We start from the raw sequence: 144179 nt of genomic DNA, 5'->3' as shown, positions 1-144179 counted from the left end.
CGTCGATATTTAGACGAGGTTCATTTCTACTCACGAGTGCTCAGCACTCAATCTTCCGAAGTTGCTTTAACACCGCATTAGTCTCGTTTTATCCGAGAGACACACGGTGGTGATTATTTACTTTAACTTGAGCTTGCTTGAGGCTAGAAGCCCATCCACCGTCCTAGCTCCCCGTCTCTGAAATGGTGACATCTAGTAGTGTTGTGACCTTCATGCAATACAAATGTCACGAGCTGTTGCCAGCTTTATCTCACAGATACGATGCGTGTAAATTTGTAAATTATTCATTTTTACCTCGAATCCATTTCATTTGCTGTGAATTAGCTCATTATTGTTTGTGCTAATGTTTGCTGCCCCAGATCTTTTGAAATTGAAAATGAAGATGATTTGTAAAACTGTATTTTGTTCAGTGAGTTCAGGACCCTGAAGACTCTGAAAAGAGCAATAAGACAATTAGTGTAATTGTTTCAAATACGCCGTGGCCTTTCTCCATACTTCAATGGATATGTTGTGAAAAAACCTTAAATTGCATTTTACGTTTGTTTTTGTCTTCCATAATTTATATAGGGGTTGTGTAGATTGTTTGAATTTGTCTATCTAACAGATATAACGCGAGCGCTGATACTACCTTTAGGACGCGTCTAATGCAGTGTTCAATAACGTTGTGCATTGGAAATTGGAAATATATCATGTAAACTGATAATTCAATCACTTATTCCATTAATTGTTTTTACATTCCTTTTTACATTTAGTTGATGATCCTAACTAAACTATCTCTAAGGACGATTCCTGCCCTCTAGGCCCTACCTATTTCTCCTTCCGTTTTTTGTATTCCTTTTCCTTTGAACTCTGCGAGATGTGGTCATCAATGAATGTTTTAAATACATGCATGGCCTGTTAATACATTAAGAGGTTTGAAGAATTACCTTTGTAAGTTATTTGTATTTGTTATTTGTTCTTCTTGTCTAGGAACATAGTTAATAGTTGATATTTGGATTGTGTTGACTCACTTAAAATTTTGGGGATCATTAACGGTATTTAGTTTTATAAGTAAACATATTCTACTTGGCCGTAAATGGTCTTCTTATCCCAGTACCTAAAAGTTGTTTTGTAATGTTATGAGGCATGTTGTACTTTGTTCGTCTTTCTACTTTAAGTCAGAATAAGATACTTTCTTATGAACTTGTTCTTCTTGTCTTTAATGAAAAATGTACCTGTATGCTACTATAATCATGTACCCTTCACGGAGTTCTCTAATAAGCCCAGCATGTTCCACCATTAAGTGATGATTGCGCACTCTGAATTTGTTTGCAATGCTGGCACTTCTATTACGTAACTCTGAAGGTTACTACGGTTCGGAATCAGTATAGATGAGGTGTTCTCTGGCTCTTTCTCATTCAAGCTTAACAGCATTACTAGAACATCTTGGCCTATATAGGTTAAATATACTTCTAACTGAATAAATATTTCAAAATTCGTTAAGACACGTCAGTGGGCAATTGTTCGCATTAGTGAGAAGTTGGTGGTTCTGTTGAACGCTGCTGAATAGCAGTTATCCCGCTATTTGTGTTCTGTTCAATGCCAAACGTTGATGATGCAAACCAAGCTGCTCACTGCTATTTTTAACCCTAAGATAATAACGAGTTGAGCGTACATATTTCAACTATTTACACTTAATATCACATTACAGTATATAGTGTGTGTCTGTAACTTGCAACAGAACTTGCAGAACTTGCCAACATAGGATAAGAATTTTAGCCACTAGAAAGAAAGAAAAAAGTTTTAAAACAGAACATGCTAATGACGCGTGTTCTCAACACACTACCCTATCTAAATTTGAACGGATATTAATTCAACCTATCTATGTTCCCAGATGCCACGTAATTGCCAAAGAAAAATGGACATAAATTCCTACTTTGCCGAAACTGTAAATAATGTTCTAGGGGTTAGCAGGGAAGAGGGCCGAAGATACAAAGAGAGGTAAGGCAATGAGATTCCTTATTATGTTAAGCAATCAACTGAAGTTAACTCATACTAAGCAACTTCATTTAGGTCGAAAATATTTGTTTCAAACTCTCCGATTGAAAGAGAATTGAAGAATTATATTCTTATGCTAGCCAGTCCCTTTCCTGGTCTACAAGTAATACTATTGAAAACTATAATCCACTGGAGCAGTAAAACTTGCTTCTAGTAACACCTGCACTGTCGATTAGAATGTTAAGTCGGTTCATCTCGTTCACACCTAATTGATAACATCAATTGTTTGCGTCAGGCTAGTAGTCTCATCATAAAGTAGTTAACAGGGAAGAGCCACAGTCATTTTATATTACAGCCCTATCTCAACTCGGATACAATGATTTGATACGAATCTCATAAAGTACATGTCTTCTATGGTAATTGAACTAATAATTTATAACAGTAATCTAATATCTACACACTTTCAACAAAATGCAAACGAAGCTGTTCTCGAGCCACGGACACACTTCTTTTAGGCTTCATGTCCGGTTCTAGTGAGCCAACGGTTATTATCTCACCGTCTTCCCAGAATACATTAACAAAAGCGTAATTCTAATGTTATTGGTTCTACTTCCCACTTTTACGGTCATCTGAGACCGTTTTAACACACAAGAGTTCTCTTACGTGCCTTAGAACCGGGCGTAGAGGCGTGCGGCTGTGAGCTTGCATCCGGGAGATAGTAGGTTCGAATCCCACTATCGGCAGCCCTGAAAATGGTTTTCCGTGGTTTCCCATTTTCACACCAGGCAAATGCTGGGGTTGTACCTTAATTAAGGCCACGGCCGCTTCCTTCCAACTCCTAGGCCTTTCCTATCCCATCGTACTTGAGCACCTTCAAGTACAACTGGACGGACCGACGGTTGAGTTTACATACTAAAATCAACATTTTGTGTTGATACTCCGGTGAAGGCTTTGTGCTCAAATTTACGATCCCCTAATTGTTGGCTCCTTACCAACGGCTATGTATCGTTAGTGGAAGGATCTCTTTTCTAAACAGCAAGTACGCCCGCTGTTAGGCACGTTCGCTTGTTTGTCGCTCCGGTCTGGCAGAGACCATCAATCTCTGTCTTTATCCAGTATCGCCGGAGCAATGTCTGGAAACCCTGTGCACGCTCCGTGTCCAGACCGCTCACCGCAAGGGCTGCTCTAAGCTCTGTGTTAATTTAACTGAGCTGTTTCAAGGGTAGGGGGATTGAATAGAGAAGACATCTGTTTAACTCTCCGCAAAGTTGATGTCACTACTCTCTGTCGACGAAAAAAGTAATTTCTTCAGCTTATCCCATTGGGATTGGGGATGAGATGGAATGAAATCATATGGAGCTAATGAAGGAGGAATGAATGATGATGAATGATATATAAAACATAAATATGATTATAAATAAAGGGTACAGATCTCTGCACATGGTTATGTGGGTATTTAGGGGTTGTAGTAAGGATGTAAAGGTGAGAGCATATTTTTTCTCTGGTGAGACCCCAACTAGAGTATGGTTCCAATTTATGGGTACCTCACCAGGATTACTTGATTCAGGAACTGGAAAAATCTAAAGAAAATCAGTTCGATTTGTTCTGGGCGATTTCCGACAAAAGAGTAGCATTACAAAAATGTTGCGAAGTTTGGGCTGGGAAGACTTGGGAGGAAAGAGACGAGCTGCTCGAGTAGGTGGTATGTTCGGAGCTGCCAGACGAGAGAAGGCGTGGGAGGACATCAGTAGACGAATTTGAGTGGTGTCTTTAAAAGTAGGAAAGATCACAATATGAAGATAAAGTTGGAATTCAAGAGGACAATCTGGGGCAAATATTCGTTTATAGGAAGGGGAGATGTTCGATAAATGTCCAAGTGTTTTGCAGTTATTTAAGAAAAGTTTAGGTAAAAAAACAGACAGGGAATCTGCCAGCTGAGTGACTGCCCTAAGTGCAGGTCAGTGGTGATTGATTGATTGATTGATTGATTGATTGATTGATTGATTGATTGATTGATTGATTGATTGATTGATTGATTGATTGATTGATTGATTGATTGATTGATTGATTGATTGATTGATTGATTGATTGATTGATTGATTGATTGATTGATTGATTGATTGATTGATTGATTGATTGATTGATTGATTGATTGATTGATTGAAATTGGTAAGATGGTGGAAGGAATCGGCTTTGGCGTCTGAATATGAACTGTCTCAACATTTTTATGATAGTAAAAATGGAAATCCACAACGGAAACATCTTCAAGAGAGCCGACGGTGGGGTTTGAACTCACCTTCGGAATGAAGAACTTGGCTTCATAGCCGTAGCGCGTGGCCATTCCAGCTTATTTAGTGAATTATGTTTAATGGGTTGACTTCACTGGCACAGTCGGTTTGACGTAACACTCCTGCTTCCAAAACAGAGTGTTTGGTGCAGGTTACGTCCAGTAGTACTGTATTTGAAGGCGCTTGGATACGTCAGCCACGTGTCGATAGATTTAACGGTACGGAAAATAACTTCTCCGGTAGAAAATTTCTGGCACCTCGACATCTTCCTAAACCATAAAAGGAAGATTGTGGGGCACCCTAAACCCTTCATTGCTGTAATACTTCTTTATTGTTGGTTGATGATTGTTACTTTTTTCCTCGGATCTCTCCTGACCGAGCTCGATAGCTGCAGTCGCTTAAGTGCGGCCAGTATCCAGTAATCGGGAGATAGTGGGTTCGGGCCCCACTGTCGGCAGCCCTGAAGTTAGTTTTCCGTGGTTTCCCATTTTCACACCAGACAAATGCTGGGGCTGTTCCTTAATTAAGGCCACGGCCGCTTCCTTTGTATTCCAAAACCTTTCCTATCCCATTGTCGCCATGAGACATAGCTGTGTCGTTGCTATGTAAAGCAAATAGCAAAAAAGGATCTCTTCTGGGCAAGTTTCATTTGATTCGAAATGCTGGCTGGCCCTTCCTTCACGCGTACTTGCGCTACTGCACCCTAATCTAGGCCTTCGTTAGACTCTTCTACTAGTGTGGTAACAAGTGACCTGCGATTTGTGTAGATACTACACTACCGCACAATCACTTTGAGTAGAATTGTACCCTTCTACCAGATCTAAATTATGCTTGACTAAGCCCTTTTTGCATCAAGGTCGTGGACCGTCCGAATGACCCTCTGAATCTAACTAAAACATTATGAAAGGACAGGGATCAGAGCACATAAAACTATATAGATGTATGGGATAAAATCCCATTTATTAATCTAAAACAAGGAAATCAAATAAATAAATCGTGTTGAAGTTGCATGGAGTCACGCATCCCTCTGTCATTAAGACTTTAACTTTTGACTCCAGGAAACTGGGAAGCGTTATAGCACGGACGTTGATAACAGAACAACTTTGCTCATTTTATACTTGCTAAAATATAAATTCGTGTCCTCGCCTTGAAGCGGTGCACCTTATTTCAGGCACACCCCAAATGGAGGTGAGATGAATGTACCATTTTAACCACGTACCAGCCCCGTTACGTTCTTAAATCTCTGATTGTAGCGGTAATCGAAACCGGACCTCCGAGGGCGGAAGCTAATCGATAGTGCTACTCGTTAAGCTGCGAAGACGGACCTATACTTGTTGATAACCACGGATTTTGTGGATTTTAAGGCCAGACTCCTTGCCTAATTCATTGATCGAGTTTACTGGGACCTGAATGTCTTCTAAATTGTTAGCTAGTACAGTGGCTGCGCGGTATGGCTTAAGAAGCTTTGAGCTTGCATTCTGGAGATAGTCGGTTCGAATCCCACAGTCGGCAATCCTAGGCAAATGCTGACGCTCTACATTAGGCGACGGTCGAGTCTTTACACTCCTAGCCCTTTCCTGTCCCATCGTCGCCATAAGGCCTGTCTGTGTCGGTGCGACGTAAAACAAATAGTAAAACTGATAGAATTTATTTGAATTATCGTGATACATTATCATTATTGTCTCGTGCATAATATAAGCTCTCTATCATTGTGTTTCACATGTCGAAGCTCCGTGTTCGGAGTTGTCCATCGTACTCCATTTCACTTTCGTTTCGACTTTCATGGAAGCTTAAGCACGAGCAATTGAACTGAATGGAGTAATTTGGTCGTATTCGTTGTAGGCTACATACTTCAGTGAGTCTCTCGTCAGGACGGACAGTGTAAAAGGCAATTAAGAAGCATTACTTCATTGAGCAAAGTAAATGACAGAATACCCGTTTCAACAGTAACTATTCAAGTTCACGGTCTTACGGAATTTCAAGAGGGAAAAGCTTTCACATTAATTGAAGCTTGACATAAATGGCGAATTCCCTTTAAGGGACCATTAGATGTGTGTTAAGATGTAATTCATCTAAGAATGCGTCACTATATTTATGAAAACGACGGTAAAATATAGAAATGCCGTAGGTATTTGCAGAATCGCTACGTATTTTCAGATAAACTTCTTTGTAAGATCGGTATACCAGGCATTGAATTGATGATTTTATTTGAAGTTTTAATGAGACTAGCAATTCAGTTACTTATCGGGCACACGCTATTTCAGTATCACACGACTGATATAACTTATAACAATCTGAAGATGTAATTATGTCATAAATACATAGCAGTGGATTTAGTGAGAATAGGAATTACATGTTAACCTGTATTATCGTCTGGTTTGTAATAATACGATATTCGGCATGCGGTATGTTCGAATTCCACTGTCCTATTCCTTTCTCATCCTTGTGCCGTCAAATTTTTCTATGCATAAGTGCCTCGTAACTCGTTTCACCAGGAAGGGCGTGGGTTCGATTCCCCGTCAGGAAGTCAAAAAATTTAAGAAACGAGATTTCCACTTCCGTAGGTGCACACGGCCCCAAGGTTCACTCAGCCTACACGAAAAATGCGTACCAGGTTAATTCGTGAGAGCAAAGGCAGCGGGCGTAGAGATAACCACCCTACCCCGCCAAGTGCCGAAGTTACGGATAGTGGAAGCCTTTACCTTCCACCCCTCCAAAGGCCTTCATGGCCTGTAAGGAGATGACTTTGCCTTTTTTTAGTGCCACGCTAATCGACTAGAAGAAATAAAAAGACAAGAAAATAATCTGACATTAGGGTAATAATTCAGCGAGTGCAATTTGGGAATAACAATATTTATTTATTTATTTATTTATTTATTTATTTATTTATTTATTTATTTATTTATTTATTTATATAAAATACATTTACAAATGTGTAGTAGGACATTATACATCATCTTTGAAATTATTATTTACGCCTGAAAAGCCCTTAATGTGCTTATTTGCCGGTGAAGTTGTTTCCTAATTTTTACACTATTTCAATCCTTGCTGTTTACAACATTAAAATAAGGTTTGTACTGCCCGGCTCCATGAATAAATGGTTAGTGTGCTGGCCTTTGGTCAGAGGGGTCCCGCATTCAATTCCCGACAGGGTCGGGAATTTTAACCATTATTGGTTAATTTCGCTGGCACGGGGACTGGGCGTATGTGTCGTCTTCTCTATCATTTCATCCTCATGACGACGCACAAGTCACCTACGAACGTCAAATTAAAAGACCTGCACCTGGTGAGCCGAACATGTCCTCGGACACTCCAGGCACTAAAAGCCATACAACATTTCATTTCATTTCATTTCATGGTTTGTACCTTTACATTAGCATAATTAGCGTGGTCATTTGTCCTGTGGTTTGGGTTTTTATCAACCCCTGAAAGTATCATTCAAAATAGATAAATCTGTTGTACATTTTTCATTCATGAACAAATATTTAAACTGTAATGTTATTTTTCATAATACATAGTTTCACACGTTTTTTAATTTGTTGTTCTCAAGTGTGTCAACGCTGAGGGCAATTTGTTCAAAAGTTTAGAGACTACAACATGTAGTGTTCCGGATCCATTTTTGTTGTAGAACCTGATGATCCGAAAATAATTAATTAAAAGATATTATTATTAATAATAATAATAATAATAATAATAATAATAATAATAATAATAATAATAATAATAAAAGCCTATAATTATACATATCAACTGATATGGGGATCGTTGCTAGACTGTGAATTTTGCGTAGAACCTGAATCGCGGGGACATAACTGAGTTGATTGTATGATTTTCTTCCTTTTCTGCTTGTAGCTCCATGGCGCACTAACAGGTGGGAGGATTTTCAGCAACCCAAGGATGGGAAACGAGTAAGATTTGGTAGGTATTCCGTGACATTCATCAAGGAAAGCACGACAAACAATCTTCAGGTCTGCGATAAAGGAAATCGAATACACCACCTCCCGAATGCAAGCTCAAAATTGCGTGACCAGAATGTCGTAGCCAAATCGCTTGGAACTTTCAGAGTCATTACAATACACTGCTAAATAAGCCTGGTCATATTACTATTATCTTTTAATATAACTTCGTGTAACCCCTTAGTACACTATAATATTCCTGTAAAAAAACCGATCAAGTTATATTAGTTAAATCAACACTGAAAAAGAATGGCTTTCTTCTTGAGAAAATAACATACCCGGGAGATAGTGGGTTTTAACCCCACTGTCGTTAGCCCTGAAGATGGTTTTCCGTCGTTTCCCATTTTTACACCAGGCAAATGCTGGGGCTGTACCTTAATTAAGGCTACGGCCGCTTCCTTCCCATTCCTAGGCCTTACCTGTCCCATCGTCGCCATAAGACCTATCTGTGTTGGTGCGACGTAAAGCAACTAGCAAAAACAAAATAGCATATTTTCTTTTAGGCCTGAAATTGGGTAAGGTTATCCTGAAAATTAAACTACAATAGCGTCAACAACTTTAGTGGTATTTTGCTACAGACCATGGCCATGTTTGATGGTGTCAGAACCGTGATTCAAGCCTGAAATTTTTTATCGATGCAGCTCTTCGTGGTAATTACTTACAGTTCGTCGTGGGAGGCGACATGTATGAGAATGTGCACACAAGGGGGAGCCGTGTGCTTAATTATGAATATGAGTGCTGTTAATGGATGTGTTTTATGGACAGTTTACTTACTGTTTATTGTAGAAAAGCGAGGCCACCGTAAACACACATACTTGTTGTTCAGCAACATTGTAGTATGTGTACTTAAGTCTCGTTTACTTGGCTACGATGGTCGCACTTAATGAACAGAGATTGTTACTAGTTCACTATCTTTAATAAGATTGATGTTCATCGTCTTTTTAATTATTTTATAACGGGCTGGTATGTTAATTATTTACTTTTTCATGAAGCGAATTTTATATTTACATACAATGAGAGGGTTCGGACAGTTACACTGCAGTTTAATTTTATTTTGGCAGTAATGCAGACAATTGCATCATTTGCTTAACACTTCTCAATTCATACGTATTTTTTCTTCAGACCACTTGCGTCATATAATTTATTAGATGATGGCTTTTTGTGCTTACGATTGGAAGTTCAGTCCGCCTCTGTTGTGTAGTGGTTAGTGTGACTAACTGCCAACCTCGGAGGGCCGGGTTCGATTCCCGGCTCTGCCACGAAATTTTAAAAGTGGTACGAGGGCTGGAACGGGGTTCACTCGGCCTCGGGAGGTCAACTGAGTAGAGGTGGGTTCGATTCCCACCTCAGCCATCCTGGAAGTGGTTTTCCGTGGTTTCCCACTTCTCCTCCAGGCAAATGCCGGGATGGTACCTAACTTAAGCCCACGGCGCTTCCTTCCCTCTTCCTTGTCTATCCCTTCCAATCTTCCCATCCTCCATCAAGGCCCCTGTTCAGCATAGCAGGTGAGGCCGCCTGCGCGAGGCACTGATCATCCTCCCCAGTTGTATCCCCCGACTCAGAGTCTGAAGCTCCACGACACTGCCCTAGAGGCGGTAGAGGTGGGATCCCTCGCTGAGTCCGAGGGAAAAACGAACCCTGGAGGGTAAGCAGGTTAAGAAAGGAAGAAAGAAAGAATGAATGAAAGAAAGAAAGAAAGCCTGCAAGTTCAAATCCTGGTGCTGTAGGTTGCTATATAAGAGTTCTTAAATGTGAGAGAATTGTCCCTGCGTCTTGACATCTCTCAAAATTATAACAACTGAATGAATAGTCAACATTATTATTATTATTATTATTATTATTATTATTATTATTATTATTATTATTATTATTATTATTATTATTATTATTGTTATGCGGTTTGAGAAAAAACAAAAAGAAAACCAATATAAGGACCTGCACAAGGGATAATGTCCGAATTGCCTATGTGTTGGTGGGTGGAGAGGAACTAGATGAAGTAAAGAAATTCAGATATCTAGGAAGTTTGATCGGATCTGACGGAAAATGTAGGAGAGAAGTAAGTGCCCGGATTGCACGGGGGAAGAAAGCTTTATAAGAAAAAAAAGAGTATCTACTAACATCTAAGACCACCGGCACGGAGGTACGAAAGTACTTCGAGAAATGTTAAGAATGGAGTGCTGTGAGCCATGTGTCAGAAACATGGTTCCTCCGAAAAGCGGAAGTGCTGAAACTCAAGGTCTTTGAGATGTGGTACTGGCGTCGAGTCTTAAGATTTCCCTGGACTGATAGTTACCTAGATATGAATGTCAACGTGTACGCATGCTTCGCCGACTACCGAGAAGTTTTCGATTGCGTATCTTATGCAACACTTGCTGAGGATTTAAAAACTACTGGCATTGATGCTGGTGATATACGTATCATCACTCAGCTCTACTGGAACCAAGGAGCGGAGGTCAAGATAGAGGGAGACACGACTGAGGACATAGCTATACGTAGAGGCGTGTCCTGTCCCCTCTCCGTTTTAATATCTCCTCGGAGGCTGTGTTCAGAGAAGCTGTTGAGGATGTTAACCCATGGATTAGGATAAATGGCAATGCCATCAATAACATCCCCTTTGCTGATGATACAGTTGTGTTAGCCAGTAACCTTGATGATCTTCAAATTATGATTAATAATATTTTAGGGACAAGTGCAGCATTTAGCCTGTTCATTAATATTGGCAAGACCAAACTAACTGCATTTTGAAAACATCTAAGCTGGCCTCCTTGCCCATTAACAACACAATTGTTCAAGAAATTCCATCCTTCAAATATCATGGGTCGAAGTGACTGAGCACTGACATCCCAAGAATAAAATCCAGGACTGGGCAAGCAAAATATTTGTTCAACAGTATGGGGGCTCTGTTAAGCTCCGAGTTCGACTGTGTGCCCTTCTGTACAGTTTTGAAGGCTGGACGCTCAGTCTTTGATGGTGAGATGGATTGAAGCTTTCGAAATGTACAGAAAATTGCTTCAAATATCCTGGGTAGAAGGAAGACCAATGAGGAAGTCCTAAACTTGTTAAATAACAGGAAAGAGCTTCTAATATTCATGAAGAAACGAAAGCACAGGTACATCGGGCACATCATGAGAGGCGAAAGCTTTGAACTTCAGAAAACAATATTTGGGGAGACGGAGATATTCATGGCTTCGACGTGCGCTGTTGGTATGGACGAACTCTCATCAAAATCTTTCGAACCGCTATTTCGAGAGTAATTGTAATCGATTGGATCGCCAACCTTCGCAGTGAGACGGCATCCTAAGAAGACGATGGAGTTACAAACGAAAATGTTCTGAGAGCAAATGAGACATGCACCTTGGTTGAAATCTTAAACAGAAGAAGAAAGCACTTAGTTTGCCACTTGCTTCCTCATCCTGGCTGGTGTACCACCCTGTTTGAAGGAAAACTGGAAGGTAGAAGGAACAAGGGAAGACCTACAGTGCCATTTATAGACAGCATTAAAGGCAAGCAAACCTATTGCTACTTGAAGCTGTTGACCAAAGAAAGGAACCGTATGGAAGACATACAGTGCACGTGTTTTTTTTTGCTTTACGACACACCGAAACAGATAGGTCTTACGGCGAAGATGGTATAGGGAAGGCCAAGGAATGGGGAGGAAGCGGCCACGGCCTTAATTAAGGCACAGCCCAGTATTTGCCTGGTGTGAAACCACGGAAAACCATCTTCAGGGCTGCCGATAGTGGGATTCTAACCCATTATCTCCTGGTTGCAAGCTCACAACTGCAGCCAACTCGCCCGGTAAGTACATGTTACACACCAACCTTAGGTAGGGGAGATGACGTTTATTATTTTTGTTATTATTATTACTATTAGAGTAGTGCTAGATCAAGTTAGTGAGAAAGGACAGCTGGTCAGCCGGATCCAGGGGAGGAGGTCGTAGATGTCGGGAACTTACTGTAGCATGGTAGACTGATAGTCACTGTTCTAGAGCTATGGTGCTCAACTTAATTTTGCGGACAAGCCGAGTGACAGATTTCTTAACGAACGGCGGGCAGCATTATTTTTGCTTTGATTCCCCCGTCCCTTCCTCCATTAACTCACACGTGGCTCTCCCAGAGGTTCATGACTTTTTAGGCTAGGAGTACGTCCTCGAGCCAGTGCTTGCCATTCTTCCCCTGTCTTTGGGTATATCCCCTACCAACACCTCCCCTCCATCGCCCTAACCTTAACGCGTTTATTCTCCACCTTTCTTGACACTTCCATTCTTCCTAATCGAAAACCTTGGCTTTCTATACGTGGAAGTATTGCTATTTCTTTCAGTCAGGTAACATAGACCATTTTCCCCTCCAACCAACCAACCAACCAACCAACCAACCAACCAACCAACCAACCAACCAACCAACCAACCAACCAACCAACCAACCAACCAACCAACCAACCAACCAACCAACCAACCAACCAACCAACCAACCAACCAACCAACCAACCAACCAACCAACCAACCAACCAACCAACCAACCAACCAACCAACCAACCAACCAACCAACCAACCAACCAACCAACCAACCAACCAACCAACCAACCAACCAACCAACCAACCAACCAACCAACCAACCAACCAACCAACCAACCAACCAACCAACCAACCAACCAACCAACCAACCAACCAACCAACCAACCAACCAACCAACCAACCAACCAACCAACCAACCAACCAACCAACCAACCAACCAACCAACCAACCAACCAACCAACCAACCAACCAACCAACCAACCAACCAACCAACCAACCAACCAACCAACCAACCAACCAACCAACCAACCAACCAACCAACCAACCAACCAACCAACCAACCAACCAACCAACCAACCAACCAACCAACCAACCAACCAACCAACCAACCAACCAACCAACCAACCAACCAACCAACCAACCAACCAACCAACCAACCAACCAACCAACCAACCAACCAACCAACCAACCAACCAACCAACCAACCAACCAACCAACCAACCAACCAACCAACCAACCAACCAACCAACCAACCAACCAACCAACCAACCAACCAACCAACCAACCAACCAACCAACCAACCAACCAACCAACCAACCAACCAACCAACCAACCAACCAACCAACCAACCAACCAACCAACCAACCAACCAACCAACCAACCAACCAACCAACCAACCAACCAACCAACCAACCAACCAACCAACCAACCAACCAACCAACCAACCAACCAACCAACCAACCAACCAACCAACCAACCAACCAACCAACCAACCAACCAACCAACCAACCAACCAACCAACCAACCAACCAACCAACCGTTATCAATACTCTGTAACTTTTTATAAATTTACCAATTAGTAAGGGCTAGGAGTGAGAAGGAAGCGGCCGTGGCTTTAATGAAGGTACAGCCCTAGCATTTGTCTTGTGTAAAATGGGAAACTACGGAAAACCTTCTTCAGGATGCCAACAGTGGGGTTCGAACCCACTATCACCCGGATGCAAGCTCACAGCTGGGCGCGCCTAACGGCAGAACCAACTCGCCCGGTTACAATTTATTGAACACTATACACTCCATATCGATGTAAAAAAAAACGTAAGTGGCTTTCGGAATCATCAATGTATGTATTAAAATTATTTAAAGAACGTAACATTCATATAATTGTGTCGTCAAAACATATAAAATTTATGACGTCACTTATAAGTCGGGACTGACTGAGCACTGCCTCAACAGTACTGTTACCTGCTTACACACCTCGTTTCCCAAATCCGGTTATTGTTTATGTTCTCCATAAAATGTGCTGATATAGACTGTAAACCCTCAGCACTGTGAAAAATGACTTCTATCTATTACGACAATTTTATCTCTTATGTGACAGTGTCGGTGTCTGAATATGCACTTGACACAGCTCGCCTCAGAATGGAGTGCAGGTGTTCATTAGTGATGTGGAAACGTAATTTTGATTGGCTCGTCTTCATTCATGAAAATGTTCGTTCACAAATTTAGGTACTCAAAAACGCCCAGAAGTATTTTTTCGCAAGAAAGCCAGGAAATTTTCATTAAAAAGCTGTTAAACTTAATGAGATTTCCTTGCATGAACTTGTCCTTTAATTGGGATCTACGATTCTTGGCAACTGAGTAGCACAGGTATATTACTGATGTCGACTGCAACTTCTATTACACTTATATTACGCAAGACAATATAGCTGTAACATCAACAATATATCCGAAGATTAATCGAAGATAAACAATACGCATCCTAGTCGATATTCAGACTGGTAAAAACTTACTACAAGTAGACACGAAAGAAATGAGGCCTAGGAGAGAGGGTCACCCAATCTACTTTTAAATCTGAGGGAAGAGTCTTCTAAGGGAATAATTAGTTTTTGTAGCGATACATCTTTACATCTTAAAAATATAACAGAAATAATTTATACTGATTATATCAATGAAACATTTCTGAAATTAAAAGAACTTCAAAAGTAATGTTGAGATTGTCTGACACGATGTCATTCGTACGCATTACCTTTTAATATATGTGTACTGAATAAAGTATGTTTTTCTAGTGCACCCGCAGTATAATGATAATTGAGTGGATCCCTTCAACAACAACAGCATAAGTAATAAAGAGTGAGAGTCAAGAAGATATTAATTAAACTGAGACTAAGATTCTTGTCAGGAGCACTGCTCTGTTCCTGATAAGAATCGTGGTAACGAAGATTAGAGGCCAGTAAGTTGTAACGGAGGTAATACCTGACCAGCCACTATCAGCTCGCGCGGTTTACGTCAGCCCCGGGCTGTAGCCTACACATTTTAGCATCCCACGTCGCTATATGTTTTCCGGTCTGAAAATAACCATTTTTAGAGAGTTGGAATACGTGCGGATAAAATGTAGTTTTTGATGGAAATAACATTAGTTTATACTGCCATCAATCCACTGCTGCACAAGGAATAGAACTTGTAGAGAATTGGTCTGTTCTGTGATTATTAAAAATGTTGATTCGTTTGGTTGGAGGTAGTCTTTTAAATTTGTATAGAATTTTGCATTGTCTGGAGGTGGATAACGATGGTGACAGTGAGTACTTTCCGGATTTTGACACTTTGAAAAGTATATATAACGACAGTTAGCCGACGTAGACGCGAAGTTAAGAAATTACAAGCTAGAATCCAGAACTTAATTATACCGAGACTAACATTTTTATCAGCAGTGTGCTGGTTCACTTCCTGATAATGGCGATTATGAGTAGAGGCCTTCTCCCTTTGTGGATCAGTAGTAGAGTGTCGGTCTTTGGATTCAAGGATCGCGAGTTCAAACCCGGCAGATATAGTCGAATGTTTGAAGGGCTGGAAATGTTCTCTCGATATCCATGTCGTGGCATTTTGGCATGCAAACGATCTCTGGTATATTATTTGGTATTATCTGGTAAAATAGATTAAAAAGATCAGCCTTAAATCTACCTATATAGTTCCCGTTTACTCTGCTATGCGGCAATGCGAGCAAAAAAATCGAAATTGACGCGCCAGCCGCCTAGATAGCATCAGATCAAAATTGCTCCACACGGTAGCTGATGTCATACCATTATTTTTATTATTTAAGAAATATGGATGTATTAATTTAATATTTTGTATATAGTTATATCAGCTGGCTTTCAGAATAATGGAATGGGAGGGAGGGAAAAATGTTGACGAAGAGAAAAATCCAAACACACGTAAAAGAGCTGCTAAAATATTCTTATATCCATAAAAGGCGAGAAAAACATTGTAACTGGTAGTGTGCAAGAGGTATACTTCAGTACAAACTACAGACGTTAATGTTAAACACAAGGTTTAAAATGTGATCTGCCATGTATGATCTATTCTAGGAGCACAAAGGTAGGTAGAGTCGAAATAAAATACGGAAGTATAATACTCCATTTCACATCATCTGCAAATGTTCACAAACAAGGTGAATCCGAACTCCACCGACAAACTCTCGAAGGTTCTGAGTATATTGCTCCAAGGGGCCCGCGGTCTCCAGTGGCTCCTTACAGATTCATAATAATAATAATAATAATCATAATAATAATAATAATAATAACGTAATTACGATTTATTCGGTTTGTTAACCTAATCATCCTTGTTTCTGAGAAAATATCGTCATGCCTGTAATATACAATAATCAAAACGTACACCACAAAACAAAATGCAAAAACCCTCAGACGAAGCAAGTAGGTCTACCGATCAAGTTGGCCGTGCGATTACCGGCGCGCAGCTGTGAGCTTGCATCCGGGAGATAGTGAGTTCTTACCCCATTGTCGACAGCCCTGAAGATGGTTTCGTGTGGTTTTCGATTTTCACACCAGGAAAATGCTGAGGCTGTACCTTAATTAATTAAGGCCATGACCGCTACCTTCCCACTCCTAAGCCTTTCCTATTCCATCGTCGCCGTAAGACCTACCTGTGTCGGTGCGAAATAAAGGAAATTCTGAAAATAAAAATCAAATAAAAATATGTACACTTTCATCAAAGAGCGTTCAATCTGTTCTGTCAGTGTACAGTACAGTACGTAACAAATGCAGAAATGTTCCCTTGTACGCATTTTTCAAAATTTTGACCACCATGATCACGGTTTCGTTGGCTTTAGGCGCGGTAAAGAACACCTGCGGGACTGTATTTCGACACTCCGGAGTTTGTCAGGAACTAGCATTTCTTATTTTCAGCGCAATAAAGGTACAAAGCTAATGAGGGCAACGCGTCCGGTGGCCCCGTGTTCGATTCCCGGCTGGGTCAGGGGTTTTTAATTGTAAATTATTAATATCCCTGATCTGGGGACTGAGTGTTTGTATCGTCCTTAACGTTCCTTTCCTCATATTCAACACTCTACACTTCCTCCATTTCAATTACACGCAGGTTCATATCACATGTTGCAAGTAGGGGCAAAAGATCTCTATAGGTCGACGCCCTGAAAAAATAGCATTTAAAAAATACTTAGAAGGTATTCCTGAACAACTTCCGAAAGTATTCCGGTAACGTTCGGCTTCACCCTGTATGTCATTGATGCCTTACCTGACAGAGCTCAAGCTCTAGCCATACTTTTTGGATTTTTGACAGGTCAACTGACCTCGCAGGCCAAACTTCTGTAGAGATTTTACTATCATGCTATATGAATTATTTTGACGTCATATCTGAGTACCATTCCACACAGAAATACTAGAACATGGAATTATAGAACCCTTGTACCACATAGTTAGAACTATCATTGTGTTTCTGTCATTGAGAATATGTACAGATCATTCACTCTGATCCCTACAGAGTTAAATGCTAATACTGTCATCGCCAATACCCATTGGTGAAATGGTAGAATTATCATTTTAATAGAGGCCGACACCCTTACGAATATATAAATTAATTACATCTATTAGTTATTTAAATTCATTTAATCTTCGGTAGTCATGCGTAATCGCTGCCTCTATCATCGCCATCTGAACACGGTTTTCCTATAGTAAATCTTCTACGTTTTCGTCTAACGCTCCAGTTATTCGAGTTTTTTTAAAGTGCCCCTGACGACATGAGCTGTCAAGCCAATCTCTGTACTAACACATGGTATCAATGGACACTTCGTTTAACTTCTCCGCCTCTCATCAGACTAGGTTTTCCATTTTCCACTATGTCTACATGAAGTACCTCATGTTCGAAAGCCTTGCTCACGGAGATATGAACGAATGGGCGGCCTGACCTTAATCGTACAACCGTAACAATCTGGTTACTAAAATTTATTAACTTTTTTACTAGCCATGTTACCGAATGGCGGATTCACTTGGTGCCTAATCAGTCTATGATCCGCCATCATTTACCCTTTACCTTGAAAGCAGACGAGTATAAATATTTGCCCTTGGACATGCTTTTCCTCTTAGATAATACAACAACAACATTTTCTTTCATTGATGGATTATAGTATCAACATAAACGGTTGTAGGCCTATGCTGTGAGTTCCTAATTTTCATAATAAGAAACTATTGTTCTTGAAGCAGTTCTTACATGAACCTATGTAATACTATAAATTTATCTGGGTATTTTTAATCAGTCGATATCACAATGAAGGCCTAGGCCTACACAAATGTTTCTTTTTTTCACATTAAAGCATACCTCTGCCTTTGCTTGCTGAAAATTTGGTTCTAATATTTCCCTCATTCTTATTGATTTCAAGCACGTTCAGTTGCAGCATTTCGTGTGACACGGTACCATAACTGTCACCGGCTTCCCGTATCTTCATGAACACGTTCGCATCAACTCTTGAACTTGGTCGTTTTTGAAGTTGTTCTGCGTAGTACTATTTAATGCATATTTCCGGTCAGTGATAACTCTTTCTCATTCCACAAGTATCTATTCATACCTCAATTTAACAGTAAATGAACAAACAACCTCTGTCGATGATTTTAAAAAAACACATCGAAACAAATCTCACTGTAAAGCGTGTAAGTCTATCTACAATGGATTCTATCACAGTTACTATTCAAATACTAAAAGCAGAACTACGAAACCGTAACTACTTCGAAGTGACAAAGACTATAATGAAGGAAAAGGGTGAGTCAGTGACTTGGGATACGGTTTATGGCAACTGAAAAAATCACTGCTACATTTTAGTATTGGCTTTCACCAGGTATGTGGGATAAAGTAGGTTAAAACGGTTATTTATAACATATTAAACCTTTAAACGATGATAAAGGACAACGAAAGTATCTCCAATTGCAGATTACGTATTATTTGTTGTAAAACTGACATGCGTGACCAAAATGTATCATTTCATTATTATGAATATGTGAAGTAAGGCAAAATATCAGTGGGTAGCGATGCAAATTTATTAGCTTCCTTTAACCACTCTGATTTTTCAATGAGGTTCAAATAAGAATAAGGCATTCATTAATACAGAAAAACTGCATATTTTGTAGGGGAGTCCAGTCTACACTGCACGCTTACTTCTTCAATAGCTTTTCCCATTGTTGTTATGAGTAAACAGACATTGCATATGTATATAACATGACACATAATATACTTAGCGTTTAGTACGTGAAGACAGTACGGATGGGAACAGCTCCAATTAAAGTGAAAGTACGTTTGTCTGCCGGCAAAGGTATCATGATGTCATTTAGGATACTAAAGATGTTGTGCAGTTCGATTTTCTACTCAGACGTAAAGCTGTCAGTAATTCTTACTACTTTGAACTTAACATGGGCATTGTGATCTGCAGCGTAACGCTTCTTCAAGAAAAGCTAGGCCCCCACACTGCCGATGCTACGAAAGAAAACGAAATTCGAAGAAATGCACTGGAATGCCACTTACTGGAAGCAGTTAGGATTTGATATTTGCACGGTCTCTTCAATGGTCTTGTGTATCTAAACAGGCATAAAACTTTTTTCTACATAGCCTCCACTAATATATACACATTTTACCCTCCGCACAGCTTGTTTCTTGATTTCTTCCTCAAAAATAAATTTCATCATTAGGAAATGTCTTTCGACTTCTCTCAGGCGTCTAAATAAATTATAATCACATGGTGCAAATCTGGACTATAGTAGATGTATCCAGAGCAGTCCAGTGAATTTCTTTGAGTTTTGATTTCTTTCATAGAATCAAGTGTGATTGTGATGTTCATAGTGATATTTACATGAATGGCGTTAAGCACCGTGATTTCCTACCTGAAGATCAAACGGAGAATCATTGGTATTTGCCTGAAATCTCTGAAATCTTCAGATATTTGAAATAAAATGTCAGAATTCAAGCCTGTTAAGAAACAACTCCTATTCTCCACCATGATGAAGCGCCAGCTCTTCCTTCACTCTGGATGTTTTCTATTCCCCAAAACTGAAATTTAACCCGAAAAAACGACGATTTAAGCTAGTTGAAGAGATGAAACAAAAATCGCAGACGGAACAGCACTCAATCCCACCGGTTACGACAGATTTTATAACCCTTTCCTACCAAAAATAATGTCCATCTCCGCAGCGTAACGGTTGGCACGACTAGCTGTCGTCCTACGAGGACCGGGTTCGATTCCCAGTACTGACAGAGATTTAAAAATGTGTATCAGGGCGACTATTATGTACTTAAAATGGTACATGTAGTTCCCCGCCATTGCGGGTGTGGCTGGTACTTACCGGTACCAGAAAACAATTGGTTCTTTTGGTAATTTCTTTAAAGATACGTCTTTGAGATGGATGCAAGGTCTCTAAAAGAGAATAAAATTTTAAACATTTCTACCTACGTGTTGAAGAGGTGACAACGCAATCTACTGGTTAGCTGTTTATTGATCAAGTTTCTCCGCCGTTTCACATTAAAGAATGACAAAAGCAAAATAATTTGAAAGACTTGTAACAATTCCAGAAGGAAATACGAAATAATGGCGACAATTTATAGGGTATGGAGACAATTTTAATATAAATAGGGACATGTATTTTAAAATGACATTAAATACCATTATCAACCTTAATAAGTTAGCAACTAAAATTCCCTAGCCTCAGCTCTGTCTTCTTATTTAGCAATGCTGCCGGATGGTTGCTCCACATGGTGCCATATCAATCTACGATCTAGTATCATTCACTCTTTTTTCCCGAAAATAAATATTTGCTTTCGGACATGATTTTGTTCGTATACAATGCATTTTAATTCATCGACAGCATGACAGTATAACTTAATTCTTCAGCCTCAGTCGCCCATTCCGTGGTTGAAGTTTGCGACATTTAATTCTATCTTAGCATGGACAAATTCTAGTCTTGGAACTTACTGGACAACCATAGCCGTAGAAACACACACTGAGGTACAGGAAAAATCATTGCAACCCAGACTGACGTGGCAAAAGTGAGTCGTTAGTGCGCTACTTTTGAACAGATCTCTACCGAGCTCGATAGCTGCAGTCGCTTAAGTGCGGCCAGTATCCAGTATTCGGGAGATAGTAGGTTCGAACCCCACTGTCGGCAGCCCTGAAAAAGGTTTTCCGTGGTTTCCCATTTTCACATCAGGCAAATGCTGGGGCTGTACCTTAATTAAGGCCCCGGCCGCTTGCTTCCCACTCCTAGCCCTTTCCTGTCCCATCGTCGCCATAAGACCTATCTGTGTCGGTGCGACGTAAAGCAACTAGCAACAAAAAAAATTCGGATCTCGTACGTTAATCTAAGAGTTTCTTAAAAATTCATATTCATATTTGGTCGACGTATGTAGTAAAATAAAGAACGAGACTGTTCTACTGAAAATTTTTTGGTGAGCTCAGATGGTTTCATGACACGGCGATGAGGACACAGAAATGAAAATTTTAACACAATTCTTTAATCTAAACAATGCAGTAAGGACCGAGCTGAGAGAAACTCTGACGAAACCGTAGCCAGGTCGACTGAAATACGACTGGCTCTGCACAGTAAATTCCATGTGGATTTTTTCAGCTTCCTTGTAGAGCCCAACTCTAATGTAATTTACGCAGATCTGAGAACCAAATTTATTTCCTACTGATTTCTAAAAATATCTGAATGCCTTCGTGGAATTTATTGTGTTTACAAATCACCAAGGAAAGTTAGAAATATCAGGCTGTTTGTGAGCGCCATTATTGAAACATGTTCTTGTGACTACAACGAGAAAACGACATAAATATTTGTGTTGAAATAGTTTAACAATAATAATCATTGGCATTATTCCCATCCATCTTTACTAGTTTTGGTTTGATACCCGTGGCTGTAATCACGATGTCAACAGTCATGTAAAACCACGAGCTTGTTTGTTTGCTCTGTTCCGATACTGTGATAATGATGATGATAATAATAATAATAATAATAATAATAATAATAATAATAATAATAATAATAATAATAATAAAGATTTGGGGCTCACCGTGTATGTATATCCCCTCGCAGCCGATTGTCATTTAATAGTGCTTGACCGGGCGAGTTGGCCGTGCGGTTAGGAGCGTGCAGCGGTGAGCTCGCATCCGGGAGATAGTGGGTTCGAACCCCACTGTCGGCAGCCCTGAAGGAGGCTTTCCGTGGTTTCCTATTTTTACACCAGACAAATGCTGGGGCTTTACCTTAATTAAGGCCACAGCCGCTTCCTTTCCATCCCTAGGCCTTTCCTGTCCCATCGTCGCCATAGGACCTGTCTGTGTCGGTGTGACTTAAAACAAATAGCAAAATAACAGTGCCTGTTTTCGAGACACTAGTATCATTAGACATCCTCTCACTTTAAGGGACCGTTTCCCAGGACAAAATTCCAATATTCTTACGGCTGATGCCTCTAGAGCGAGTTATAATATTGATGGTATTATTATTATTAGTATTATTATTCACATCACAAGCTTAAACCATAGTTCAATTGTTTCCCTTCTCACTATTGCTGCAGTTTTGGGAATCATCCCTCGTGGTCATATGTGTGCAATATCCTTTCTGAATTTTAAATCAGGTCAGAGTGCCTGCATTTTGGACTAAACAAGGTACTTTAAATATCAGCCCTTTAGGCCAATACCACGCGGAGGGTAAGAGGTCAGTTTCTCAACAATGTATAGAATACAGCTGGACATGCTGAACCTCTCTAGGAAGCTGGGCTGTTTAATTCATGTAGTAGTAGGAGCAATTACGTGGATGTAAGGTTATTACGTACGATTTTTGACTTTAAATCAAATAATACCCCATCCTGTAAATGTTTAGTGTTGCATTTACACTGCTATGCTTCAAGTAAGTCATTGTACGTTCAGTCTACTGTGAATCATATTGCTGGTGTGTGGGAGATATGTAAGTTACCTGTAAATTGCTGTACAGTTGTGTAGCATCTCCATTAGGCATCCTTTGGCTTAGGTTTTTATTAATTTTGTCGGGTAAACACCAAATGTCTTAACAGCGATCTATTCTACGTCGAAATAGTGTGACGTGGAGTGACAAATGGACTTCTTTCAAGTGCCACTACCTCTGTATGGTTTAAACCCGTGATTAAGGGATCCAAAGGAGGTACTCTGTTAATGGCCCACAGCGGTTCTAATTCCAAATGACTGCGTTGTAACTGTGTGTGCTACATAAAAGAAAATATTGTAACTTATTTTCTGAACGAATGTATGAATTCTCATGCGTATGACTGTAATTGTTATGGTATACTAACATATAATTTTTAATTGCCATTTATTATTTCTGCTTTGTTCTCATGATTTTTTAAAAATTACTTTTCTTATTATCAAAAAATTTCTTATTTTTATATAATGACTTGTTCTTATATTATTACGTGTTTATATTTTATTTTATTTTGGATCTATCTGTATTGTAAGCAGACGTTGCCAGCTGGATATCATCTACTGGTCAGGCATGTGTTAATAATAATAATAATAATAATAATAATAATAATAATAATAATAATAATAGATAAACCTTTATGGAAGCAGAATGACAAACAGTGATAGTATGGACACTCGCGTTTGATGGTGTGACATGGAAATGTAATCGCATAACTCATGTTTTACTGATATTCCGAATACCACAAATTTTAAAGGATATAATGTAAAATCGATTGGATTATTTTATAAGATGATTTACTTGCAAAATACTGTTAATTTAGTACAGAAAGGTTGAGAGCATTGAATGAAATAATGTTGTACTGCTAAGTGCTTTCTGAAACGCATGCATTGAAACGGCGACATTGATTAACGCGTCTTTGGGATGAAGGTATATTAGTGTAGGTACATATTGTCCCAGTTAATGGACTGTAAACCAAACTCGCTGGGTTGTGGAGGGGACATTAGAGAGCCGCGGAGTTCCACAATATCACTCACTATATTTTTCACTGTGTTTAGAACTACTGTCTGAGCATTCATTCCTAAAAGGGGGGAGAATTTCAGAGAGAACAACTATGGAGTTGTAATTAAAAGAGCTTCGAGGTGTATTCATACGTGTTTCTAAGTTTCCGACACCATCACTTTATCTAATTCTGTATATAAACAGCGTGCAGAAAAAACGTCGTCCAATAGTCACTGATGCTGCTCATGTTTGGAAAACGTTTGATAAATTTCCAAGTTATTTTATAACATTTAAAACAAGGCTCAGTAAACAACTGATAGGTAATCTGCCATCTGCACGACAGACCAAAATGCAGATGACTGATTGATTGATTAAACAATTAAACAAATGAGAATAGGAACCAAACTCTTAATTCGCCATTTCCATCGAGAGTGAACTGTCGGCATTTTAGTGTTGGTAAACAATCATAATTTATCACGTGGCAGTCTCCTTGGTCATTTATTCTGCGGATCTCAGTTCTATTCTTTTAAACTCTCGAATGACGGTGCTAGTGAAAAATTCGACACCTGGTTCATGACGAATCTTAACGTTTCATGACCACTAGCCACTGAAAAATTAGGTGGCAACATAACTGTGATTTAAGACCACGTAGAGGCTCCTTCAATCAATCAATCAATCAATCAATCAATCAATCAATCAATCAATCAATCAATCAATCAATCAATCAATCAATCAATCAATCAATCAATCAATCAATCAATCAATCAATCAATCAATCAATCAATCAATCAATCAATCAATCAATCAATCAATCAATCAATCAATCAATCAATCAATCAATCAATCATCTGCATTTTGGTCTGTCGTGCAGATGACAGATTACCTATCAGTTGTTTACTGAGCCTTGTTTTAAATGTTATAAAATAACTTGGAAATTTATCAAACGTTTTCCTTGATACATTTTTCCAATCCCTTATTTCACGTCCGATAAATGAATATATATCCTAATTTTTCTTCTTGAACTCCAAATTCATATTTATCTTTCCTACTTTCCAAAGCTCCCCTGCAGCTTATTCGTTTACTAATGTAATTCCACACCATCTGTGCAATGACAGCTCGGCTTCTTACTTCCAAATCTTCCCAGCCTAAAGTTTGCGATATTTTTTTAACACTACTATTTTGTCTGAAATCACCAAGAACAAATTGTGCTACTTTGCTTTCGATCTTTTCCCGTTCTTGTTTCAAGTAATCCTAGTGTGTGCCCAATATACTAGAACTATACTCTAATTGGGGTCTTTACGGTGTGTCATATGACCACTGCTTTACATCTATACTACAACCCTTAAATACTTTCATAACCAGATGAAGAGTTCTGTAATCTTTACTTTCAACCTCATTAAAAGAATTACCCCGATGAAGATCTTATAATTTATTAACACCTAGGTACTTCACAGTGATCCATATTTGCTAATCAAAACAGTAATTAAAACTGAGAAGACTTTTCTACTTGGTGAAATTTGCAACCTGATTTAGAATGTCAATCGTGTTTTTCTTTTCAGTGGTTTAGAAGAAGTAATTGACGAACTATCGTAGTTCGAAAATTTAATATCGACAATTGCCTGCTCCATGTGTCAGCAGTAACTTAAGAAAAATATTCAATAAACAAACTTTTAGATTCTGAAAATAAAGAGAATTGGCCTTCATAGTTTGTGTTCAAATTTACGACTACCAGCTTCAATACAATCTTTCAGTCAGCCTTGTAAAGACTGAGGCACACGTTCTATCATTTCATTAGAAATTTCAGCACAGGCAGCAGTAATACGTCGCTTCATATCATCTGGTGTAGTATCTATGTCCTTTTAACAGTACCTGTCAGCTTTCACAAGAAAAATCTAAAAGGGGCAAATCTGGTGAACGGGCCGGCCAAGGTGCAGCTCCACTTCGTCCAATTCAACAATTTGGAAACAATTTGTAAAGACAAGCTGTAAAAACAATCTGGTGAACGGGCCGGCCAAGGTGCAGCTCCACTTCGTCCAATTCAACAATTTGGAAACAATTTATAAAGACAAGCCGTAAAAACAATCTGGTGAACGGGCCGGCCAAGGTGCAGCTCCACTTCGTCCAATTCAACAATTTGGAAACAATTTGTAAAGACAAGCTGTAAAAATAATCTGGTGAACGGGCCGGCCAAGGTGCAGGTCCACTTCGTCCAATTCAACCATTTGGAAACAATTTGTAAAGACAAGCTGTAAAAACAATCTGGTGAACGGGCCGGCCAAGGTGCAGGTCCACTTCGTCCAATTCAACCATTTGGAAACAATTTGTAAAGACAAGCTGTAAAAACAATCTGGTGAACGGGCCGGCCAAGGTGCAGGTCCACTTCATCCAATTCAACCATTTGGAAAGAATTTATAAAGACAAGCTGTAGTATGTCATCCACTAGTTGCTGGACAGCCATCATGCTGATACCACATGCTCCTCCTAGTCTACAGTGGAACCTCTTATAACATCTCTAAGAGTTCATCTGTTAAAAGGTTGAGATCATTTTTGAGAATCCAGTCTTCATTCTATGAAAAAGGGGCCTATGGGCTAATGGTTCGCTATTCCACACCGCTCAGTTGAACTCCACGGAGATTGTAATAATTTTAATAATCTGTCTATGGGCTACAGTTATGAATCTTTGGTTTCACTTAATGTATGTAAAAAAGAGCGCATTAATTGCACCTTGCATTCAGAAACGTTTGGGGGGCATGTTTTAGGTTATTCCGCCTTAATATATTAAGCAAAGATTGATATAAGACGGAATCACCTATTTTGGAACTTGGCTGTGTGGTATGGGCCATGTAGTTCTAAGCTTGCATTCGGGAGATCGAACCATATCACTTGCCACCCCAGAGATGATTTTCCATGATTTGTTTTCTTCACACCCGGAAAATGTTGGAATTGTAATTTATTTAAGGCATGGCTTCCCATTCCTATTCTTTCATCACCCCTGTGCCTTGGTGTGACGTAAAACTGCTATATGCCGGGCTGAGTGGCTCAGACGGTTGAGGCGCTGGCCTTCTGACCCCAACTTGGCAGGTTCGATTCTGGCTCAGTCCGGTGGTATTAGAAGGTGCTCAAATATGTCAGCATCGTGTCGGTAGATTTACTGGCACGTAAAAGAACTCCTACGGGACTAAATTCCGGCACCTCGGCGTCTCCTAAAACCGTAAAAGTAGTTAGTGGGACGTTAAACAAATAACATTATTATTATTAAACTGCTGTATGGTCTACGTGTCAGGTACGGTTTCCACACTCACCTGAGATTCAACCGGAAGAATCACGGGAAACAACCCCTAAGAGGGAATTTGTCGTGCCTTTTTTCTCAACCTTGTCCCTCTTGTGGGGTACTCTGGCTTCCTAGAGCATCAGGCGTAGCTTCAGTTGGGACAGACCATGGATCATCCGGGTGAAACAGTACTATTCTAAACAAGAGAGTTGCTTAATGGCAATTCAACGCCCTGATAATCCAGAGAAACGATTCCTGCCTTGAATAAAGTATTGGAAGTTTTGTTTTATAGTTGTATTATTTCAGTCCAACCTAGCACAAGAGAATACTGGAACTCAGCAGAAGAAATACATTTATACGGTCACAATTCGCAGGAAATGAGTTTATTCTACCGTTATTTGAATGATACGGTAATATAAAGTTCAATATGAGGCATCGCTTTTATCTACCCTTCCGCTGCGAGGAGCTTATCTTGCAAAACGCTCCGGCCTTTCTATTCGAGCTTAGTTTATTAAAGCTGATAGCACAATACCAATGTTACAGAGGGAAGAAATTCTTGTCGTTCCTTGCGGGAGACAACTACATTTTTGAATTCCCCACAATATTCTGGGAGAGAAAGGCTGACAACTCTGCCACATGAATTAAAGGAGGCATAAAATGCTCTGCCTCAGTAAAATGAACTGTGAAACCTATTTGCTGAGTAAAATATAACGAGTATGCACACATGGCATACGAAATATGGAACTAGTCGATACCTTCCGTGTTGTATGAATTTCATTCACATCCAGATGTATCTATATTGTAACATTTAGTATCCTCTTTCTGCTTCATCTGATTCGGACGATGAATAATGTAATATAGTACGGGTAACTGTAGCTCTTCCTGTTAACACTTCGAAGCATTTGAGTGGTGTACGTTTTTATGTGCTTTCCTTCTGATCCGTTAAGTAGAGTAGCCGACTTTAGTATTGCAGGAAATTTTTCCATTTCCCTTCAGTTCGAAAGAGCAAGTACGACGTCGGTATTTTAGAGGGTCTTTGACACTTTCATGGTTATTGCTTTATATGATTCACGCTAAATTTCTCTTCTTACTATCTTATTGGTATCCCTTCATTTCCCGCTCCTGATTTGTGCTGCTATCTTATGTGGGTTGTTGTACGAGAGTGAAAGCTGCATGCACTCAGATTATCGTTTTCATAAGTTGGAACCAAAGGACATATAGGTAGGGAGAATGACTGCTGGTACTTGAGGGTGCTTCAAATGAGGAGATAAGGAAGAGGAGGAAGAAGGACTCAAATTAACGCAGTTCATTTACTTTTAGTAATTGAAGGGTCCGCTGCAAAAATGGGGTGGCTCCACTTTTTGGTCAAAAACATGTTTAAATAGTTTCGTGTAGTATAAACATTCCCGAATCTTTTGGTGCAAAAACGGTGTCACTCTGACCATTCGTTTGTGCGTTATTATGCGATAGGGAGTAACCCACTGATAGGTTTAGTGCAAAAAGGATGTGCGGATCCTGGAGCTATGCCGTACTTGCTGTGGACGAACTTCCAGAACATTCAATGTAATCAATGCATTTCAAGATATGTTTCTCAGTTTTAAGAAGCATTTTGCTCCATATTTCTTAACATTCGTTAGGAACAAGTTCAAAGAGCGATTCGAAGTAACACATACCGTAACTGTGAATACAGTGCAAGCCACAACTGCATCGTGTCTTATCTACCAACCATTCCATTTAGAACGTCCGGGCAACAATGAACTTACCTTCCGAAACAGAAACTGTACGAAGAACCTCTGAAAAGTGTAACGATCTCCTTAAGTTGGCAAGCAAATATGTATCGCCAAATGAACTTCCTTTCTACAGGGTGCTTACTTCGGTAGAAGACACTAATGGCACAACATCCGAATGTGACTATGAGTGTGAGTGAAGAAATAACATGTGAGATTAGCAAGTTGGGATTTATTGCCTTAGGGGCCTAAACTCTAAATAATATTGGTCATCAGCCCTCACCTGGTGTTTAGAAAATGATTACCTTCAGTGCATTATGACAATAGAGTATCTTCTGTATTCAGTCCACATTTTCTCATTTTTCACTCTTTTCAGTGCAAAAAGGATGCAGCTTAAAAGTTATTTTATTATAACAATTACATTTATATTGTGATAAATTAGTATTTTGCTGAAATAAAAGGTCTACGTAGGTGCTATGTACTGTAGAAAAGAAAATAACGTTTTGTCAACATTTGGAGTTTTGGGGAGGTTTCCGTTGTTTTCCACAACTTTGCAAAAATGGAACCACCTCGTTTTTGCACAGGACCCTTCAATTACAATAGTTTATATTAATGTAAAGACATCTCAATGAAAGGAATATTTCTCCCCGTTCGTTAACGTAGCTACGCCATATAGCGTTTATATCGTAGCGTAATATAACTTTATTGAGCATCGTTTTGTGTTTCATTGAAATTTGAAGTATAATACGTCTAATCGTTCATATAGGCGTTTAAGTGCCTCGGTCTTGCTAAAATAATCTGAAGTTATTGGGGTGCATCGTGATCATACTGGTGAGACTGAACTGCATGGAATGGATTGTAACAGGATTCACCTCCTCTCATCCTAGTTAGCGCTGCAATGGTACATACATCCTACAGACCATCTAAAGAAGTCATGGATCAATACGAGGCCTCCTACAAAGATGCATAAAGTCTACTTTCAGATCTTTGTCTTTTCTCAACTACTTGAGGTTGGAACAATATGGGGATAGCCGGGTTTTACAGGCGGATGCCTTTCTAGACGACAACTGTATGTGGAGGGATGTATTCATTATCTCGTCTTCTTATGGTGATTTGTAGTGATACATTAATGGTGACTTTGTATCACGACGAAGACACATACTCAGTGCCAGAGCTAAGGGAATTAATTAGACGCGGTTAAAATCCGCTCTCGGCCGGGAATCGAATCCGCGAATCTCTGAATCGAAAGTCATTACACTGACCATTCACCCAAAACACGTACCCAGCTTTAACATCTTATATTTTCCACATTTTGATTGGTGTCAGACTCATGAACTTGGCCTAGTTTCATAGCTGGATGCCCTTCCTGATGTCAACGCTATATTTACACATCGCGAGGAACATGTCATTAGATGAGTTGAAACAGTGTCTCTTTTAAAGAGTGCAGAAAAATCTTCCATTTCAGGAGATCAAGAAAATCAATTAGCTGATTAAGAATGAAATGAAAATATAAAACAGATCCTGGGGATAATTATGTAAATACGGTGATTGTATGTAGGTCAGTATTGTCCTCGAAATGTAATTTATCTGGCGATGGAGGCATCTTGGAGTACGTGGGGCAGTACATTTTCTCCATTCACCAAACCTAAATTGTAATGAATAATGTATACCTCCATGACCCAGCCACTAACTAGGTCGGCCACAATGACGGACAAAACTGTGAGATCTTAGCAAAATACTTTGAGTCCCTTCTCAACTGTCATCCACCACAATTGACTTTTAACCCTAACCAGAATCCATTTCCAACCAACCCTGATTCTTCCCAAACAGACATTTTTGAACTTCGAGAGATCATCACTTTTCTTAAAAATAGTAAAGTTCCGGGTGAATACTCAGTGATCGAGAATACTGGAAATTACTGGATGACAGTACGCTACAACCCCTCCTCCGAACTATCCAACAGATTTGGAAGACGGCTCAGATACCTTCCAAACGGGTCACGACTCTTACGAAAAACGTCATATATCAGATGTTAATAATTATAGCGGCAACTCTCTTCCTCCTGTTACTTATAAAATCCTCTCGAAAACCTTACCAACCAGAGCCATAGAACAACTTGACTCAAAAGCAGGTGAATACCAAGCCGGCATCCGAATTTTCAGATCTTGCGCAGAACAGATCCAGAATTTAAAAATGACCATCGCCTACCTGAAACTCAGAGCCGGACCATTTGTCACCACTTTTGTAGATTTCCAGAAGGAGTATGACTCGATTGACCGCATAGCCCTTTTCCAAGTTCTCCAAGAATTTGACCTAGACAACAAGATCCGACAGACCATTCAAAATACACCCACTGGTACATCTTCCAAAGTGAAATTCAGATCTGAGATTTCCGAAGCCTTTGAAATCCAAACAGGAGTTCTGCAGGGAGATGGACTATCATCACTACTTTTCAACTGTGTTCTCGAGAGGGCCATCTGGGAATGGCGACATATTATTCAATCTAAAGGAATTCCTAATGGAGTTCAAATAGGCCGAACACGTAATGGTATCAATACTGACTGCCTTGCTTTTGCTGATGACTTCGCTCTCCTTACTTCCTCTCGTGAACTAGCTACGCTGTGAATGCGCAGTTAAGATTGGCCTCAAAATCTCCTATACCATAACCCACTTCATTTCTAACATCATATATGCTCCACCACATCTTCTGTCTACCCACGGTAGAATCTTTGAAAAGATTCAAGTGTATTATGAATGGGTTGAATCGAATAATTTTGAGAAGTTCGCCGTCTTCACACGTGTCAACAAGTTCGAAACAGCCTTCCCACTGAGTCAAAACATATATAACAAAAATTCCATCTCTGAAAATGCAAGAATTCGACATTATCAAACTGTAATTATATGCATTATATGCAGCAGAATGTTTAACACTTCGAACGCATAGCCTGCTTGAAAAATTGGCAGTTAATAAGAAAGGAGGATTATCCGAAAAAGTCTTGGTCCCAGTCTCAAAGATGGTGTTTACAGGCTTGGAGCGTAATCCGGAAAAGGACAACATTTTATGCTCGCCAGCTGAAAGAAACTGTAAACGTTTGTCGTCCTACTTGTGAAGTCTCAAAAAGATTCCTCCTTGATTGGTGGAGATTGATAAAGGTATTCTATAAAGTATAGGATCTCTGAAACAGGAATTCAATTCCGAGCACCACTCAGATACAAACTTAGACAGGTTCACCACGAAGAATTTTTAACTCGACTGAAACATGTCCATTCTGATGCATGGAAGAAAGCGCACTCCGAAAAGATCATAATTTCATTACGTAGTGGACACGCAAGGAGACAAACAGTTGAGATCTCGTGGTTCTTAGTGTCCCTAGCGATGAATAATAATAATAATAATAATAATAATAATAATAATAATAATAATAATCAGAGATGGCTGTACCACGGAAAATTAACTTCAAGCAAGTGTAAGATAAATGGCAGATTAAGTGCCATTATAGCTTTTCGTGTTCAAAAAGACTGAGATTTTCATAAATAGTAAAAGATCTTCGTTAACTGCATGATAAAATTGATTAATCTGAAAAACACTTCTGAAAATCGCTAATTAGGTCTACTCTCAGTTTTTGAAAACTAAAGTAAGCCTATTAATACTTCGCTCCAAGTTTTCATTAAATTTCGACATAATATTAAACAATTAGGTAATGGTCAACAAGGAATTCAAACCCACTTCTCTCTGAATTCCATATATTCTCATCACCATGGATAAAATGCCCCGATTTGTGTGAATCTACGAAGAACATAATTAGGTATTCACACCGTAAGTATGATAACATATATAGCATGAATGTCTTCAAGAATCTCCTTAAATATCAATAACATCCCATCCTGTGATGGCCTAATACTTCCATAGAGGCTTACTACCATTTTATTTTCCGTTGAGAAATTCTTCAATACCCATATTATTCGGCTTCGTATTCAATATAAATTCCAGTGAGTCTCAATGGTAGACATACTGGTTATGCTGGTGCATGCAAAACATCGCCAAGAAAGTCTTTTCAACAGTAAGAAGCTGTCTGTCAGTGTGTCCATATCAGTTTCACTTCAACAACTTGGAACTTGTATTACAACAGTAGCCAACGCTTCTCAAGCTGGCCGGCCGGCGTGGCGTCTCAAATAGCGTCCAGCCATAGGCTGTTCCGTCACAATCCAGCGTCTCTCAGTTATGTGTAGGGGAAATTCGTCCAAATGTTGAGATTCCGTAAGAGGTTTTAGTATCATCAACTTGATCGGGTTTGTAAAACAAGGATGTTTTCAGACTCACTCTTTTTGGTAGCAAATTGATCCGGTAGAGTTCGCTCACAGCCACGATGCTCATTCGACAACAAAGGTATTTTCAGCAAGAGGTCCATATTAAGCAGTCTACTTCTCACATGACTTCAGTTCATATTTTCTTGAATGTTAATGCCCAGTTCTGTAAAATCTAAAATCACTTCAAAATACGATGTACTATCAAATGCAGAGACAAAGGAAGGGTCTTGGTCTGACAAGACGGCTGCTGCCCAGCCAAATGGTCTGCAGATATTGAAGTGTCACAAGTGTCCATGGCTAAATGGTTAGTTTGCTGGCCTTTTCTCGCAGTGCTTTCGGTTCGATTCCTGGCCGGGTAGGGGATTTTTACCTTCATTGATTTATTCCGATGACTTGAAAGCTGGGTGTATGTGCCGTCTGCAGTATTAGAATTCGTCATAGATAGGACGCCTTCCTTACAAATGCGCAGGTCACCTATGAGGAGTCAACCTGCATCAGGCCATACAAGTGTTACATGATTTACGTGACGACATCCTAAGCCATTTTGATTGGATTTCTTGACAGAGTCCACTCAGACGGCTTCTCAGTTGGACTGCCGAGGATGAATGAACTCCGATCCAGTCCTCTGTTCTGATAAGAGGGCCCGCTGTGGGTGGGTCGTTGAGTACATCCCCTACCTATCATAAGAGGGACCTAAATGGTACCCCAATAGCTCTCAGATTCCCTTAGCTAAGACGGGCATGACTTCGATTTACTTGTCTCGGACTCCTCACATTTATCCTTTCTATCCAATCTTGTAAAAAGTTTCCAAAATCTTATTCTAACTATGGTCAGTATAATTCAGGGTTCTTTCAGGGTATTATTTTAAAGCTTTCGTTCCTTACCCTGATGGGGTACGGCGGGGCTCCTAGAGGGTTACACCCTCTCTCAGGCCAGAATATGTGTTGCGGTGATTTGAGGTGTGGCCTGTGGCCTATAAAAGGAATTATTTTGTCATTCGCCTTTATGAAGAGAACGCAAAAACCACGGAAATGGGATTAACTTTTATGATTATAAAACGCCTATGCAAGAGAGAAAAAGAGGAATATCATCATTATTCTTTCAACTCATTACTGAGCGTTGTGATGCGATTGCTACTGCGCCGTCATCCTGTACGACTCTCAGCTCTTCCCTAAACACATTGGATGGGCAAGCCGGTAATTGATGTCAGCTGCAGTACCCATCTGTTGGCAAACGTGCCCTGAGCTCTCATGTCCTCTTCTTTTCCTTTCTTAATGTTTTTTTTTTTTTTTTTTTGCATTCGGAAGATAGTCGTTCGAACTCCACTGTCAGCAGCCGTGAAGATGGTTTTCCGTGGTTTCCCATTTTCACACAAGGAAAATTCTGGGGCTTAAGGCCACAACCTCATCCTTTCTACTCCTAGCCCTTTCCTACTCCCATCGTCGCCATAAGACCTGTCTGTGTAGGTGAGATGTAAAGCAAATATTAAGAAGAAAAAATTATAAAGATCTCCTTCCCTCCCCATAATATAGCCAAAGAGTTGGACACTTCTTTGTTCTACATGAAATTAAATGGGTTTATATGTCTTCAATTCCTCCTTGTTGGTCCAAGGTACGCGCAAAATTTTACGCCAGCACCACATTCCAAAGTTATTGCTGGAATTCCTATTAGTAGCCTCCATTTTCCAAGTCTCACAGTGACATAAGAAGACCGAGAACACAACGGTTTCAATCAGGCGTACCTTCGTTTTGTTTTCTATTGCCAGATTTTCTCACAGCAACTCGTCCTAGAGAGATCCTTCTGTTAATCTCTTTCTCTGAGTCTCATTATTGTCGATGCAAGATATATAGGAACATTCAATAACTCAAAATCTCTCAACTGGCCTAGGAACAGTAAATAATTGACAATGGACACTAAAGTAGTATATATTATTTTCCCACTGTTCAGGCAGAAAATTGAACAACATTCTTGATGATATTTAGTAGATCACAACGCACTGAACATCGTTAAATGCCGAACAGATTCACTGGCTCCTGGGGATTGTACCCAAATACACAGTGCACTTTACCGTGCACTGCTCATGTGTTATTGGTTTTGCTGCTCTCCTCGTTCCCCAGTTGTTTATTCACAAAGTAACGAGTGTTCCTGTGATCACATCACAGTTGACCTTGAGCGTACTAATATACGAACAGATAAAATCGTTTTATACCAGAATGAAAGCGAGATCTTTGTTTAGACAGTAATTTCTCATTATGTTGTTGTCGTAGTTTAACAACCCGCCCACAACATCTGATTCCTTTCAGATCACTGCATTTAAGTGTCCGCCATAATTGCTCAGGACATTTACTATTACTGAGGCTGTAATTGATTAGCCATTCAGACCAATTATGTAAAACAAACTGAGACAGGGTATTAATTGATTGAGTAAGAGAGAAAATGTCCCCTGTGCACGTGATGTCCTTGACGGAACTCTTTTTTCTATTTACCTTCTGCAGAAGCCGAAGCACTTGTTCACAGTATTGTAAAATCTGTCCATAAACTGAGTGCGGACGGTGTCATCACAACTGTTCCAAGATTAACATATGTCACTTACAATTGGGTTGTTGGTGCAGAAATATAACAAGACATTAGAGGGCCAAAAATTACCTTATTTTCAAAATATTAAATCATGCAACGTGTAAGGAACATTTTCTCAAAACACCTTGAAGTTAGGCGTTTATAATTTGTACAGATTAAAGTTGCATGTCGTGGTCTGAAACTGAAATATTTGTTAAAAATAAAAATTGTTCTTTATTCGTAATTATTTCTAAATATCTACTTCTCAAGTGTGATTTTTCTGAGACTATTGTCCGCTAGAATCTACAACGTGCATGACAACAATATCAAGGAATAAAGTGGACTCATATCCCTGCATAAGGGCGAGAAAATGTTCCTTAGGGTTTCAGAATATTAACTACGGCTACCAAAGCCACAGTTTTAGTGAGTGGAGTATTATTTTAGAAAAAACTAATTTGAGGAACTTCAAATTGAGACATTAACGTAATTTATACACTTTTAATTATTCTGAATCAACACTCAAAATAAAAAGTTGAATTGTTTTAAAATTACTGTTCCGTGAACCATTACTAGGTACTGGATTGCTATACCCCACTAAAGTTGTGGTAATTGACGAGGAAGTGATGACTCAGGACATATTGTATGATTTATTTACATATTATTAAAGAACTTAGCAAATAGAAGTACAATATAAATTCGGAAGATTGTTTTGCGTGGTTTCCCGTTTTCACACCAGGCTGTATTTTAATTATGGTCACGGTCACTTCCTTCCCACTCGTAGTCCTTTCCTATCCCATCGTCGTCGTTATTATGACTCTAAATAAAGGGTACAGATCTCTGCACATGGTTATGAGAGTATTTAGGGGTTGTACTAAGGATGTAAAGCCACAGTTTTAGTGAGTGGAGTATTATTTTTGAAAAACAATAGCAATTTTAAAACAATAGCAATCCAGTACCTAGTAATGGTTTACGGAACAGTAAGATTTTAAAACAATTCAACTTTTTATTTTGAGTGTTGATTCAGAATAATTAAAAGTGTATAAATTACGTTAATGTCTCAATTGGAAGTTCCACAAATTAGTTTTTTCTAAAATAAGGATGTCAAGTCTATTCCTATAAACGAATATTTGCCCCAATTTGTCCTCTTGAATTCCAACTTTATCTTCATATTGTGATCTTTCCTACTTTTAAAGACACCACTCAATCTTATTCGTCTATTGATATCTTTCTACACCATCTTTCCACTGACAGCTCGGAACATACACATAGTCGAGCAGCTCACCCCCTTTCTCCCAAGTCTTCCCAGTCCAAACTTTGCAACATTTTTGTAACACTACTCTTTTGTCGGAAATCACCCAGAACAAATCGAGCGGCTTTTATTTGGATTCTTTCCAGTTCTTGAAACAAATAATCCTGGTGAGGGTCTCATACACTGGAACCATACTCTGGTTGGGGTCTTACCAGAGACTTACATGCCCTCTCCTTTACATCCTTAGTACAACCCCTAAATACTCTCATAACCATGTGCAGAGATCTGTACCCTTTATTTAGAGTCATATTTCTGTGATTATCCCAATGAAGATCTTTCTTTATATTAAGACCTACAGTAGTGTGCAAATTAATTGGGACAAGCTCATATTTTACAAAGAATTGAAGGTGGTTAGCTGTAACCGATTTTATCTGCCCCACTGTTGTACTGTTGGTGAACTATTGTTGCCTTGCCCATGAACAACAATTATTGGTCACCTCCAGTTCAGTTAAGTGCTTGTATTGTATAGCAACAGTGTGTGTTATTTATGTGTTCTCGAGAGGAAAACGTTGGGTTTGTTTTAAAATGGACATTTCACCAATGAAGCAGGCAAAAATAGTTGCTCTTCGTGAACACACATCTATGACTATAAGAGACATTGCCTCTGTTGTTGGTGTGGGAAAATCTAGTGTTTCAAGACTTCTTAGGGCATATCGTGACACTGCCTCATTGTCTCCAAAGAGATAAGGCAGATGTGGACAGAAACGAAAAACCACCCCTAGAAGTGACAAAATTCTACTTAGAAACAGTAGAATTCATCCTCACAAGACACGCAGAGACCTTCAGAGAGATTTATTGGCTACTGGGGTTGAAATTAATTCTTCAGCGGTATGGCGTAGGCATCTTGATTGTGGGCGGAAGGCACGAAAGCCAATAAAGAAGCAGTTGTTAACGCCTGCCATGAAGAAACAACGGTTGCCATGGGCCAAAATATATCAATCTTAGACCTGCAATGACTGGAAACGTGTAATTTTCAGTGATGAATCACATTTTATTGTTCAAGGTTACAGAGCACGGGCTGTCAGGCGAAACACCCATGAGGTAGTGCGAGCTGAGCATCTTGAACAGACTATAAAACATACCCCTCGAAAAATGTTTTGGGGTTTCTTCACTGCAAGTGGTCCTGGGGCTCTAGTTCCAGTTGATGGCATGATGAATTCAACCAAATACATGGAAATCCTTAGGCGCAGGATTGTGCCATTCCTACAGACCTTCGCAGATGGTGGAAGAACATTTCAACATGATCTGGCCCCGTGTCACACTTCTGAAGCAGTCAAGACATTCGTGGAAGAAAACAACATTAATGTGCTTCAGTGGCCTGGTAATTCACCAGACTTAAACCCCATAAAGAATTTGTGGAGTATTGTGAAAAGGCGTCTTGGTAAAATGGACTGTTCAACAAAGGAACGCATGTTAGTAAATGTGGTAAAAGTGTTGTTTCATGACGAGAAACTACGAAACATCTGCTCTAACCTGATCGAATCTATGCCACAAGGTGTTCAGATGATCATTAAAGCAAAAGGAGGACATATTACTTATTAATATTCAGTAAGCTCCTAACTGCATTATACATATAGTAATAAATCGTCTTGTCCCTATTAATTTGCACACTACTATAGGTACTTACAACAATACCTAAAACGAACTTTCACCCCATCAACGCAGTAATAAAAACTGAGAGGACTTATCCTATTTGTGAAACTGACAACCTTACTTGTAACCCCGTTTATCATCATACCATTGCCTACTGGCCATCTCACAACATTATCGAGGTCATTTTGCAGTTGTAACTTATTTATTACTCTGTACAGAATAATATCATCTGCGAAAAGCCTTATCACTGATTCCACTTCTTTACACATATCATCGGTATATATAAGAAAGCATAAAGGTCCAATAATACTGCCTTGAAGAATTCCCCTCTTAATTATTACAGGGACAGATAAAGCTTCGCCTACTCTAATTCTCTGAGTTCTATTTTTTAGAAACTTAGCCACCCATTCGGTTACTCTTTTGTCAAGTCCAATTGCACTCATTTTTGCCAGTAGTCTCCCATGACGTACCCTATCAAATATCTTAGATAGGTCAATCGCAGGTGTGCGTACTCTCAAAGGCGGTAAGGGAACTGTAATTGTTATTTCGTACACTCTTCAGCTATATTGCTACAAGTCTTTGTGAGTTTAACGAAACAGAAGCGATCTCGAAGGTGTCGATTGCTAAAGGGCTCAATTGGCAATTACTTCTAGCTATACCTTGTCAATCTAGGACGCACTAACAAAACAAGTCTGACTGCCGCCATATAATACACTCAGAGTGAACTTAATCAACTATGTGGGTCCTGCTACGCATCCACGTGCAGTTTGGAGATAAAAGAAATTCGGGGATACAAGACCAACATTACCGACATTCTGTAGACTGATCCCGCTGCAGTAATAGGCGTAGTTGAAGAGCCCCCATATGTGAAGCATTACGAGTCACTGCGAATTGACTCGTGGTGGTTCTTCTTGCACTGAGAACTAGAAGCTCTTCCTTTCTTGGTGCAGTTCTTGAAGCTGTGATCTCGTTAGGGAAAATATAATCCAGAGTAGCTTCAGGCACTCGGCATATGACCAGAAATAATAATAGTTTAAATGAAACTGAGATGGTTTATCTCATACCGAATGACTTACCCGACTGACTTTGACATGTATTTGGATAACCCATTAATCTATGAGCTCTACAGTTGATGGTTTTAAGTGAAGTTAGTTCGGTAGCCGAAGGGCTCAGAGTTCAATTTAAGTCTGTAAGGCAGCTAATGTTCCATAAAAGAAGAAAAAAGAAAAAGAAACGGCGTTTCACCGATGGTTAGCGATACATTTTATTGGACGTGCTTAAGTGATACAGTAAACTCTTGAATGCAGGACGTGAAAGCTGCAGAGACGACTCAAAGCCGAATCAGTAGAAAATCATCTTAGCCATCCAAACTACAGTAGGTCACAGATGTTAATAGCCTGATAGCGCAGTTGGTTACACACAGTTGTCATAAAATTACAATTTAGAGGTAGGATCTCAGTACATTCAGGTGATATATTTCAGAACTGAAACACGTAACACACGTGTCTATAATTTTAGTGGTGCATTAAACAATCCCAGCTCATCGGCGGAAGGGTCACTGTAGTAGTCTTCTGTTCAGAAGGATCTCACTTCGATTCTCGGCAGTTCTATTTCTTCTTGATGGAATGCTGGATGTTTATCTTAACACTTATCTAATTTGGATACAATGCATCGCACTGGCGACTATCACAGAAACATCCAATATTGAAGACATCCTTCCACATAGGGCAGATGTCAAGACTGGGCTTAATCTACATCTACAGCCAACCCCAAGTAACTAGAAAAAAGGTCAAGAAGATAATATAAATTAATATATGATAAAATTTGGATCCTGCGTCATCACTTACTGCCACATGGTAGTGCTTGCTGCTACGTTAGACGTAAATTATTATTATGATGATGATGATTATTATTAATAATAATATTATTATTATTACTGCTGCTTCTAATTATTTCTGAATGTTAATAGGGAATTAAAGATAACATTTTTTAGGATCGTTCAAGTTCATCTTACGTATCTTCTAAGTAAACAAGATGCTTTGAAAAGACTTTCAGTATGCATGTAAATTTGCCTCTCAGCTAGAGAGGAATAAATGGTGCAGGTCGGCAGTTAGTAGTACGTACTCGCTTACCGCGGGATTGTAAACAAGCTTATTTATATTTCATGCACGGTATCAGCGGGTTCGCAAGCCCGGTGCATATCATGAATAGATGAATAACTAAGTGCAAGCTAAGGTATACAAAGTTAACAGCTTTAGAGAGAAACCATGCACAATGTAAATAGCTAAATGGCGCACAATGTTTTTCTTCATTTGAGCTCTTCCCAGTACGTAGAAATGGACTTCAATTAAGCATTCAAAAATAAATTTACGATTATCATTTGAAAGAATTTGGCTCACTTATTCTTCAGCGAATGGAGTGATAGATTTTAGCTCTAGCTATTAGAGACAGTTAATGATCTGACACTTGTCTAGATATGGGATATGAAAGTCAACTTAATGACACACTCAGCAGTCTTGCTTGTCACGACTAAACATCTGCCTTTCATATCAGACTACCCCTCAGTTTTGTGGACGGAGCGGACGTTGTTTCAACACTCATATCAGTGTCAAAATCAGTAGATTATCAAATAAATTCAAACTTATGTCTGGTGGATGAGATGCAAATATACGATGCAGTACTAGTAGATAAGTACAATGTCACTCTGTTATCGTTCCATTGTAAGAGAACAGGTTGTGTCCTCGTCTTTGCCTCTGAGTGTTTTTTAAAATATGATGAAGTGCTTACAGTAGATTATAATTGTTAACGTTTTAATATAGAAAATAAATTTGACGGTCTTCAGAGAGAGTCAAGTGCAGGACCTACTAGCCGGTAGGTAAATCTACTGACACGAGGCTGGCGTTTTTACGTAAATTAATAAAAAGAAAGCTAACTTGACCGAGAACAAACCCACCAACTTAGCTTTGGTAGCCGGCGTTCTAGCGTACATACATTTTATTTTTTGCTACTTTTTTTTTGCTAGTTGCTTTACGTCGCACCGACACAGATAGGTCTTATGACGACGAAGGGACAGGGAAGAGCTGGGAGTGGGAAGGAAGAAGCCGTGGCCTTAATTAAGGTACAGCCCCAGCATTTGCCTGGTGCGAAAATGGGAAACCACGGAAAACCATCTTCAGGGCTGCCGACAGTGGGGTTCGAACCGCTACTGGTTTAACGTCGCATTAACTCTTCGAAGGCTTTCGACAACGCAAAGAAGGGTAAAGGGTTTGGATTGGGAAGATAGCGACCATGGTCTTTACTAAGGTACAGCCCTAAAATTTGCCTCGTATGAAAATAGGAAAACACGGAAAACCATCTTTAGGTCTACCGACGATGGGATTCGAGCCCACCATCTCCCGACTGCAATCTCACAAGTACGCCAGTATAACCGCACAGCCAACACGCTCGGTGCATACATAGGCCTAATTACAACATATTTTGTAATGATGTAGTTGGTGGGCTGTTGAACTATTAGCCTATTAGTCATCATTGGATGACTGAATGAGATCATGAAATTAATTTAGATGGTTGAGGCGCTAGCCTTCTGATCACAACTTGGCAGGTTCGATCCTTGCTCAGTTCGGTGGTATTTGAAGGTGCTCAAATGCGTCAGCCTCGTGACGGTACGTTTACTGGCACGTAAAAGAATTCCTGCGAGACTAAATTCCGGCACCTCGGCGTCTCCGGAAACCGTTAAAGTAAATAGTGGGACGTAAAGAAAAATAACATTACTATTCAGAATTAATTTAGTTATGTTTTTGAGCATCCGAATGTGAAGCTCACCGTTTTTTAAATACTCTTCACTATCTATAATAATAATAATAATAATAATAATAATAATAATAATAATAATAATAATAATAATGATTTTGCGTCATATGGACCTCTTTTACAGTTTTCGGAGTTGCTAACATGCTGGAAATTTTTGTCGTGCATTGGTAAATCTATCAATATGAGGCTGACATATTTGAACAGTTTCAAGTGCCACCGGTGTGCAAACGATTAAAACAGCTAACTAGGCCTCTGAACTAGGGATATCTACTAGCTGAGCCACTCATCGTGGCCCTATGTAGACTCATAAATCGTAAAAATCCAGAAACCTTAGACAGATTCTGTAACTGAATGGAGGACTAGCTAGTTTGAATTGCGGAACTCTCACAGTATTAAGATGTTACCCTTCAAGCGGTCACATATCGTATACGGTTATTTTAAACATCGCAGCCACATACCGCACACGGTCAGTTTAAACATGGCGTATGACTGCCACCAGATACAGTAGTATGTATATCCATTGACTAAATATGTAAGAAAGTTGACTTTTTGATTTTGTTTTGATTTATGATTATTTTGTCAGGACGGTTTTTAACACTTGTTATAAATTTTGTCTTTGGGAAGGAGATTTGTAAACCTATTTTTCGTGACTGCTGTATTAAGTTTCCGATTTATATTTTGGCTTTATTAAACAGTGTTTAACTTTTGATGGTATGGTTGCTTGATATTAAATGCAGGTAAGAAGGAAAATTCGTAATATTACTGATGGAATTTCTAGTGAACTAACAAGAGGCGATGTCCTTCAAACACAAAAGAAGCGGGTGTTCTTCCTCCGTCCCAACGCGGAATTCCGATATAATATATAACGGTTGTGTAGGGTAGACATTCTAACCTATCACTGCCTAAAAATCTGGAGTACAGTACCAGACGAAATTGGCCACTAAGACAATGAAAATATCGTGACTTGCTGAAAACAAAATCTGTAGTAAAAGTAAAATATGAAAGAATGAAATAATGAACATGATAGAAGAAATTCTTTAGTGGCCTAAAAATATAGTTAACTGCGACATCTCTCAAGATTAAAAAGTAATATTAAATTCAATGCTGCTTATTCCGCTGTCAAGTCTCCTCCATTTTATCAATCTACAGCGTATTGATGAAGTTTCTATGCCACTGCCCATCCTGCTGTCACTTTTCCAATGTAATAAACTGTCGTCAACTCACCTCCGCCGCATTGATGGGCTGTGACGAGATTGTGAAAGCAAGTTCAAAGCGAGCGGACGGAGGGTACCAGGAGACTAATGACAATCGATGTTATTAAAAGAGGCCTGTGTCACTTATTGGATTGGCTTTTGTGTTCCTTTTGTGGCTTTGAAGATCCCTTCCCGTCTTTGATGTTACACGGAATTACAGATCTTTTATCGTTCAACTTAAAAATGGGGCCCACCGCCTCATTATTTTAACCGGTTGGTATATCATACGTTGCATGTGAGCAGAAACAGAAATATATAGACCTAGACGGCCATAAAAGTCACAGTAATACCAGATGATTATTTCAAAATTCAGAACCTATGTAAAATATAATTTATACCCGTCTATTCTAAGGTATGGACATGGTCTGTGTGGTTCCTAACTAGAGGTACCGAATTCGATCTACAGGTCGCTCGAGGTTTTTGAATACAAACTCTTACACCTGCCGTAAGAGGCCATTAGGTTGATCACCGAGACCTTCAGGTATGAAGCAGGCACGTTACCGCAACACCCTTCAAAAATTTTGAACCTGGTCTCGTGGTTGAGTGGAGCTCGTTCAGCCTCGTGAGAAAAAATTAAAATTTTTCTGATATGAAATGTATCATACCCGCCTAAGAAAGCTGAATAATCCGTCATGTCAAGCACGTAACATTTTACTGTCTAGTGGTATAACATAATAACACTCTTCCAATTACCATTCATAGGCCTATTCTACCTGTGCCCTGCAACTGGTGTGCCTGCACAGGGTGACGCGAACTTTTAGTTATTGTTGTACGAAATTAATTGTTCAGTTTATTTTGTATTTTACTGTGGTTTACATTCTTGTATTTGATTCTCTGCTTCTGCACTGATTAATACGATAGTAATGATGCATAGCCTCCGGAAAGATCTGGAGTAGGTCTTTCGAGTTGACGCCCTGTGCCTACGATGACATTCTAATAATGAAGACGTCTCAGATACTCAGCCAACGAGTCCACGAGCCAGAGGCGAGTAAAATACCCGACCCGGCTGAGGTCAAACCCACTACTTGGACCGAAGGTCAGCATGCTACATTTTTAGTCACGGAGCTCGACATCAAGTAAGATGATGACTTGTACTCTTCATTATTGCGGAGATTACACGCGATGTCAGCAGTTTCGAGGGTGGATCTTCAAAATCGCAGAAAGAATGTTACCACTCGCATAAACCACCGCGCGGGAAGAAAACAGATGTTTAACGAGCGGATATCACGTCGCATCCGCAGAACCACACTGGGAGCTCGATAGGGTTACTGTGAGTCAGATCACCGCCCAGTTGAATGTTGGGAGTCAGGAACCCATTTCCACCAGGGCTGTACGGAGACAACTACACCGCATGTGCTTCAGCAGCCCACGACCAACTCGTGTCCTTTTTCTGACACCTCGACACAGAGCTCAACAAAGTGCATGGGCTTGCGAACATCGGCAATAGACCATTGAACAGTGGCGGTGTGTGTTATGGTCCGATGAATCCCGGTTCTAGTTATACAGAGCTGATGGGCGCGTGAGAGTGTGGCGTATTCTCCATGAAGCTATGGATGCTGTGTATCGACAAGGTTGTATGCAAGTAACAGGTGGCTCAGTTCTGGTCTGGGAGGCGTTCTCATGACCGTAATTAGGCCCCGTTGTCCGACTGCAGGAAGCATTAACACGTGCACGTTATGTGGATATTCCTTCAGGCCATCTGCATCCCTTTCTGGCCCTAGAGTACCCTCAAGTTTCGAAAGGACAATGCGCCATCTCACCGCTCTGTGGTGGCACGCAGATGGTTGGAGCACTCCAGTACAGTTACGACCATGGATTGGCCTTCCAGATCCCCCGGTATTAATCCAATAGAGCATTTATGGGATGCTTTTGGTGATGGTGTACGCTCTATGAACCACGCACGAACTACACGCTTCCAGTTGTGGGTAGCAGTAGCAAAATGCATGGGTCCAGATCCCTCCAGAACGATTTCAACATCTTGTAGAGTCGATGCCTCACCGTATTGCTGCCGTTTTGAGGGCTCGCAGAGAAGTAACTCGTTATTAACATCACATTCAATGTCTTCTCATTACTTTTTTTCTGATCAGTGTATGGTGCGAGTGTTTGTTTATATTCAAAGAAATGAAGAAGGATTTATTTATTCAAAATTGTTGTTTTCCTTAACATTGCTGAAGTTATCTAAAATTTTCCTGTCTTTTATTATTTTATTATCATGTTTAGTTATCTGTCACTCTTCGTCAGTGCATCTTCAATGTTATGACCCTCTTCTTGTACCGATACACAATCGCATATTTCAATTTTATTTTAAAACAAGTCTTCTTCCCCATGTCTTAGGACTATTTCACTCCTATTACAGCTGTGCTCTAATGGTGATGTTTGCTAACTACTTTAACGGTTTTTTTGGGACACCGAGGTGCCGGAATTTAATACCGCAGGAGTTCTTTTACGTGTTAATAAATGCATATACCAACACGAGGCCGACGTATTTCAGCACTTTCAAAATCCATTGCGCTGAGACAGGATCGAAACTGTACGTTATTTAAGATCACGGTCGCCTCCCTGCCTATTCTAGCCCTTTTCTATCCCATAAAGAAAGCACCTTTTGTTAATTATCTCTTATGGTATAATTTGAAATACCTTTATTATTGTATTATTTGATTCAGTTGATGAATACAAATATTCCTCGATGATGGCCCCTTGTTCATTATTTATATTAGCACCTTGCAGTGCTAACCTGCACGGTAACTCAGGGAAGTCTACCAGAGAACTCTGAACCTCGTGACTGACATGTTCGTCGTTGAGTGGATCCCTCGAACAACATTGTAAGCGACGCTTTTAGATGACGTCCTTTGACGAAACAGTGTAGTACATGACTTTTTCTCTCATGGCAATACTTTGTTATGCAAAAGTATCAGGATTTTAGGCGTGTGCTGATAATGTACGCGACAATGTTTCCCGCCAGTTCGAAGCAAAAAGAAAGTTGTTCACATGCGTGATTAAATTTTTACCTGGAGACCGAAAAGTGATTAAGGAAAGTGAAAAAAAAGGCAATCAACGTTTCCAGATTGCACCGTAACAAGAGATCTTACGAGATGCAGAGAAACTCTAAATATCTTTGAGAAAGTCCTAAAATCTGGGAAACTCAGGATCAACACGGTAGTACAACAATGATGTATTGCTAAAGTAAAATTATTTGCTAAGTGGTTACAACTTGTACTATACTGATTTTCAATATGCCATATTTATCTCTTTGTATGGAAGACACAGTACGTACCTATATACTATTATTGTAAATACAGTTATGTGTTTTAAGATAATTTCATAGCTCTTTATCAGTATTGTCCAGTTGTTAGTTATATATAGCCATGTCCAGGAAACAAAGAAAGGTATTTTTTGTACTTTTCGACTTCCTTAACATTGTTATGACAATATATCGTTTAATCTTGAACATGGTTCACTGTATTAGGAGTGTTATATTTCATGAAATTATCCACAGTAAAGGATTTTTGATTAGATGGGTGATACTGCCGTACATTGTTTTGGTTGTTTCAGCAATAAAGTTGAAACCACCACGTATTTACAGCTTTGTTGCTCTGTAACATTAGATTCACTCATAGTGTCCTGATAATGATTTTGGCAACTTGAAATTCACGGTGACGATGTTTTATAATTGGATTGATTATAATATTTACTTCTGCAATATGCTAAAAAGTTCCCATGCGGAAAAACTCTTTTCTTGCTGTTGTAAAACGAATATTTTACCACATAAAACGTTATTGGAGAGGCCATTTAATTATTTATCTTACGGGACCTTTTGAGTAGTGAAATTGTCCAGTGATTTCCTGGGATCTGTATGAGTTCACTTGATTTTACCCAATCGACTATTTATTTCTTTTTCCCCTCCCGTTCCAAGATTATTTATTACTGTCCAGAAGGGTTTTCCTACCGCTTGACCTAGCCTTTCCTATTCTTCACGGATTCAACAATAGGCTATATGTTTTTTCATCTACATACAGTTCTCAGTCTGCATCAGTCATCGTTTCGAACAATTTCTGACCCTCCTTTCCTTTTTACGTTCACATGCTGCCCTCTCTTCATCATATCACCAAGATGTCCCTTTATCCCATATTTACACATAGTTGTGTTCCTAAGGATTCCTATGCTATTTCTTCTACGGCATTCCTGTATATCATCCATTCTCTTTCTATATCCTGAATCTGCTTACTTTCTATTGTTTGGAACTTTTCACTATTCATATCCATACTTCTAATTTCCATTTCCTGTAGATTTTCTACCCTTATATGTCTGCGAACTGATTTCACCTACTCTATCCTAGGCTCAGAGATACTTAGTTCACTAGAGATCAGATAGTGGTCTGTATCATCGAAAAATCTCCAGAATACCATCATATTCCCAAAATATTTTCTGAACTCAAAAGTCGGCTCTGATGTAGTCTATTATGAATCTGGAGCTCCTACTCTCCCATGTGTAGCGGTGAATAGCCTGATGCTTGAAGAATGTATTCGTAAATGCTATTCCCAGAACAGAAGTCCAGTAAACGCTTCCCGTTCCTATTAGTTTCCATATCTTCCCTCATATACCCATCTCCTTCACATATCCTTCAGTTCTATTTCCAACTTTCGCGTTGAAATCGCCTATTAGCAGTATCCTACCCCTTCTGTTGACTCTGCCTACCATGTCACTCAGTGCTTCATAAAACCTGTCCACTTCATCCTTATCTGCACCCTCCCTCTCTGTGAATATACTGAGAAAGTTCTCACCCTAATACCCGCAAAAGCTAAATCTATCCACATCATTCGCTCATTTACATTTCTAACAGAAACTATGTCCGCCTCCGTAGCGTAACGGTTAGTGTTATTAGCTGCCGTCCTTGGGGGCCCGGGTTCGATTCGCGGTACTGCCAGAAATTTAAGAATGGCAGGAGGGCTGGTACGTGAGTTGCACCGCCTCGGGATGAGGACACGAGTTTACTTTACATTTACAGAAACGATGTTGCTTACAATAGTATTACAGATGAACAGTCCTACTTCACACTCCGCTTTTCCCTTTATAACGGCTGTTAGTAACACATTCTGATCGATATCTTCCTCGTTATCTGCCCTTACCCGAATATTACTAACTCGTAACTCCTGACTGAGCCATTTCTACTTTCATTATTCGATAAGCCCCATTCATATTAATAGTTCCCCAACGAATTCCACTGTCCTTTCCATGTCGATTCCAAGGAGTCCTCACCTCCGTTACTTCAATAAGCTCGAGGATTGCTTAAGACGTTCTGAGCGCACTCAGTAAAAATTCTGTGAAGCAGGATAGTAACCTACTTACAAATAGTCCCAGTGATAATCTCTCCTCTAAGGGTTGATTACATTACGTAATTACATTAATAAGGTTATAAATGAGGTTATAATATATTTTTAAGGTGATAGCCGGACTGAGTAGCTCGGACAGTAAAGCGCTGGCCTTCTGAGCCCAACTTGGGAGATTTGATCCTGGCTCAGACCGGTGGTATTTGAAAATGCTCAAATACGTCAGCTTCTTCTCGGTCGATTTATTGTCAGCTAAAAGTACTTCAGCGGGACAAAACTCCCGTACCTCACCGTCTCCGAATACCGTAAATGTATTTAGTGGGGCGTATGTATGTCCAGTCTTCAGCCCTAAGGCTGGTTGGATCCTCAACAGCTCTGCCATCAGCTGTCATAGATGGCCTAGGCATCACTGAAGAGGCGTACTAGGGAAATGAGGAGTGAGGTAGTTTTCCGTTGCTTTCCTCACCGAGCCAGAAGTTGCTATTACATATCAGTCTGCCAAGCCCACTGAAATGCATGCACCAACCGACCCTACGAGCAACATTTTCACACCATTCATAGCAGGGACTGGTTGCAGAAGGAATGGCATTACTAGCATCGCTCATACCTCAGTCACTTTCATATAGTCAAAGCCAAGGATAAGACAGAGACAGATCAATGAAAGTAACAAAATTGCTCTAGCCTATACCAGAAGACATAGTGCACTGTAAACACTAGGTCCTGCCAGCAAGTGGGGCGTAAAAGACCAAAATTATTATTTAAGTCGATTGACTTATTGGTATGCCGTGTTATGTCACAGATAATTTATGTGTGTGCCCCGAGTAGAAAGTGATTGCTTACCGCTGTACACGAGATGCGGGAATCGAAACGAAGTGCAGTTACGGAAATTCTCCGTCACACGGATCCCAACTACGCAGTGCAAACTTCAAGGACTTCTTCCTGCTCTCGTCAAAGTCAGACCGGTAGAAGTAATCGATGAAGGTAGATCAATTACCATCAGGTATTTAGTATCATGTTCACGCTGCTCTTGTGGCTAATGCGGTTTCCCAGATTTCACCACGAAACCCTACATTTTCTTCGCCCTTTTCTTGTAACGGTTGAGGACACGTGGGATTGAAGGAAAGGGCTACACATTCAGCTGTATGGATCTGGATTTGCTTTCCTGGTTAAGTAATTGTAAACTTTGAAATTAGTTACTGCTTACAAGATATTTCCGAGGGTGTGATGCAGTTCACTTTTATCGTAGTAAAACTGAAATTCGTTGCTAAAGAAATGACACGAAGGCATGATCGCGACTTCAACTCTGCTATTGATCGGTAACTGTATAACTGAAGTGCGGTAACACTTAAGTAAGACAAGGAGACGAAAATGTGGTGCATATACTCTGGATGTAGCAATAACACCTCTTTAAAATAGCTTGGTCCAACTGCCTTGGCTGTTTGTCCCTTGTAAGAGTCCCTTGCCAGGATTACTGAAATCCTCAGCTGTGGAGAAGGGGTTCTTAAGTGCGGTGAACTAGTTATAAGAGCAGATCCACGTCCTCGTGGTGTTAATAAAGAATTCTACACTAGTGTCCAAAAGTTAAGCATAAGTTACGAGTAAGCAGGGCAACAGGAAATAGATCGCAATTCGCACGGCATATGCACCTACCAACATCCCGTGTTCGCTCAGTATAGGAAAGGAGTGTTCCTTGCTTTCACTAGCAGCGTAACCACAAGGTAAACACAGCCATTGCCTGTTATACTGTGCGGAGTGTAGCTTCGTGGTGAACGTAACAACATAATGGCACAACGACGCCATATGGACCCCGTTTTGCAGGGTAGAATACTCGGCCGCCTAGAAGCAGTCCAGACGCAGACCGAAGTCGCCGTATCCTTGAATGTGCCACAAAGTATCATTTCCAGGCTTTGAAGACGATTTCGAGACACAGGAGATGTTAGTCGTAGGCCAGTACCAGGCAGACCAAGGGTAAGCACCCCACAGCAGGACGGATATCTTTCCTTAACCGCTCGACGAAATCGGAGTGCATCTGCAAGACAATTGTCGGCAGAACTTGCAGCCGTCTCAGGGGTTGCCGTTTCCCGGAAAACTGTGTACCGGAGGATCAGAACAGCAGGGTTGTTTGCCCGACGTCCAGCGGTGTGCGTCCCGCTCACTCCAGCACAGAGACGGGCCCGTTTACTGTGGAGCGGTCAACATCGAAACTGGACCATGAATGAATGGAGGCATGTGCTCTTCACAGATGAATCCCGCTTCAGTTTTCAGAACGATTCCCTTCGCACATTAATCTGCAGAGAACCGGGTAGCCGATACAACCACAGGAACGTCGTGGAAATGGACCAGTATGGTGGTGGTGGCGTCATGGTTTGGGGTGGCATCATGTTGAATGGCCGTACGGACCTCCACATCTTCGTAGATGGTCCTAGGAACACTGATAACGCTCAGAGGTACAGGAATGAGGTACTGAGACCACATTTTCGACTCTTCAGATGTGCGGTCTGTCCAGACTTCCTCTTAATGGACGATAATGCCCGACCGTATCGCGCTGCTCAGGTAGATGAATTTCTGGCTGGGAAAGCCATTCACCGCATGGACTGGCCAGCGAGGTTTGCGGATCTGAATTTTACAGAACATGCCTGGGATGCATTTGGGGAAGCATATTGCATCCCGTCAGCCTCCACAAAGGACCCTCCAAGACCTTCGAATTGCCCATTCCGAGGAATGGGATCGACTGTCACAAGAGCTATTGGACCATCCGATAGAGAGCATGCCTCGTCGTTGCGAAGCATGTGTGGCCGTTAGGGGTAACCATATACCCTATTAACAGCATACTTTGTTGTGGAAGACATTGCCGAGTTTTGTTAGTTGTTGTCAAAGGTGTACCTTAGCTATCACAACATTTCTGACAGTGTTTTTTCTGGACAAGTTTTGTGGCATATGGTGTGTGATTCAGCTTCTGTTTGTTCAGCAATCCGTCTGACATCCCTATCAGGCGGTATGACCTCGATTAGTGATTATGCTTAACTTTCGGACACTAGTGTATTTGCCCAGATATCCTGTTATGGCATGCTGAATGAACCGTGCTCCCTGTAGCTATAAGAAGCCAAACAATACAGCCCGATAATTGAAAGACTGCACTCCGAGTAATCTCATCTGCGCTCGACATATCGGTAAAGTTTAAATGTCCTCGCAGCGTAGAAGGTTACAGGGGCCTTGGAAATTGATTGTAACAAATGAATCGAAATTATAATCCACCTGGGATCGTCTAACCCTTGTAGTGCGCCAGTAATTCTCACGTTAAATGATCTTACCAACAGGCATCTTCGGAGGGACTATAAAGCAGTTACGACAACAAAACGATAAAAGGGCGTTCTAAATTCTAGTGTGAAGAAGTGTCGTATTGACTTCAGAAAGTCGGAGGATGTTGCGTCGCATGGGCTGATGTAACCTTTAGAACCCACTTTTGTTTGAATAACACCAACGAAGGCACAAGACGTGTAAAAGCGATCTAGAGAAGAACGAGAAAATCAATTAATTGACCACTAGTTTCTTCCTAGTACCCCATAATCGTCAACAATGACGAAACGGACGAAAATAGTTATATTAGCCAGTGAATGAATGCCTACGATGATGACTGCTGATGTATAATAAAGTTGATAATAGAGATGTTGATGATGGTGATGAATTAATTTTAGGATCATAATCATCTAAGGTGAAGGCTAAAGGGAAGACAAAGAAGAACTTTGACTTTGGAAGAACGGTGATGTCAGGCTCACACGATATAAACCATGAAAGACAAGCATCAAAATAAAAGATGGCTTAGTGCTCGTACCGTACAGAAAGAGAGAGTGCGATATGTTGCAACTGGCTTGTCACCAAGGCGGTTGCTCTTTGAATCCCGACGAATTTATTCGATAATTGAAGTTATATGGCATGCAATTGTGATTTGCATCCTGCGTAAAACGTTTGGTGCCGGGCTGAGTGGCTCAGACGGTTAAGGCACTGGCCTTCTAACCCGAACTCGGCAGGTTCGATCCTGGCTCAGTCCGGTGGTATTTGAAGGTGCTAAAAAACGACAGCCTCGTGTCGGTAGATTTACTGGCACGTAAAAGAACTGCGGGACTAAATTCCGGCACCTCGGCGTCTCCGAAGATCGTAAAACTAGTTAGTGAGACGTAAAGCAAATAACATTATTATTATTATTATTATTATTATTATTATTATTATTATTATTATTATTATTATTATTATTATTATTATTATTATTATTATTATTATTAAACGTTGGCCTGGTGACAATATTTATAATTACGTAAAGCCAAACTTACAAACTGACCAGTACATTGTGTTGACGTCCAACCTTCACGTTACAGAATGCTGAGGATGACTTTTAATAAAGTCTAAACTTAAGTTACGGAATTGGAGTAATTCGTGGTAAAAACTGAATCTCAAGCTTACCATAATGAGTCAATACCACAACATATTTGTTACAACCGTGAAATATGTGCAAACTTGCTTTTACGGGAAGAAATGACACAAGTGTAAACCGAGTTCGGATACGAAAGTTGAAATAACGAATGCAATGGAAGAAATGCAGAGATCAACTAAGCCTCACAAGTTATGAGAAATTTGGTGGGTGTGGATGATCAAGAACATCATCACAAAAGTATTTTCTCGTCATCTGTTGCTTAAGGTACAACGTTGCATTACACTTACACAAATAAGTTTTTTAAGTAGGAAACGTTGTGAGACTAAGAAATATAATGTGAGCACATTGAAGTGTTGTTGAGAGTTCGGTAAGTCTCTCTGTCCCACACCAAGTTACCGAGATCGGCGACTAGGCACCACACACCATCTCTGAATAATGCATCAGGTAGCTCCAGATATTTTCAGAATGAACGCAGGTAAGAAGCAAAGATATGATAATCATCCAGACCTATTTTATCTCATATAATTGTCCACGATGAACTTTCTAGTGACAGACACAGATACTGAAGTCCTAACCTTTTCCGGTTAATGTGCATTTATTTCGGTTGAAAGGAAGGTGGGCTTTACACACGAAAAGCTTAGTTTTGATGTTACTCGTATTAACTGATAAAAATCCCCCTTTTTCTTTCTTCGACTCGGCCAACTAAGGACCACTTTTCTGTTCGGAGAGGGACTTGATATTTGCCTAATACTCGCGCATTCTCTGGCTATGCAGCTCCCTTCTTTCCTCTGTCCAAAGGGCGCCTCTTTTTCTACATGATGTCTGTCCTGAAACCCCTTTTGTTTGAGTATTCTTCTGATAGGTGCTCGGTTTCTGATGTCGTTTTCAGTTATTCCCAGTTCCTGTATGTTCACTTATGTTAGCCATAGTGTCCCTATCTTTCTATTTGCCCAGTAGTTGAGAAGCCGGTAGGTCATCCTAGTCATCCTCGTGACATGTCCACAGAAGGTAAGAAGCCTCCTCCTGGCTACGTCTGTGATAAGTATAACTGCATAGCTCCTGGTTTGGTCGCCTTCTATACTCGCCATCTACTTTGATCGGTCGTAGTATCTTTCTCAAGATCTTCCTCCCCTGGACCTCCAGTTTGTCCAACAATTCTTTCCTGTTCAGTATCAAGCATTCTGTGGTGTATAGGACTTCTGGGCGGATAACTGCCTCAGTTTGGTGTTACGAGAGAGACATTTCTTGTTATAAATGTGTTGGTCAGTCGATATGCTAATTCTAGTTTGTTAATTCGGGTTGTTGGTAGTTCTGTCATATTGGGTTCCAGCCATTCCTCCAGGTACTTTAAACTGTTGACTTTCTCAATCTAGCCCTGTTGTTTACTGTAGTTTTCTGGGAGTATAACTGATATTGGTGAAGTATTTTGTCTTTTCTAGAGATACCTGTAATCCCACCTTGATAGCCTGGTGTTTAAGTGCATCGAGTTATTTCACTGCCACTTCTACTGAGTTCTACAGAAGTACCAGGTCATCTGATAACGCCAAAGAGTCAACTAGTAGCACCTTCCATTTGTTTCCCAGGTAAAGACCACTTGGTATCTTTTGTTTTTCCAGTTCCTTTCGCCACTCTCTGATGACTGTGTCCAATGAACAGTTGAAGACAACGGGGGAAGTTCGTCTCCTTGTCTAACTCCTTTTTTATTTCAAAACTTTCCGAAAGTGTTCCTCTGAACTTCACTCGTGATCGCGTATTACTCAGAGTCTTTTGTATAAGGTCTTGTGGTCCAGGCCCATTACCCGCGAAATTATCGTGAGGCTAGTTGTATCTTCTGAGTCGTATGCTTTCGTAAAGTCAACAAACGTGACTACATACTTCTTGCCCGCTAGTTTAACTTGCATTAGTACCGATTTTAAGTTTAGGATCTGTTAAGCACAAGAATGCCCTTTTCTGAAACCACCTTGATATTCCTGCAATTGTCAATCTAATTGAGTTTCGGCTCTGTTCAATAAGGCCTTAGATAATATCTTGCAGGTAACTGGTATCAGTGAGATCCCTCTATAGATGTTCATGTCAGTCAAGTCACCCTTTTTGTGTAAGGGGTGGATCAGAGCAGATGTCCAGTCATCTGGTAGCCTCTCAGCTTCCCTGATCTTCTGTAGGAACTCTGTCAACTTGCTGGTTGCTTTGTCCCCGGCCTGCTTCCATTTGTTATAATTTAACTAAAATCATTTGAGATTTTCAATGATGTAACTACTCTGAAAGAAAGAAAGACAGAAAGAGAAAGAAAGAAAGAAAGAAAGAAAGAAAGAAAGAAAGAAAGAAAGAAAGACAGAAAGAAAGAAAGAAAGAAAGAAAGAAAGAAAGGCTAGAATGGCTTTAAATGTAGTTAGATTATGCTGTATATTTTAAGAAAGTATCCATGTGAAATTTTTAGAGTGCTGTGTGTTCTACTTTACACAGAATGCATTATGATTTTTATGTTCTGTGTAATAACATTTTGAGTGAGAGAAGTCTTACCCAGTTCTGAGATTTTATGTGAGTGGTCTGTGAATTTCTTTGACCAGCGCTGAGATCACCATAGTTGCTCCGAAGGTCATGAAAGTACCGTCTCCACTGCACGCAATGTGGTAAGGATGCTGTTCCATTAAGTCAGAATCCTTGCACTTCAGAAAAACGTTCGCAAAGTTGATCAAAACATAGGATATTTTAAAGGAAGAAAAAGGCTTAATCGCAATACAAATAGAAGTCGTCATTTGTAGAATAGTTGTTCTTATTCAGATAAGCGTGTTAAGGCTTCACACGGGTAGGTTGGTACCATCAGCATACCTTTGAAGGAAAGTGGGTTAGATCTCTTTGTCTGCCATTAAGAAAAAATTACGTTTTTCATCTCAGCCTTACAATACGTCCACGATGGTGCCTTCTTCATCTTCTATGTCAAATTTCCTTCCATCTACTTACATGACCATTTCGAAAAAGATATAATTATGTTGACTCCGTTGTTTTACAGATTATAGGCAGGATTTACACCAAAAGTGACGGTAACGATTGTTGTTTTAAGGAATTATGAGTCCATCTTAATAAAAATATCAGGGTGAAATAAAAGAGTTTCCAAAATATAAAAAGGTAACACCAAACGAACGTGAAGGGATCAAGAAAAATATTACACTGAAGCACTACTCAAGATTTTCAAAATACAATTGGCTTTGGTAATTAACAAGATTAAACTATGACAAGGATGTGAAGGGAATACTAGTCTCAAATGGGTCACGTGATCACCGCTCAACATTCACAAACATAGAGACCCAAGGATGATGATTTCGATGTCCTCAGGTAGTTAGGTATTAAGAACCTAATAAATCACTTTTAGTAGAACTGCGACAGTGTCCAAGAGCGAAGCCGTTCCAGTCTCTTGTAAAAAACTAAGTCAATAACAGCAGGCCTACATGGCTGCGGTTAGGTCAATTTCTATGTGATGAACAGTATCATACTTTGCATTTGTCACTATCTTAACTCCTTTCGAGGATACGTGTACTAGAAAAACGTAATTATGACGGAGGTTACATATTGGTTTCGAATGGAATTTATACTGTATGTTGAGCAGAATATAAGAAAAGTGGTAAGGTACAAAGTTTCAGAATAATGTATATAGATACATTTGAAATGCTGCACAATTGTAACTACTCGAAGTAAAAATATGCTGCTTGGGTGCATGTGTTCAGGATTATGCTGCCTAAAAGAATTTATGTCATGGTATTATTATTGTTATTCTTATGGTTATTCTTATTGTTATTCTTATTGTCATTCTTATTCTTATTCTTATTCTTATTCTTACTCTTACTCTTATTCTTATTCTTATTCTTATTCTTATTCTTATTCTTATTCTTATTCTTATTCTTATTCTTATTCTTATTCTTATTCTTATTCTTATTCTTATTCTTATTCTTATTCTTATTCTTATTCTTATTCTTATTCTTATTCTTATTCTTATTCTTCTCGTTTAGGGCCATTAGAGACTACGTCAAGTAACTACAAGGCATTCGTGGAAGCCCTTACAGTTGGTGTCCTGATTCAGTCTCATGTTCTTTTGAGGTCCTTCCTTACTTCCTTGAACCATTTATCCGTGATGTTAGGTCTGATGAGTTATTTCACTGCTACTTCTACTAAGTTAGCCAAGTCACCTGCGAACTCCAAACAGTCAACTAGTAGCCCCTTCCGTTTGTTTACCAGGTAAATACCACTTGGTATCTTTTGATCTTCCAGTTCTCTCCGCTACTCTCTGATGAACAGCGCTTTGTTAGTCGGGTTGCATCCATCCTGAACAGATGTCCGCAGAACTTCAGTCGTCGCTACCTTAGTGACTGTATCACCCGTTCATTATCCCTGTATAGCTCTTCTCTTCCTCGGAGTCTATACTTTCCATCTGTTATGTCTCAATCCAGTCTTTCCTGTCATTCTGAGGCATTCAGTTGTGTACAGACACTCGGTTTAATCACTGTGTTATAGTGCCTGAGTTAAGCTTTCCTTGAGATTGCCTCTTTCTTGTATAGGACATGCGGCCTTAAAGCTGCGGCTTTATTCTCTTGCCTGCTTTTGTTAGCTTCTTTCTCAATATAATACAAGGTCAGATAAAACTTCACCTACTATAATTCTCTGTTCTTTGAACCTACATGTTTTCTTATATATACAGTATCCTGCATAAATGATATGAGTAAACAGTAGAACAGAAATAAGATTTTTTGCGGATGATGTTATTCTGTACAGAGTAACAAATAACTTAGAAGAATGTGAGAAACTGCAAAATGGCCTAGATTATGTTGTGAGATGGACAGCAGGCAATGGCATGATGATAAACGGAGTTAAAGGTCAGTTTGTGAGTATCACAAATAGGAAAAGTCCTCTCAGTTTAAATTACTGCGTTGATGGGTTGAAAGTTCCTTTTGGGGATCATTGTAAGTATTTGGGTGTTAATATAAAGAAAGATTTTCATTGGGCTGATCACATAAATATGATTGTAATTAAAGGGTACAGATCTCTGCACACGGCTATGAGGGTGTTTAGGGGTTTTAGTAAGGATGTAAAGAGAGGGCATGTAAGTCTCTGGTAAGACCTCCACTACATTATGGCTCCAGTGTACGGGACCCACACCAGGATTACTTGATCCAAGAACAAGAAAGTCCAAATAAAAGCAGCTCGATTTCTTCTGGATGATTTCCGACAAAAGAGTAGCGTTACAAGAATGTGCATTGTTTGGGCTGGAAAGACTCTGGAGAAAGGAGACGAGCTGCTCGACTAAGTGGTATGTTCCTAGCCGTCGGGGGAGAGATGGCACGTAATGACATTAGTAGACGTGTAAGTTTGAGTGGTGTATTTAAAAGTAAGAAAGATCGCAATATGAAGATAAAGTTTGAATTCAAGATGGAGCAAATAGGAGTTAGGAATTGGAATAACTTAACACGGGAGATGTTCAACAAAACTCCAATACCTTTGCAATCATTTAAGAAAGGGCTAGGAAAACAACAAATAGGGAATCTGCCGCCTGGGCGACTGCATTAAATTCAGATCAGGATTGATTGATTGATTGATTGATTGATTGATTGATTGATTGATTGATTGATTGATTGATTGATTGATTGATTGATTGATTGATTGATTGATTGATTGATTGATTGATTGATTGATTGATTGATTGATTGATTGATTGATTGATTGATTGATTGATTGATTGATTGATTGATTTCATCTGCACTATCTCCCCAAGATATCTGAAATTGTTCACGTTTTCTAGAAAGAAATTTGGAGGCCAGCTTTGTCTGCCTGCTATTTCAGCGTTTTTATTTGTTCCACGCCTGTCTCTATGTTTCTTGACAGGATTGCCAGATCATCGGCGAAGGCAAGGCAGTTGAATATCACGCCCTTTCCTGAGCCTCCATTGTGAACTCTGTTCAGTAACCCTTTCCCGGCTATTTCATTTTCCCATTCTCAGATGACCTTTTCTAACATTTTATTATTATTATTATTATTATTATTATTATTATTATTATTATTATTATTATTATTATTATTATTATTATTATTATTATTATTATTATTATTGCATCCTACATTAGGTTATAAATAAAAAGAGAATGAATACAGCTAAAATTTTATCAGTTTAGTTTGTGAAAGTTGTATTATATTGAAATTTAGGGAAATGAAAGTTAAGTCGTTTATGTACACGTTATCAGTACCGTCACGTTCTTCCCGATTAGATCTGAATACCTCAAAATCTGTTCCGTTGGATGAGGTTCGCTCGTTAGACGCGGCTGTAGCTCAGGATGTTTATTCTTTAGGAGCTTGTTATTTGATCTGCCTGATGTGATATATGGGCCAATTACAGAGGAGAACAAATTAGACGCTCGTCAATCTCGTCCATTGATTTGTTAATATATCACGAAGTGCACAAAGAACACGTCACAGGTCTTCTAGAACCTCGGGTAAGATTAGAGCACTAAATGTACACAGAAAATGATAAAAACATTCTTTCATCCTCAAAATATCCTGAAGAATTTCATATTAATTATTCGTGCAACGATAACTGATGGTGGGAGTGGGGACTTGCCGTGTTCGACATTAGAGTAGTGTATGAAATTGCACAAAATAGCCACCTTTAATGGTTATTTGTTACTTTGATTGGATGATTTAGGCCCCGGGTTCTATTCCCGGCGAGGTAAGGGATTTTTACCTGGTTCTGAGGGCTGGTTCGAGGTACACTCAGCTTACCTGATTTCAATTGAGGAGCTACCTGGCGTTGAGATAGCGGATCCGGTCTAGAAAGCCAAGAATAAGGGCCGAAAAGACTCGTCGTGCTGACCACACGACACCTCGTAATCTGCAGGCCTTCGGGCTGAGTGGCGGTCGCTTGATAGGACAAGTTCTTTCGGGGTTGTTGTGCCAATTGGGGGTGGAATTTTCATTGATTGATATTGGTGAGTTTAACAATCTGCAAATCACCTGCCACAAAAGTTGCGATATGACGGGTATAATGAATGCTCACGCAATTCACAATAAATTGGTTGTTTCCCAGAAATCCGTGTAATTTTCCGACAGCTTTGAGTGCAATTCTCTACCGTCCCTCAATCCCAATTCTGCACTTGGAAGGCGGGAAGTTCTTCAATGTTCAGGATACGCTGTGCACACATATTTAAAAATAGTCATCTGACTGACAATAACATATCACAAAGGCCAAGTATTCTTAAAACGCGTAAGCATTCAATATATTACTTCGTACTTATTTACACAAATTATGTAGTTTAAAATTTTAATGAATACCGGAAGCCTAACTTTTGTTACAGTTGTTCGTTAAAAGCCATTCCAAGTTTAATTTTGTTTGATTGCTTTTACAAGCACAGGGGTGCTTTTATACTTCCGTGCATGAAGTCCGTAGCTTATCGCAATGGTCAAAATTTTGGGGAAGAATTGATCTGAATATAATCCAGCTTATTGTACACTCCACTTGTGGTTTTTTGAAGATAAAAGTAAATGACTTTCTAGAGTGTCTCATTCATAATTTCCATGCACTTTGCAGGGTAAAATAAACTCACTGTCTAAGACAGGCAGATATATGCCAAGGACATAATACAGAATGCCACAGCACGCAACTTGGCTAGAAAATGCTGATTTAATGAAGGAAGACAATTATTCCGCAGAATTCATCAATGTACAATATTACAGGTCAATCTCCCTTTCATTATATACAAGAATAACGAAAATGGGACATAAATCCAACTTCCTCTTGCAGAACATAAATTGCAGTTCAAGTATAATATAAAGGTAATTTCAACAAATGTCGTGACCGAGTGTGGGGTGGTAATTGCTGACGACGGAAATGGATTATGAATCGTAGTTGAAGTAAAATGCCTAAGTAGGCCTACATATTTTTTATGCATGAGAAGTACCGCCTTTGAAGCATCTGAATTTTATAGCAGTATATTCCTTAGTTGCTGCTTCATATTTATGGATACTTGTAAGTGAATTGTATGTAATTGGGAAAGAGTATTCACTCATTGTATTACTGTGAAGCAAAGACTTGCAGATCACTGAAATTTTCATACTTCCTAGTGTGCATTATTACTGCCAGACAGCAAATACCTGTACCTTCCTGTGAGCAGAATATTTTTTGTATTGTAGGAAATTACACTTTCTGACCATGTACGACACCACTATTCACGACACACTAGAAATAATTAGTTTGGTCTCTTAACTTGGCTCATACCACACAGTGACCCGATGTCCTTTTTGAAGTGCATGCGTATTTACTAAAATGAGGCGGCGTTCCTGAACTTGTATGTATTATACACACGAATAAACATATCCTTACTGTCATTTTTTCAATCATTCAATCATCAGACAATCCTTCCGATTAGCGTAAAAATAAACCTGTCTGACTTTTAACATTGAAAGGCGTGAACTCTAATGGCTCCATTTTGTTTGTAACTCTCTTGAAATTGTATTTTGGTGAGAGACACCGAACCAACTATCGTACCACACCAATCGTACCCAACAACAGAACGTAAATAATTCATAATGGTTTTTCCGTGCAGGGAATTCCAATTTTAAAACTCCGAATGTCTTAATAAGGCCTCAAGTGAATAGTACGTAGCAGCTGAGAGTGTAGATAAATGGTGAAAGTATTCAGCGAAGAATCCACCATTCGGCGTACATTATAATGAAACACTGCATCCCATCAGATCTCGGAAATTAATCAACATCGGACGAGATCACCATTTGGATGCGTAGCCCAGACGTTGGTGCCTTGGCACTACAGGAAAAGTGGAGAGAAACTGGCCACCCAACGGCAAGCAAACTGCGGGTCAGAATGTCTGATCAGTGGCCTGGGACTTACAGTAGTTTGGAGCAATGATTGTGGTCACCAAATTCCAGGTCTTGTTAAGGCAGTTGATTTTTATCATCATTATTATTACTAACGCTTGTGCACGTCGTTGACGTGACAATCACTTGGCATTTGTATTGATTATATTTTTGTTGACCCCTGGCCGTGGCCTTAATTAAGGTACACCGAGCTCGATAGCTTCAGTCGTTTAAGTGCGGCCAGTATCCAGTACTCGGGAGATAGTAGGTTCGAACCCCACTGTCGGCAGCCCTGAAAATGGTTTTTCGTGGTTTCCCATTTTCACACCAGGCAAATGCTGGGGCTGTACCTTAATTAAGGCCACGGCCGCTTCCTTCCCATTTCTAGGCTTTCCTTGTCCCATCGTCGCCATAAGACCTATATGTGTCGGTGCGACGTAAAGCAACTAGCAAAAAAATTAAGGTACAGCCCCAGCATTTGCCTGTTGTGTAAATGGGAAACCACGTCAAATCATCTTCAGGGATGCCTACAGTGAGATTCGAACCCACTATCTCCCGGATGCGAGCTCACAGCTGCGCGCCCCGCTGAGATTTTGAGGCACGTAGGAAGGCATGACAGCGGCTTGAAGTGAGTTACTCGCTTCCTGGCTTTCCTTGGTCCTTTGCAGTTTTTTCTGTTGCTGCTCTATATTTGGTATCTTCATTCAGATATAAAATCCAAGTATCAGGTTAATATTAAAGAAGTTGTAAAATTGTTTAATACACTGCCAGGATGATATCCATAGTAACTGTCCACAGAGTTCGTTATCGACTGTTGGACCGAACTTTCATATGACCACCACTTATATTTCCTTATATCGTAAAAATGTATGTAACATAAAAGTGTGCAAGTGATTTTCTGAATCAAATGTTTCATGAGCAATTTTTCCTATTAAACCAATTGTAAGAGAGGTACACCAAGTTTTATATTTTGGGTCCCCTCTAAATGGCCACCTGCGAAATATTTTTGAATAAATTATAGCTAAGGTTGCGCTCGCCCTTATCCTAAACTGAAATGTCAAGTTTCGTGAAAATACACCTATTTTCCCGCAATGCTGTAGCAAACAGACAAAAGAGGCGAAAATTTTACTGCTGTCGGATGTAAAAGCTAAATATCAGGTAAATATTTAAAAATACAAACAGAAAGTCGATTTTGTATGATAATAACAATAATATATATAAAATAACATGTTCTGACTGACTGACTGACTGACTGACTGACTGACTGACTGACTGACTGACTGACTGACTGACTGACTGACTGACTGACTGACTGAATGATTCATCATCGCCGAGCCAAAACTACTGGACATAAAGAAATAAAATGTTAACTATACATTTATATTACTCTATAGGTGCTCGCTAAGGGAGGATTTTTGGATATTGGTCGCCAAGGGGGTGAAAAGGGGTTAAATTTTTAAACTTAGTGTGAAAATCCTCTTAATGGTGGGTGGGGGGGTGAAGAAAGGTTAAAAATGGGTTGAATAACTTTTATAAGGATACTTATATCTCAAAAACTGAATTCTTACAGTCATGAAAATTGGTACTGGGATCTCCTTTGAAAGTGATGGCACACATATTTCTTTTTGTTTTTGGAAAATTTACTTAAGAGGGGGTAAACAGAAGTGACCAAAGGGGTTGAAATTTTAAAATGAGTGTATCTAGAATTTATCTCAAAAACGTAAAATGTTACAGACCTGAAAGTTGGTATTGGGAATCTCGTGTAAAAATAAAGGTACACGCATAATTTGTTTTCTGAAAATCTACTTAAGGGGAAGTGTTAATGGGGGTGTTTTAAAATAAGCGTACCAAAAGCTTAACATACTGTATTACATACGTGAAAATTGATATTTCTGACCTCTTTTAAAAATAAAGTAACATTTTTTCGAAAAGAACACTTGGGGGGGGGGGGTAAAATGACTGAAAAAGGGGTTGAAATATTTTTCTGAATATACTAGTATTTTCAAAACTGAAGTGAAAACTGGTATTTGGAATCTCCTTTAAGCGTAAAGAAGCCCATGTTTTTGTCTCCGGAAAATTCACTTTAGAGGGTGGGGTGAGTGAAAAGAACTGAAGAAAGTGTTGAATTCTGTTTATTGAGGATACCTATATATCAAATACTGAAGATGTTACAGACGTGAAAATTGGTATTTGGAATCTCCTGTAAAAGGAAAGGAACACGCACAGTTTGTTTTCTGAAAATCCACTTAAGGGTGTGAATTTTTAAAATGAGTATATCTACAGTCCATCTCAAAAACTGACCACATATTACAGACGTGAAAATTGGTATTTTTAGACTCTTGTAAAAATAAAGTAAATACTTATTTTTTATTTCGTATAAAACACTTAAAGGGTAGGGGTTGTAAAAAGGAGTGAAGTAGGGGTTGAATTATTTTATGAGGATATTTATTTCTAAAACTGAAGATGATACAGCCATGAAAATTTGTATCTGGAATCTCCTTTAAAACTAAAGAAACGTGTATCCTTTCGTTTTCGCTAAATCCAATGAAGAAGTGGGGGGGGGATAAATTAATTGGAAAATGAGTAGAAATCTTTGTTTGAGGATACTTATATCTCGAAAACGAAGGTTGTTACTGACGACACAAATTGGTATTAGGAATCTCTTGTAAAAATAAGGACACACGTATTTTGTGGCGGGGGAGGGGTTGAATCAACTTAAGGTGATGTAAAAGGATTTGAATTATTTTTATGAGGATAAAAATAAGTGGAGTTGAAACAATACACCCCTAAGGGCGTTGTAGCTGGTGGGTGAGGAATGATGACAAAAATATGAATTTATATGAAACCGTTTGAACTTTACGTTAAAATGTCGAATAATATTATAGGTATTAAATAACAGATATTAAATGGGGGTTAAGATCCGAAAACAAATATATTTTCTTCCTCCAAAACGGTTTAACGTGCAAAGACAAAATTCCAAATATTGGTACATATTTTAGGCGTGAAATAGGGAATACTTTTAACGCTCGACCCCTAAAGTGTTAAATGAGGTGAGCTCCGAAAAGGAAATTATTCATCCCTCCAAAACCGTTTTGACGTACAAAGTTGTAATTCTACGAGATGGATGTTCTTTCATCTCCTAAGTATAAAATATCATGTACCCCTAAGGGGTTTAGATGGTGGTTGACTCTTAAAAGCACACTATCAATTCTTCCGAAACCGTTCCAGCATTTTTTTATGAATGGTGGTGTGCTATATCCTAGATGTTAATAAATATTTAAAAACTTTCACCCCTTAAAATATTCATTCCTGCATTACTGTTCGACGTACAAAATCAAAATTTTACAGGTTGGTCGTTCTTACATTCTAGATTGTAAATAAGATCGGATTTTAAAGATTAAAATTCTTCCGTATGGGGTTCAAATGAGTGTTAGATTAGGAAATAAATAATCATTCTCCCAAAAACGTTTGACGTACTGAACCCATAATTCTACGGTGAGAAAATTATATTTTTTTTCTCAATATTTATTAGGTATCAACAAGCTACTTTTATTTTTGAGGGCAGCCATGTTGCGCTCCTAAGAGCCCCGATGTCGCGTGGGAAGGATCTCACTCACGGCAAGCTCGTGAAATACCGTGACACCTCGGCGGACCTCGAGTGCCCGATAATTCTTTAAATTCATGGAATTCTATATAACGAGGGATTTTGGAAATACAGCAAATAAAGAAATAAATAAGTTAAATTATTTGTAAACCCTAAGTGAAGACAGAGCCCCCAGGGAAAAACATAAATGCAGTTAAGCCTAAGTACATGTCAGCGTCCGATCAGTGAACTAGCTACACGTGCCAAGGTCAATGGATGAAGAAAACGCGCGAAACGCACGGGCAGAAATTATTTATTTCCCCTGTTGTGAGTGTGGTAAAATTATAAGATTAACATCTAAAATAATTACAAGCCTGTCCGGAAGTCTGGGACAAGTCTCATCAAAATCGGTCCATTGGACGCAAAATTGGCAGATTACGCAATCAAGCTTAATAGTGTGGGTAGCGTCCCTCCTGAGATTAAAAAAAAGGAACCCCCCACCGTATATTTTTCAGTGTCGATCTGGATCTGGAAGCCGCGGGAGCTTCCGCCCGTCGTCAGTGGAAAATTGCGCCAGATTGATCTACAAATAACTAAATACATGTCCGTGGCTGAGGTCCACATACTCGGTTAGGAAGAGAAGGTGATTTGAAAGTTCTGAACGTTTGCCGACGAACTATGAAAGTGTAGGCGTTTGTTAAAATACACTGACTGACAGAACAAATGCAACACCAAGAAGGAGTGGTCAGAACTTTATGCCAATTGCAGGGTAGACTGACGTCACTGAGGTATGCTCATGATGTGAAATGCGCCGCTGTGCTGCGCACGTAGCGAACGATAAATGGGACACGGCGTTGGCGAATGGCCCACTTCGTACCGTGATTTCTCAGCCGACAGTCATTGTAGAACGTGTTGTCGTGTGCCACAGGGCACGAGTATAGCTAAGAATGCCAGGCCGCCGTCAACGGAGGCATTTCCAGCAGACAGACGCCTTTACGAGGGGTATGGTGATCGGGCTAAGAAGGGCAGGTTGGTCGCTTCGTCAAATCGCAGCCGATACCCATAGGGATGTGTCCACGGTGCAGCGCCTGTGGCGAAGATGGTTGGCGCAGGGACATGTGGCACGTGCGAGGGGTCCAGGCGCAGCTCGAGTGACGTCAGCACGCGAGGATCGGCGCATCCGCCGCCAAGCGGTGGCAGCCCCGCACGCCACGTCAACCGCCATTCTTCAGCATGTGCAAGACACCCTGGCTGTTCCAATATCGACCAGAACAATTTCCCGTCGATTGGTTGAAGGAGGCCTGCACTCCCGGCGTCCGCTCAGAAGACTACCATTGACTCCACAGCATAGACGTGCACGCCTGGCATGGTGCCGGGCTAGAGCGACTTGGATGAGGGAATGGCGGAACGTCGTGTTCTCCGATGAGTCACGCTTCTGTTCTGTCAGTGATAGTCACCGCAGACGAGTGTGGCGTCGGCGTGGAGAAAGGTCAAATCCGGCAGTAACTGTGGAGCGCCCTACCGCTAGACAACGCGGCATCATGGTTTGGGGCGCTATTGCGTATGATTCCACGTCACCTCTAGTGCGTATTCAAGGCACGTTAAATGCCCACCGCTACGTGCAGCATGTGCTGCGGCCGGTGGCACTCCCGTACCTTCAGGGGCTGCCCAATGCTCTGTTTCAGCAGGATAATGCCCGCCCACACACTGCTCGCATCTCCCAACAGGCTCTACGAGGTGTACAGATGCTTCCGTGGCCAGCGTACTCTCCGGATCTCTCACCAATCGAACACGTGTGGGATCTCATTGGACGCCGTTTGCAAACTCTGCCCCAGCCTCGTACGGACGACCAACTGTGGCAAATGGTTGACAGAGAATGGAGAACCATCCCTCAGGACACCATCCGTACTCTTATTGACTCTGTACCTCGACGTGTTTCTACGTGCATCGCCGCTCGCGGTGGTCCTACATCCTACTGAGTCGATGTCGTGCGCATTGTGTAACCTGCATATCGGTTTGAAATAAACATCAATTATTCGTCCATGCCGTCTCTGTTTTTTCCCCAACTTTCATCCCTTTCGAACCACTCCTTCTTGGTGTTGCATTTGCTCTGTCAGTCAGTGTATACACAGCAGATTTTATTATATCATCTCATGTACGTTTGAAGGTGGTAAGGGAGTTGGGGAAGCTATTCAGAGTAGTTCTGCTCCCTTTATCCGTTGAACACCTGTTTATTGGAGTAACAGAGAGAGACAACTCTGGGAACGAGCCAGACAGTCACGGTTGACTGCAGAACGAGGGAAGTTCGTGGTGTAAATTATAGAGAAAAGTGCGTGACTTGTGTGGTAATTTTTGTATCGTGTGAAAAAGGCAGTGTTTGTAAGAGTGAGATGTTGGAAATGATAATGTTATTTGTGAAAATGTACGGCTAAAGGAGCGAGGTCAGCTGGCGACGATGTAGCCAGAATACTGGGAATGACTCCATTGTGCAGGTCTGTCTATATTTGTATTATGTCGTAGTTAGATGTTATTGTTCTGTCCCAACAAATTTTTCAAGATGATTGTCGGGTTGATATTGGTAATTATCAGGCGAAAGGTGTTGTAATATTTGGTCAGCGTGTGAAATTTTTAATGTGCAAATTTCACGTCAAGAAACTGTAAAATGCGACGTTTCAATTTTGGTGTTAATGTTCGATGAGATATTGTCCAAAGCGTGGAATTTTTGGGAAGTTATGAGTGTAAATTAGTCGTGGCGAACACCTAAATTTCAAAGATAAGTTGAATTCGGAAATGTTTAATATAATAATAATAATAATAATAATAATAATAATAATAATAATAATAATAATAATAATAATAATAATAATAATAATGTCTACCGCGGGATAAAGAAATTTTTCTATGTTAAAAGGTGCATTTAACCTGTATGTTTTACAAGGATCGCAGGCATTCAGAGAAAATTTCAGTGAAATTCGATAGAGTTACATTTATTCATGGGAAGTAAAATTTCGAGACATCGTGTATATCAATGATACGAAAAATCGCGGTGTGGTCTTGGATTCTCGAGGTCCGAAAGTCATAATAACAGTAAAGTAAGAGGTGTGTTTTATAGTGGTTGTTGTTTTCACCGGAGGATTGAATGATGAAAAAGGGTCTTGGAAATATAAGAAAAAGGGATTGAGAGCGAAGAATTTATATGTATGTGGAGATGAGAAGGATAGGAATATTGAAGATGAAATGAAGCCTGGATTTTAAGTGATACCCCTGGAATAAGACGAGGAGAATGAGTTTGAGACAGGCTATATTTTACCGAGGAAGTAGTTAGGAAACAGGCTGTATTGAGACAGGCTGTAGTGTTTTCCGCTACCAATCCGAAATTTGAGACGACTACTGTGTGAAGCACCGTAAATTTCTAGTAAGATCCCAAGTGAAAACGACTCTAGAAAAAGGTTAAAAATCTTGGTAGTAAACGTCCAGTGATTTGTTACTTAAAGCCCGTATGAATATTAAGATAATGTGACTTCAAGGATAAAAGAGCATTTCGGACACATGGTTGGTGTTGTATTGAATTTCGTTCACTGGATATGTCATTGATATAAATATTTGGAATTGACGATAGGCGATTTGAGAGTTTCTAATGCGGTAGTGATGATTATTATTTTGGAGGCATTTACTAAATGGTAGACGTGTGTTGGGAATTATCATTTGCTTCCCTACAACTTCAGTGCTCAGGTTGAGATTGTGTTTGAGGTGGAGAATTGTTCGTCACGTATATTTATTTTCGAGTTCACGTATTGTAACGAGGTAGAGACTTACTGTATTTTTCGACTTGCATTCGTTTAATGGTAAGAGACGTTGTTCCGTTGTGTGTTATTAGTCTGACCAGGTTTAGTTTTGAAATGTCAGAGTTTGTTTGAAATTGCTAGTTCGCCTGATATGTTAAGGGATGAGTAGTACGACCCATTGTTGACGCCCGACGATAGATTTAGGACGTCACATGTTATCCTTGGAGTTACTGATGATGAGACTTCCTAGTTCACGCCCGACGATAGAATTTGGAAGGTATCATGTACATAGAGATTAGTGTTAGGATGTACAGATTTTAAGAGAGCCCGACGATAGGTCTGGGATGTCAGCTGTACAAACTCAAGTCTCAGATTAGATGTTTCTTTGGTTTTTGCGAAATGGACTGGACGAAGATAGCACCTACAGTAAAATATAAATTACGAAGAGGGTCAGATCGGTTATGATGAGGCCAACTAGTACGTAGCTCCAACAGCTGTTGGTGTTCCTTAAGATAACGGGGCCGCTATCGGCGAATGAGGGTTGCCCAAATGTTGGATATCGACCTGATGGAGATTAAATATTTTTACTGTAATTCTCCGTGCGTGTTGAGCTTTAATGACTTCGATATGTTCATTTATTTTACGGACTTACTTGTTTGTCGTTTTGACGTCCGTTTCGTTTTGATAGTGTGCATATTGACACTCAGTGTATTAGTGTGAGATTTGAGTTGCGAATGCGGTTTCGATTCGTCAGCCAGTAACACTCTTTTATTTTCAATCTTTGTCGTACTTTCATTTTATTCGTAGTTCAATTTAATTAAGTAATCACTTTATAAGTACTGTGTTGGGACAGACAATAAATAGATAGATCTGTAATGGTAGTCATTGTTTTTCAAGGGAAAGAATTCCTTAAAGTTGTAATGTTTTTTTCAATGTGGACTGATAATTTTATTAAGCATAACAAACCATTTCTAACCTGAAAATCGGTTCGATAATAATACTTTTCAAGTGACTTTCCACTTTTCAATTAACTTCAGTGTTTGGCATTTCTTATAAATGCATGATGAATAAGTGTTTCCTGCATTTCGCAGTTTTGTTCCTGTAGAACGACATAACGTAAGATCCTCACGGATCATGTTGTTGTTGGTTCCTTCCGAACAGCTGTTTTGGGTGATGCACATTTAGCATCGGGATTACCTTATCACTTAAGGGTGTCATGAATGACAAATACATGGTGGAATTTTATTTCAATTGTGAATGATGCTGTTAACTCGTAGTGAACACCATGCTTTCCCATAATATTTCGAAACCTATCCAAAGCAACTGATAGTCAGTTTGGTTCGATTAATGGTCCATTCGGCGGGTGTTCCGTATCCGTAAAGGGTATTCGACTGGTGGATAACCTTAGTTGAGGGAAAATCAGGCGTTCTACTTGTTGAAAGTCAGATTTTCCACGGATCGTGTGGATTAACTCTCAGTTCTCGTTTGGAATAATAGGTGCCCGGTTTTCAGGTCTTCCCTTTTTCAGTTTTTCAGTTTCGCTGTCCACTAAGGTACTAACTTCTTCGAAGCAGCTCTTCGATATTGTAAGAAACAAATCAACACTATGCAATGTGACTGTGTTTGAAACATTCAAAAATAAATAATTCATTTTTTTATTTCAAGAATGTATATTAAATTAATAATGTTATCGTGCTATTTCGATTTAATAAAAGTTAGTAAGCACATTTTGCTCCTCATTTCAAGTAGTTAGGCTCTCTTCTGAACCCCATCGTTTGGTTAAGATCGTGACCGAATTTATTCCCGCAACGACCCATGATTTAAGAGTTCTAGATTGTTCTACTGTAGCAGCCGTGGCCGACCAACGATGGAATGGTAAGTTCAAGGGTTCAGTAAGAACTGAGGTCGTATTTTATAGTGGACTCCCCGAAATAATAATAATAATTTAATAATAATAATTTTCAGTTTTAAACCATAGCGAAGCACGGCTACCTTGCTATTAATTTAATAAAGAGAGATTGTGAATGCAGTCATTCAATTTCTGCAGTGATCCTGAAGGGGTCCGCTGACAGGTTGTGCATGGCAGGGAGGTTGCCTGTCAAATAAGTGCGTAATTGGTGCTGTGAAATTATAGTGGATCAAGCGGCTGAGCAGGACGTATCATGAAATTGTAATCCATCAACATACTGTATGACGCGTCTGTTAACGCCATTGCTGAATTAGGGCAACGTGCCATGCTGACTCACCATGAAAGATACTTTTATTTGTGGCAAGTTGTCTATGACTGTTAAATGTTAATTGCCAATTCAGTAACTTTACCGCATAAGAGAACTGGATAGAAATGAGTGCTGTGAGCTTGCATCCGGGAGATAGTAGGTTCGAATCCCACTATCGGCAGCCCTGAAGATGGTTTTCCGTGGTTTCCCATTTTCACAACAGGCAAATGCTGGGGCTGTACCTTAATTAAGGCCACGGCCGCTTCCTTCCAACTCCTAGGCCTTTCCTATCCCATCGTCGCCATAAGACCTATCTGTGTCGGTGCGACGTAAAGCCCCTAGCAAAAAAAAGAAATGAATGCTGTCTAAGTCAGCCTAAAATTGTGTCAATTATTTTATTTTCGTTTTCTTATAATTAGGATGATTTACATTCTGGCTGGCCTCCATAAATGTTTGATGTTCGGTATATTCAATGACAAGTTTGTTCAAGTTGTCTGAAGAGTTTGCGATAAATGCCAACGAATAATCACAAGCATAATAAGGGGAATCAGGACAGTTAGGCCTAAATTTATTTTGCTATTAATTTTACGTCGCACAGACTCAGACAGGCCCAATGGCGACGATAGGATAGGAAAGGGGACTAGGATTGAAGAAGAAGCGACCGTGGCCTCATTTAACGTGCAGCCCCAGCATTTACCTGGTATCAAAATGGGAAGCCACGGAAAATCATTTTCAGGGCTGTTAACAGTGGGCTTTGGATCCATTAACTCCAAAACGTACGCTTATTACTACGTGGCCCAAACCGGGTAGCGAACCTGCTGGGTGGGACAAGTAAAATGACGATAGGAGCCCAAACTGTAACTCAGAATTTCCATCCAGTGCCAATTCGAGCTACTATTGTCATATCGCTTTAGACCAGGTTGTGACCCTAAAATCCCATAACATGCGGTAAAATAGTTCAAAATAAGCCCATATGACGTCTTAAATCAAGTTCATGGTGCGAAGCCCATTTTTTCTCTGTTCATGGGTCATGAAACGTCAAAAACCGTCAAAAACTGGATGCTGAATTTGTGTACGAGTACAATACTTCCTTCGCACCTATTATCGTTCAACCGAGCTCGATAGCTGCAGTCGCTTAAGTGCGGCCAGTATCTAGTATTCGGGAGAAAGTAGGTTCGAACCCCACTGTCGGCAGCCCTGAAAATGGTTTTCCCGTGGTTTCCCATTTTCACACCAGGCAAATGCTGGGGCTGTACCTTAATTAAGGCCACGGCCGTTTCCTTCCCACTCCTAGCCCTTCCCTGTCCCATCGTCGCCATAAGACCTATCTGTGTCGGTGCGACGTAAAGGAACTAGCAAAAGAAATATCGTTCAAAGGGAAAAACTGAACTGAAACTAATAAGGACGACCAGGTAGACTCTTACCTCATAAATTCCAAAAATTACATGTAAGGCTTTCTGTGAAACAAGTGTTTCGTGTTCCCCCTGCCACTTGACTCATCAGCGTGGGAAAATGTCATTGTGGAGATTTATCTACTGTATATAGTTATCAGATTGTACCTATACTAACGGGTTTCTAATAAATTCACCAACATCATTCTGATGAGTCTAGTGACAGTCCTAAGACGAAACGTTGGTTTTGTAGAACGAACGCCAGAAAATCTAATTTCTGATATGCTCTGTTCGTGTGAAAATCTAATTTCCTCATCCAACATGATAAATTCTGGTTTCAAAAGTACATTGTAACTTTTCCCAGTTGACTCTGGATGAAAATTGTCCTTACTCATCTTTTTTTTACGGTATGCGGTAAACGGTCGGGATTTTCATGCGTATAAACTTTTCTATATCGTACGAAGACCACAAGCAACTGAAACAGAGGACTGTCGCATGGCTTAGTGATTTTTTGATGGAGTTATTGAATACGTTTGCCACTTGTTGCCAAACTACTTAAGAGTGAAGAACCAATGGTAGAAAATACTTCGTTACCAGAACTTATCTTCCTTGTGGATTTCAGGACCAGGTTCCTGATATGGCCCCATAAACAAAAGTCAGAAACAATTACACAAACCGGGCGAGTTGGCCGTGCGGTTAGGAGCGCGCAGCTGTGAGCTCCCATCCGGGAGATAGTAGGTTCGAACCCCACTGTCAGCATCCATGATGATGGTTTTCTGTGGTTTCCCATTGTCACACCAGATAAATGCTGGGGCTGTATCTTAATTAAGACCACGGCCACTTCCTTCCCATTACTGTCCCATCGTCCCATAAGACCTATCTGTGTCGGTGCGACTTAAAGCAATTAGCAATTAAAAAAAAAGTCAATTACATCAGTGGACCGAAATGAGCAACTAGTGGGTAAATTTGACCCTATCCAGTACTAACTAAAAGTATTGATTTGTTAATTACGTACAATGTGACCACATGCAACGGATCACCGTTAAGAAAACAGTACATGTTCACTCCCACATCTGATAGTGCCTCCTAAAAGTACTGTGCTAAACCCTCCTGAAGAAGTTCGATACACCCGAACACGCTAGTAACACGTAAAGTCCAGTTAGAAGACCATCCATGAATCGTACACGTATATTCAACGTTAAGTCTTTACAGAAAAAGTCCCTGACGACCTAGGTGGAATAAATGTAAATCAATGTATTGCTATTAGGGGAAACATTGCGCCCTATTCGTACCGACCTTGAGGATGATGATGATGATGTTTGTTGTTTAAATGGGCCTAACGGCTAGGTAATCGGTCCTTAATGGTACGAGGTGAACGAAATGAAAATTAAAATTCAAACTTACTTAGAATCTCTTTTTTCTTTTCTTTTTTGCTATTTGCTTTACGTCGCACCGACACAGATAGGTCTTATGGCGACGATGGGATAGGAAAGGGCTAGGAGTTGGAAGGAAGCGGCCGTGGCCTTAATTAAGGTACAGTCCCAGCATTTGCCTGGTATGAAAATGGGAAACCATGGAAAACCATCTTCAGGGCTGCCGACAGTGGAATTCGAACCGACTATCTCCCAGATGCAAGCTCGGAGTCGCGCGCCTCTATCCGCACGGCCAACTCGCCCGGTTACTAGAATCTAAAACGAATGATGAGGAAAATAGTGACCGTGAAACGAAAACAATTAGTATCGAATTCAAAATGCCTTAATTACTGGGACGGTGCTGATTATCTAAAGGGGTCTAAGATACAGATCGCCGGCCCCTCAGTAAGTGCTAATCACTGGTAAAGTTGAATCGTGGTGTTCCTCGTATTAGTGGTACTAATCACAGATAACGTAGACTCATGGTGTTTCACGCATGGTGGTACTAATAACAGGCAATGTAGAACAATGGAATATCGCGCACAATGGCACCAATCACAGGTAAAACAAATCCATGGTGTTTCGCACATAAGAGTACTACTCTCAAGCAACGCTGATCCATGGTTTTCCAAACATAGAGGGACTAATCGCGGGCGCAGGTATTCCCCTGGTGTTCCTCACTTAATGGAACGAATCACGAGCCACGTATACTCAAGGTGTTGCTCACTTAGTGGTACTAATCATAGGTAATGTAGATCCACGGCCAGAGTTAACACAAACCCACGGTGTTGCACACATAATGGTGTTACTCTCAGGCAACGCAGACCCATGGCTTTCCTCACATAATGGTTCTAATCACGGGAGCCAGCCAAACCCATGTTCTTACTTAACACCTGCAACGTATACCCCTGGTTTTTCTCATAAAGTGGTTCAACTCATAGGGAACGCAGGCCCATTCTGAACATAGAGAAACCGAGCTCGATAGCTGCAGTCGCTTAAGTACGGCCAGTATCCAGTATTCGGGAGATGATAGGTTCGAACCCCACTGTCGGCAACCCTGAAGATGGTTTTCCGTGGTTTCCCATTTTCACACCAGGCAAATGCTGGGGCTGTACCTTAATTAAGGCCACGGCCGCTTCCTTCCCACTCCTAGCCCTTTCCTGTCCCATCGTCGCCATAAGACATATCTGTGTCGATGCGACGTAAAGCAACTAGCAAAGAAAAGAAAAAAAGGAAAAAGAAAGAGAAACCGACACTTATCAAAAGCAACGTCCAGATCCGTAGTGTTCCTCGCACAATGGTACTGTTCTTATGTAACGTAGACCCATGGTCTTCCTCGCAACGTGTTCCGCACGTAATGGTTGTAATCACAAATACTCTCATGGTTCTCATGTCATCATCCCTTGATCGCCCCTTTAAATCACCTCCTACGACAGTCAGGGGATACAGTGGGTGTATTCTTCGTCTGCGTCCCCCACCAACAGGGGGTTCTACCGACCTTAGTGGCGCAGTATGTTAGTTGTCTTCTTTTAAGATACTATTTGAATCTTGGGTGAAGCTGGTAGCTTGTGAGTGTTCAAATGCAACAACTCTTTGTCATGGACTTCCAACACGTGAGCGTAGTCCTGCATAACAAAACTACGACACTGTGTGTGTGTGCTGTGTTGAGTATTACATCCCCATCAGGTCTCACTGGAGGCGACACGTCGTTATTAAAATTATTAATTTTAACTAATAAAATTATTTTAGATTGTAAACACAATTTGGTTAAGTGTAAGAGAGAATCCAGTGTCCCAACTTCGCCACTGAACAAGGCAATAATAAATAAATAAATAAATAAATAAATAAATAAATAAATATGTATGCACTTACTGGCACTACAAATAAAATATCATCTCATACTTTACTCTTGTGTATTTGAATATGAACTGAATTGAATTCAACTGATACTTGTATTTCTCAAAAATGTAGTTGTTGTATTTTACTGAACAGAAAGTTTATAACCTGTTCCTTTCTCTTTACAGGTATGTGGTTGCTGAAATAAATTTAGAAGAACAATATCATGGCTAAGTGAGTACTAATGTTAATGTTTGAGGGAAATGAGTCATCTTTGTAGGGAAAAGGCCTGGACAATTTGGAGATGTATGTTTGGGCGTTCTAAATACAGTAGTACATTCTAAAAGCACACGACGTAAGATGAACTTTATAAAGTTGATCTTCGTTGTTAGGGGCTGTTTTCTCTTTGGGTTTTTAACTTTGATATGCTATAGTTGTGTTTTCCTATTCTGAAGTTAATCTTTAATGAAAATAAGAGTAACATTTTAGAGGTGTAAAAACACTTGTAATGAGCGAAGCCTTATTGTTGGTGAGTCTATAACTTTAAGAGGGTGTGCAATATACTTACAGAGAATGTTCTACTGTAAATCTGGTGGGGTTTGATAGGTATTCCACTCAGTCCCACAAATCACTGTGCAGCAAACTGGAGAAAATACACAAAATATTCCAGGGAAGGTCCCAGGACTGACGAACAGGAAGTGTTTCTTGATCCACCATAACGTCGATTTAATCATTCCCAGAGACTGGCTCGTATGTTTCATCGTACAGACTACCCCGACATAGTACTGTGACGTCTGAATTACCATTGTTTCGATGTCTGTTGAATTATTTAAGGAAAATATCGTTCATCAATTTCTTCGTTGGCATATAATTGTATGGCTCCCTCACGAATTAACCAGATCAGTTATGCGCATTCAGAATCTCTAAAACGTCAATAAGGATGATCTTAAGTAATAGATAAAATAGAATTATTAAATTAATTACATTTTTATGGTGCGAATTCTGTTTGTATTACGTCTAGAAAAAAACACAGAACGTATTTGACTACGGAACATTTCGGTTATCATTATTAGGATTGATAATTTACTCGAATTGTCACTTCAAAGAACTAATAGCAGCATGTCCGGCTACATAGCTAAATAGTTTTCGTCCTGACCTTTGGCCAAAGGTTTCATGGATTCGATTCCCGGCCGAGTCTGTGATTATAACCTTGATGGTTAATTCAGATGGCTTGGGGTCTGGTGTGTGTGCGTGTGTGTCGTCTTCAGCATTAGAATTCATCATAGGTAGGCTCCAACATTGCATACTCGCAGGTCTCCCATAGGCGTCAATTCGGTTGATCTGCGCCAGGCCTCTCCAGAGGCCATACGTCATTACTATTAGCGGCATATAATTGATTACCGTTTACTGCAATACGTTAAAATGCACGCCACACGTGTATAAAAATAGCATGTTTGAAATGTATGTACTATGGTGCGAATACTGTGTATAAACGTGGCGCAATACCAGTATAATAATGGCGTGTGACTCCGGAGAGGCCTGGTGCAGGTCTTTTTCTCGTAGATGGCCTATTAGGCGACCTGCATGTCTGTGAAGATGAGGGCCCTACCCAGGATGATTTCTAATGCTGAATAGACCACACACCCAGCCCTCGAGTTATTGGAATTAACCAATATTAAAGTTAAAATCCCCGACCTGGCCGGGAATCGAACCCGGGACCCTCTGAACCGAAGGCCAGTACGCTGACCATTCAGCCAACGAGTCGGACACAATGCCAATAGTCATTTGCTATTAAATATTACGTTCTGCGGATCATGATCTATCTTTAATTTAAATTTAAAATTTACCTTATACTTTATTCCTGTCCTATGTTGTACTTGCGTTGAGGTCTAAACGTGTTGAATATACCTACCGATCTTGGATTGGAAAGACCTGTTCTTCAAACCACGTTTACAGAAGAGATTGTTCCAACTTCGGTGGTTTCTTAATCGTAAATTGTAGGAGAGCAAACTTCATGGACTGGCATTTCGTCTTGAGCGTCTGTTTAATGTGAAGTCAAATATAAAGTGGCAGCTCTTCACTGAGTTAGAAGTGGTTGCCTCACAGGACGGAGATCCATTAGCCTACCTGCGGCCAACTTGAGATCTATTAATCGTAGAAGTGTAGCATTTCCACAAACATTCCACTCCCGCCGGCTACGTTAAGCTCCCTCCTTCTGCTAGACGCGTATACTGTCCCAGCTGGAAATAATAATAGAAAAGTGTTAGACAAAAGAGCCAGAAACATGGACATAAACTAAAACATATGGAGAAAGATAATAAATATTAAATAAATAAATAAAAATTAAATAAATATGGGGACTATACCACAATAACTAAACCCGACATTACTTACTCAGCAGAAAACTTAACCATATCAGAAGCAAAACCGTTACAAAACTAATGATCAAGGGATAAAACACCTTGAGAAACTGTGATCAAGGATTATGAAAGAGAAAGACACCAAAGACCTAACGGAGAGCTGTACCTTGAAAAAGACCATTCTTGCCGTCATTTTATCCTTAGCTGACTTATTTGCGAGATTCAATTTCCTAGTAAGTTACTTCAATTTCTTCTTACTTCCACAGTCATTTCTAACTCTATTTCTTTCCATCCTGCACCTCCTTCTAAGTCTCTTTACTTCTCTGTTATAATTGTGGATCTTTGCCATCCCTTACCACCTTTAAAGGTACAAGCCTGTTTTCACATTGCTCAACAATTGCTTTAAACCCATCCCAGAATCTGTTTGAATTTTTATTTACCGCTTTCCACCAATCATAATAACTTTTTAAAATCTCCCTCGAGCCTGTTCTGTGAGCCATATGGTACTGCCTAATAGTCCTAATTTTAAGACCTTCCTTTCTATCATATTTATGTTTAACTACGACAAGAACAGCTTCGTGATCGCTAATGCCATCTATTACTTCGGTTTCTCTATAGAGCTCATCTGGTTTTACCAGCACCACATTCAGAATATTCTTCCATAATTTTCTGAGTCAGCTGCTCTTCCCATATTAACTTATTTGCCTTTTGTTGGTCATGCTTCTTGTTGTTCGCATTACCTTCCCAATTGACATTTTGGTACATTGAGATCTCCCGCTAGAATAACGTTCCTTTCCATATCGTTTCCCACATAGCTGATTACCTTAATAATTCTGAATCAGCGTCAGCGCTACACTTTCCTGGTCTGTACACTCCAAACACATCAAGTTGCCTATTATCTTCAGAGATGATCCTTACACCTTAAATTTTTCGTGGCATACAAATTCTTCTTTCGCCAGAATGAATACTCCCCTCCCTCCCCTACCATTCCTATCCTATCTCGACGATACTCATTCCAGTTCCGTGAGATTATTTCTGCATCCGTTATACCATTTCTCAGGCATGATTCAACTCCTATTACAATATCTGGTAAGTATATATCTATTAGAGTACTTTTCAAGTGGCGTTACCATGACCTAAAACAATTTTCCTAACAGCACATTTTCTTATCTAGTTTAAGCGATAAGTAAATATCATACGAAGGATCGAAGAATTTGACTGACCTCAATAATGAAGGAGTAGAACACCAAATGATAAATAGTTAACTACAGGAAAAAAGTATTTGGGCGATCGAAATAAAAATTTTAATGTACCTGTATCGATGTGACTCTTGACTGGCATCTTCAAGCTCACATACATGATTCGCAATTAGCTTCTTAGCTGTGATGCTCTTATGGGCATTATTAAGGCATAATCCCTTGGACCTGATGGAAGAACTATTTCATTATTTTTTCTTGGTGATAATATTGCAAACCGCATTAGATGTAACAGACAACGTCTGATAATGCTCGATACCGAACTCTGGAATGAGTTTCCCTAAAACAATCGTAGATTTTATTTAAGTAGGCACATTTACAACAGTGAGTCAGTTAATAAAAAGATTATCCAAATGGTAGATATTTAGAGATTTCCAATTCTTACTCCATGAATATGCTGGTAAGATAATAATAATAATAATAATAATAATAATAATAATAATAATAATAATAATAATAATTTTACTGTGATTTCCGCGGAGCAGAGAGAGGATGAATCGTGAAGGGTGAATTTTTGGACAAAGCATAAATCAAAGTTTAAATATTGCTAGAAAACTACTAAAAGTATTTTCTTTCTTTTCTTGTGACTTGAGTTATTTGACCTAAATAACAAAAGTTCAACAACAATAACACATAACAAAAGGAAATTAGAAGCTCCGAAAAGACTACAATAATGGGAGAAAATTTCACATTTCGAACAAGTCAGTCAGGAAATTCGGACCAGTAGGTCTAATAAATTTACAAGTTACAAAACAGACTAGTATTTACAAACTGAGAAATAATAGAGCAGTATTACACATGACGGGTCTCGAACCTAAAGGAATAATTTACTGCTAACGCCCTTTAATGGGGCCAGAAGGTTACGTTAATATTTAATGTTAAACCACTAACACTTCAGGAAAAAAAATCTATGTTGAAGTCAGAAGACTGCCTAGAAAATTCTACATTTAAATTAAAGTCAAAAGGGAAACCTATACATGCTAAGGGAGAACGTTGGAATCTGCCCTTTCTTCACACGCAAATAATATTCACAGTTAGGTTAAAATACTGCCTTTACCTGGTTATGCCACCTTATCACGGGAGGCCCCACCCCAGCATCTCCCGTAGAATATCTCCTCAGTCACGTAGCATAACGAATGATACACTGCAGCATAACATCTCCGCTCAAAAATCTCACAGCTTTTATAGGGGACTGGCAGGTAGTTCTAAAATGATAATGCCTCCAAAAATTTTATTGTTTGAATTGAATTTAATAAGGATTAATTTGATACGCGAATAAATTTTACAACAGTGATAACTCCAAAAGGTCAAATAAACAATTGAAGGTGAATGGATTACCAAAGCTCCAAACACAAATATTCTCGATAATTAGTTATAGTCACCCAACACAAGGCACCACGAGAAAACTACTGCTAGGGACATCTGGTCCCCAAAGGCAAAACTTCTAGGATATAGGAAGATTGACCAATAACTGGTAGATTACACTACAGTCATACGGAACAGCGGGGATTAGGACTCATGAATATGCCTAACAATTGACACAATAATTATTTTTTCGCTAGTGGCTTTATTTCGCACCGACACAGACAGGTCTTATGGCGACGATGGGATTGGAATGCTCTAGGATGGGGAAGGAAGCGGCCGTGGCCTTAATTAGGGTGCCTGGTGTGAAAGTGAGAAACCACGGAAAACCATCTCCATCTTCAGGGCTGCCGACAGTGGGATTCGAACCCACTACCTCCCGGATGCAAGCTCACAGCTGCGCGCCCCTAACAGCGCGGCCTACTCTCCCGGTCACAATAATAATAGTAATAATAATAACAACAACGGTTTTATGTCTCATTGACTACTTTTACGGTTCTCGCAGACGCCGAGGTGCTGAAATGGTTGCCCCATTGGAGTTCTTCTATGTGCCAGTAAGTCTACAGGCATGAGACTGCCATATTTGAGCACTTCAAACACTATCAGACTGAGCCGGAATCGAAGCCACAAATTTTAGCTCAGAACAGCGTTTTACCATCTGAGAATCGTCCTGGTATGATAAATAGGTATTTTCTGACTTTCACACTCAACAACAAAAATCACCAGGAATAAGTAGATGTGTACTTACACAGTCCTCTTTATGAAACTAGTTATCTCATTTATTTCCAGACTACTTAACATAGAGTAGATCATTAAAAATGGAGTCCAACAATCATCGCCTGCATTTTCCTCTACTATACTTACCCTTCATTGCTGAGTTCATTATTTGCGTAGGAAATTCACCTCACATGAACCCAACACTGAAGTCCGCTTATGCGGACAGTTTCATCCCGTTCATTCCTTAATTAGAAGTTTCCTCCTCATTTCGAGTACTCCCCTGTCATTGTTCCCAACTGATTTTATCAGTAATCATTCTCGCTACTTTCATGTCTGTTACTTCTAAGTTGTGAATGAGATAAGACTTTCACTCCCGTATAACAAGTTATGTCTAAAATCCGACCATTGTAAAAGTTCCGTTCGAGAGCTGACCTAAAATACCGTTGATTGCAACTGGGAGCTCACTATATTGACTGTTTAAAACTCATCCTTTCGGTATGCTCCATTAACATTTCATTAAACTTTCATATCTCTGCAGTAAGAATAATAAATATATGTAGTCAATACTGAGAGGGCACGACTAGGTCGTAAGAAAATAGAAAATGTGTCGTAGTAATAAGACTTCCTATCTCAAAGGAAGGAGTTCGCGTGCGAACACGTAACTTACATGAAGTAGTATATCGTCGAAAAAAATAAAAAAAAGAAGGAAAAAGTTCCTAGTTCCTGCGTTGCGATAGGAATATATGGGTTAAGGCGAGGAACCGCGTACCTGCACTGTTCCCTCACTGCAATTTGTTCAAGCAAAGACATTTTTGTGCCCGAAAGGAATGACTTGCGACCTGTATTGCAGCGCTCCTTCAAAGTTATGTTTGTTTGATCTCATCACGCTACAGGACCACCTTTCGCATTTCATGCTTCGTTTTTCAGTAATTTACTTCCCTTGAAAGTACAGTACTTTTATTCGATCACGTAATTCTTTTATTTTTACTTATCACACTCAAATCTTACTGCCTCTGCCATACAGGGAGTTGCAATAGAGTTCAGATCGGGACTCCAATGCAATATTTCACAGCAGACATTCACTGCAAGAATGTTTAAATTTTGAAGTCGTTTCTAAAATAGTATTCGTTGTCCATAAAACAATAACTTAGCGTTCTTCCTTTTGTGATTGGATCACACAAAATATCTTCAGCTATATGAATGAAAAATAAACAGTATATGTTGTAAAATCTTCGTGACAAGAAGCATTCTATAGATGAAAATAGTTTCCAGATAGGTGACAACAACGTGGTGGTGCTAGCCTCCATATTTACGTAGCTTTCATTTTTTCACCAAGGCAATCGCGTTTCAAATCCAGGTTTATGCACGTGGGATATTTGAAATATTTGAAAACTAAAACTGAAAGACCCTTGGCTATGACAACGACATCTTGAGTCACATACAGTCTACATGCTTGCTTTTTCTTTATGTGATCGTCCGTATAAAGGTAATCACTTTGGAAAATGCTTACTTGTCCACTAACAGATGTGCTGGCAGTAGTTGCCTTACCAGTTTCAGCCATATTTGGACCCTGCACCGCCTGTAGCCTACCTATGTTAGTGCAACGATATTGACATAGCTGCGTCCGGTGGATCAGTGGTAGAATGTCGGCTTCCGTATACCGATGTGATCGGATTTTTGAAGGGCGAAAAAAATATCCATTCGACTCTCCATGTCGTACAATGACGGCATGTAAAAGGTCTCTAGTGACACACTTGATGTTTATACTATATTAAAACTCAGCCATAGAAGCCCAACAGATATTCGCTTTACACTGCCATCTAGTTGTCTTGGAGTAAAACGGAACATCGAAGTTGACAGGGCGTCAAGTAAAAATGTCTGCATATGGTAGCTTAGGCTATACGGTTGTTATTATTAATAATTAACATCAGTTTTAACTTCTAGTAGTCTCAACACACACCGAAGTGTCGGAATTTTGTTCTACAAGACTCCTTCAGCGTCAGAGGCAAACACTTTGAAATTCTACAAAATACTAACCTATGTTGAGAACAGAAAGACAACGACTAACTTCTTCTTCTTATTATTATTATACCATCACTTTTCCCACACCTTGTGGGGTCGCAGGTGCGCACACGTGGATTTGGCTTTGTGTTGCGGCCGGGTGCCCTTCCTGACGCCAAAACTCTCTGAAGGGATGTAAATACTATTGCGTGTTCCTGTCGTAGTTGGTAGTGTGGTGTGTTGTCTGAATATGAAGAGGAGAGTGTTGCTAAAAACACAAACAACCAGTCCCCCAACCAGAATAATTAATCACACGCGATTAAAATCCCCAACCCGGCTGGTAATCGAACCAGGGACCCTCTGAACCGAAGGCGTCAACGCTGACCATTCAGCCAAGGTGACAATGACTATCTGATCGTGGCACTGATATCGTCTAGCACATTATTTTAAGATGTAATAGTCTTTTAATGTGCGTTCTAGCAAGTGTTGATATTATGATTCACAATCTCCGCAATCGAATCATTTTGGAACAGGTGTTTTGTTAACTTTAAAGCTAATATGAACTGTATTAAACTATGGAAATATCAGAATTTCCGGTCGAACGAACTCAATTTATAATAATTATTACAGAATTAAAACATAACAGAATAATAATAATAATAATGTCGTGTGGCCTCTGAAGTGGCCTGGTGCAGGTATTAGGAGTTAATGCCATACATGCGAGACCTGCGCGTCTATGAGAATAAGGCTCTGCCTAAGATGAATTCTAATGTCGAAGACGGCGCACAACCCAGCCCCTGAGCCTTCGTGATTAACCAATGAAGGTTAAAATCCTCGGTCTGGCCGGGAATCGAACCAGGGACTCCGTAGATCAAAGGCCAGCACGCTAACCAATTAACCATGGAGCCAGACATAAGAGAATGAAAACATTGTTAAACACAGGATGGCGTTCATCTTATCAAGAGGGCATCTTCAGATTCCTTAAATCATATCAAAAATAAAAAGAAATCACCATTCTATAATTATTCTTATTCGCATCTGTATTTGAGACTTGTACACATATTTCCAGTTCGATTATGTTTACATGATTTGATGAAATGTGTTTTTTGTATGTATGTATGTTGGGTTTTCAGCCCGAAGGCTGGTTGGATCCTCAACAGCTCCACCGTTAGCTGTCATAGATGGCCTAGGTGTCACTGAAGAGGCGCACTAGGGAAATAAGGAGTGAGGTAGTTTCCCGTTGCTTTCCTCACTGAGCCAGAAGTTGCTATTGCACATCAGTCTGCCAAGCCCACTGAAATGCGTGCACCAACCGACCCTATGAGCGACATTTTCACACCATTCATAGCAGGGACTGGTTGCATAAGGAATGGCATTACAAGCGTCACTCATTCCTCAGCCACTTTCATATTGTCAAAGCCAAGTATAAGACTGAGACAGGTCAATGAAAGTAACAATTTTATTCTAGCACATACCAGAAGACATAGTGCACTGTAAACACTACATCTTGCCAACAGAGGCGTGTGTTTTATTGTGTTCACAATTCTTTTAACTTCAGCGGGTCAGCTCCTATTGTGACTGTTCGGACTTGTCAGCGTCTTGACCTTCGTGCATGAAGGTTCCAGCTTTCATTTTCGATGGGTTGGTAAGACTTTTTACGTGAACAGTTAACTACGTAAGTTCGGGGCTAGGTGTTTATGTTGTCGTTAAAAAATAACAAACTATCTTTCTTTATCCCTCTTTCTAGCACTGTCCTTTACCACATGAGCATACAGTTTCGTATATAAAATTGGTGACATTTACTACATATGTGTATAGCTTTCAAATACAGATGGTAAAAAATATTAACTTGCATACAATGTAATTTTTTATATGATTTAAGGAACCTGAAGATGCCCGCTTGATTAGATGAACATCATCCTGTGATTAACAACGTTTTGATTCTCTTATGTCCGGCTCCATGGTTAAATGGTGTGGGATCTGCCTTTCAAGGACTACATCAGGCAAAGGAAAGCCATAGGAAATTGTTATTGTTAATTTCGTATATTATATTATATTATATTATATTATATTATATTATATTATATTATATTATATTATATTATATTATATTATATTATATTATATTATATTATATTATATTATATTATATTATATTATATTATATTATATTATATTATATTATATTATATTATATTATATTATATTATATTATATTATATTATATTATATTATATTATATTATATTATATTATATTATATTATATTATATATTGTGATCGGCCCATTGTAACATGTTTTCATATTAGATCATTGACCTGAAAGGCGTGGCTTCTAATAATATAATCAGTATCATACTTATTCTCCTTTACGTCATTCTCCCCCTTGGACCATGAAAGGATGTCTGATAGACATCCCCTCAGCTCACAATAAATAATGCGAATTACATCATTCACCTTCAGTACAGGTATTTTAAAACCATGGTGGGAGTGAAATGATCTCTAGGCTTCGCGTAAATGAAGTAATCAAGCTGAGGTTTATGACGGCAGTGATTACATGAAATATGCAGGGGTCATTTGGGGCGGGAGGACCGGGAGAGCAACTCCGTGTTCGAACCTTGCTTGTAACTTAAAAGCAACCCTGTGTCTATACCGGTTCATCCTGTCTCCCAACTATGCTCAATTATTCAATGTAATTACTGCACATAGAATGCGTTCAGTTATTAACGATAACAATACCGTCACGCACCTTTCACCATTCACTCAATTACAGGGTCGAACCCCTTTTCCTCTCACACAACTGATATGTGGACCACTAATTACTGTTTCAATTGTCACTCTGCTGTCTGCACGCGCGCACCAGTGGCATGATTCATTTGTTGAAATTTTAAAGGAGTCCTTATTTCCATTGTTTCAGTGTTGTTGTATAGTGCGCTCTGGAGAGAATGCTTTGGTGCAAATTGTTGTTAGTTTGATGAGGATACGGGAAAATATCGAATACCAATATTAACGTAAATAGCTCGGGACGGAATTAGAATTCCTCGTTGGTCAACAGTTATATTATCCACAGTTGCAATGCCATAATTTTCCCTAAGGAGAGGACAATAAACGAACACTGGAATCCTGCGTTTCAAATCGGATATGGGATTGAGAAAGCAAGAACTGCTTTCATGAAGATGAAACACTTGCGATCTGAACCTGAAGAAAAGAATTGTAAGAAGCTATGTCTTCTCAACTTTTTTACATGGCGTTGAAACGTAGATTATTTCTCACTTATACGCAATAAGATACAACCTTTGGAAACGTGGGTGTATATGTGGGTCTTGCGGTTTGCGTACACCAACCAGATAACAAATGTGTTGAATGAACTGTCAAACTTGTTAAAACAAATAAGCTTGAATATCATGGGTACGCCATAAGTCATAATACAAAGCAAAATAGAAGGTAGAAGTGGACGTAGGGCCCTATGACCTAGTTGTTAGGCCCCTTTAAACAACAAACATCAACCTCAGAAGTGGACCTAGTAGAAGAAAGCCGGGCTGAGTGGCTCAGACGGTTAAGGCGCTGGCCTTCTAACCCCAACTTGGCAGGTTCGATCCTGGCTCAGTCCGATGGTATTTGAAGGTGCTCAAATACGACAGCCTCGTGTCGGTAGATTTACTGGCACGTAAAAGAACTCATGTGGGACTAAATTCCGGCACCTCGGCGTCTCCGAAGACCGTAAAAGTAGTTAGTGGGAAGTAAAGCAAATAGCATTATTATTATTATTATTATTATTATTATTATTATTATTAGAAGAAGAAGAAGAAGAAGAGAAGAAAAATTTCCTGTTTGGCGAACTTAAAAGGATGGTATCATTTGAACTCCACTCAACTCTTAAAGATTGCGCTCAACAAACCAAAGACACCCATAAAATTTACAGGCTCAAGTGGGATTCGAACCCACTTACCAAACGCAGCTGTATTAACAGCAACGCACTTAACCTATGACACCACGGAGACACTAGCGAGTAGGTTTCCAGAAAGCGTAATAGATGGACTACTACTTCCGCTTCACAAATGCACACACGTTTTCTATCAGTATGCCATCGCTTTTAGTGTTCATTTCATACCCTACTGAAAGTTGGCACGTACTTCTAACATAACCGTATGGCAGTTTGATGCATTGTGTAACTGCCTGCCGCAAACGGTACATGATTTGGCAATGGTAATGGTGCAGTGAGTGACTAAAGGCGATTGTTGCTTGGTATATGGCAAAGGAGAATAGACCATAAAAACAGCAGTGACGTTCGGTGGTATGCCTAACAGCATAAAACATCAGGCGCGGCTGACTCACCCGGTATATCAGAATATTAATGAAAGTGTTAATCGCTTAGCAACTCGCTAAGTACATAATGTATTGCAGGCTAGGATGAGCCTTCACCTGCACTTATTGGATTGGTCATTTAGTGATTTGTTTTTAGGATTACTTAACGTTGGATAAACTTAGAGACCTGTAAATATATGATGATTCATCGGCAGATAATTCCGCAGAGAATACAAAACAAATGAAGCAAATCGGTCCAGTAGAACGGCCTGACGGACTGGAGAAAACTGTTTTTATGTAACATTTGTAATATATGGACGAGAGTCCCTGTCTGTAAACTCACCAGCCCGGTGGATGCTTTGATCCTCGAATAACACTACCAACGTTTATGCAGTTATGGAGAAACCCCAATAACCTATGCAACCGCTAAAGTGAGACTCACTGGGCAAAATAAAGAGTGAGGTAATTTGCCACTGCTTTCTTCACTGGGCTAGACATTAGTATTGCAGCACTGTTCATTATATTCGGACACACTAGTTGTGTTCCGAGTGTAATTACTCAGCACCATCCATACCTCAGCAGCTTCAATGCTTCCAGTAAATGAGACAGATTTCGGTGGAAACTACATGTTGCTCTGTCCTGTCTCAAGTAAAAGAGCCCAGTCCCTGTTATGAATGGTGAGGAAATGCCGCTCATAGGGGCGGTTGGTGCCTTCATTTTAGGAAGCTTGGCAGACTGATTTGTAATAGTAATATTTAGCTGGGTGAGGAAAACTACCGGTACCTCACTTCTCATTTCTCTCAAACACCTCTTCATTGACCTCTAGGCCATATATGGAAGCTGATGGTGGAAGTGTTGAGAATCAATCGAGCCTTCGGGCTGATTATTCCATAATAATTTTCAGTAATATGTTGTAATCCTTACGTAAGACTAACACGCAACTATCTTGCCCTCTCTGTACACAAAACGTGGAAAATTTGTAAACGCATGTCTCCATTTTATTTCTCTCTCTGCTTCGAAATTCTTCCTTCAAACCACCGACTACAGTTGTAAATATACCGGACGAGGTGGCCGTGCGGTTAGATTCACGCAGCTGTGAGCTTTCATCCGGCAGATAGTAGGTTCTAATCCCACTGTCGGCAGCACTGAAGATGGTTCTCCGTGCTTTCCCACTTTCACACCAGGCAAATGCTGGGACTGTACCTTAACTAAATCCACGGCCGATTCCTTCCCACTTCTAGGCCTTCCCTATCCCATCGGCGCCATAAGACCTATCTGTGTCGGTGCGACATAAACCAAATAGCCAAAAAATACAGTTGTTAATAAAGAGAGTCTGTTCTTTGTTCAGAACAAGTTGTAGGTCCCGTCTACTGCAGCTACATTATCACATAGCAGCACACAGAATTGATACACATCTTCACGACCACCACCAGAAAGAGGATGGCTTGAAAGCCTACTACTCATGTTCGCATCTTTTGTGTGGATAACAGTCCTGCGGAAGTAAATCTAGCGAACGAGCTCGGATGGTTCTGGCAGAAAAGTTAATTGGAATCGGATTTCGATGTGGTAAAAAGAGAATAGGATGAAAGTCGTGGTCCCTGATAGTTGAACAGACGGCGATCAATAACCAAAACGCTGTGATATCAATCATTTACAGCTCCACCCGCTAATATACGGAGGCGGGCATTAACATCAGCCAACTACGGCTGGAGAGCGCCTTTTGTTCTTCCCCGAGAACCGTCCAAAACTAGGCCTGTTAAAAATTAATTTCATCTATATTATTATTATTATTATTATTATTATTATTATTATTATTATTATTATTATTATTCATTAATTTATTCACCTATTCTAATCGGCCAACTAGAGACCACGATATGCCTCACTTTACATTCTGGCATTTGTTAATTTTTTAGCTTGATCCACCTCGTCTTATTAGCTCTTTGTGTTTAGTATGACGTTCTTCTGTCCGTTTCGCACCTGTTTCCCGCTTTTCGTCCCGAAAAGTTCCATAAGTCATGATGGCTGCTGTGAAAAGATTTCGGTCTTGTGTATCTTCTGCTTGTATGCCCACTTCTTTAAGATCTATCTTACATTAACGTACCATGGCATTGCCGTTTTGGGTTTTGAGTCAAATCTACTGAAGATACGTTTCGTCCATCGAGAGTCGATTATCCGTCGTATATGATCGCAGAAGCGAACTCTGCATTTAAGCATTGTGTCCGTGGTATTCTCTACCTTAGAGTGTACTTCTTGCCTGGATTTTCCATTGTAGATTTTTGTAGTTTGGGCCAAGTATTCGGTGTAGGATATTTCTTTCTTTCTTTCCCCTCTAAATCCGCAAGCAAACATTTTTCGGACAGGGTAAGACATTCAGATGCATACAGCAATACTAGTTTGATTATTATTATTATTATTATTATTATTATTATTATTATTATTATTATTATTATTATTATTATCATCACACATTTTGTATCTCTTCAACATGAGAAAACAAATGAGTTTCTGCATTCTGAATTAGTATTTCGTGGAGACCTCCATCTTCACACTTTTCCGAATGGGCAATGTTTCATTGAACTGAAAATTGCTGAGAACGACCAGAATAAAACGAAATTCTAACAAGATGCACACCTACGCTAGTTTTGTATATTAAATTTGATAGCAGAGTGATAAGATGAAATGCTGTTGTCTAAATGTACATAGTCCGAGGTCCTTGGGTATTCGATAATTAGTTTTTAGTTTTGACTGTTTTGTATGTGGACGATAATGATTAGGCAAGTAGCTCTGTAATATTGCACATCGATGAAATAACCTGGAAGAAGTCTACAAGACATTAAAAGTCTGAAACCGAAATCATCATCATCAGGTCCAAATCAAATATTACTCTATGTTATCAATGGGTGCGCAGAAATTATTAGAGGCATTTACCCTTTCTTTTTAATCTGGCCATCAAAAGAGAAACATTTCCATCCGCATGGAAGAAAACTCTGGCATGTCCCATCCTAAAATCAGGTTTTATTGGTAAAAACAATATCGTCGTTTTTATATTGTCAGTTCTTGAATTTATTATACATGATAAAATTATTGTTGGCGTGAAACCAATAGTATCGGAATACAACATGGGTTCGTACCTCAGAGATCCACTGTACAAAATGTTTAAAATTTCAATCGGAATTCGAACACGAGGCCGTCTGAACCGAAGCCAGTAATCTGAATATTCAGCCAAAGTTCTGGACTATTATTCTTATTCTTATTCTTATTCTTATTCTTATTCTTATTCTTATTCTTATTCTTATTCTTATTCTTATTCTTATTCTTATTCTTATACAAGTTGATTGTACTTAGAGTAAATGTGTGGTGAGAGTTCCGACCTTCTGCCTCCAGACACGAAGAGGTACTGGCACAGGCGGGAGTAAACAGGGAGCGAAGGCAACCAGAAACACTTCCTGACAACGTTCCTATTTTCGTTGGAGACGTTACATACATGATCTCCTTAGTCTCAGTGTCCGGCTCCATGGCTATATGGTTAGCGTGCTGGCCTTTGGTCACAGGGGTCCCGGGTTCGATTCCTGGCTGGGTTTGGTATTTTAAACTTTATTGGTTAATTTCGCTGGCAAGGGGACTGGGAGTATGTATCGTCTTCATCATCATTTCGTTCTCACCAAGACGCGCAGGTCGCCTACGGGAGTCAAATAAAAAGACCTGCATCTGGCGAGCCGAACTTGTTCTCGGACACTTCCGGCATTAAAAGCCATACGCCATTTCATTTCCTTAGTCTCAGTGGAAACTTGTAGCTAATATTTTTCAGTTTTAATTCTGGTTCTAAGAAGTTGCGTTAAACATAGCTAATAAGGGCGAGCCATTAACAGGTACAGATATGAACACTTTGGTGAAGGATTACATCGTGTTCTCTCAGGAATTGGGCTATGCATGTATTGGTTTTTCTCCCTATACCATTACTAGTCTTTTAAATAACCGAGATCGATAGCTGCAGTCGCTTATGTGCGGCCAGTATCCAGTAATCGGGAGATAGTGGGTTCGAGCCCCACTGTCGGTGGCCCTGAAGATGGTTTTCCGTGGTTTCCCAATTTTACACCAGGCAAATGCCCGGGCTGTACTTAATTAAGGCTACGGCCGCTTCCTTCCACTTCCTAGGCCTTTCCTATCCCATCATCGCCATAAGACCTATCTGTGTCGGTGCGACGTAAAACAAATAGAAAAAAAATTGGCATTTTAAATATTTGGACTGTAGTGATACATAGATTGGAAACTGTACACAATAGATCAAGAGCAGGCTAAGGGTAAAAATACATATTGGAAAAAGAACTTCTCATGGCAAGAACTGTCATTTTAAGCTTACGGAAATATAGGTTTTGTATCGACCATAGTTTTATGTATTGCAGAGATGTGGACACTGAGAAAGAAAGAATCGCAATACCAAGAAAGTTTTCAAATGCGTCTGTGGCGAAGATTGAAGGAAATAAAATGGACACATAAGACAAAGTATGAGGAAGGTCTCAACTGGGCTAATGAAGAAAGTGGAATATTGAAGTCAATAAGAAAACGATCGAGTGAGTTGGCCATGCGGTTTGGGACGCAGAGTTGTGAGCTTGCTTTTGAAAGATAGTGGGTTCGAACTCCCCAGTTGGCAACCCTGAAGATAGTGTCGCGTGGTTTCCTATTTTGACATTAGGCAAATACTGGGGCTGTACCTTAGTTCAGGCCACGGTCATTTCCTTCCGCCTCCTAGTCCTTTCCTATCCCATCGTCTTCATACGACCTATCTGTGTCATTGCGACGTAAAGCAACTTGTACAAAAAGAAATAAAAAACGGAAGTCCGGATCCATGGCTAAATGGTTAGCGTGCTGGCCTTTGGTCCGGTTCGATTCCCAACAGGGTCGGGAATTTTAACCATAATTGTTTAATTCCGCTGGCACTGGGGCTGGGTGTATGTATCGTCTTCATCATCATTTGATCTTCACCATGACGCGCAAGTCACCTACGGGAGTCAAATCAAACTTCCTGCACATCTGGCGAACCGAACTTTTCTTCGTACAATCCCGGCACTAAAAGCCATACCCCGCTTCATTTTCTTTCAACAAAAAGGAAAAATAGTTGGATAGGAAACATCCTAAGAAGAGAGTGTATGCAGAAGCTATTGTAGAGGGGAAGATACGAGTCGAAGACGAAGAATTGAAATTATAAGGAGATTTAAAAAGCAGTGGACTGTATGTTCGCTTGAAAGAAGAAACTCAACATAGAAGTACAGTTTTGCTGATGCTTGTCTATGGAGAGATACACTTATAATGATGACGGTGATGATGATATTATTCTTAGAAAATTATAATAATAATAATAATAATAATAATAATAATAATAATAATAATAATAATAATAATAAACTTAATTTTAACTACTCTAGTTTCAAGAAGCATTGGCTTGCCAGAATTACATCCCTGTAGAATATTCCTAGAACATTTCTCAGTATGTATGAAAATGTATTATCATGACACAACTTCAAAATTAAGCACTTTTAAATGCACCAAGCTCGATTCCTCCAACCTAAGGATATTTCATGGACGTCCAATTCAGCACCCTCCTCGGCCGGCACAGAGAGAGTGTGTAGTATGCACTAAAAGTATGCACTAAATAATATTTGACTTTCTAAATCTCAGCGTGATGATTCGAAAATAAACGCGATCTTGTATGTGACTGTCGATATCGTCATTATAGACGTTATTATACGTGAAATCCGAGCACCAATGCAATTTGCTTCACACCGACACACACAGATAGGTGTTATGGCGGCGATGGGACCAGGATGGGCTGGGAATGGGAAAGAATCGACCGTGGATTTGATCAAGGTACAGCATTTGCGTGGTGCGAAAATGGGAACCCATGGAATCCCATCTTCAAGATGGCCGACATTGCGTTTCGAACCCACTATTTCCCGAATGTAAGCTGGCAGCTATGGGGCCCGAACAGTGCTGCCACTCGCTCGGTAAATCCGCAATACAACGACGTGATTTTCCATTTCAAAAATCCCACATGCAACGGCCTGCGGTAATCTTCGCGAGAAGCTTGTGACGATGGCGTTCCGGGTATTCTAATTATTCTTGCAATTCTCATGTCTGCCCCGGAAAACAGTGCAGCTTTGCGGACTGTCGAACGAGGCAGCAGACTTCTGAAGGGGCTTTGGGGGAGGTTTTAAGGGTGTGTGGAGATGATATCAAGAGTCGGTCTCGGATAACATACACAACTTTTATCTGTGAGAACAATGGCAACTCCGCATTCCTGAAGAGACCCGAAACAAAACCGTGTAAGAGCTAAGTACTCTAGACCTTCCCTCCCCAGTGCAGTCCACGGGCACTTAACGCACGTTCTGTGCTGGGGGTAATGTACTGAGAGACAAAAGTGGGAAGCATTTCAGGACCCAGCTGCACACTCTACTCAATGTGGAAAATATCGTGCTATTTAACTGACCCGTCTCTTAAAGCACATACATTTGTATATTAGCAAAATAGAATACCACTTAACCCTCAGATCATGTACCAATTTTGACAAGGCTGCATAAGTTGTGTAACTTCAAGCTCACACACAGGAGCTCGTGGGTTCGAACCCTATCATCGTCATCTCTGTATGTGTATTTCTGTTGTTCCCATTTCACACCAGGCAAATTCCGAGGCTGTACCTTAATTAATACCGCTATCGCCACTAGCCCTTTCGTATTTAACTGTCGTAGAAATCCCACTTGTGTTTCATCATCATCATCATCATCATCATCATCATTTAACAGTTCCAGTTTCCCGAGTACTGCTGGCGAGTCTCTTCCGTGCTATCTTATTGAGTTACGTTCTGTTGTTAATGACGTCCTCCAGTGTCCTTCTCCGATCTGCAATGTCCATCTTTACGATGTCCATCCAATGGGTTCTTGGTCTTCTCACCATCCGTTTCCCTGCCACATGTCGCTCCAAGTTAACAAATGATGCCCTTGTTGGCTCCATCCTCATTACATGCCCAAACCACCTCAGTCTGGACATGCTGATCCGATCTAACAATGATGTAACATTCCCAGCTTCCTTCCTAACCACACCATTCTTCAACTTGTCCAGTTTTGTTTTTTTGAATTGTGGATCTAAGGAACTTCATCAGGGATTCCTGCAATCTTGATGAGTCTTTCTTAGTGATGGTGCAGGTTTAAATACCGTAGGTTAAGTTTGGTATGAAGTACTGATTGAACATCACCAGCTTTGATTTTGTTTGTACTTGGGATTCCAGAGGAGTGTTCGTACTTGCTGGTAAAAGTGAGAGCCCTTCTGCACTCATGTGCTTATGAAGCATAAAGAGTTAGTCTCAATATTCTACTGTAGTTTCCCTACCCAAGAGTAATGCAAATATTAGTGAATGTAGACGTGACTTGGAGTTTGTGTTACAGTGTACTTAACATTATTAAATGAAGATCTGGCCTGAGATTTAATTTGATACGATGAAAGTTCTCGTAATTTGTGGAGCATATATGTTGTAATACAAGAAAATCCAGAATTAAAGACAGGCAGGGCATGTACTGAGGAGAGAAATGAACAACTCTGACGACGTATATAAAGTGCCGGGTAAATTTTATACAATAATAATAATAATAATAATAATAATAATAATAATAATAATAATAATAATAATAATAATAATAATTTATTATCCCTTCATTGACCAGCTCCTTGGGAAGATAGTCAGTGCAATGGACTTCGGTTGTCAGGGCCCCCGGTTCGATTCCCTGCCGGGCTGGGGACTTCATCTACGTTTGGTTAATTCCTCTAGCTCGAAGTTTGGGTTTTAATGATCTTGTTAGGAGACATCTTCGTTTATACACAACATATTACACTACTAACCACCACAGAAGTACAGTGGTGAATACATTCTTCCATGTAGGGTTGTCGTCAGGAAGGGCCGTAAAATTAGTCTTAACACATATTGTACCTGACCGAAGATAATGATAAAGTAGTCTGGAAAGAAGAAAAACAAGAAGCTTAATTTCCATTCAATTGCTATCGATTTTAAGATCCAATGCCACCGTCCTGAGTTTTCATAGGGTCACTGCTCAGTTAAGGCCATGGATATAAGACTGGATATCTCTCTTTTACGAAATGACCCCAGGAAAGAACCTAGACAAAGTCTCAGAGATTTGAATATTAGGTCATTTGCCTGTGGGCTCCTCTTTAACTGTCGTAGTTTTGTACTACACGAGACCTTCTACGTATCGGAAGTCAATAAAACGGAGTTGTCGCATCCTCAAATGCCCCCAACCTCAGATGAGATTGAAACTGCTATCTTGGAAACAGAAGGACAACGACTTTCCACTGTGTACTGACGACGGAAAAAAATGGTGGCTAATATGAATACTGTTTATAACCAATATTCCAAGGGGTTTTCGACCCTATATTAGAAATATACACGAAGTGTAATCGTTATTTTCATTAGGTAGAAAGAACACAACTTAGATTATGTATGAGCTGATGAGACGAGCACCTAAAACACTTTCAGCCTTGTAACGTACAATGTATTATTTTATACTAAGCTATACTATTTCTCTATTTCAATTATTTTTGTAGTAAATTATTAATATTATTGTATTAACATAGTGCTCCACCATTCAAATAGTACCTGCCCAGTTCACAGTCGTCCAGCTTCATGGCTATATGGTTAGCATTCTGGCCTTGTGTCCAGAGGTCCTGGGTTCAATTTCTGATTGGATCGGGAATCTTAACCTTAATTAGTAAATTTGTCTGGCTTGGGGGTTGTGTGTGCGTGCCGTCTTCATCACTAGAAATCATCTTAGATAAGGCCCCGTTCCACAGACATGCAGGTCGCCTATAGTCCGCCTAATTGAAAAAGACCTGCACCAGGCCTCTCCGTAGGCCATTTGCCACTATTTATTATACTTCAAAGTCGACACCATTGATGAAAAATCAAAGTATATTAATCAGTGCGGTGCGGTATTTCAAGTACGACCGTCTTTCAGAGAGACTGTGTCAGTTAGGCCTATGCCGGATATCAAATTGCACCGATTTCAAATTATGATTGCTGGGGAGTGGTTTGTCTTTTGATATCCGTGTCTTTGAGAAACAAAAGACCACTAGCAGATGGTTATGTGGATGAAGGGGGATGAGAATCAACATTGTTGTTGACTTTGTTGACGACGCTGAAGGAAGCGCTAGATTTTCAAAGAATTTTGTGGCAATTGTGTTAGGTACCGTCATTATTATACGGAAATGGATTACTTCTTTCCTCTTCGGCTTCTGCCGCTTTGTTCACACCCTGGTGGAGTTTGGTTTTTGAACTGGGTCTTGCATGTGGACTTGGCCCAGATGGCTAGATGGCCTTCCTGATGCCAATTTAAGGCCCAGGGCCCTAGTAAAAATACCACCCGGAGTCTTCAATTTATTCTGTACTGCCTTTTTCTTTGTTTGTTGGTAGTGTAGGATGTTGGGTGTACATAAAGAGAGGCATATGTTGGAAGAAATACAGACAGGTAGTCCCTGAGTCAATGGTATTAACCAGACGCGGGACTCAAACCCTGTAACTCGTAACTGGAGACCCAGCGCTGAACATTCAAACAACCGAGCTTGATAGCTGCAGTCGCTTAAGTGCAGCCAGTATCCAGTATTCGGGAGATAGAGGGTTCGAACCTCACTGTCGCAGCTCTGAAGATGGCTTTCCGTGGTTTCCTATTTTCACACCAGGCAAAAGCTGGGGCTGAACCTTAATTAAGGCCACGGCTGCTTCCTTTCCACTCCTAGCTCTTTCCTGTCTCATCGTCGCCATAAGACCTATCTGTGTCGGTGCGACGTAATGCAAATTGAACAGAATATCAAACAAGGAGGCGGACGTTCTATGGAAATGGATGGAATTAAAAATTGATTTGACTGCCTTAAGAATGAGGGAAAAGACAGAGCGCAGAAATTAAGACTCTGTCCTAAATTTGTGAGCAGGTAATCTATAAGGCTACATTTTTTTAAGATGTAAGAAGAAATATTGTTGTTGCATGAACAAATAAGATATTACTTCTAAACATTAAACAAAATGTTACCGGGCGAGTTGGCCGTGCGCGTAGAGGCGCGCGGCTGTGAGCTTGCATCCGGGAGATAGTAGGTTCGAATCCCACTATCGGCAGCCCTGAAGATGGTTTTCCGTGGTTTCCCATTTTCACACCAGGCAAATGCTGGGGCTGTACCTTAATTAAGGCCACGGCCGCTTCCTTCCAACTCCTAGGCCTTTCCTATCCCATCGTCGCCATAAGACCTATCTGTGTCGGTGCGACGTAAAGCCCCTAGAAAAAAAAATGTTTTAAAATTAATATAACGTATAATCTTTTTAATCTGTCGGAACACGAATATAACACTTAAACACTATAAAGTACCTTTAAATAATGAAAAAGTACTTTTGCCTGTTCACTTCATGTCTTCATGTCTTGCATGTATAGTGTTCTAAGTTACATTAAATGAGTTGACACTGAACGTAAATGTATTCATTTTTAATAAATTTTGAATAAAATTATAACCTAAAAATTTCTTTATGCGTGAAAATTGAATTGATATTTTATTCAGTTCAAATGATTTTTCTTAATTTAGTTTATTAAAAAATTTCACAAGATTGCATTTATGTGTGCTGTTGTCATAATCAGACGCTTCAACACACCGTCACATTGAAACCCGATACGAGATGTTTGAGAGTTGTCTTGCCCTATCAATGGTAACGGAGGAAATTTTAAACACTTCATGTAAGAAAGAGTTCCATGTGGTATGCTGGTGCGTTCTGTTCCTGTGTTTTTCCCATTAATAATGTACCTAGATTTGTAAAGAATGGGTCCTAACATGGAAATAAAGTGTTTCCAGACCAAGTTATACAAAACGTATTTTCTTCTTCTACGTGTGGGAAATGTGTCCTGAACATTTGGCCGTAACTTATTATTGTTGCACCCTGTGTGTTAGGATTAATTTGTTTGTACTGACTGTTTTCTCTTATCTAATACACTGGCAGAACTTCACCCTTGAACCTGTGCCGGGTTGAGTGGCTCTGACGGTTAAGGTGCTGGTCTTCTAACCTCAGCTTGGCAGGTTCCATCCTGGCTCAGTCCGGTGGTATTTGAAGGTGCTCAAATACGTCAGCCTCGTGTCGGGTCAGTAGGTTTACCGGCACGTAATAGAACTCGTGTGGGACAAAATGCCGACACCTCGGCGTCTCCGAAAACAGAAAAAGTAATTAGTGAGACGTAAAGCCAATAACATTATTATTACTTAAACCTGCAGCAGTCCTAGGATTAAAATATATTTGCTGTAAACTTACTTCTGTCTAAGTTTATATTTTGTGTATTCAGGGCTCCGATACAAACTGACACTCCGTTATTTGCTTGTTTCAACAATAATTTGCAGGAAGTTGATCTTAGTTCAACTACTTTAACGCTTCACGCATAAATAAATGGAAACTAAAGGGGGAGTGGATAAATATTACATTCTTTTGCAGGCGTACTCTGTAAGGAATATACTTGGAGATAGCTGGTCTACTCCCATCTGGCAAATGGGAAATTGGGAAGATAAGAAGCCCTACAACACTTGGTCTAAGTTCTGAGAGCCCTCGCTATCTAACTAAAGCGATTCCGCTCGAAGCAAGTTGAGGAACGTAAGCGTGTATTTTAAAGTGTCTTCTGCAGCCAGGGCTGGCGTATTGAGAGCTTCAAAGACTGCGAGATTGCCTCGATCCTTGTGATTGGATAAAGCAAAGAAGGGGAGAGAGTGCAAAACTTGGGTGTAACAGGTAGTAGGCTGGGGCTCCTGTCGTTAACGTACAGTACTCGACTGCTCTTAATAGACTATATATGTTGATATTATTATAATAATATTTATGTTTTTTTGTTTGTTTATGTTGTGGTAGTTCGTATAAACAGATGAAGAGTTTGGTATATGTAAAATAATAATAATAATAATAATAATAATAATAATAATAATAATAATAATAATAATAATAATAATAATAATAATAATAATAATATTGTCCCTCTACCTGACTGAATTGTCATCATAGTGTTTTTGGGTTCAAAGTGTCCCGAGTTGTATTTCTGCCCGGGTCGGGGTTATCAGCCAGGCTCGTTTGATTTCTCTGATTCAAGGACTTGGTGTTTGAGTTTATTTTGATTCGCACCTCTTCGTTTGCACTGAACATTCTCATCCCTCTACATCAGGCTGAAGTGGAGTAGAGCATATGACCATGAAACTGGAAGACGTCCATATATGTGACACGGGTCGCAGCTGTAAACCCATCAGAAGAAAGAAAGAGAAATGCGAAATAAATTTGAAAAATATCATATCTCTGTAGCTCACAAAACGAAGCCTAAAACTAAATTATTACTGCCGAGCTGAGTGGCTCAGATGGTTGAGGCGCTGGTCTTCTGACCCCAACTTGGCAGGTTCGATCGTGATATTTGAAGGTGCTCAATAACGTCAGCCTCGTGCCGATAGATTTACTGTCACGTAAAAGAACTCCTGCGGGATCACATTCGGGCACCACGGCGTCTCGAAAAACCGTCAAAAGTAGTCAGTGGGATAATAATAATATTATTAAATTATTACTTATTAGCTGGCCATTTGGTTACTCTTTGTGTACGAAGTGTAGGACTGTTCCCTTTTTCTCCTAATTTATAAGACAGACTGATAAACTCTTAAGATGTTACCACCTGCAGTGGCACCATGCAATCACATCGTCGTCGAAAAACCCTTAAACGTTGGTGTGACGGTAAACATTTAGCAGTAGAAACTATTTAAAGAATACAGAACTGTTCTCCATGATGTACTAAGTCCTTAAAATTAAACATGAATCGAATAATAACAGCAATATCACGAGACAAATCCATAAATGATTGCTGATGATCGCAATATTGTGGCTGATTATCGGGATCCTTAATACCTTAGAGAGGTGCGGTCGGTGATTTGATATCCACTAAGTTTATTGACATACTATTTGAATGCGAACACTTGAAAGCGCACCGACACAGATAGGTATTTTCCCGGTGTTAAAATGGAAAACCACGGAAATCCATCCTCAAGACTGCCGACAGTGTGGCTCGAACTCACTTTCTCCCGAATCCAAGCTCACAGCCGAGCACCCTTAACCGCACAGCCACCTCGCTCGGTCAAATATTTGAAGTTAAGTTCTCTTGCGTTTCTTCACTCAACACAGTTTTTATTCACAATCGCAACACAAACTAACACACTCTGGAACACATACACGAATACAAGCGCGTTGAACTCCTGCTCTCTACACGGTTTCTCACAGCATAGTCGTTCCAGCGCAGTTCACAATAACAAGCCTCGTTGAACTGCTCGAAGCTGGCTGACGGATTCACTCCTGACACATCATGAATTCGTGAACATCTCGTACGGCTTACTTTCAGTCGCGATTGACGCACCATTTGAGACTGACTGGCGTGCAACAGTTGCACTCTTTATAAAGACCCGTACAACATTCTATTAATTCCGACTTCCAAATCATTCTGGGCACCTAGTCCATTGTTAAACAGCTTCCAGCTTACTCTAAGTGCTTCCTTATCGCGAGCTTACACAGCTCATTTTCGATAATATTTTTCTCGCTTCTTGGCCCCGCTCATATTCTCATTGCTGTCAACGCTATCACTGGGATCTCGTTGTCAAGGTATCTTTATCGGCCCCGACGGTATGAGATTTACCGAGGAAGTAGCTGCGCTGTTTGGGTTACGCCTACCAATTTTCATTCGCAGGATAGTGGGTTCGAACCCCACTGTCGCCAGCCCTGATGATCCTTTTCCGTCGTTCCCCATTTTTACATCGGAAAAATACTGGGGCTGTACATTAATTAAGGCCACGCTCGTGTTCTTCGAACTCCTATTCCGTCCTCACCATAGAATCTATATGTGTCTGTGTGGCGTAAATTAAAAAAGGAAGACAGTATTAGATTTGCCATGCCAAAGGGAGTAATTCATTTTCACCAACTCCATGGTCTTTTCCTTTCCTTTGCCGATCGATGCCCTCATTGTTCGAAGTCAATAAATAAATAAATAAATAAATAAATAAATAAATAAATAAATAAATAAATAAATAAATAAATAAATAAATAAATAAATAAATAAATAAATAAATAAATAAATAAATAAATCACCACAGATCTGCATTTAGGGCTGTTTCCCAGGTTGTAGTTTCCCTATCAGTTGTTTACCTACTCATTAAATGATCTCAACGAGTTATGAATTTATCAATCATTTCTCTTTGTAAATAGTTCCATTCCCTAATTCCTGTTTCTACAAAAGTGTATTTGTCCCATTTTGTTCTCTTGAATTCCAACTTTATCTTCATATTGTTATCTTTCCTACTTTTAAGACCGGGCGAGTTGATCGTGCGGTTATGGTCACGCAGCTGTGAGCTTGCATCCGGGAGATAGTGGGTTCGAACCCCACTGTCGGCAGCCCTGAAGATGGCTTTCCGTGGTTTCTTATTTTCACACTAGGCAAATGTACCTTATTTAAGGCCATGGCCGCTTCCTTCCAACTCCTAGGCTTTTCCCTTCCCATCGTCGCCATAAGACCTATCTGTGTCAGTGCGACGTAAAGCCACTAGCCTATTTTTAAGATTGTCACTCAAGCTTATTCGTCTATTAATGTCATTATTCTCACAGCTCGGAACATCCCGCTCAATCGAGCTGTTCGTCTCTTTACTCACAAGTCTTCTCAGCCGAAATTAACATTTTCGTAACACCACTCTTTTGTCGGAAATCTCACAGAAAAAATAAAGTCGCCAGCGGGATACAGGAGAGCGTATCTACACGACGCCACAGAAGATGACTACCGCAGCAGTAGTCGAAACGTCTGGGAGAGGCGAGAGGAGTGGACCACGGCATAACAGCCCGGATGAATTTTATTATAAAGTGTTGCTTTCTTTGAATCTTCCCAGTTCTCAAATCAAGTAATTCTGGTGAAGGTCCAATACACTTGGGTCTTACCAGAATGTTATACGCCCTGTCCTTTACATCGTTACTACAAACCCTAAATACCCTTATAAGAATGTAAAGTGATCAGTAACATTTATTTAGAAGTGTCGGAACGTTTCCGTTCACTTTCCCTTTGATTAATGTTAGAGATGTGGTCGATCAATTGTTCTTCTTCTTAAAACAGTAATCACCACCATCAACCGAAAAATGAAAATCAGTGAACTGGACTGAGAGTTTTGGATGGAGGAGCGAGCACTGACCTTCAGAGACCAGCTCAGTTCGATGTTACTTGACGGTACCCAAATACACCGGCCCCGTGTCGGCAGATTTACTGGCACGTGAAAGGAACTTCTTTGGGACAACTTTCCAGCACCTCGGCATCTCCGAAAGTCGTAAAAGTAGTTGGTGAGACAAGAAACTAATAACTCTGTTGTTAATGACGATCATTCGTTTAAACCTTGCTTTTGAAAGTAATAGGCCTACATCAGAACGTAACTGAGGGTTAGTTCCAACGAACCCTTCGACTCAGTTGCTGGTGTTCAGTGTCCTCGTATAGCATGAAAACAGTAAGAAATAGCGACGTTGTGTGCCCTGTTGGGGGAAGCCATATTAACTTCCCAGCAACATGGTCCGCCGTTAGCGGGCAGCATTCCTTGCGTTATTGGGGCCACCAGCGGAGAGCTGATATCTTCTTCATACTAGTGAACATGTGGGCTTCATGTGTTAATATACACCGACCAATAAACGACGAAATAACCACTACACTTTACAACAGCACAACTTCTTTCTGGTCTCAACTTAGAAACTAATAATTTATTTCCGAAAGAAATTGAAAATTCTATAACCTTGTAGAGTAGTTAGGTGCTGAGCCTCTCTAATGTGCAACGTGCTGTGTGATTTATTATTACTGTCAGGCATTTACTTAGATGTAGCCTCCGTGGCACAGGTGGCAGCGCAGCGGCCTCTCGCCGCTGGCTACCGTGGTTCAAACCCCGGTCACTCACTATGAAATTTATGTTGGTCAAAGCGGAGGCGGGAAAAATATTCTCCGGATACTCCGATTTTCCCTGTCATCTTTCATTCCAGGAACACTCTCCAATATCATTTCATTTCGTCTGTCATTCATTAATCATTGCCCCAAAAGAGTGCGACAGGCTTCGGCAGGCGGCACAGTTCATATCCTCGCCGCTAGGTGGAAACTTCATTCCATTCCTGATCCCGTCGAATGACTGGAAACAGGCTGTGTATTTTCATTTCATTTACTTTGATAAGGTCGACTGGGAGAGCTTGGTACTAGTTAATGTGAAGGGAGCCCATACTATTAGCACACCAAAGTTAGTATAAATAAGCCATCTCCAATTAATACCAAAGAAGCCGCTGGCGGAATAAAAGGTAAAATATTCCCTTCTTTTTTTTTTAGTGCCTTATCTGTTATGTGTGCTGGCTATCATCAGGGCGACTTTAGACTTGGTGGTGGCGTTTCGAAATAGTTCAGTTGAATATATTTGGTGCCAGTCTCTCAGAAACTTTTACAAAGGGATCTTCGGCGTATTGCACCTCTCTTTCTGAAGATCTTCCCTTGCATCATGGTAAGCTGGAGAATTCCGTACTTTTCTTTATTCTTCGTAATATGCCCGAAGATTTCTAGCTTTCATCGTGTGATGATATTCAATAGCTCTTTCTCTTCATTGATTCGGGTGAATACTTTTCTGTAGTTTTACGTGACTGTTGATATCTTAATCGTAGCCCCGGAACCTTCAGTTTTACGTGGAATACGAACCATTGGGACATAACTTTTGATTTCAAAAATCCAACGAGCATTAACCAGGATTCGAACCACAGCCTTACCTCGGTTAGAAGCTAGTAAAAATACCACTCGGCTATTATGCACCCTCCAATGGAAAAGGTATAACTATAAAGTGTAACTGGAATTAAAATGTCCGAGCAGATTAGGAATCCCGAAAATTACCAGTTGCACTTACAATTCTTCCGTGGAGATGTAACATGCAACCACAGGCATTCAAAAGGAGGATTCAGTAGTGAAAGGGATTCGAAGACAGACAAATTTAACATGATGAAACCAATAAATATTTCCTTTATAAATTTAATTTAGTGTGTTGTAACGGTTCAAATCCCGTTACAAGATGATATCTGTATTTTTATTATTTTATTATTATTATTATTATTATTATTATTATTATTATTATTATTATTATTATTATTATTATGTCAGTATTATTATTATTTTATCTGTGATATTATTACTATTACTGTAATTATCATTCTTATTCAATTCAATTTTGCAATGCTTGTCGCTTGCAGGATTGTACTTAGATGTTGTACGTATGTGTAGAATAACATTCAAGTCATGTACAGTGAGAATGGTTATATATCAGATGTCGAGTGTGACATCCTTACATTGTGCAATACTGCTGGTGATTCTGTCAAGTCATCGCCACGTCATGGCTACGACATCATGCTCACTTAGCACTGGGCTCAGTTCCTTTGAGTTTCTTAGGGAGCCCCAGGGGATTTCACCATTACATGTAATACTTGTCGCGTATGTGGGAGTAGGTCATTGTTATTTCTGGAGGTTACGTAGGTGTGCCATGTAATGTCTATAAAAGGTGGCTGCATATTGTAGCGTCAGTCATTAGTTAAACGGAAGCTGAACAGTGAAGAAGTATACGAGATGAAGAGGCCTCAGTCGGTCAGTCAACGAGTGTGAACGAGAGATGGAGAAGACTCAGTGAGCCATTAATCATTGGTCATTGAGAGAGTGAGGCCAAAGTTAGTTGGTCGGTTACTTAACTGAAGACAAGGACGCAAGGGCTTACCATGGAGTCAGAGAGGGATACCACCTGCTATGAGGTAATACCATATTGACTTACAAAGAAGTCAGATGATATGGAGAAGAAGCAGTCACAAGGATGTATCACCAAGTTAGGCGTGGCACATCTACAGTAAACACCAGATCAAAGGAATACGTCGTAATTACACTCAAAGTGTTGAAGGTACAGTCAAGTGAATCAGTGAGGGAAATATTTCGTATAAATGGTTAAATGTCCGGTCAAGAAGACTTCAAATTCATGCCTAGTTTCTTTCAGTTGCAATGTCATAATTTCATATTCTCATCTGCTTTATCGCAACAAGACTCACTGTTTTTTTATATATTATTTAAAGAATATATTTTGTTCTATCAAACGAATTCATAGTTTTATTTCAATGACAGTAAAATATCTTAACCTCAAAATTAATGGGAAAAACGAACGCCAATCTCCCTTTCCCAGAACTTATATGGTATGTTGTCAAAAGTAAGCTTATTACCCCACACCCTAGAGATAGTCAAGAGTCTCATTCTATTATTGTTGCACTGATTGCTAGCTGGCGCCCTTCAAATAACGTATGTGTAAGTAAGCAGGTAAGAAGTAAGTGTGAGTCCAGGGTTCGAAGATTGTGTATTTTATTTAATGAATGTCAATTTTCATAATTCCCATTTTAAATGCAGATATTGCATATTTTCCATATTAAATTCAGATTTAAATGTTTGTAAATTTAGTAACAAGGAACATCATTACAGTGTAAAGTACGCTAACTTTTACTTGTACACCAGGAATTAGTAAGATATTTCATGAAAGGGATAAATCAATATTTAGATTCATAATTTTTGAGCCTGAATATTAAACATGGGTTTTCTTGTTGATGCCGTATGAAAGAGACAAACTGGGAGGAGACGCCCACATGCAATTTGCAGTTGCTCACCTCTTGGATTGGACGAGCATCTATTCTACCCAGAAAGTGCAAATGAACGAACGCCCTGCTGAGATGAGTGCCTTCATGCAACTGAACAGTTGGATTTCATGCATTTTACGCAGTTGACGAGTGTCCATGCTTTTGAAATTTGGAGCAGAAAGAGGGAAAGGCAATTTTGTGTGCACCTATTGTGGTTTTCTTCTGTGAATTCAAAGCATTTTACGAAGTCTTGCATGCTTTAGACGAAAGGTGGACAGTAATTTTCCTCTATGAATATTCCTGTAATCGCTTATTGTTAACGTAGAGTAATTTAGTAAAATCAGGATAATAATCATAATTTCGTGTGGCTATTTCTAGCCGAGTGCAGCCCTTGTAAGTCAGACCCTCCGATGAGGGTGGGCGACATCTGCCATGTGTAGGTAACTGCGTGTTATTGTGGTGGAGGATAGTGTTATGCGTAGTGTGTGAGTTGCAGGGATGTTGTGGACAGCACAAACACCCAGCCCCCGGGCCACTGGAATTAACCAATGAAGGTTAAAATCCCCGACCCGGCCGGGAATTGAGCCCGGGACTCTCTGAACTGAAGGCCAGTACGCTAACCATTCAGCCAACTAGTCGGACAAAATCAGGATAAATCTATATGAATCATTCAATCTAATGCCCTGCTTCATGGTTGAATGGTTAGCGTGGTGGTCTCTGGTCCAATGGGCCATGGGTTCGATTCCCTGCGGGGTCGGGGATTTTAACTTTCATAGGTTAATTCCTGTTGCTCGGTGACTGGGTATTTGTGCTGTCTTCATCACTAGATGCGGCTAGCTTATTAGACGTCAACTCGAAAAGCCTGTACCAGGCCTCTCCGCAGGCCACGCGCCGTTATTATTATATTCCATCAGATATTGTGAATAAACTGCTGTATTTATAAATTAAGTCAGCATGTAGAAAGCCTTATTAGAAGTGTTAAGGGAAAAAAGCGGGTAAGTTAAAAACGAGGTTTTAATTTCAAAACGTTACAAAATTATATACTTTGAATAACTGAAGTTCTACATAGAGTAAACTGAATAAAATTTAGTACGATGCTTGTATATCACCGTTAACTCGATTAAGACAAAAAGTTGCCTTACCTGCTTTATTCCCCTGACCTTTCACATAATAACTACGTACATTAACCAAATTCGTGAATTGGTTCATGAAGCTTTAACCTGCATGTATCAATTTGGCTTGGAATTAAATATGAAAAGGATTGCCGTGGATAGCAGGCACGCCGATGTTCGCAAAACTAGAAAGGAGTCGCCAGAAAGGGACTTTCACTCCTGGTGTACCCTCCCACACGCAGGGAAACTTGCTATCCTTTACTATCTGTGTCACCGGGCGAGTTGGCCGTGCGGATAGGGGCACGCATCTGTGAGCTCGCATCCAGGAGATAGTGGGTTCGAACCCCACTGCCAGCAGCACTGAATTTGGTTTTCCGTGGTTTCCCATTTTGACACCAGGCAAATGCTAGGGCTGTGCCTAAGGTCATAGCCGCTTCCTCCCCATTCCCAGGCCTTTCCTCTCTCATCGCCGCCGTAAGTCCTATCTGTGTCGGTGCGACGTAAAGCAAATAGCAAAATAATAATAATAATAATAATAATAATAATAATAATAATAATTATCTGTATCTGACAAGCTGCTGCGACTTCGTACACTCTTACATATTCCTTATTAAACTGTTCATTCTGCAGTACGTATTAATTATCGTAAACGTGTAACTAAAGCACAATTGCACCACGACACCATTTCAATTCGCAATAGTCACCGCGGACGGAACCGATGTTTATTGTCAGGCGTTGATACTTGAGATAGGCGCATGCGCGGGAGCGATGCTTACCCCTCGCACCTCTTACCACGCATCCACGCGTCTTCTCGTCAGTTGACTATAGTATAAGGAATGTGCGCTTGCTAAAAGGCGGGTAAGCAAACCTGAAGATCTAAACAATGGGGAGTGGGAAAAAGACGTCTAACATGAGTGCTGTTAGAATCGTACCTTTCTTATTCCTTAGAATTTGCATTACGTCGCACCGACACAGAGAAGTCTTATGTCGACGATGGGAGGGGAAAAGGCTAGGAGTGGGAAGGAAGCGGCCGTGGCCTTAATTAAGGTACAGCCCCAGCATTTACCTGGTGTGACAATGGGAAACCACAGAAAACCATCTTCAGTGCTGCCGACAGTGGGGACCGAACTAACAGCTGCGCGCTCCTAACCGTACGGCTAACCCGCCCGGCAGAAGAACCGTGCCTAGCAGGTCCAAAAACGATAACCACTGCCGGTGATGCCACAGTGACGTCCGCATGTTTTGGGTTCTTGTTCGTACGGAAAATCACAACGTAATTCGAGGCAACATAAAATACTGTGGGATCTCCTATTGCTGATGATTTAAGGTTTTCATGTTCGCGAAGAACTCCAGGATATCTTGGAAACAGGCATCACAAGGCGTATTGACATGATAGCCGTCAAAAACGAGTGGATAATAGATATGCTATTATAGACCCAACTGTAAGAATTGAGTCATACCTCTTACCATCATCTTATGTGCACACCGAGAAATGCTACATTTATAATCCAATAATTCCTTACTGCTCGACAAATTATCAAACTTGATAACGCTCAGATCAGTGGTTTGATGATCGGTGCGAGAGGTACGATCCTAAGCTTCTTCGCAAAATTCTGCAAGGACTTCCATGTGCGCAATGCATTTCTTCTAAAATTGGAATAACTGGTCTGAAAGATTCAATTGCAATCTTATATAATAATCCACGAACCTAGCAGGGGGAGAGGTGCTACTCCAACGTGGCGCGTCCCAGGTGGCGGATAGGTGGGTCCTAACCGGCTTGCCGGCGGACTTGAGGGAAATAAAATACCTCTCGCGGACCAAACACACTACCTCCTGCGGGTGGGGGACGCACATGTAGAATACACCCGCGGTATCCCCTGCCTATCGTAAGAGGCGACTACAAGGGGCGACCAAGGGATGATTGAATTAGAACAATGAAACTACTCTTGATTCGTACCATCAAGCGGGGAACACCATGGGTTGCATGTACTTGCGAGTAGTATCACTAATTTGGTACGAAATAGGTTTGTGATTAGTTGCAGTAAAAAGCCTGGCCTGGTGGATTCCAGTACCCGTGCGTTGTACCCATGTGGGCAACACCGCGGGTCTGGGCGTAGCCTGTGAGTTGTACCGCTATATGAGCGGCACCGTGGGTCAGCGTTGCCTGTGATTGGTACCCACTATGTGAGGAACACCGCGGGAATACCGGCGCCCGTAACTAGTACACCTAGGTGGGGAAACTTACCGGTTTGCGTTGGCTATGAGTGGCGCCACTGTGTGAGAAACACCATAGGTCTGCGTTCTCTGTACGAATTGCAATACTTGTGAGTAGTATCATCTTGTGTGGACCACCGTGAGTCTTCGCTACTTTTGATCAGTACCCCAAAATGACAAATACCACGGTTCTACTTTACTCGTGACATGTACCATTCTCTGGGGCCTTAGACGTGAATTTAGCACCCCTTCAGACATCAAGCATCACGTGCTTTATAAATGGTCCCTTGGTCAGTAATACCCTAATTAACTACCTTCTTTTTGAGTCTGATCCACTGTTTTTGTTTGTTTGTTTTTGTTTTTTGTAGGGTTCATGTCCATCCATTCATTCTTCATGACATTTTTTATTTTATTTTGGTCAGTAGATGAATTTGAATTTCTTGTTATTTCATTTCGTACCATTAGGGGCCGATGACCTCGATGTTAGGCCCCTTTAAACAACAAGCATCATCATCATCATCAATCTTATGTAATCATTGGAACGAACTTTAAATTGCAACGTTGTTTTTTATCAGATTTTTTTAAACCATCGTTTTAGTTATCGAATTATAGTGATCATTAGGCGTTTTCTTATGGCAATTCTTGAACGGGGAAAGCTCATTGTTTTTATTAAGCAGTAAAAATAAAATATTACTATTATCATTGATATATTCCGGTCTGGTATTCTATTTAGAATTAGCGACATCAATTTCCCGACACCATTGTGACCATAACAACCAGTGTCAGTCATGTATGAATTCTAGGTCAGTAGCGTCATCTACACATTGGTATAAGAACGCAACTTTCGTGATAACGAGTACCTTTTACTGCCTACCTTACTTGGTGGTGATTTGAACATCGATGTGAAATCAGCACCTGGTCAAGAGTTTCTCTCACCGGGCGAGTTGGCCGTGCGGTTAGAGGCGCGCGGCTGTGAGCTTGCATTCGTGAGATAGTGGGTTCGAATCCCACTGCGGGCAGCCCTGAAGATGGTTTCCGTGGTTTCCCATTTTCACACCAGGAATATGCTGGGGCTGTACCTTAATTAAGGCAACGGCCGCTTCCTTCGAACTCCTAGGCCTTTCCTATCTTATCGTCGCCGTGAAACCTATCTGTGTCGGTGCGACGTAAAGCCACTAGCAAAAAAAGTTTCTCTCCTTCATGTGTGATACGTTCTCCCTGGACTTAAGTAAAGACACAGCCACTTCCAGTGCGAGAAGTAGCGCATTCACCGATGCTGTCTTCAGTTACCACGTTAACCAGTTGAGTACGTTTCGTACTTGTCCTATCACCTTCAATTAGTATGACTAATGTAACCTAAACTATGTCTCTACATAAATGCGGGTTTTTTTTTTTTTGGTTTCATTCCATCAACACTGTAACACAACCGATCGCCAGGTTTAGGTCTTTTGATTTGACACCCGTAGGCAACTTGCGCGTCGTGATGAGGATGAAATGATGATGAAAACGACACATACACCCAGTCCCCGTGCCAGCGGAATTAACCAGTGTTGGTTAAAATTCCCGACCCTGCTGGGACTTCTGTGACCAAAGGCCAGCACGCTAACCATTTAGCCATGTAGCCTTGATGTCTGATTTCTTGATATTGCGATTTTATCTAGATTATTTCAGGCTTTATTTGTTAAAGGAAAATAATTGAAATATTACATTTAATCACATATTTGCATTGCACCATAACCCGAATATGTCATTACTTTCACACATATACAAAACATTTGAAAATCGCATTTACTGCCATATGAATAGTGTCATGATACCCTATAAGAGCCAGAAGCTGGACCGAAAACCTTCATATTGATTACATAAATACATAAATTCTCTAGTGCGCTAATTAGTTTTAGCTACACCAACCACTATTGCGCCCACAATAGCACAGGTTAACTGTCGGTTCTATCTTCAAATGCGTATTTGACTGACGATTTACGTATGAACTTCATCGATTGAATCATATTTAATTTCATTATGTATATAGAAATTTTGAGGCCTGATAACCGAGCGGCAAAGCCACTGACTTCCCACCGAGACGGCCAATGTTTGGGTCAGGAATATTAGCCACTCACTGTTACTTCCCCTAGCACGGAAAATAGCAGTTAGTGTTCGTTTTCAGTTTACATCTCTTCATATAGACAAAACACACCACATTATCAACCACCTCAGACACGCAGAATAGCGAATAAATCTTTCCACATAGGATTGGTACCAGAAAGGACATCCGGCCGGAGGGGCCAAGTTTACACTTGAAACAGCAATTCAATCAGGGTGAAGGGAAATAGTTACAGAAGAAGATAAAAAATGGTGCCTTCCTGGGAAGAAATGACCAGATATCAGCTCAGTCTATCCCTCACCTGTCTATAGTGCTTTCGCCCATGTGGAAAATTCCCTATCAGTTTTTCACTTAGTGTTTTCTTAAATGTTAATTATTCCAATCTCTAATTCTCCTTGCTATATTATATAGTATTTTCCCCAATTTGTTCACTTGAAGTCTGATTTTTTTCTTTTTTATGATCCTTTCTACTTTTCAAAATACCTCTCATGCTTGTTCGTCTATCAATGTTGATGTACGAATCTGAGAAAAGTGTGAGAACCTTTTGTATTCCTTAATTATTTCCCTATGTACTTCACCTAATTTCGTTCCTGTAGGGATTTCCTGTTTACATGCGAAGCCTCATACCGTTGTCTTCTGAGAGTTGGTTGTGTGCACCACGTTTCGTTTCCGTATACAAAAGGAAGATTAATTTTTCATGCTGAGCAGAGTTAGTGTAGCATTCAAATTAAGAGTCTGTCATTCCTAGAGTGAGCACCGATATGTGTATGAAATACTGAACTGCATTTCAGTCGTGTGGTGAAGTTCCTGGAGTGTAATTGCTACAGTGAGGTGGTTGGCGTGAGTTACTGTAGCGGCCATTATAATAAGTCAGGGAATGTTCAAAATTTCGTCCGCCCTCATTTTATTTGTTATTTATGAAGTTTATTGATATTTACAGATGGAAGAACGCAAGCAGTGGGATATGAAGGCTATGAAAAAGGCTATCAAGGCAGTCAGGGATAAGATAATGGGTCAAAAACGTGCAAGTAAAACGTTTAACATCCCACGAGCAACGCTGAAAGGCTGTGAAAAAATTAAAAGAAAACATTTTTCATAAATGGCCTTTAAGTAATTGATTGTAAGGAAAGTTTAAAGGTTAGAAAGAAAAATATATATTGAAATTACCTTATGGTACTTTTCATAAATTTGCGGGCGAAATTACGAACAAGTTTTTAGAAGTTTAGTTTTTGCAGTGTTTACGTCACATACTGATTACAAGTGCCTTACGTTATAACAGTTCCATTGTAACTTCCCCGTAAGTGTAGAATATATTCAGTACTATATATAGGCCTAGCAATTCCTAGCCTGATTATTCTTGAATGTATACAAGTCGAAATCTGCTAAGGGGACAAAATATGGGACCCCTACCTTACTACTACTACTACTACTACTACTACTACTACTACAATTACTACTACTTCCTTATCTTATTTACGTAACTTACTACAAAATACATAATTTTCTTTTGTAATGTTGCATGAAAATAAGAAATAACACCTTTCACCTTTATTTCAGCTATGCAATTTGTTTTTACTATACAATTTATGGGCAGGATACAAGAATCATGGACTCCTTTAGCTAAGCTGATGAAGTATCGCCGAATCGACAACATTGTCAATTCTGAATTATGTGGGTGTTTAATAACTTAAATCCATTTCCCTAAATGGCTCATTTCGTTATGGGTTTACTTATTTTAAAGAGCGTCTCTAGAACGTTCGCAAAGATGCCGTGTATATGTCGGCTGATATTTCTTTCTAGACTGTCGCTGTGTAGCAGCCTTCCGACTATATTTGTATTGCACTATATTTATTCATACAATGAAACTCTCTCGTTGGAATCTTTCGTAAGAATAATAATCAGCCCGTTACAGAGGTCGATTTAGAAGGGAAGATTCCTTGACGCGTGAGAGAACATGGGAACCCTTTTCTGAAGTTTTACGGTATCACTGCACGCAGAGAGTTTCATGCTAAAAGTACTTTCTGAATTAGGAAATTTGGTCTGCAATGTTAATGCAGATAACAACAGCAAACATATTTCTGATAATCCACTAAATGCCATAGCCATAAAATGCACAGTACAGTTTTCAGTGAGTCACGGTTTACTGTATACTCTCAAGGGCTATTGGTAGAAATGTAAGGATGAGATTCCTCTGTCGATCAGCGGTAAAATGTAGTCGTCTGGAATCCCAAGATAAAATCCAACATATGTAGTTTATTTTTGCTATTTTGCTTTACGTCGCACCGACACAGATATGTCTTACGGCGACGATGGGATATGAAAGGCCTAGGAATTGGAAGGAAGCGGCCGTGGCCTTAATTAAGGTATAGCCCCGGCATTTGCCTGGTGTGAAAATGGGAAACCACGGAAAACCATCTTCAGGGCTGCCGACAGTGGGGCTCGAACCCACTATCTCCCGATTGCTGGATACTGTTTAGTTGAATTATGAAGGACATAAAAATGTCCATTCCGTACTGCATGTCGTATACGATGTCAGCATGTAAATATTTCTGGTGACGCATTTGGAGCTCACCCGATAAAAATAATTATAACTCAGTTATAGATCGCCCAACAGAGTACAGCTTCTGTGCCGTCTGGTAGATTAAAACAAAGTCGATATTGAAAATCATGCAGTCGAAATGGATTCAAATTAAAATACCTGCACACGGTATCTGAGGCTGCAGATGATGATGATGATGATGATGATGATGATGATGATTACCGGTATATTATTATTAAAATACCTGCCCACGGTATCTGAGGCTGCAGATGATGATGATGATGATGATGATGATGATTACCGGTATATTATTATTAAAATACCTGCCCACGGTATCTGAGTTATGATGATGATGATTGTCGATATTATTATTATTATTATTATTATTATTATTATTATTATTATTATTATTATTATTATTATTATTATTATTATTATTATTATTATTTAAGTTGAAAAGTATCACATGAAGTAACTCTGTTGCTGTCGTGTTCTTAGTGATACTGGAATCGCAGTTTTGTTCCCTTGCTGGTCGTAGCGTGACGTAAACATTTCTGGGCCTTTATTCGTGTGATGATTCGGCATGAATGTGAGTCTCACTTCACTTGTATCTGCTATATTATCTGATATCACCGCAGCCTGTGCAGCTCCGCGATGACCATTGCTGACTTTCTAGCTGGTCCCCAACCTTCTCTACGCGATGAACTTACAAGCCAAAGGAGTAGCTTGACGTTGTTATGATACCATGTTGGCATATAAACTATACATAAATGATATATGAGCTGATATTATGTAGTTCAAACATTCGGTTATTTCTTTTAACTGGTCAGAATAATTTCCTACCAAATTAGCACGTTTCCTTCATTACAGACACGGCACTTTCTCATTGACGTATCACTATGAGTTTTGAATAGGGACGTAGGTACGCCACTAATTCTACTCTTCCCTGACATATGTTAATTGCTCAGAACGCTTCAGAAAGTCTCCTCGTGGCCCAGCAGAGGTGCTGTTAGTTAAATGTTTATATTTCGTGCTCAGTGTTGCATGATGAATCCCAGAGCAATCAGTCGTTATTTAATGGTTGATATCTAACTGAAAAGGATCTTCGTCATCTCCTTGTATGGTAAAACAATCCCCATTTATCTTAAGGCTATTAGTAATTGGTGGACGTGAAGTATATATCTGTACTTCTTTCCTTTATATCTTACAAGAACCTTTCCGAACCAAACAAGTGACCTGACGTATTGCCGTCTCCATTGTTTCGCCATAATCACATTCATATAAAATGAAACAGAGACTTGGGAAGTCATACCTGGGCTTCAACGTAATCCCACAATAAATCTCCTTTTAAACCTGTAACTTGTCAATGTTGGCGACAAATTCGTCTTCTAACTGTTGCCTCTATTCAGCTACTGTGTTCACTGCACAGGGGACTTGTGTGAGAACTCTCTCCACAACTTGGAACTTTGATAGCGAAACTAATACCATATTCTGTTGGTGTTGTATCATAGGCATGGAAATGATTGAAGCATCCAATGTCGTAACAGCTCAATTCCAAAATGATATTTCAATCGGGCACTTTATTCTGGCTACCTTATTATCATTATATCTTACGCAGTCATTACGACTGTGAGAATGCTTTATTATTATTATTATTATTATTATTATTATTATTATTATTATTATTATTATTATTATTACTTCGCTATGTCTAGCCTGGTTTATCCCTTGTAAGGCAGACCTTCCAGTGAGGGCTGTGATGGTGATTGTTGCGATCAGAGGAAGCACAACTCGGCAACCATCTTCTCTCAACTCTCATCAGAGGAAGAATGGAAGAGGTCCGACACTTCAGAGAATTAAGGTATCGGAAAATTAAGTGAAACGGCGGTGAAAGGGATGAAGATGAAAGACTCCGTAGGCATCGCAAACCTAATACCATTAGGGCCACAAGTTGTCCAAGGGAGGTCGAATAGGAATGCTGAAAGTGAGGAGGACTCAAGTAGGTGGAATCGTTGCCATACTCATGTAAAGGTCCCATCGTTACCAACTTAATTTGAGAGTTCAGTGGTTCTCTTTCAGTCGCCTCTTACGGCAGGCAGGGGATACCGTGGATGTATTCTACAGCCCGTCGCTATATAGGTTTCTATTGAAGGTTGGTGGCATCTGCCTAATATGGAACACTGCGTGCATGCGTGGTGAAGAAGAGTACTGTTTGTGAGGAATGAGTTGCGGGAACTGAAATCCCTTAGCCCAGCCAGGAACCCACCCCGGGTCTCCCAAAACCACTCAACTATGGAGCCGGACACTTATTTATGTAATAATCACTAGAAATAATACCTATTGCTTAGATGCGGTAGATTCTCATTACAGTGATCAGGTGTTCGCAAACATCGAACCACAGAGGTTCTTTCACATGAATCTCGTGGATTATATCCACTGAATGAATGTGACTGTTCTAATCCCTTTATGTTATTTGTCAGCAGTAGGTTATGTGCCGACTTCTGGCGTGTTTCACACTCTCCCTACATCAACATCATCATCATCATCATCATCGTCGTCGTCGTCGTCGTTATCATCATCACCGTCATTATCATCATCATCATCATCTCACACCTAGACAACTATTGGAGTCAACTAGAAAGGCCTGCATTACGCGATCCAAACATGAACGCCTACATTCCCCGTATTAAAAACAATAAATAAATAAATAAATAAATAAATAAATAAATAAATAAATAAATAAATAAATAAATAAATAAATAAATAAATAAATAAATAAATAAATAAATAAATATGCCTTTCAAAACTATATAATGGGCTCTCTATGAGAGTAGGGTGGAAGCGTTAATAATAAGAGTCTCCAAAATAACTGTAGTGCTGATATCATCTTGATCCACACGGTTTAATTGATCACGAACTATTTATTTATTTATTTATTTATTTATTTATTTATTTATTTATTTATTTATTTATTTATTTATTTATTTATTTATTTATTTATTTGTTAGGTCATCAGCCCAGAGGCTGTTTGGATCCTCAAATAGCACCACCAAAGGTTATGCGGTTATAAGGAAACCCCAAAAAACCAATGGCAACACCAAAATGAGGCGTACTAGGCAAGATGAGGAGTGAGGTAGTTTGCCATTGCTTTCCTCACTGGGTCAGAAAGTACTACTGCAGCACGACTGACCCTATGAGCAGCACCTTTCATAACACTCAGATGCACTAGTCATGCTCTGAATGTCATTAATCAGCACTACCCATACCGCAGCAACTTCCATATTGTCACATCCATGGATGTTGACTGGGACTGGGACTCTGGTCTGTGTCAAGAGATGGACGCAAAAGTACTGTATCCATCAAGAAATGACAGCAGGCAGATTATTTATTTATGCAATTATTTATTTGTTTAATGTCTTCTGCTTGACGGTAAAATTTAGCTGAGTGTTACATTTTATTAATTACTTTCATTCCCTTCAGTTTTCCACTAGACTAAGGTATATACTGCGCCATCACTTAGATGGTTAAATTGTAAGTTACTCAGTGACTGTCTACTTTGCTTTTAGACATTCATCATATAACATACGCATTCTATATCAAGCGTTTTGTGAAATATGCATGATCAAAAAGTGAACAGTATCGTCAAACGTAATATACAGTTCTAGCAGGAAGAGATAAATATATTTATTTATTTATTTATTTATTTATTTATTTATTTATTTATTTATTTATTTATTTATTTATTTATTTATTTATTTATTTATTTATTTATTTATTTATTTATTTATTTATTTATTTTACTAGAATTCATAAAATAATACGAAAAATTCATCTCCGATTTTCTAATTAAACAAGTAAAACACCTTAGGAATTCAAAATTGCTACACAAACAGTGACACATCATAAATAGTACAGTAGGATGTATACTTGGAATACGAAGCACTGGGACATAGTTTTCTCTTTCGAAAAATCTCCAATCGTTTGACTTAACCGTTAGTTTATTTTTATTGATTACTTGATATTATTGAATAAAAGTTATACTATACATGAAGTGTAATTCATTCGCCATATTCATTAGTTGGCAACGGAGCGTTCTCATACTATGAAAGTATTCATATTCCATCCATAGCGCAGGGATGTTATAAATTCTGATGTTAAATTGAGGCAGTAAAAGAGTGTACCATAAATGTGTCACGTTTCGTATTCATCAGGCCTTTTGACATTCAAATTAGCAGCATAAACGCAATATTTAAACCCAACGTTCGGTTACTCTGCCTTTGGGAATGTGCGCTTTATAATAATGTTGTGATTTGTTCTAACCAACTGGTTCCATGAATATGTATATCTTTGAAAGATAACCTGTGTTACCTGTCGAACCCAAACGTGGATACTGCGGTGAATTGTGTCTTTATTTAGTGGGAATTGCAGCGAATATTGATTCCAACTCTAGTATGTCTGTTCCACTTGTCCCTGTGATATTGTGGGCAGGAATAAGAACTGATGTTAAAATTCAAAGCCATATCAATACGAAATATGAGGACGCTCACTAAATCACCTCCTTTCGCTATTCCTATTAATCGCACCTTCGTATACATTAATTTGTTTTATGTGGGTCCCCACTTAGGGAGTGGGACACTCAAAATTTGTCATGTTATTCAATATTGCATGTCAAGGTCGCCTGTTGAGTATTCCGTTAGATCGGTGATACATAGTAGGATGTATGGTTCTTTTTCTTCATCAACCTCTTCTTTTTCTACATAGTGTTTATCCCACGTATGTGTGAAGTACGCATGCCTACTGGCCAATCGCCACTTCTCCCGGTCGATGACATGACTGGAACAACTCCGTTCATGCCTTCACTTACAGTCCTATTAAAACAACGTGCATGCCCTGACATTTCGCAGCATGGTAGTTCTAGTTGGCAAATTCCTATGGAAACCAGTACACGCCTTTCGTTTAAGCCAATGCCAGCTAGTCGTGCACTCTTTCTTTCCCTAACCTACCTGTCTTAACCCTCAAGCACACGCACCAAATTTTAGGACGCAGACACACGCGTGGGGGTGCTTTCCACCCTGCATATCATTGTATTGTAAAATGTGAATTACTGTATTATTTGGAAATTTTAAGATAGATTATATAAGAATAACTCTTTCTGCAGGGATCCAGCCAGAAAGATATAAGAGCGGGCAGAACACAGGAGAGTTATTTGTACATTTCACTAGGAAATAAAATGACCTGGGGTGGATTCCACCCCATACGCGTGTGTTTGAGGGTTAAATATCCCTGAGGTGGCCGGTCCGAGTTTCACGTTGCCATTTTATGGGCCTTGGCTAATTGGCTGTTGTGAGTGATATCATCTGTTTTGTGCAAGGGCATAGCCATAGGGTTTTACTGGAGCTAATAACCTCCCCCTCTCAAAGGATTTTTTTACAAAATGAGTATAAGCAGAGACTAACAATAAACTAAATAAACAACCAAAGACTAATTTGTAAAACTGACAGGTCTGTTGAATCTATTTCCTTAAAGGCCTCGAAATTTGGTTTTTAGCTTGTAAACTGAACATACCATTCGCTGTAAAACTTTTGACTTTGGTCATATTGTTCTTTTTCTGTATTTTAATGTAAGATTTAGTAGTGCACTGCAATCTGAATATCAACACATTTCACTTGCTTTTTGTGCTATTTGCTTTACGTCGCACCGACACAGATAGGTATTATGGTGACGATGGGACGGGAAAGTCCAAGGCATGGAAAGGAAGCGGCCGTGGCCGTGATTAAGGTACAGCCCAAGCATTTGCCTGGTCTGAAAATACGAAACAACGGGAAACCATCATCAGGGCTGCCTACAGTGGGATTCGAACCAACTATCTCCCGGATGCGAGCTCACAGCTGCGCGCCCCTAACCGCACGGCCAAGTCGCTCGGTAATTTCACTTGTATCAGTGTCCTTATAATGCATGCGCGCACCACACATACGCACAAGCACCTTCATTGTGTTCTATCAACAGTTTATACCTATAGCCCCCCCCCCCCCCTGTTCGGCCGATCCTCGTTATGGTACTAGTTTTATGCGCTTGTGAAACCAGTGCTTTTCATTTTGTTAATAAGTGTATCGTTACCGAGACTGTGTATGCCATTTTACAGAGTAGTGTAGTGTAGATTCTAGTATCGTGTAGTATAGCGTAATATTTAACACAATCCTACAGTATGCCACAAATAGTTCAAAACACCGCTAAACGACAAGGGCGACCAAGAATTCATTCACCTCGATAAAAGGGAAGCATAAAGGAGAGGCATGACTTTATTATTCGTTGTCAAACCGATCTCGATAGCTGCAGTCGCTTAAGTGCGGCCAGTATCCAGTATTCGTAAGATAGTAGGTTCGAACCCCACTGTCGGCAGCCTTGAAAATGGTTTTCCGTGGTTTCCCATTTTCACACCAGGCAAATGCTGGGGCTGTAACTTAAAGGCCACGGCCGCTTCCTTCCCACTCCTAGCCCTTCCTTGTCCCATCGTCGCCATAAGACCTATCTGTGACGGTGTGACGTAAAGCAACTAGCAAAAAAAAAATCGTTGTCAAGCTCGCAAAACGGTGTGTGCCTTGCTGAAACACTTCAAGGTCGAATGGTAAGTAGAGGTCTACTGATAGATGTTAGTGAAGTGGTAGAACGAATAGCAGCAGCTTTAAGAATAATCACAGGGTGACTTGGGCGTGCGTTGACGGACGTGCAGCTGTAAGTCTGTATCCGGGAAGAGAGTTGGTTCGAACTCCATTGTCGGCAGCCCTGAATAAGATTTCCCATGGTTTTCCATTTTCTCACCAGGCAAATGCATGGGCTGTACCTTAATTAAAGCCACGGTCGCTTTTCTCCCACTCCTAGCCCTTCCCTGCCCCATCGTCACCATAAGACTTATCTGTGTCGGTGCGACATAAAGCAACTAGCAAAAAAAAAAAAAAAAAAGACACGAAAGTTTAGTTTCAAAGAAACATACTTGTTCATTTTCCATCTGAGATATAATAAAACAAAACAGAAAACACGAACATTCCATTTAATTGTTCTTTGTAACTCTCATGTAACACTCGTGACCTCTATGACCGGAAAATATATATTTTTGGTCCTAGATTGACCCCACAAATGGCATTAGGAGCGACTTACAGTGCACCCCGTGATGCTCAACAACCTGAATCATCATCTCGCTCGCAGCGAACGTAACGCTACGCTGTTCTTCTGTAAGTCAGTCGCGGGCGTTACTTATCTTACACATCTCGCAGTAATGGTGATTGAACCCAGGTTTGAGAGGACGACAGCTACCGCTAACTGTTACACTACAGAGGTGGATATTCGTAGTGCCATGGTTACGAAAAGTGGAAGCATTCAGGGAACTTCGCCTTTACAGAGCTGGCTTTGCTTTTTAAATAAATAATTAAATATTCTTTAACTACCACTTTTCCCACACCCTAGTGGTTCGCGGGTGTGAACTGAGTCGCAAATTTGGTCATGTTTTACGGCCGGCCTTTCCTAACGCAACACTATGTGGAGGGGATGTATTCATTATTACGTCTTCCTGTGGTGGTCGCCAGTGTGGTTTGCTGATAAATATGAAGAGGAAAGTGTTGGGATAAACACGCCCAGATTCCGAGTCAGGGTGATTAAACAAACATGACTAAATTCCCTGACCCGATCTGCAATTGAGCCCAAAACCCTCTGAACTGAAGACCTAAACGCTGACCATTTAGCCAAGCAGTCGGAATAAATAATATATGAACTAGATTAGGAAATTCATTTATTAGTTGAAAAGTTTTTTCAATATTCCTAAAACGGTTTTTTATGTTATAACACATTGTTTTCAAACAAACCTAACGTCCCTTATTGGGGTTTTGAAGCGGCATGGACCATGGACTGTATCCTAATTTGATTACATTTTTTATAAATGGACAATGCTATCGGACTCGTCAGATTGCGATAACTGGTAAAATAGTGACAGGAAGTGGTATTTGAATCCAAATTATTTGACTAGAGGACGTTCCTACTGAGAACTCATTATTCTAGCGTGTAACAGCACGTTTGCGTGTGTAATTATTTCCGGACTGTGATTCCGGTAACACAGAAATGTCTTGTAATAAAAAACAGTGAGAGGAGCCCTCTGTGTTTGAAAGTATTCGGCGCTTAATTTCCGCTCAGGTAAACACTTTCTAATGCGCTGGTTCTCCGACAATGACGCCGGACTCCTCACCGTGGAAACTGGACTGGCTTTGTCCTTGTGTTGTCAGCGAATAAATAAAACAGAAAGAAATCTACTTTGTTATTCTATATCTGGTAGCAGTGATGAAATAAAAACAGACAAGGGCATTCAGTGCCTGACGGACATGACAGATTGTTATTTTTAATGAAACTGGTTTCCTATATCGCTTCGTTTCTGCAAGCATTTCAGTATAAAGGCGATTCGTATACATTGCAGATAGATTTTTATCATTCGTAGTTGAATATGTTTCTTGTAGCAAGTTGCTTCTATTTCCTATACTAGAATATAAAATATTGCTATGTACATTTCTTCAAACTTTAGTCACCCATTGTCCTTCCGTAGCCAGATATAAGATTCGTTTCAAATACCTATAATACCTATAAACCACAAGTCAAAGCAAAAGTAAGTCATCTCCGTACAGGCCATGAATGCCCTTGGAAGGGTGGAAGGTAAGGGCTTCCACTGTCCGTAACCTCGGCACTCGGTGGTTTAGAGTGGCTAGCTTTACGCCCGGCCGCCTTTGACCCCAGGAATTAATCTGGCACTCATTTTTGGTGTAGGCTGAGTGAACCTCAGGGCCATGTGCACCTCCCGAAGTGGATATCTCATTTCTTAAAACTTTTGACTTCCTGACCGTGAATCAAACCCACGTCCTTCCGGGTGAACCGAGCACGCCTTTACCGCCTCGGCTAGGCATCCCCTCCCTATAAATCACACTGCCTATTTAAATAGCTCCTTCTTAGTCATTGGGGAGACGGTGATAGTGATTTTTGTTTTAAAGTACAATTAACCTCTCTTCACATTTCGATGAATGAAGGTATCTTTTGAGCCATGAGATCAGCTAAGCTCATTTATTCAAGTTCAAGGGCGAGTTTTGTTCCTACCGAGTGAAAGAGAAGGTTCTGACAGATGGTCTCCTATACGAGCATGTTCCATCTGATTATTTTTGTGATAGTATTTATTTTTCGTCGTTGAAGCTGTTATTTGATCTCCGTTATTGTTTATGATCAATTGTACATCTGATATCAGTGGAATTTCAAGTGAATGGCTTTAACTAGGTATTCATAGATCATAGGGTCAATTTTGGCCTACAAGAAGGATTATACAACGTTGTAGAAAAGAAGTTGATGACATGCGTGTTTACTCAGTCCAAACCACTGTTTGTTTATTTATCGTATGGGTTTTAGTGCCAAGAGTGTCCGAGGACATATTCGGTTAGCCTGGTGTCGGTCTTTCTATTTGACATCCATAGACGACCTGCACGTCTGGATGTGGGATGATGATGGTAAAACCCGGTGTTAGCACGAATAACATCAAGGGGTCTGCTGAAAGCTTTACGTCAGCGTCTGACGGACGAATCACCATCAACAGCGTCATATGCCCTCACTCGACATGAACATTGCGGAGAGGTTTGAAACTGAATCCAGGCTTTTGGCACGCGATCTTGTGATTAGAAATTGTTTACCACCACCTTTCCTACCCTGCCGGTCAACATTCTGATGGTGAAAATTGTTTCGATCAACGGTGCTGGAACTGGCTAACCGCGGTGTCAGACCATATAGAACCGAGCTCGATAGCTGCAGTCGCTTAAGTGCGGCCAGTATCCAGTATTCGGGAGATAGTAGGTTCGAACCCCACTATCAGCAGCCCTGAAGATGGTTTTCCGTGGTTTCCCATTTTCACACATGGCAAATGCTGGCTGGGGCTGTACCTTAATTAAGGCCATGGCCACTTCCTTCCCACTCCTAGCCCTTTCCTGTCCCATCGTCGGCATAAGACCTATCTGTGTCGGTGCGACGTAAAGCAATTAGCAAAAAAAAAAAAAAAGACCATATAGACTTCAAGGCCTCGACGTTCATGAACACCATGATGGTTGAAAGCACTGTAACTGTTACAGAATGGTAGTGGTTGACTCATGAAAGTGTTGCATTAATGTAATTTTAAAGCTGCGTTTTATTTTATGTACCACTGTTTCTACGTAGTAATATACTCTGTCCACCATGGCAGCCACAGTAGTAGCGGGGGCGGGGGGTCGTAAATAAATAAATAAATAAAAATAGATATATAAATAAAGTATCCTATTCTTATTCTCTTTCTTATTATTCTTATTTTTATTCTTATTCTTGTTCTTGTTCTTGTTCTTGTTCTTGTTCTTGTTCTTGTTCTTGTTCTTGTTCTTGTTCTTGTTTTTGTTTTTGTTTTTGTTTTTGTTCTTGTTCTTATTCTTATACTTCGAATGATTCTCTCCAACGTAAAAAAATGTAAACCTACACTGTTTCTTATAAAAGTGGTCTTCTTGATCACATAAAAAGGTTTTTCGATCTTATATCCTTAAACTTAATCACGATATAGAGTAATAATAATAATAATAATAATAATAGCCGGTAAGTTAGGTGTCTTATCACGAGGAGTAAGAAATAACTTTCCGATTTCGTAATAGCTGAGAAAATGTCCGCTCAGAAGCACTTGATAGCGCGTAGAGCATAGTTGCTCAGCTTGGTACCTGTTCAGGCTAACCCATTGTGGCTGAGCTCGCTTGTCTGAAATAAGGGCAGCTTACGTACCAAGCGTACATCACAGTCAAGCGAGACAGCGAAAATACTCGGTATGGTACAGGAGCGGTGGCATTCGATTATGACTACGATGAGTGACGTCCGACGCCAATAATAATGCCGCCTTCAAACATGACGGATCCGCCTCCCTGACTGACATGTGGCATGGCGTACAGGACTCGTCTGGCCTTACCTCGGTCTCTCCAAACCCTCCTCCGACGATTATCAGGCGTCAGACACATTCGGTACTCATCCGTGAAGAGGACCCGCTGCCATTCTTCCCGAGTCCAGTCCCTTGCTCATCTGTACCTGGCTCTACCTTATTGGGGTGTACGAGGAACTCTTGAGTGTACGTGGTCCCTATGGAGATTATCTCTGGTTGCCTACGTAGACAGCCCTACCATTTGCTTGCCGTAAGGCATTACGAAGTTCTGTTGCGGTGTCTGCTGGGTTCCTGTGAGTCAGGTTGCAGTTGTTGACCGCGGACGACCACTGCGAGGACGATCTTCAACCTGTTGTGTCACATGACAGCGACAGTATGTCCTGACACTGTCGCTATGGTGTACACCAATCAGACCGGCAATTGCCCATACAGAGAGCTTGCTGGCGAATTGTCACTCTGCGCGTACGGTCAAAAGCTGTAATGACCCGTCGAGGCATATTTGCGTACTGCACAGGATACAAATGTGCTTTCGTCATGTTGTATTAAAAGGTGACTTGGACTGTTCTGAGACTGCATGTATTACCTAACTGTAACCGTTACACTCATTCGGATGTTGCTTTGTCATGCAACAACTCTTGGAGCGAACATCCTTCACGAAGACAAAATAAAAATCTCAGGTGGTGCAAAACATTATTTGAGGTGTGTGTATCTACCTTCCATTATACGAGACACAAAATTATTAAAACAATAATATTTTGTTATACTCATATATTGTCCTTGTTAGTAAAATAGGTTTGTACAGCGTGACATTCTGTTTGTGTTATTAAAAAACTCATTTTCGGTACAAAGTGTTCTATGAAGCTTTAAAACAGGCATGTCGGTACATTTGTCCACTGTTTACTACACCCTTTGAGCATGATGGTGCATAGAATATGGGTGCATTACGCAAGATAATTCTACGTCACCATCTCTGAGATACCCAGCTATTCTTCAGCAATTAGCTGTAACACTACCATTATTTTATTACTATTGTATGTATATAGGATAATAATGTTGATGAACAATTCACCTGAGATTTATTGAAATCTATCTGGTCCAACACAAACAATTCTCTTGTACGACATTATTATTTTTGTTATTTCGCACTTCTGCTTTTATTTCTGTCCAACAAATTAATTAAAAAAGTAAAATTTATCATTCAGGAAAAATAATGTGGGGTTTATTTCGACAGATTGCTTCTGAAAAAACCTTCTTCATCACGGTAAATACCGTGATAATATTATACATTCTATGTACGTATATTGGTTCCGAATAGATTACAAAATAGAAACTTCAAGGCCTAGGGAATAGCTGTATTCACCAAAGGATGGGAAATTCTGCGTTCAGCGGAACGGCGCTCCACTGTTTCTCAAGTTTTAAATGAAGTTTAGCGACTATAATTATAAAGTTTCCTTTCACATGTTTTATCTCATTAACTGTTATTTTAAACAAAAGTTGTCAACTGTGTTTTGTCATACCGAGCTTATCTTGTTATAACTCTATAGACTGACGCATTTAAACCTGGGAGTTTTACTGAGCAAATCTAATGCATTCTAGAATACCATACACGTTGAACTAGAAAGACTCATATGTCACGAAATATGATTATTTCCTCCTCACTGCTATCCTGTGATAAAGTAGGCTTCTGAGGAAGGTCTTAGTACTTCCTTGGGACTGAGAAGGTCACGACGAAGCTGTTGTATTCAAAATAACTGTACATTTTTTCATTATTTAATCCAATTTATTTCATTGTTGCACTGTTCGTTAGTTCTCATTTTCACTCCCCACTCCCTTCCTATTTTCTACTATTTTCCGTAAATTCTTTCTTCCTTCCTTTCTTTGTTTCCTTCCTTCTCTTTCTTTCTTTCTTTCTTTCTTTCTTTCTTTCTTTCTTCATTTCCTGTTTAGATAAAAATAGATCTGTATTAAAGGTGACAACAGAAATAATCCGCCTCTCTGGCTGAATGGTCAGCGTAGAGGGCTTCGGCTCTTGGGACCCGGGGTTCAACTTTCTGCATGACCGGGAATTTTAGTCGCATGTGATTAATTCATCTAGCTCGTTGTCTGGGTATTTCCATTAGTAGCCTAATATACGCTTTAATTCACACACTTCTTTCACAACTGTACCAAACCCCATGCGTCCATCCACATAGAATTGGGGCAAGAATGGTAAGCCACCACATAGGATTATCTTCAAGAAGAGTAAGACGCCGCAAAACGGGACATAATCCACCTAAGTGCCAACACAAGATAACTGAAAAAAGGGCGGGGGAATAGGAAAGGGCAACAGAAAATAATGTGCGGGGGCTATGTCAAAGCCGCGGTCGTAGGTCTTTTCGCCGTAAAATACGTTGCATAGGTGTTGGGTGGCTGTTAAAAATGAGTGAATTCTCATAGCGAATGTGATATTAACAAAGATATTTATGTCACTGTAAAAAAATGAAGCAATAAACAGAGTAGGATATAAATCGACTATCACGCAAATTAAATAGTATGTTTCCAGAAATTCTTACAGACAGACAGACGAACGGACAGAAAGACTGACAGACAGACAAATAGAACAAAACTGAACCTATTTGCGACCTTTGTGTACCTATTCGCACCTAATACAAAGTTTGCGAAATATTTGAAGTGTACGGACAAAATGAATAATCTATATATATATAAAGTAGCTTGTCCTGACTGACTGACTGACTGACTGACTGATTCATCATCGCCGAGCCAAAACTACTGTACATAAAGAAATGAAATTTTGGAGATATATTCATATTAAGATGTAGGTGCTCGCTAAGAGAGGATTTTTGGATATTCCGTCGCTAAGGGGGTGAAAAGGGGGGTGAAATTTTAAAATGAGTGTGTCTATATCTCAAAACTTTAAAAGTTTACAGATGTGAAAATTGGTATTTAGAATCTTCTTTAAAAATAAGGAAACACGTATTTTTTTGTTTTGAGACAATCCCAATAGGAGGGGCACAAAAGGGTGAAAAAGGGGTTGAATGCCTTTAATCGGGATACCGGTACTTATATCTCAGAAACTGAAGATATTACAGACATGAAAATTGGTACTTTTGATCTCTTTTAAAAATAAAGAAACACGTATTTTTTTGTTTGGGGGAAATCCAATTAATGGGAGGGTGAAAAGGGGGTGAATTTTTAAAATGGGTGCATCTACATCTCAAAACTCTTAAAGTTTACAGATGTAAAAATTGGTACTTAGAATCTTCATTAAAAACAATGAAACACGTATTTTTTTGTTTTCGGAAAATCCCAATAGGAGGGGTGAAAAGGGGTGAAAACGTGGATGAATGACTTTCATGAGGATACTTATATCTCAGAAACTGAAGATATTACAGACCTGAAAATTGGTGTTTAGGATCTCCTTTAAAAATAAAGAAATACATATTTTTTGTTTTTGGAAAATCCAATTAATGGGGGGTGTGAAAAGGGGGTGAATTTTTAAAATGAGTCTATCTATATCTCAAAACTTTTAAAGTTTAAAGATGTAAAAATTGGCATTTAGAATCTCTTTTAAAAATAAAGAAACACGTATTTTTTGTTTTCGGAAAATCCCAATTGGAAGGGTGGAAAAGGGTGAAAAAGCGGTTGAATGCCTTTAATGAGGCTACTTATATTTCAGAACCTGAAGATATTACAGACCTGAAAATTGGTATTTGGGATTTACTTTAAAATAAAGAAACAGGAATTTTTTTGATTTTGGAAAATCCAAATAATGGAGGGTGAAAAGAGGGGTGAATTTTTAAAATGAGTGTGTCTACATCTTAAAACTTTAAAAGTTTACAGATGTAAAAAAATGGTATTTAGAACCTTCTTTAAAAATACAAGAACACGTATTTTTTGCTTTCTTTAAATCCCAATAGGAGGGGTGTAAATGGGTGAATAATGGGATGAATGCCTTTAATGAGGATACATATATCTCAGAAACTGAAAATATTACGGAACTGAAAATTTGTATATGGGAGCTCCTTTAAAAATAAGGAAACACGTTTTTTTTTTTTGGAAAATCCAATTAATGGGGGTTAAACAGGAGTGACAAACTGGGGTGAATTTTTTGAAAGACTATATCTACAGAATATCTGAGAAACTTAAAATGTTATAGACGTAAAAAGTGGGTATTTGGAATCTCCTGTAAATGTAAAGAAAGATAGGTGATTTGTTTTCGGAAACTCCACGTAAGGGGAAATAAAAAGGGGTGAAATGTTAAAAAGCGAATTTCTACAGTATATCTCAAAAACTTAACATGTTACAGAAGTGAAAAATGGTATTTTTATCTCTATTAAAAATAAAGAAACGTGTATTTTCAGCTTTCGGAAATACCACTTGGGTGGAAGGGGGGGGGGGGGTAAAAGTGACTGAAAATGGTGTTGAATTCTTTTAATTAGGCTACTGATATCTAAAAAATGAAGATATTACAGACGTGAAATCTGCTTTGGAATCTGCTTTAAAAGTAAAGAAACACGTATTCTCGGAAAATCCAATGAAGGGAGGTGGGGGGGGGGGTGAAAGAATTGAAAAATTAATTGAATTAATTGTATGAGAATACATACATCTAATAGAAACTAAAGTTGTTACGGACGTGAAAATTGGTATTTGAATCTCCTTAAACAAAGAAAAACGCGTTTGGGGGGCGGGAGTGAAAAGGAGTTGAATTCCTTTCATGAAGACACATAAATCAAAAACTGAAGAAGTTAGAGTCGTGATAATTACTATTTAGAAGATCCTTTACTATTAAGGAAACAAGTATATTTTGCCGGAAAATTCACTTACGGGGTGGGGGGGAGGGGAGTGTGAAAGGAAGTGAAAATAAAGTGAATTATTTTTATGGGGATACTTATATCTCAAAACTGAATGTAACAGATGTGAACATTGGTATTTGGAATATCTTTTAAACATAAAGAAACACGTCTTCTATTTTTTTGGGGGGGGGGGGGTGTAAATAAACTTAACGGCGGTGGGGTGTAAAAGGAGGTGAGATCAATTGATTTTACTGTTCATAATGCACTTAAGGAGCCTCCGTTGCTCAGGCGGCAGCGCGCCGGCCTCTCGCAGCTGGGTTCCGTGGTTCAAATCCCGGTCACTCCATGTGACATTCGTGCTGGACAAAACGGAGGCGGGACAGGTTTTTCTCCGGATACTTCGATTTTCTCTCTCATCATTCATTCCAGCAACACTGTCCAATATTTCTTTTCATTTGTCATTCAACGATCATTGCCCCAGAGGTGTGCTTCGGCAGCCGGCACAATTCCTATTGTCGCTGCTAGATGGGGCTTTATTCATTCCATTCCTGACCCTGTCGAATAACTGGAAACAGGCTATATAGTTTCGATGTACTTATTCTGATCATAAACCGATCATTTTTAATCTTTCCTGGGCTGGTTGTCAACAGCCATCTTTTCCTTCGGAGAACGTTCTTAGATTACAGTAGATCCTCCTGGCATGTAAATAAAAATTTAAACACATTTGAAATAAACGATAGGAATGAGATGGACCGTCAAATTGTTCACCTCTATAATAAGGTCAACAATGCACGGAAGTATGTCATTGGTATCGCCAGAAATCCCGCACACTTGCCTACGATCGACGATGGTGCTGGTCACATTGTAACAATGACACTGGCAGCAGATGTAATTTACCGCCAAGTAGCGATCTTGCAGCTTGCTGTGGGGTTCAGAACATCTTTTAATAATAATAATAATAATAATAATAATAATAATAATAATAATAATAATGTTCTGGACCGTTGTCAAATGTGCGGACCCCCCTGGAAAATGGTCCTGGACGGGTAATGACTAAGAATGCAGTCCGGCCGCGGGTTCAGTACCGCCAAGGCACCTAAGACGACACCACGCCGGATCTCCTGAAGGATTTGATCCATATTAAAAACGCTTAGGCGTATAGGAAAAGATGGCAAAGATTTAGGGACCCAACTGACGGGGTGGAATATCTGGACCTAGCCCGGGAAGTACGAAATCGATTGCTGGAAAGAAAGATTGAAAAATGTGAGGAAACATACCGTAATCTATTAGAAAACGAGTCAGATCGCGAATTTTGGCGGATTCTCGCAGAAACGAGTCAGATCGCGAATTTCGGCGGATTATATATCTAAAACAATTAGCATTCAATTATAAATTTCAGTATAATACCGTAGCGAAGCACGGGTATCTTGCTAGTTTTATATATACAGAAGGTTATTACACAACTAATCCAACCTAACATAGATCGTCTACATTATTTACTTTTAAAATTTTTACGACCATCAAACTGGAAATCTGACTTTAAGGAGGGTAATCACTGACTAATATAAAGAACATAAGCTAGATTAAGGTAGGCCGGGCTGATTGGCTCAGACAGTTGAGGCGCTGGCCTTCTGACCCCAACTTGGCAGGTTCGATCCTGGCTCAGTCCGGTGGTATTTGAAGGTGCTCAAATACGACAGCCTCGTGTCGGTAGATTTACTGGCACGTAAAAGAACTCATGCGGGACTAAATTCCGGCACCTCAGCGTCTCCGAAAACCGCAAAAGTGTAGTTAGTGGGATGTAAAACAAATAACATTATATTATTAGATTAACGAAGGTCCATTCTTCCGATCGAAATAGTTGTCGTTTTACGTATACCCTACATCTTAATTGAATCCTTATTAGAGCCTATATTTAATGTATGTCATATAGTTCAAAATAATATTTATGCAAAGAAGTGGGAATTTAGCCTGGATTGTAATGGTATGGTAGTTCAAAGATTCTAGAGAGGTCTGAAAAAATATTTTCTCCGGGGGAGATATTCAGATGAAGCAATCGAGATTGGAACTTGCGCTCTAACGCAGGAATATTGATATTTATGTAATAATAATAATAATAATAATAATAATAATAATAATAATAATAATAATAATAATAATAATAATGAAATGTCTTATGGTTTTTAGTGCCGGGATATCCCAGGACGGGTTCGGCTCGCCAGATGCAGGTCTTTCTATTTGACTCCCGTAGGCGACCTGCGCGTCGCGATGAGGATGAAATGATGGAGACAACACATACACCCAGCCCCCGTGCCATTGGAATCAACCAATTAAGGTTAAAATCCCCGACCCGGCCGGGAATCGAACCTGGGACCCTCTGAACCGAAGGCCAGTACGCTGACCGTTCAGCCAACGAGTCGGACATAATAATAATAATAATAATAATAATAATAATAATAATAATAATAATAATAATAATAATAAATGTATTTGATTTTCGTCCCACTAACTACTTTCACAGTTTTGGGAGACGCCGAGATGCCGATATTTATTCCTGCAGGAGTTCATTTACGTGTCATTAAATCTACCGACACGAGGATGACGTATTTGGGCACCTTGAAATACCACCGTACTGATCCAGGATCGAACCTGCCAAGTTCGGGTTAGAAAGCCAGCGCCTCAACCGTCTGAGCCACTCAGTCCGGCTATGTTTTTATTTCTATTTGTTTTACGTCGCACCGACACAGATAGGTCTTACGGCGACGATGGGAGAGGAAAGGGCTGGGACTGGGAAGGAAGCGGCCGTGGCCTTAATTAAGGTACAGCTCCAGCATTTGCCTGGTGTGAAAATGGGAAACCACGGAAAACCATCTTCAGGGCTGCCAACAGTGTGGTTCGAACCCTCTGTCTCCCGAATACTGGATACCGGCCGCACTTAAGCGACTGCAGCTATCAAGCTCGATATATAATTATCAGAAGAGGGCTTGGGAACAAGACTTGCTTGAGTATAACAGTAAAAGATCCATTAAATTGCGTGGAAAATGCTTGAGATGATTCGATATAACGAAAAGCAATTAGTAGTGTTATGTGTTCGTTTCTAAACTACAAGTACCGCAAGGCTCTCACAGGTTGCCTGATGCAAGTAGAAGAGAATCTTTGAACTACCATACCACTACAATCCAGGCTAAATTCCCACTTCATTGCATAAATATTATTTTGTACTACATTAAACAATTAATTAATTAATTAATTAATTTAACAATGCCTTGTTCAGTGGTGTTGTTAAGGCTCTGGTCCCTCTTTTACACATAACTACAATATTTATAATCTGAAGGTATGAAATAAATTAATAGACACTTGCTTCTTTACTAAATTATTCCTCGACCGAAAGTGTACCAATCGATATTTAGCAATGACTTACATGTCAGCAGAAGTGGCATCGTAATTCCCTCCATCTGCGAACTGTATGCTTATAAGCTGTCTAATAAACCGTAAGGATAGGCATTACAGCTACTATATCTTCTAAGAGGTGGCGAGGAATATTTTGTGATCCGTCACAGGTTTTGTTAATAGTTATAATTTCAAAACTTTAAGGTATACTGACTGCCCCCACCATATATCTTTGTTCACATTCCTTGCATTACCACATGGTAGTAACCCCTCAGCAGAAAGGTTAAAGTTCGAGAAAGAGGTGACGTTCTCAATCCAAGTTGCAATGTGCTCCGTTAGATCACCACCGCTCCTGTCGGGAGAGCGAACATCTGCTCCAGTGATGAGAATACTTCTCTAAAAGAAAGTAGCTGCGTTATTTGGAAGTTTATTGAACCTTATGAATAATGAACTGGAGCCTGGAAATAACAATATCTAACAGTTATTAAGAACAGAGTGCAGAAGAAGGTCAATATAAATAAATACCATAGTGACGATGGCATACATAGGCCTACTTAAAATATGCTGTTACTAAGAGGAGAAAGTACAGGATCCTCAAATTTCTCATAGGATAGGCGAGCCTAAAATACTGTTCCTCATTTGCCGGATGGAAATTCTGCATCTATGAGTGAGTCATCACGCATGGAAACTCCAAAAACCATTGTTAGGAATATGTTAATTTTCTAGAGAGTGAGTTGCTTTGGAAAATTGATATCTTATGTTTTCTGACACCTGTTTAATCAGTTGCTGGGGCGAATAATGAATCACAAAATAGAATTTAGTAAGTTCAAATGTTTGATTAAAATTATAGGCCTACATCGCTTGATGCCGACGGCCGTAGCCGTGTTGAAACACCGGATCCCGTGAGATCACCGAAGTTAAGCAACATTGGGCGTGGTCAGGAGTTGGATGGGTTGCCACGCGCTGTTGGTGGGGGGTAAGGGAATGGAGGAGCGGAAAGGAACTGGCCACCCTACCGCACGTAAACTCCGGCTCAGGAACACCTCTGCGGAGGTTCGGACCTGCCTTCGGGCAGAATAACCCTTACCTTACCATCGCTTGATAATTCTCTATCAATTCCGCATAGTTTATAGACAGTAAAAGGCCGTTAACAGTGCGTCATTTTTCAATTGTTATTCATTTCCATTGGTTAAGCCAGTGGTTTCAATCATACAAGATGCATAAAATAAATGAGTGTTGTTATAGTGGGTTATATCACGTAGATCATAAAAGATCCATTAAATGATATTTAACGTTACTCAAGCTATCGATACCTCTCCTTGAAATACTTGCCATCTGGTGAGAGTATTGATCTAACCAGTATTCAGTTGTAGACGTTAGAAGGAATTAATATAATTCTGAAGAAGATATTTTCATCAAGAATAAGTGTGGAAATAATATCATTGAATTTATTTTCTAAAAGGATTTCATTTCCAATTCCTTGAAGGGCAACAGGGTACGCTGAGAAAGATACTTAAAAGACTGTCTTCTCGACATATTACAGTATAATGGAGATGCAAATTCGTTGAGTTACTTTGACTGATGGTATACTAATTAGCCAGTAGAGCATTATTACGTAATGAGGGCCCACTAGAAAGCACGTAATCAGACATTGCCAGTCAAATTTCATTAACTTCATTCACCTGATTTGCCTGAAAAGGCACATCTATCACGGCCTTGCCTCCACTTTAAAAATATACACCACACTCACTTAAATGTTCCAAGCACTGCACTTTCTCAGGTGTAAGAAGACATAAACTGGAGGTTGCAAGTACATAAGACAGAATGTATTTTTAGGCTACGGCTTATTTTAGAAGTCCCCTCTGGGATTAGACCATATGTAAGCAGAGATGTTACGAGAAAATATGTGCACGGGTATATTAAACTCACTCTAAATAATACAACAAAATGCATTTAGTCGTTGCGCCTGCGAAAACCGCTATGTGAAATATTTCAGTTTATAACTTTGGCCAGCAAGATTCTGTCGTCTAAGGTAGTGTAGTGTGTTGTCTGAATATGGAGTGAAAATTGTTGGAACAAACAAAAATACCCAGTCCCCGGGCCAGAAGAATTAATCAAACGCAATTAAAATCCCCGAACCGGACGGGAATCGAACCTGGGGACCCTGTGAACCGAAGGCCTCAACGCTGACCACTCAGTCAATGACGCGGACCAATTTATTATGAAATATGTCAAGGAATTTTGTCTCTCAATGACACGTGCTGCGGGTGAGTATTTCTTCCACATAGCGGTTTTCGCAGGCGCAACGACGATATCTCAAGATGTACAGGGATCGCAATTATACCACACAATCAGGTTTCAAGCTGATAAAGGTTATAATGGTTTCACACATGCCTAAATGTCAATGCAGGAGCTTTTGAACAACCACACAATATACTGTACGTCACTCAATGAGACTGGAGATTTTTTTTAAAGTGCACCTTCTAACAGTAAACAGTGATAAATAGATAGATGGAAACGAGATAGACGAATGTATATAGAGTGGAAAGGACGCTGCTATTTTGGAAGAAGCATTAACTGCCAGCCGCCGCGTCTGTGTCAAAAGTCAGGGAAGAAGGGGCGTGACAAACAAGAGAACTGGCGATTTAATTTGACATATAAATATTGATCGAAATCGAACACAAGCGCCTTACAAGACAATGGGCTGTCACATGTGTTGTCCGCTCTCACGTTGAGCCTACATGCAAAATACTGCTTCACAATAAGGTCGATAAGTGAGAAACTTTCTCAGGTTCCGTGCCAGTAATCATATGGTCTGAATTATTAAACAAATAACCTGGCAGCATAGAACAGACATCAGTTTGTAACTTCAACATGAGATTCTTCGTATTCTCTCGCAACATACTGTCATTCTTCCTGATGACACCCTCAGCGTACATCATTTCTGCACATCATTTGACGGATTCAAAAGGTCCCAGTTTCATGTCCATTTTCTTTTATCAGAGCTTCTTTTTCAACAGCTTTACCTGATAAAAGTATTTCCAAACATTCTATAAAAGTTGCTTTCTTGGACACATGGCGGACGACAATTCCTTGTATGTAGCCTTTCTAATAGAATTACAAATAATCCTTTTGTCTAAAAGTTTCTATTTCTTTAAGTAGTCATTGCAATAGACTACTTGATTACAAACTGTGGTCCGGGAGATAGTGTGTCCAAACCACACTCTCGGAGGCCCTGAAGATGGATTTCCACGGTTTCCTATTTCAAGCCACGAAAAAGCCGGGGCTGTACCTTTATTAAGGCCACGGTCACCTCCAACCTCCTAACACTCACGGTCATCAATCTTAAATACTATTTCTCTACAAAACACCATGGCGCAAGCAAAAAATCCTGCTGCTAAACCAATCTTCATTTTTTGGGAATGATGCGATATGTGCTGTTTATTTAACTCGTTAGCGCCACATAAACCTTCACTTTCTTGTATATTTTGCAATCGATATTAGTGTTTTCAGTCACTTCAGCATTAAATTACATTACATTATCATTATAGACCGTTATGCCTTTCAGCGTTCAGTCTGCAAGCCTCTGTGAATTTACTAAACGTCACCAAAATCTTCTATTTGCAACTAGTCTTCTGACGTCATTTAGTTCGATAACTCTTATCTTTAAATCGTTAGAAACTGAGTATAACCATCGTAGTCTTGGTCTACTTCTCTTACCCTCCATAACAGAGTCCATTATTCTCCTAGGTAACCTATCCTCTTTCATTCGCCTCACATGACCCCACCACCAAAGCTAGTTCGTACAGCTTCATCCATTGAGTTCATTCCTAATTTATTTTTATCAGCTCATACCGAGTACCCTCCTGCCATTGTTCACACCTGTTTGTACCAGCAATAATTCTCGCTACATACATGTCCGTTACTTCTAACTTATGAATAAGATATCCTGAGTCCACCCAGCTTTCGCTCCCGTAAAGCAAATTTGGTCTGAAAACAGACCGATGTAAAGATAGTTTCGTCCAAGAGCTGACTTCCTTGTTACAGAAAACGGTTGATCGCAACTGCGAGCTCACTGCATTAGCTTTACTACACTTTGATTCAATCCCAGTTACTACTGTATATTACCATCTTTGGAGAACACACAACCTAATGACATAAAATGATGTACCTGTTCCAGCTTTGTATCACCAATCTGACATTCAGTTCTGTTGAATTTCTTACCTACTGACATCAATTTGGTCTTCTAAAGACTAATTTTATACTATACTCATTGCACCTATTTTCAAGATCCAAGATATTAGACTGAAGGCTTTCGGCACAATCTGCCATTAAGACCAAGTCGTCAGCATAGTCCAGACTGCTTACTACATTTTCACCTAACTGAATCCCTCACTGGTACTTCATACCTTTCAGCAGATGATCCATGTAAACTACAAACAGCAAAGATGAAAGATTACAGCCTTGTCTAACCCCTGTAAGTACCCTGAAACAAGAACTCATCCTACCATTTATTCTCACTGCTGCCCAATTGTCAACATAAAAGCCTTTGATTGATTTTAATAATCTACTCTTTATTCCATAGTCCCTCATTATGGCGAACATCTTTTCCCTCGGTACCCTCCTATGCGAACCATGTGACCTTGCCGCGGTGGGGAGGCTTGCGTGTCCCAATGATGCAGATAGCCGAGCCGCAGGTGCAACCATATCGGATGGGTATCTGTTGAGAGACCAGACCAACGAATGTTTCATCGAAATGGGGGTAGCAGCCTTTCGGTAGTTGCAAGGGCGGCAGTCTAGATGATTGACTGGTACGGCCTTGTAATAATACTCAACATGGCTTAGCTGTGTTGATACTGCTACACGGCTGTAAGCAACAGGAAACTACAGCTGTAACTAACTCCCGAGGACACGCAGCTCCCTCTGTATGAATGATGTACTGATGATGACTTCCTCCTGGGTAAAATATTCCGGAGGTAAACTAGTCTCCCATTCGGATCTCCGGGTGGGGACTACACGAGAGGGCGATCATCAGGAAGATGGATACTTACATTCTGCGAGTCGGAGCGTGGAATGTTAGAAGTTTTAATCGTTGTGGTAGGTTAGAGAATCTGAAAAGGGAGATGGATAGGCTAAAGTTAGATGTAGTTGGTATAAGTGAAGTACGTTGGCAGGAAGAACAAGATTTTTGGTCAGGCGACTACCGAATTATCAACTTAAAATCAAACAGGGGAAATGCAGGAGTTGGTTTAATAATGAATAAGAAAATAGGGCAGCGGGTAATCTACTACGACCAGCATAGTGAAAGAATTATTGTCGTCAAGATAGACACCAAACCAATGCCCACCACAATAGTGCAGGTCTATATGCCTACTAGTTCAGCGGATGATGAGGAAATCGAAAAAACATATGAGGAGATAGAAGATTTAATACAATATGTAAAAGGTGGCGAGAATCTAATAATATTGTGATGGGAGACTGGAATGCAGTGGTAGGCCAAGGAATAGAAGGTAGTACAGTAGGAGAATTTGGATTGGGACAAAGGAACGAAAGAGGAAGTCGGCTGGTTGAATTCTGCACTGATCATAATTTAGTCCTTGCCAATACTTGGTTCAAACACCACAAACGACGGCTGTATACGTGGACGAGACCTGAAGACACTGGAAGGTATCAAATAGACTTCATTATGATTAGGCAGAGATTCAGAAACCAGGTGTTGGATTGCAAAACTTGCCCAGGAGCAGACGTAGACTCTGACCACAACTTGTTGGTCATGAAATGCCATCTGAAGTTGAAGAAATTGATGAAAGGAAAGAATGCAAAAAGATGAGATATAGACAAGTTGAAAGAAAAGAGTGTGAGGGATTGTTTCAAGGAACATGTTGCACAAGGGCTAAATGAAAAAGCTGAAGGAAACACTACAGAGGAAGAGTGGAGAGTCATTAAAAATGAAGTCAGTAGGGCTGCTGAAGAAATGTTAGGAAGGAAGAAAAGATCAACTAAGAATCAGTGGATAACTCAGGAGATACTAGACCTGATTGATGAACTACGAAAATACAAGAATGCTAGAAATGAAGAGGGCAGAAAATACAGGCGATTAAAGAATCAAGTGGATAGAAAGTGCAAGGTAGCTAAGGAAGAATGGCTGAAGGAGAATTGCAAGGATGTCGAAGGCTGTATGGTCCTGGGAAAGGTAGATGCTGCATACAGGAAAATCAAGGAAACCTTTGGAGAAAGGAAATCTAGGTGTATGAATATTAAGAGCTCAGGTGGAAAGCCACTTCTAGGGAAATAAGACAAAGCAAAAAGATGGCAGGAGCATATCCAACAGTTGTATCAAGGTAAATATGTAGATAATTTAGTTCTGGAACATGAAGAGGCTGTTGATGCTGATGAAATGGGAGACCCGATTTTGAGGTCAGAGTTCGACCTAAATAGGAATAAGCCACCTGGAATTGATGACATTCCCTCTGAATTACTGACTGCCTTAGGAGAAACCAGCATGGCAAGGTTATTTAATTTAGTGTGCAAGATGTATGAGACAGGAGAAGTCCCATTCGATTTTTGGCAGAATGTCGTTATACCTATTCCCAAGAAAGCCGGTGCTGACAGGTGGGAAAACTACCGCACCATTAGTTTAGTATTTCATGCCTGAAAAATTTTAACACGTATTATTTACAGAAGAATGGAAAAACAAGTTGAAGCTGAGTTGGGAGAAGATCAATATGGCTTCAGAAGAATGTAGGAACACGTGAAGCAATCCTGACTCTACGCCTGATCTTAGAGGATCGAATCAAGAAGGACAAGCCCACCTACATGGCATTCGTAGATCTAGGAAAGGCATTCGATAATGTTGATTGGACCAAGCTATTTATGATTCTGAAGATGATGGGGATCAGATACCGAGAACGAAGAATTATCTCCAATCTGTATGAAAATCACCTAGCCTTTCCAGTTTATTACCAAAATCTTCCCAAGACTTCCTTTTGGATTCAATAGCTATTTGTTTCGCTCAGTTTATTTCATCTATGTACAGTTCCCTGTCTGCATCACCCCTTGTTTGGAGCCATTTCTGATAAGCCTTTCTTTTACGTTTACAATCTGCTCTCACTTCATCATTCCACCAAGATGTTCGCTTTTTCCTGTTTTTACACAGAGTTCTTCCTAAGCATTTCCTTGCTGTTTCTACTACAGCATTCCTGTATGCCACCCTTTCACTTTCTATATCCTGAACTTGCTTACTGTCTTTTGTTCTAAATTTCTCACTAATCATATCCATGTACTTCTGTCTAATTTCCTCATCCTGGAGATTTTCTACCCTTATTCGTTTGCAGACAGATGCCACTTTCTCTATCCTAGGCCTAGAGATACTCAGTTCATTACAGATCAGATAGTGGTCTGTATCATCGAAAAATTCCCGAATAACCCGTTGGGAGTAAGTGCTCCATGTAATTAGGGGTTTTCTGCCCTTTGGTAATTTGTGGTTGTGAGCTGAGAGCTCAAGGATTGTGAAATTGGGGTCGAAGTCCAGGATTTGTAAGGACCCCTTAACTTGTGCTTTCGTTTGTAAAGTTATACACTGACTGACAGAGCAAATGCAACACCAAGAAGGAGTGGTCAGAACTTTATGCCAATTTCAGGGTAGACTGACGTCACTGAGGTATGCTCATGATGTGAAATGCGCCGCTGTGCTGCGCACGTAGCGAACGATAAATGGGACACGGCGTTGGCGAATGGCCCACTTCGTACCGTGATTTCTCAGCCGACAGTCATTGTAGAACGTGTTGTCGTGTGCCACAGGACACGTGTATAGCTAAGAATGCCAGGCCGCCGTCAACGGAGGCATTTCCAGCAGACAGACGACTTTACGAGGGGTATGGTGATCGGGCTGAGAAGGGCAGGTTGGTCGCTTCGTCAAATCGCAGCCGATACCCATAGGGATGTGTCCACGGTGCAGCGCCTGTGGCGAAGATGGTTGGCGCAGGGACATGTGGCACGTGCGAGGGGTCCAGGGTCCAGGCGCAGCCCGAGTGACGTCAGCACGCGAGGATCGGCGCATCCGCCGCCAAGCGGTGGCAGCCCCGCACGCCACGTCAACCGCCATTCTTCAGCATGTGCAAGACACCCTGGCTGTTCCAATATCGACCAGAACAATTTCCCGTCGATTGGTTGAAGGAGGCCTGCACTCCCGGCGCTCGCTCAGAAGACTACCACTGACTCCACAGCATAGACGTGCACGCCTGGCATGGTGCCGGGCTAGAGCGACTTGGATGAGGGAATGGCGGAACATCGTGTTCTCCGATGAGTCACGCTTCTGTTCTGTCAGTGATAGTCACCGCAGACGAGTGTGGCGTCGGCGTGGAGAAAGGTCAAATCCGGCAGTAACTGTGGAGCGCCCTACCGCTAGACAACGCGGCATCATGGTTTGGGGCGCTATTGCGTATGATTCCACGTCACCTCTAGTGCGTATTCAAGGCACGTTAAATGCCCACCGCTACGTGCAGCATGTGCTGTGGCAAATGGTTGACAGAGAATGGAGAACCATCCCTCAGGACACCATCCGCACTCTTATTGACTCTGTACCTCGACGTGTTTCTGCGTGCATCGCCGCTCGCGGTGGTCCTACATCCTACTGAGTCGATGCCGTGCGCATTGTGTAACCTGCATATCGATTTGAAATAAATATCATTTATTCGTCCGTGCCGTCTCTGTTTTTTCCCCAACTTTCATCCCTTTCGAACCACTCCTCCTTGGTGTTGCATTTGCTATGTCAGTCAGTGTAATTGTACCTGATTTTCTTCATTGTTATTTCACCTAGTGAAAATTTGTTAAACCTTGTTGTCTATTGAAAATATAACCTTTATTTAATTTTTTTCATCTTTCGGATTTGTAGTTAGACCCATTCCAGCCCGCACCTTCTTTCACCTCTGCTGTTCCACAGATACCTCAGAACACTCAGTACAAGCAGACTAACATACTAACCAATCTACGGTCTGAGTAACTAACGCATATTACCATCGTCGTTCTTCAAGGTTAGTTGACTGTACAGCAGTACGTTGAAGAAAGTCTGCGTCGAATTGGTTGCCTTTCTGAGTCCCCAGAGGTCATTTTCTAACAAGATAATGCTTTTCTACGCAGGGCCTGGTCTGTTCAAAGTGTAGCATTATGCTTCAAGAGTACCAGTAGTATGTTCGCCTTCATTATCACTTATTTTGTTCTGCATTTAACACTTGCGCAATTAGATGGGACGTCAGATTGCTCCATATCAACATATTCGTGATTCACAGCATAGTTTGCAGCAAATGTGAGCAAATCAGTCGTGCGATAATATTCGACGTCTGGCTGATCCTTGAAATTGAAAAAAAGACACATTTTAGAGTTTGTCTGATGATATTATAATGGTGACCTTATTTTGTATCGCACATGACGAAACATTGTCGTAATGCATGAAAACACAACCTTTATTAAATGATATTTTGTCTGATTCGAACGGATTTCGGAGCATAATACATCATTTGAAATATGAAAGAGTGCATTATTTTTGTTATTAAAGTGATATTCATTATTATTATTAAACCGTATTTAAACGAGTGATTTGAAGAAATATTTTATTTTAGATCTCTTGATAAATTAAAACTAATGATTTAAATTTGATTACCAGGTCGTTAACATCCTATAGAAATAAACTGCGTCTCTATGTC

Source organism: Anabrus simplex, chromosome 1 (assembly GCF_040414725.1).
Source record: "Anabrus simplex isolate iqAnaSimp1 chromosome 1, ASM4041472v1, whole genome shotgun sequence".
In the NCBI taxonomy this organism is placed as follows: domain Eukaryota; kingdom Metazoa; phylum Arthropoda; class Insecta; order Orthoptera; family Tettigoniidae; genus Anabrus; species Anabrus simplex.
Note: the sequence above shows the minus strand (reverse complement) of the source record.